Source organism: Macrotis lagotis, chromosome 4, assembly GCF_037893015.1.
Source record: "Macrotis lagotis isolate mMagLag1 chromosome 4, bilby.v1.9.chrom.fasta, whole genome shotgun sequence".
Taxonomy (NCBI): domain Eukaryota; kingdom Metazoa; phylum Chordata; class Mammalia; order Peramelemorphia; family Peramelidae; genus Macrotis; species Macrotis lagotis.
Window position 1 is genome coordinate 172,298,689 of NC_133661.1, and position 121,905 is coordinate 172,420,593.

The 121,905-nt window shown below is 35.5% G+C and overlaps 1 protein-coding gene across 2 annotated transcripts; it reads right to left on the bottom strand.

Moving 5' to 3' along the window:
• Positions 1-5,236: 5,236 nt before the first annotated feature.
• Positions 5,237-100,479, bottom strand: TMOD3 (tropomodulin 3). Of its 2 annotated transcripts, none has more exons than XM_074234672.1 (10): positions 100,372-100,479; positions 66,048-66,243; positions 60,318-60,474; positions 34,818-34,940; positions 21,453-21,542; positions 19,929-20,059; positions 17,497-17,604; positions 13,068-13,211; positions 10,443-10,587; positions 5,237-6,299 (listed from the first exon to the last, which is right to left on the bottom strand). In XM_074234672.1, exons 2-10 carry the CDS (start codon positions 66,171-66,173, stop codon positions 6,265-6,267), a joined length of 1,059 nt encoding a protein of 352 aa, XP_074090773.1. In that variant the 5' UTR covers positions 66,174-66,243; positions 100,372-100,479; the 3' UTR covers positions 5,237-6,264. The 2 variants fall into 2 exon arrangements, with proteins under 2 accessions (XP_074090773.1, XP_074090774.1); XM_074234673.1 differs by lacking the exon at positions 100,372-100,479 and adding an exon at positions 77,732-77,862.
• Between the last annotated feature and the right edge of the window lie 21,426 nt (positions 100,480-121,905).

Here is a 121,905-nt window from a genome sequence, read left to right on the forward strand (position 1 = left end):
GTAGCAAAATCTATGCTTTAGCTTAGGTAAAGACTAAGAACTGATCAATTGAATGATCTACAATTCCAGTGGTCTGTTGCCTCAAAGAGGTGATAGAATGAAACATACATTTTTAGATAATGCAAATGTGAGGATTTGTTTCACTTGACTATACATATTACAGAGTTTTATTTTTTTCAATGGTGAGGGGGGGAAGAAAGATGTTTAAGCTGAAAAAAGTAAAATAAAAGTTAAAAAAAAATTAAGCCTTGTTTCATCCCAAATGACTAATTCTTTTGGTGGTCAAACAGCTGATTAAAGACGAATAGGATGAAGAACTCAAGAGCCACACTAATTCTCAATATGTAAAGAGACTATGAAATTGTTTTCTAAAGAATCTAAAGCCCAAAGAAATATTTTGCAAACTTTATTGAATTACTTTTAAAAAACATAATACATTTGTTTCAAATACTTGCAGTACTTATTTCATGTTTCCTTAAATGTAATTCATCTGAAATTAATTTTTAAGACAAGTTTCAGAGTTGTGAAGCCCATTCACATTCTTCATTCCACAAGTAAAATATTTTCATTTTTGATTTGAAACTGTTTTTTAGAAATGTGCATTTAATGTGCCATAATACCAGAGTTTAAAAAAAATGGTAAAAACAAAAAAAATCCAGATATAATTATGTCCTCCCTAAAAGACTATTGCATACTGAAAAAGCATAAAAATGGGACTTTTTTTTACAAAGTATTATTAGTGATAAGTCGAGGTATACTTTATATCCCAAGTCTTAAGCCTTACATCTCAGAATGAAGTCAATGAATTAAAATTATTTTTCTTTTCATTGGAAGGAGAGGTGAATTTTAAAGCTCATAAAAGCTGCTTGGCATACCTACTGAAAAAGCAGCTATGATGTCAATTGTATAGACTGTCCTAATAGGGGGTTGATAGCTTTCCATGAGAAGGAAATTAGGAAGCACATCATGGAAGACATGAATTAATCAGACTGAGAGGTAGAGAGAATTCAGGATTTTAATCAATGACTTAGTTAAAGCTACAGAGTATAAATACATAAAGATTCACAAAGATTTTGACAGGCAAAAACAGTTAAGATTTATTAAGACTGTTAAAGATAAAGGGTGGCTAAGTGGAGCAGTGAATAGAGCACCAGCCTTGGAGTCAGGAGTACCTGAGTTCAAATCCGGCCTCAGACACTTAATAATTATCTAGCTGTGTGGCCTTGGGCAAGCCACTTAACCCCATATGCCTTGCAAAAACCTAAAAAAAAAAAAATAGATTGATAAAGATAAATGTTATGAGTCATACTTGAGTTAAAAAAAAACCGTTGCTTAAGTGTAAGATGAAGGAATTATGACCAGATGATAATTCCTTCGAAAAAGGCTTTGGAAGCCCATGGTTTCTATAGAAGACAACCATGTGACTTCAGCAGCCCAAAGCTCCAATGCAATTTTAGGCTCTTAACTAAAGGGCAGTGTTAAGCAGTGGGGAGGTGGGCAGTGGTTTCCCTCATTTCATAGTGGTGAGATCCCATGCAGAATACTGGGGATACTGACAAGCTAGATGGAGCAAGGTTATCAGGAAGATGAGGAACCATCAATGAGGAGATGCATGCAGAGCATGAAGAAGAGAAAGTCCAACTGTCTCATTTTACAGATGAGGAAACTGAGATCAAGGGAGGTAATGAAATGACTTGTCCAAGGTCACATGGGAAGTAACAGAGTCATAATTTGAATCTGGGTCCTTTGACTCTAAATCCAGTTCTCTTTCTCCTATACCACAGGGAAGACAAGATTGCCTGTCTTCCTTAAGAATTGTTATACTAGAAGAGAGATTAGATTTCCTTTGATTGTTCCAGAGGGCAGGACTAGGCACAATGAGTATAAGAGGTAGAAAAGAAGATTTGGCATTAGGTAAAATGTCATAACAATTACAGCTTTCCCAAAAGTATGGAATGTTTGCTCAGGAGACAGTTCCCCAATTACTGGAAGTCTTCAAGCAGGAGAACTGCTACTTGCCAAAGGGTTGTAAGAGGAGTTTCTGCCAAGGTGTGTACCAAGGTCTCATCTCTGGGATTTTAAGTTATAAAATTCTATTAGGATTAAAACTGGAAGGTCAGTCCAAAGAAATGATATTTTTTGGGGGTCCTTTTTTAAATATTCAGTAATGAGCCTAATCATGGTTATGATCTAATCTGAGGGGAGTTCGATATTAGGCAATATGTTATAAGAAATTTGTCATTATCCTTAAATATTAGTGTTTTTAATGTTAAATCTTCCCTTTCCAGCTTCTTTAGATCATTTATCTGATCAAAATTTTTCTTCACTGATACTAAACTACATCACCTGATTTTTGACAAATCTCCACAGAGTGAAATTCAAATGAATGAGATTTTACATAAACTTTTATTATAAATCCTCCAATTTTCTAATTTTCTTAGAATTAGTATGGTTTTTATGTCATTTATCTTAACAGATGCAGAAAATCATTCCTAAGATAGTTAAGTTTGGGATTTTAACGTGAATCTCCAGCAAACCAAAATCTGAGGCAATGTGATTATTCACAGTACAAAGAGGGTTAAAATCATAAACCAACCAACTACATAAAAGGATTCTAGAGGATCCTTGAACTTTTTCATTAGGAGTCTCCTAGTGAGAGAGCTCTTATTGTTTTGACAAATCAGAAGGCATAAATGAGTGACTGAGCTTGATAGCTGCTGGAGGAGAGTGAAGGTGAATTTTTAAACTTTAGTTCTCAAAATAAACACCAGAGAAATAAGCAGAATTGCTTCTGACATTTTATTCTTTTCTCCTTTTGTGGCTGGACCTATTTTTAGGAGTTAATCTAGAAAAGAGCAGAAAACACACCTTTCTAAGTTTCAGGACAGTTCCTAGTAGTACTAAATCTACAATGAAGAGATGCCACTTGTAGCTATATTGAAGTGAGCTATTTTAACCTCAAAAGGTAAGGTAGGGGCAGCTAGGTGGTAGAGTGGATAGAGCACCAGCCCTGGAGTCAGGAGGATCTGAATTCAGATGTGATTTCAGACACTTAACAATTAACCTTGTATGTGACCTTGGGCAAATCACTTAACCCCATTGCCCTAAATAAATAAATTAAAAAAAAAAAAAGTAAGGTAGATCTCAAAATAGCCAAAGCCCAAAATGAAAGGTTCTCTGGTGAGTTTTGTGCTGTTTCACCCTGCAATTTTTACAATTAAAGAATAGGAGTAAAATTTATATTTTATATATATATATATATATATATATATATATATATATATGATTATGGCATTATTATCAGAAAATCTTTTTTCTTGCTTAAGTGTCCTTTTTAAAATATGTTGCTCCCCGACCCTTTATTTTGTTGGAACACATGACCAAAATTCAAGTATTAAGCCAATGGGAAAATATAATTTGATTTACAAAAATATACATTTACACACAACTTTTCCATAAATGCACCTATTACATTATACAAAGCATACTTTCAGGTTGAATTAAGAGTATAAGATTTTGCAAATCTTTGATGAAGATAACCTTTCTCGAAAATTCTTATTTGATTTTTTTAGATGACAGGCACATAATAAACATGAAGTTTTACTTAGATAACTTTATACAATAGCTAAGTCAAACTTTGGACACATCTATATAGCACCAAAACCTATTTTAATACTCATTGACCCTTATTGGTGGGTTTCAAAATTCATCTAATTAATTACATGAACACATACTGGAAAAGTTATTAGGTTGATAAAAACATTATGCTATTTTTAAAAGAAGCTTTTAAAAAAAAAGCTCTAAAAAGCTAGAACCCAAAGACAAAAAAAGATGAACATACTGAAGTTTTCTGTTGGTCTATAAAACTTACAATCTTAGAAAACGATTTTTGGTGTAGCAGTGAAGTATCTGGCCAATTAAGCCAATATAAATTTTAGAGAAAGTCACTGAAATATATTTAAAGTCTGCTAATAGGGATGCTAATTTTTAGAAAGTAAAGAAAGCATCAGTTTTTTCCCCTTAAGATGGTCATTTATTCTTTTATGGAAGATAGTCTACATTCAGACACATTTCTCTCTGAAAAGAAATAAGATTTTTTTCCAAATTAAATGCTGAATTACAACAATATGGCACTGGAATGATACTTACAAAATGCTCAACACAGTAACACTAGATCCTAAAGAAATAGGACATGTGAAAAAGGCATTTCTGTAAGTATGATATAAATTCCAGGTAGGATCAGTGTATACCACCTAACTATAAACTTTTAAACCTTAGTGAAAGTAGGAATATAGAGGGAGAACCTACGCATTCAAAAATAACTTTAGTGATTATATATAAACCTGCATAATACATTTGTATTTGTGCGTGTGTGTGTGTGTGTGTGTGTGTGTGACACACACACACACACACACACACACACACACACACACACACACGAACATAAGTGAGGAAGGTTTGCTAAAAGGCATTAGGTATAACCCATCAAGACCTTTCAGTGCAATATTCTTCTATTATTCTTTGCCTTACTTCCAATCTTGTTGGAATTGTGCAGTCTTTTAAATATATAGTGCAATTCAAAAACTGACTAGTAATTTAAAGAATAGCCTGGTTAACCTAAAAAAGTAATAAAAAGATCTTTAATCGTAAATAACTAATAGCCAAAATTGACTATTATCTACTGGTCTAGACTCTGTAAAACCCTGGATAATTATGAGAAAAGCCTTAGTTCCTAAGATAAAAGGATTATTCCTAGCTTATCAGATAGTTCAACAAATACAGGAGGTGATAAAATTCAGCAACAAAATTTAAAAGACAACTCAAATTTTCTCTTTTAGTAATTCCTCCTTAAAATGCAGTAACTCTCAATTATGAAGTAGGGGTTACCTAGACTCTTACTTCCTAAACTTCTTTCAAATATCTTTTTTATTTGGTCACTTTATTATTTCAAAGGGCAGATTCTCTGGAGAGGTCTTGATTCTTCAATCATCTAACCAAGTGACTTTTTCTCTTCCTTGGGGCACTTTTATATGGAAAACTTATTTTTCATTTGTGGAGTTACTTTACACAGTATGAATATAAAAAATAGAAAGCGAAAAATAAATATAAAAACTAGACAATTACCAAAAAGAACAGTGATTTTTTTTCTTATTGACTGGCAAAGTTACAGTGATGAGTAAATAGTGTTTGCAGATAGATATATATATATATATATATACATATATATATATATATATATATATATATATATATATATATGTATATGGCTAGCCTGATATCTTCTACTGAACCATAAGACATCTAAAATAATTCACAAAAATACCTCTTTCAAATTTACTGACCTTAGCCATTAGATTACATAGAAACATTAATAGGTCCTATTATCTGTAATTTGGAGGTACTCAATAATAAGGAGTTACTTTGTTATCCTGAATAACTCAAAATAAGTCAATAAATTGGATATGTTTTTACAAGGGAACTTACAAAATATTTTCCTATCCAGATGTTCCTATCATTCATTCACTTAGGGAAGTGTTTTTACATAAAGTATGCCTACCACATTCTATCTGGAAGAAAAACTACAATTAACACAGAATTGTTTGTTTTGTGAATGTAACATGAAAAAGCTGACAGCTTTGTTTGAAATATATATCTGAACATGTACTATTTCAGACATTTCAGATCAGAGAGCTAGTTATACTCTGGAATGTATCCAAAGCTATTTTTTTTTCCTTAAGAAGATTTTACTCTTAAAAGGATATATTTTTAAGTAATGTCATGCTAAATTCTAGCATTCTCTCTCTTTCAAGAGAGAACCAGCTTATTGCAGGTACACATTCTAAAAATGGAGAACTTCTGAACATTAATTTTATGAAAACTTAAGTGCCAGATATCTAAAAAAAGTAACTGCAACTGTAATAATTGCAAATGACTTTCCTGACTTTCTCCTATGGGTGATATTTCAATTGAATTCCCCTTTACCCAATGATTCCCTACAAGCAAGTACTTTTAAACTAAACTAAAATTGATTTGTGCAGAAAGCAGAAAAACAAATGTTCCAAAATATAAAAAAGATTATCTATGACTGATTTTACAGAATTTCCCCCCTCACAGGGGGAAAAATAATGTATACAGTGTGTATATATATAACACAGAATGAAGTTTCCAGTCTTTTCCCTTCTACCTAGGCATATTATAAATCTGAAATCAACATGAAGATCTGGGTGACCTTTTGAAGTCTTCCAAAGTTGAAAGCTGGTAAATTTACTGGTGGTCCCCTTCAACTCGTCTCTTGCGAACTGTAAGAATAATTTAAGAATGTATTTTAGAAATTAATATAGTTTTCACAATATTAACCTTTTGGAAAATTAACAAGTTACTATCAAATATTAGCATATTATAATTTAGTTTTAAATTTTTTTCAATTCTAAATATTTGCTCTAAAAATTTAAGATTCTGAATTACCTCTAATTTATATATTGAACTGGAAAGAGTATTCAAACAATATTGTTACTCTATATTATAACAATATTTTTACAGACCTTAAAGAAACATCAAAATCTAAAAAAATCAATAATTTTTAGGTTAATATGTGTAATTTTGCATGAGAATTTATTTTTACTGTCAAAGATTTGAATCTGAACATACAGTTTGTTAAGCATGCAATACAGGGGCAGCTAGATGGCACAGTGGATAGAGCACCGGCCCTGGAGTCAGGAGGACCTGAGTTCAAATATGACCTCAGATGCTTAATGATTACCTAGCTGTGTGATCTTGGGCAAGTCACTTAACCCCATTGCCTTAATTAAAAAAAATTAATAAAATTAAAAAAACATGCAATATACTCCTTAAAGGAGTCAAGGCCATCTTAAAAAAAAACCTTGCCAATTAATAGATAAGTAGCTTAATCTTAAAAATAATCAAAAGATGACACTCAAGTAGATGAAATTATAATCAAAAGATCATGTGACCACTCATTAGCATCCAATGAATTTGCTTAAACTAGGACAGAGACACACCCAACATGCATATTTTCTCTTTACAGATACAACCTAATTTTCCTCCTTTGGTGTTTCTTTCATATAAAATGAACTAATTTAAAATTAATTACTAAAATAATTAAAGACCTCTTCTCAATTTATGGATTTGGCTGCCAGAATCTTTGTCTTGCCAACAGGATTCTCCAAATCAGTTCAGGGCTGAAGCCAGAAGTCAGAAGAGTCTGACTAACAAAGAACCCTGGGTAGGGTTATACCACTAAACTAGCTGAATGATCTTGTTGAAAAAAAAAAAAAAATCACAAGCATTTATGAAGTGCACTCAGCTAGACATTAGAGATGGATACAAAGACAGAAATAAAACAATTCAACTTTTCTGGGAATTTCTTCTGTAAATTGAAAGATATGTACAAAATAATCATGGAAGGTCTTATCTAGCTATCATTCTATTCTCTCCAATGCAACAATGCATAAATGATGTGAGAACAGGCTGAGGTCCTTAGGAAACCAGAAACAGTCAATCTATCATTCTGTCTGTCTCTTACAGGGGAGGGCTCACTGGTCCAAATGTCTTCTGATTTAAAACAAGATTATATATATAGCTGTAATAGATAAAGAAGGGTCCTAGCCTCCTGGTAAGCAATACTTATCAAGATTCACTTATCAAATTGTTTCTCATCTTAAGGATTATCTTTTCATTCTTAAATTGGTAAATTCTTGTATCAAACTAGCCTGTTAGTCTCTTTGTTCTTAATTTTTCACTCTTCTATCCAAATGGAAGCACAGGTTATAGATAAAGTTCAAATAAGGAAAGCAAGCAGAGTAAAATGGCCATCTTATGCTTTTTTTTTTTTTTTGCTTCTCTTCAAGGGGGTTTTTCTAAAGATTAAAGAAAGTCAATATATGTAGCTCATCTCATGGTCAGGAGAAAGTTCTGTTTCCTACTTGATGCTACTGCCTTCTTCTCCTCTACTGTTGGACTCAGGGATTAGGTGATTCTTGTATTTCCAAAGGCATTATTAGACTACCAGCTAGGTAGGATGATGTTCATCCCATATTTTGCTCTTAATGAAAATTAATTTGTTTCTGAATCTAATTTCTTAATTTTAATGAACAATGAAAGATAGATATGTAATAATTGGGCTAGTATAGAAAAATAAAAGATTTTTAGAATGCTCAAAATAAAAAGTAACATTAATAAATGAATTTTTAAAAGTACAGAAACATCTTAAAAGGCAAACTTACAGGTTAATTATCTAATTTTAGAGTTGAATCTCTGGACTCTTACAAAGTAACTGAAAAAATGCAAAATTGGTTCATGTATAATCACAGTAGCATTCTAGTCTAATCCTGTATTTTAAAATGGCCAAGATTCATATAAACTGGCAAAGATGAGAGACAGAAATGAAGTGCAGCAAAGCAAAATATGAGAAACTAGTGACAAGACAGCAGATCAAAAAGTGAGAATAAAGACAGAGACATGAAACTCAGAGCTCAGTGACCATTTGGGTGAACTCCATAACCTTTTTGTTGCTGAAGCCCTGAAACTTCTTGGCTGGAGAGATGAAAAAAAATTTGCAGGAATTTCTGAGTACTTCAGACTATGAAACTGGGAGAAAAAAAAAGACATAAAAATATCAGATAAATGAAAAAGACATTCCCTCATTTTTCAGGTTTGAAGCTAAAGTAGAAAAGAAAATTTACAATTAAAAATTAAAGTTTCTAAAAAGGTTTTGTATACCAAATAAACTCTAAGTTGTGTAACTTGTGATTATTTTTTAATTCTTAGGACTTTTAAAATTACAAAAATCCATTCTCACCTTGTGATCTTAAAGCAAAAATGACAGTGAGGATTGGGATTTAGAACTAAGAGCCAGATAGTAAAAACCTATTGATTCTGAGGAAAAGACAAAACCAGGCAGAAGAAGCTAATTGTAATCCTTTCTCTACCTTTCTATGGAGTTGTTTTTTACCTGCTCCAGTCCTTGGCAAATTCCTATCCATTGCCAAATTCTACAAGGTCTTCCTTTATTATATTGCTTGGATCTACTCCTTATTTCTTTTGCTAGTGCCTACCGTAGTCTAGGTTAGAATCATATATTTTAATTCTCTCCTCACTAGCTCCAGCTTCCATTTGAATTATTTTAATAGATAAGCATCATTTTGGTGAGATATGTCTTTTCTCCAATTCAAAATAACTTTCAACTGCATTGGGGAAAAAAGTCCTTATTCAGGAGTATGGCAAAGGGAGTTTTATTTGGAGTCAAATGTTCTTGGTTCAAATTCTGGCTCTTATCATGTAATACCAGAATGACCATAAACAAATCAGTATTTCTTTCCAAGCTATGATTTTCTCATCTTGATGACCTAGAAGACTTCTTCCATCTCTGAACCTAGGATGCTATGGTCTTACTTCAAGGTCTTCCATTGATTGGCTCTTCTAATCTTCTACCATTATTTTTTATCCTTCAGGTCAAATGTTGGGCTATAAAGATGCAGCCAAGAATTTGGGGAAAGTTAAGATGGAGAGAGGGAGAGAGAGAATTGAGAATGTGTATGGTTGGGAGAGATTAGGATGAATATAGGTTACTTTAGCATTAAGTTGCAGGGATTATGTTTATAGCTCAGCTCATATTTTGATACTCTCTGCCCACATTGTAGAACAAGGAATGGAATGTCAATACCCACTTTGTGGTTGAAAGGTCCACTACAGTAAAGTAGTTACTGTCTGAATCATAAATAAGGAAATTCCTGGAGCACAGAGACTGTTTTATTGTTTGCTTTTTTGGCCTGGGGCAGAAGAAAAGGAGGAATTCAAGAGAGAAAAAGGAGTTTAAAATCAGATCTACATTCTTATTTTCCCAAAATGAACTAAATATCAGTTATTGTAAAATGATGGGAATATATGAATACTCTAATTTGATTTGGTCAAAAGAGGGCATGAAATATTTAATGCCATAAATTTATACATGGGATTTCTTAAATATAAGCATAATATAAATATGTAACTAACCACTAATAAGGAGAAGTGATAATTGTTTTGTATTCTACTTAGGATGATCTAGAAAGCAAAGAGCACCAGGAAAAGGCAAGAGAAAAGCAAGTAAAATCACACTAAAACACTTACCAGAATATTTATTTAATAAATTAAAGTGAGAGTTGCTCCATTCTCTTTCTCTTGCAGTTTGCAAGATATAGTCAAGACAGGGTCACATATTTTTGATCCACTTCTGACAGTGTCTGATTTAAAGTAATTTTTATTTTCCTGCTTCAGAACTCAACAAATTGAGAATACAACTTAAAAGAATTTTACTCCTTTGAGAAAGATTGTTCTTCCTTTGAGGAAGATCTTTTCTAAAATATCTACCATCATCAATTCATTAAAAAATTTAAAATACAAGCACCCTTATTGGACATCACAGCCTTTTTTCTAGAATGTCTTACCCAAATCATTGTTTTTCGTTATAGCATTGGCTGCCCTGGTTCGTGGTCCCTGCTGTGTAAACTGATATCCAAATTTAAGAATCTTTGTGTTTTCCTCAAGCATCCTGGCCATTTCCAATTCAACAGCTGTCCCCAACTGCTGCCTCTAGAATGTAATTACAAACAGAATATTATTAACAAACTTGAATAAATCACTTCCCTTAGAAAGCCATACCCAATACAAAGTCAAGGGCATGTGATTGTGTGCAGTTTTAGGTTTTCCTCTTTTTCCCAAAATACGTAAGAAAAAAAGAAGTTTCAAAAGCTTAGTTTTTTCATCTAAAAGATGTGAAATAGCTGAAATTTAAATTCTGAATCTATGCTGTTTTTGAAGTGTATATATATATCTTTTCTGTGAAAAGATTTTTCTAGGTGGTACAAAAGATGATCTCTGAATTTGCAACTTTTGAAGAAATGACAGAGATCAAATCCTCTTGAGTTTGCAAAGGTATTTTGCTGGAATAATAGCAAAATCATATACAGTTAATATCTCATTTATCATTGGAAAAATGTGCTAACCCTACACGGTGAACTTTTAAGATAACTAAGTTCTGTTCAAAGTGCTAAAATTTTTAACTATCTGTTTTGGATGGGGATCATTTTAAAATATACTTTCATGTATTAGAGTGTACTGGAAATCATTTAGCCTTTTCTTGATAACTAAAAGTCTGTACATCAGCTATTACACTGTGCTGTAATAGTGATGGGCAATGGGATTGCTGAGTAATTTTTCCATTTCCATTTCCAGATAGCCATGCTTTACAAGGGTTATTTTATGTTATTTTTGGTCTTCTTCCTCATTTTTAGGAAGTCAGCTATCACCATGATTACCCCAAAGAGGTCCCCTTCCCCCTCCCACCATCTTTATTACTTTTTGTAACATGTAAGCTGTTGCAAACAGGTTAAACAATAAGTATAGGACTGTGGGGTTCCCATACTATTAAAGGGCATACGCTTTAATAAACTAGCAATATGACACTGACTTTGGCATCTCCAGATCTTCTTTGTTTCCTTCTTGATCCTTGGGGATTTTTGAGATATATAAAACTGACAGATAAATAACTCCTAAACAAAACCTTTAACTGCTGGTTGACAGATACTTATTAATAGTGATATTCAAAATAGATTATGGGCTACATAGAACTGAATGTGATTGGCAAATTTAGAAAATTAAGAGGCCCTTGTTCCATGCGCTTTATGTACAATATCTCAGAGTTCTTTGACCTAAGTGGTTCCAAACCTCCTAGACCTTGGATTTCAAATGGTGAGATGCAGTACTCATTTGGGAAGAGAGTGGCTAAAATCCAACAGTAATACAGGAAAACAGAATGGGGTTGGTACTAGGCCTCTTTACTTATTTCTTCTAGTTTTTGCCCTAGCCAAAAATCATCCTAATTACTGAGGAAACTAGATGGAAAGAGACTAGAAAGATAAGATTCTCTCGGTTTTGGTAACTGTTTCAACATTAAACTGCAATTGGTTTTTAACTAGAGAAAGGAGAAAACATTACTGAAGCAATTGTTTATTATTTCAATCTGAGGCTCCAGAGAGGGTCAGTTATACATGTTGATCATCACTAGGGCTATGGCTTGGTACCACTAGTGAAATGTGACAATCTATATATATAAGCTCTTGAGTGATCCTACCTTCAGACTTCAAAATAAATAAAAATCCTCTCCACGTGCAATCTAGCTTTATAGTTGAGTGAAAATGGCTATCAACCCCTTAAGGGTTATTTCTACTGAGGTCATTCAAAAGTCAAAAGGCCATCTTTCTCAAAGGTCTAGTCAAGCTTTGTAATTAGAGTGTTTTGTTGAAGTTGGAAATAACAGTTCATTTTCTTTTTTTGCTAACTTTGATCATAAAACACACTTGTTAAAAGGTGTTTTTGGATGATAGTCCACTCGCAGTTTTTCTAATTAGAAATTCTTTTTTTGTATTATTATCAGTGCTTGAGTATAGGGCTAATCCACAGACTTTTGGTTCCATATGACTTCTATAATTAGTACTTATCTTGGGAGCATTGGGAAGAAAAGAATACATAGAATGCTATCCCTGTATTTGTTCGGAAGAAATGGAAACTATCAAACAAGAAAATTTCATAATGGAAAGCAGATTTCATAATCTCGTTGCTTTACCTCTAATTTGAAGGAACAATGACGGTATTTGAATGTATTAGGGGATAGGATAGGTCCAGCATGAAGGAAAAGCATTAACAGTTTTACTTTGCAGTGAAACACTGCTAAAATGGAAAGCTGAGCTGCTACCTGCATGGCATTCTATGGCGACTGAAAAACCCTTTATTATTGCTCATGAAAAAACAGAAAAGTGCATGAGAAGTAAAAGCAATTTAATTCTTTATATAACTGCATTAGACTAAAATTAATAATGCACATATGTCTTTGACAACTTCACGATTAGGCAAAGGTTTAATGAAAATTTTAATAAGGACACCTCTCCAGCTAATTTAGCCCTTCCCATGAACTCTCAGACCCTGACCTTCCCTTTCTTGACCTCTCAAGCACTGCAGGAGTTATTGTGGGATATAATTAGATTATAATATATTATTATTGTATCTAAATTAACCTGGTTATCAATCTTGATTTCAGCTAGGGTTTCATTTTCTTTTAAGGCATCAATTAGTGCTTGAATACCAACTCCTGTAATAAAATTGGACTCCAAATTTAAGCTCTTCAATGTTTTATTCACTTTCAGCATGTCTGCAAATGCCTAAAAATGAAAACAAAAATTAAAATTAAGATTTCACAGACAATACAAAAATTTATAATAAAAAATTTAATATTTTAAAATACATTTTGATTTAATAGCTTTACTTGATAATTACTATTAAATTACATGACATTATCTTTTTTATCTTAGCTGTATTCTACCTATAGTTTAATCTCCCAATTTCCATTCTGGTATAATTTGAACATCCAAATCTTTTTAATTTCCTAGGACCTCCTAGAACAGAGAAGACAAAATTTACTCTTCTGTCAATATGAATATGATTGTCTCAGAAAATCAAGAGCTATTGTCCATGGAATCTTTTGTTTTTTATTAGGTTTTTGCAAGGCAAATGGGGTTAAGTGGCTTGCCCAAGGCCACACAACTAGGTTATTATTAAGTGTCTGAGGCCGGGTTTGAACTCAGGTACTACTGATTCCAGGGCCGGTGCTCTATCCACTGCACCACCTAGCCACCCCATGTCCATGGAATCTTCACAGATACTTAAAAACTGATAATTCCCCAATTTATAAAAATATTGACATATTTAATGTCCTTCTAGCTAAAGCCAGAGGCATTTATTTTTAGAATAGGGACTGGACCTGTGACTTCACTGGTATAGAGAACTCCCAGGTGAGGGAATCCTTCTCCTGACATATGTTGGCACCTTCTGCAGTATCATCATCATCATCATCATCATCATCACTAACATTTATAGAGAACTTTCAGGTTCCCAAGCACTTTACAAATATTCTCTTAGATGAGCCTCACAATAACCCTAGGAGATTGACATTCACTGACAATCTTTCAGAACCTTAATCATGTCCAAGTCTTTTTTTCTTCATATTCGAGAATTCTCCATTATTAGCTGGCATGATCTTGAATTAAACCTTCACTTTCCTCTGGCTGCTCTCTAGTTTATCAATGTCCTTTCTAAAACATGGTGTCCAGATTTCTCACTCTCTTTCTTAACTCTTTATCTCTCTAAAAGCAGCATAAGATTACAAAAGAGGTTTTTCAGATGCTGACTACTGAATCCTAATATATCTTTCAGATAGTATAAGTTATTTAACTTCCAGATGATTCAGTTACCTAACTACACTCCTCTTCATTTTATACTTGTGAAATTATTTTTTAAAACCCCAAAAGTTTTATCCTATTAAATTTGGCCCAACATTCTAGCTTGCTGAAATCTTGATTTTTGTCAGCTAGTGTATTGTTTACTCTTCTCAGCTTTATATCATCAACAAATTTGATACCTATTTCTAGGACTTTAAGTCATTAATCAAAATGTTAAAGAGCACAGAGTTGAGCATCCCTAGGCATTCCTCTAAAGTTCTTTTGCAAAGCTGCCAACCTTTTTTTTTTTGCAAGGCAATGGGGTTAAGTGGCTTGCCCAAGGCCACACAGCTAAGTAATTATTAAGTGTCTGAGACTGGATTTGTACCCAGGTACTCCTGACTCCAGGGCTGGTGCTCTATCCACTGCACCACCTAGCCGCCCCACTGCCAACCTTTCTTAATGATTATTTTTGGGATTCAGTAATTTGATTAGTTTTGAATCTCCATAAATTATGCCACTGCCCAAGTTACATTGCTCCATCTTCTCAAAAACGAATGTGAAAGATTTTGTGAAATGTTTTTTAAAATCTAGATAAAACTTAATCTATAGCATTCCTCAATTCTTTTTTAAATTTTATTTTTTATTTTTACTTAAGGAAATTAAGGCAATTGGGGTTAAGTGACTTGCACAAGGTTATACAGCTAGGCAATTATTAAGTGTCTGAAGCTGTATTTGAACTCAGGTACTCCTGACTCCAGGGCCAGTGTTCTATACATTGTGCCACCTAGCTTCTCTTATAGCATTCCTAATTTACCAGTCTTAATCTTATTGAAAAAAGAAATGTTAATCTGGCATGACTTTTTATTAATGAAGCTATGTTGACTCTCCCTTGAAAAATGTTCTAAGATCTTGCCAATCTTTTTATTTTTTGCAAATTAAGACAGTGTATGCCCTTCTCTGGCACCTTGACCATTCTCCAGAAATCACATCACTATGTTCTTTCAATAGTTTGGGATTTTGAGTCTGGAGACTGGGACTTATCAAAATAGCTATGTCCTTTCTCAGTCATGCTAATCTCGGAGTTTTACTTCCTATAATTCATTTTTTAGGTTTCATTTTTTTATTTTTTTTTATAATTCACTTTTTAAAAAATTTTTAAACAAGAAGTGTATTTAAACAACAAGATGTTTGACTTGGAAGGGAAAACAATTTCTTTATAGTAATTCATCTCTACTGAGAGATAGAGATTGCTCTACAAATAACTATATATGGAAAAAAGTTGGTTTTACAATGATAAAAAAACACTGAAATTATCCAATCAAACAAGGTATGCAGGTATTTTTTTTTTGTTGTTGTTAAAAAGTGAGAGCAAAATAACTTACTGGAATAAAGATAAAAGTTGAATGAGCATGCACTAATGGAGAAAAGGGATACTTTCACAGAACCAGTTTGTTTTTCCCCTCTCCATCTCCATTTGATGTTGGTCAAAAATTGGCCATTTAGTTTAAAAAAAAAAAAATATATATATATATATATATATATATATATATATATATATATATATATATATATATATTAAAAAAATATGTATTATGTCCATGCAAATACACCAGTTACTTTATGTACAATAAAAGGAATGGGGAAGGGAATCGAAGAGAGAAAACTATACTGCAGTAGTCAGGATGTGGATAAACTAAATCTTGGTTTTCTAATTGTGAATGTATTGTTTTCCTTGGGAGCACAGTTCTGGAGTAGAGTTGCAGGTTCTCTTTTCAGTCAACACCTCTTGTCTGATTGCTAGAATACATCAATTGTATCTTCATCCTCCATTTCCATATGTGCAGGTGTGTCTGTTTCATTGATTGGCTGCCTATTAAATTGGAATCTGATCGGCCTCACTGACAAACCCTGCTGTTCACAGTAGGTTTTCATTAGTTTACTAAGTGGTGTGTGCCTCTTAATCTTAATTTGCACCACCGAACCATCTTGTCCTGCCACCTTCAAATTAATGTGATTGTTGTTTTCAGTCTTGACTCCTTCCTTCAGTTTTTTGTTGGTCATGGCAAGTCCAGGGGTCTCCTCAGCTGCCACTTCACAAAATAAGCACCAGGCTGGTCCATTCCAAAGGAATGGGGGGGGAGCAACAGGGGCGGGAGGAGGAAGATGGTGGTGATGGTGAGGAAGAGGAGGAAAAGAAGGAGGAGGTCGAAGAGGCTATAATTCACTTTTGTTCAAAGGTCACTGCCCTTAATAAGTATTAATAAGGACATTGTCCCTGGAAATTACAGAATGAGGGTCAGAATATCTCATGCTGTGATTAGAGAGCAGGACTAAGACCTCTGTCAGAAGGTCCAGAAAGCGATCAGGATCAAGCTGTTAGGAGGAAGAGATGTGAAGCATAAGACTAAGTATGTTTGGTTGAAGAGAAAGCAATGCGCTACAGAGGAAACAAACTAGACTGGGAATCTATCGAGATCTGGACTCTGATCTTGGCTCTGCCATTACTAGCTATGGGACCTCAGACAATTCATCTAATCTCTTGGTGCTTCAATGCCTTCATCTATAATGTGAAGAAATTGGATGAGATGAGGCCAACAAACTAAGGTTCTATAATTCTAAAATCAAAGCTAACATTTAGATAGCTCCCACTAAGTGCCAGGCACTGGACAAAACACTTTACAAACATCTCACCAGATCCTCACAACACCGCAGGGAGGTAGGTGCTATTAGTTTCTTAATTTCACAGATGAGGAAACAAAAGGCAGACAGTGGTAAAGTGACTTGCCCAGGGTCACACAAATAGAAAATGTTGGAGGCCAAATATGAATTCGGATCTTCATGACACCAATCCCAGTATGCAGAACCAATGCATTGCCTAGCTGCTTAAAATGCATGGTTATGCAAACTGCGGTTTGACAGAATACAGAATTAATCACAAGTGATAAATGAGTATTATCTGAGCACCTATTCTGACTGGTCCTGCACTAAATGCTAAGAGGTACAAAAATGATAGAAGGCAGAGGAAGATTACAGTTCAGTTGCAGAGACAAGGCATATACAACAAAGAAATACTTAATGATTAAGAGAATTAAGAGATTAAGAGAAAATCTATCAAAGAGTTAAACTGTAGAGGAGAGTAAATGTAATTGAAAGGCTGCAGTTTGGAGCTATTTCCCTTTTCTACCCACCCCCACACCCCCAATACGTGGTTTTATGTATCACTTACTATAGCAACAGGGTCATTGCTCCGGGTGGCTGCAAGACTGAAGCATGTCACATGTGTGTTGTCTTCCAAAGCTTTTGCAAATTCCTTGAGGGTTGGAATTGGAATATTCTTGAAAAAAGAAATTTGGGAAAAAAATGGAAATATCTTTATTTTTCAAAAGGAATCATCTATAATGATCTAAATTGGCTAATTGAATTGAATAGTGATAGTACTTGGTAATATAAAAACCAGCTCTGAAAGAATATGAAAATAAACAATCCCCTTCATATCTATGTTGATGTCTATGAGTTCTAAATGCTCTTAAATCCACAAACTATAGCTTCAGGATGTGATTTCACTGTCTTTCATACATTTAGAGAAATGAATATCTATCCAGGAAATCATTTTCAACTCACAAATGAGAGATTCTGATTTCAAATATTCTATTTTTTTTTGGTGAGGGGGAAGGCAATGAGGTTAAGTGACCTGCTCAAGATCACATAGCTAGGTAATTATTAAGTGTCTGAGGCGGGATTTAAACTTAGGTCCTCCTGACTCGCAAGCCGGTGTTCCATCCACTGTGCCACCGAGCTGCCCCTTTGAATATTCTTAATATAAAGTTAGCAGCTAGGTGATACATAGGATAAAAGGTGAAGTCAGGAAGACCTGAGTTCAAATCTAGCCTCAGACACTTACTAATAATTCTGTGATCCTGGGTAAGTCACTTAATTCTGTCTGCTTCAGTTTCCTCATCTGTAAAATGAGCTGGACAAAGGAAATCACAAACTACTCCAATATCTTTGCCAAGAAAATTCCCAAAAAGGGGTCATGAAGAATTGGACCCAACTGCAAAATGACTAAGCAACAATACAAAGTGAAAATACAATTTGGTTTGAAATTTTTCAAATCTGTTAAAATTAGAAATCACTAAATTTCATAGATGGAAAAGACCTCAGAAAATCATCTAGTCTAATTCCCTAATATTACAGGTGAGGATACGGTTTCTGAGCTAGTTCTCTTCAATGTTATTTTTATATTCTGAGGTAATAAAAACAAGTTAATATCAGTCTGAAGTAAATCAAAATATATCCACTATAAAATAAAACCTAACAATTTCAAATTGTCTGATCATTAATGACAAAACTATTCTTCACTAATCAGTAGTTTGGCAAGTTTGAGGCACCTCTGATGTGTACAGTGACTCTTGTTCACTATCTTGAGGACCTATACTAGGAAGAAACAAAGCACAATAAGCATTTTCCCTGAAACAATCAGGAATAGAATGGTAAGTTTATGTCATGTTCTATCTAATCTCTGTAACAGATCTTACTTGGATATCTCTAATTATGAGCAAGAAATGTACAGGAATGAATAAATTCAGGATGTCTTTTAATTGCATTCCCATAAATAACAACTGTGGCCTGAATTTCATGTCGCTACTTACTGGTAAGAATGAAATGCCAACAAAAGAGCTCCAAGCCCAGGAGATTTCTTAAAATTTCTAGATAACCTCATTTCTTATTTTGGAAATAAGGTAAAAAGCCAAAAAGAAAGTGTAAATTTAAACTATTATTGCCTGGTAAAATCAACCTATAATAACCTATTCCTCAAACAGTAGATAAGAAAGTTATTTAATTTTACTTATAAAATTAATTTGTAATTAATAAAAAACAAAAATGGGAAATTAAGACCAACCACAATTCCAAAAGCCCTCTCAAACACCTTTTCCACTGTTTTCTTGGAAGTCATAATGGTTAAATCTTGAGGATAAAACAGTATTACAATGGAAGCAAGTTGAGGAAGACCTCAATTTATAATTCCATGTGTTGCTGTTAACAAATATTAGCTGATTATAGGGAATTGTTGGAGCTTTAAATTACTCTGCATAACCGAAGAAAGGTAGGGACAATGTTAACTAAAATTAACCCAAAACTTAAGACAGATCTGTTTTTTAGAAATTTGAGGTGATAGGTAGAGAGAAAATTCATAAGCTGAATAAGCTGAACTGGTAATTTTCTACATCTTGCAGGGGACAAACTTAGCCAAGACAAAACAAGAAGTCAATTCACCTTGTCTTGCTACAGTACTTCACCCCAATTCACAGAATTATCTATTCAACCCCCCCCCAATTTTTTCCTTTTATGGGACAATATAGGAAATAATTTTATAATACACAATTCTGAGGTAAAATCCTATCTTTAATAAATAGAAATAACTATACTAATTAAAACCCAACCAACTTTTATCTTAGGATATAATGGATAAAGGGAATGCAATAAGATCTCATTAAATTCTTAAAAATCAACCTATATATTCAAATAAAACTGGAGAAGGTTTTCTGTTCTTATGAAGGGTAAATGTATAGATAGTATAGATATGGATGCATTCAAACTTAAATACTTCTCAGATTCAACTGGATAAAAGCAATATAATAAAGTCTCATTAATTCTTACCTTTATATTATTCAAGTTTACTTCAATAAGACAAGAATCGTTTTTCTTAATTCTCCGTAAGCTCTCCTCAACATTTGTAGGATTTGGTGGTTCATCAAACACTGGTAGGATTTTTTCACCCTTTACCACATCTACAACATAAATGAATCAAGAATATTAACCTCACTGACTGCCTCACTAGTTGACAGTATTCATATATTCATTATTCATCATCTATTAGAAGATTTTGTTCCTCATAATTACTCACATTCTCTAAACTTTAACATGGTTGAACATTTTTAAGCATCTGAATAAAGAGATGTTATCTTAGATTTGATATAGTATGTGTACCCAGTCCAGTGAATAGTTAATGTGGTATTTCTAAAGGACAACAATTTCACAAGTCAAAGAGGAACGGAGGAAGGACATTCTAACATCAGGGATGGTATGGTTCAAGGCAAAGACTTGACAGTGCAGTACAGGTTTGGGGAACAAAAAAAAGTAATAATGAAAAAAGACTGGATGGCAGCAAAATGGGGGAAGAGTGTTTCTGGTTGAAAACAAGATTAATTTGAATCATAGCTTGAGCAGGTTAATAAAGAACCTAATACAATCTTGTGCTGCAATGATGGTGATGTGGGGTCAGTACATGGTGGCTAAGAATTTTAATGTGAGGCCACATATTGAGGGAATCTGACAAACTATAAATATGCCCAAAGGTAGATCAAAAAGAAGGGTAAAGGATCTAAAAATTGTGTCATTTGAGGGGCATTTAACATGCAGAAGGCAGACAAAAGGAGGCCAGATTGCCAGCTTCATGACCATCACACAAATGAGGAAACAGATTCTAGTCTATGTTGCCCCTAAAGGAACAATGACAATGAGGAAAGGGAATTACAAAGAAGAAGACATGAGATCCACACAGGCTTTGATGAAGGACAGAGACCTCCAGTACCTTCTACTCAAAAGTTGAAAGCTCACTGAGAGAAGGATTGACCAAGAGTGGAAGGTTCAACTACATGGTCTCTAAGGTTCCTTCCAATTCTACATCCTTTCATTTTATGAATCCAGAATAACCATGTTAATACATAAGCTGGTATCATTATATATTTATATATAACATAATTAGTAGGTTTCTAGAATGTGTTCAGAGGAACTTGCTAGTTCAGAAGCTATGTACAGGTTTCTAACTTCTCCTGAATCAGAGCTTTACAATACATTTCATTTTTCTATTTGAATTGTTGTAAAGTACTATTTGCTGCTAAAAATGTCAGTATAAAAACCTAAATAATTTTGGATTACCGCCATTTTAGTTTATTTAACTCTCTTATCACAGACAATCTAATTTCCAATTGTGATAGAAATGGTGTTATTTTTGTCCTTTGGAATAAACTTTTAACGAAGAAATGAATTATTTAATGTATATTTATGGATCTCCTACAACATCATTAATAGATTTCATGTTCACTATCAATATGAAACAGTATGAATGATAAAATTAATGTACAATGATGCAATAAAACTCATTGAAAAATCGATACTTACTTGAAAAATCATCCTTGCTCACACTGTTGTTACTTCCTACTATATCACAGAGTTGGGTGTTAGTTATCAAATTATGCATTCCAAGGATTGCTATAAAGAAAAAAGAAAATTTCTTTTTTTCTTATTTGTAGGATACAAATATTTTTCAACCTCTCAAAATACCATTTAAAATAAGTTCCTATTAATTTGAAATATAGTTAAATTCTCACTTCTCAACCTTCTTAATATCACTGGATTCATTCTTTCCCCAAGCAGTTCATGCATCAGTTAACCCATTTATAGTATCTCTGTAACATCCCAAACACTACCACCCTCTTCTAGCAAAAAAAGGTAGCTACAAATTTATCTACTTATTTTTTAGGGTTTTTTTTTTTTTGCAAGGCAAACGGGGTTAAGTGGCTTGCCCAAGGCCACACAGCTAGGTAATTATTAAGCGTCTGAGACCGGATTTGAACCCAGGTACTCCTGACTCCAGGGCTGGTGCTTTATCCACTACACCACCTAGCCACCCCTGAATTCATCTACTTTTCACAGTTTGGTTTAGATTGGTCATTTCATTAGTCTACAGAACCTATGAGAAAATCTTCTCTTTCCAAGAATACCAGCCAGTAGCTGTCCTACAAAGTCTGGTTTTAAAAAGTTACTTGGGGGGTGGCTAGGTGGTGTAGTGGATAGAGCACCGGCCCTGGAGTCAGGAGGACCTCGGTTCAAATACAGCCTCTGACGCTTAATAATTACCTAGCTGTGTGGCCTTGGGCAAGCCACTTAACCCCGTTTGCCTTACAAAAAAAAAACAAAAAACCCAAACCCCCAAAAAAAAGTTACTTGGGGGCACTGAGAAGTTAAGTGATTGTTCAGGGTCCCCAAGCTAGCATCTTAATTCAAGTCTTAACTGATTTTGGGGCCGATATAAATTTGAACCTATCTTCCTATGAGATCTACTTTTTACTATACCCCTCTATCAAGACTGCCTATTGTCTTGATTATGAGATTAAAATATTAACATTTTGAAATTCTCTTTTCTAAACCAGTTCTTAGGACAAAAATGCAGTGAAAAGCAAGAAATGACTACAGGTCACAAAATTTCTTGTACTCAATTTATCCCCATTTTTTGTTCCAGATTGCTTAACTTCACCTTCTTGAATAATAAACATCTATCTTCCTATTAAGTACATAAAAATATCACATTATATGGAGACAGAATGTTTTAAGTTCTGATTATACTGTTTAAAAATGCTACTTTGGAGGGGAAATTTATTTCATTATCATTTACAAAATTTAGGCTCCAAGTTTAATTGTGTAAAACGCTTTTTGGCACATTCCATTCTGATGAATACATCACTTAATGATTTTAATGGGGTATTATCCTTATATCTATTTTATAAAATAATCTGGAAGGTGGCATACTTACGTAGCACCATTTGCTATAGCTATGAAATACATATTTAGAGCAGGTAAAAGTCATGACTTTGTCCATATGACTAATAAGGAATCAACCCTATCTATGGTCCTATGTGTTAGTCTTTATAACAGGGTTAGTTTGCATGTTCGTTTTTCTTGAAGACCACCATTCACCTTTTTCCATCCAGGGAGGGAGAATGAGAATTGGGTCCTACAGAAGTTTCTGTTCTGTTCCTAGCCCAGGAGAGTGGCCCATTTGAAAGCAGCAGTGATGGTTCTGGTTCTTCCCCTGACCATTTTTGGAAAATAAGCAGGATAAGAAGTATGACCAAGCAAAAGCAACCACTCTGTTGTTATCCACCAGTCATCTTGCCCAGCTACCTGAATCATGTGCTTCAACAGGGCAAAACTTAGCACTGATTTAAGAAAAAAAAGGTTCCTTCTATTGCTTAAATATTTGGTTGACACCCAATACTTCGCTTACCTGCCAATTGAGAAAATATTTCTGTGTTTGGTTTGCAATTGGAAACTTGGAACAAGCTAAAAGTAAAAGAAATCTTATCAAAATAAAAATTGCACTATAAAATTTAATGGAAAGCTTTTCTCTGAGATTGACAGTGTCAAAGATAAAACTCAAACATATTTTCCAGAACACCAAAAAGATAATTGGAATAATGGTTAATCTTCTACAGAGGTAAGAAGATGTATCTATATATTCATGTATTAGTGGAAACAGAGCAGTATAAAGAAATACCAAAATAAGAGTCAAAGACCTAAAGTCAGAGACTCTACTACTAACTGAAGTGGGTAACTTCAGTGAGCTAATGACTTGACGTCTCTGGACCTCAGTTTCCTTGAGGGGCTTACTGAGTAGTCTCCTTCTAGTTTCAAAAATCAATCAATTCAAAAGCCTTCATTAAGTACTTACTTAGTATGTACCAGCACCATGTTATACACTTAGGATACAAAGCTAAAATTGAAAAAAGTCATTGTCCTCAAGGAGCTTATTAAATCCTATCAGGTATGGGGGATCAAATGTGCAAAGATATGCACACAGTGGGCATAGAGTAGTGGATAAAGCACTGGCCCTGGAGCCAGGAGTACCTGGGTTCAAATCCGATCTCAGACACTTAATAATTACCTAGCTGTGTGGCCTTGAGCAAGCCACTTAACCCCATTGCCTTGCAAAAACCTTAAAAAAAAAAAAAGATATGCACACAGATGTACCCAAATCTTAAAACTGCACTGAGATTTTTTGGGAAATCCTGTATGTAAAATGTATACCAAATACATAAAGTACAGAAAAAGGATTAGCAGATGTGAGAATCAAAAAAAAAAAAAGGTTCATGTAGGAGGTGTTAGGAGTTGAGTTTTGAATTAAACCAGAAATTTAATAAGGAAAAGATGTGAAGGAAAAACATTCCACACAATGGAGATAGCCAGTGCAAAGGAATGGAGACAGGAAATGAGATATCATTAAAGGGGCAAACTGGTGTAGAAATCTAAGAATCTTCTGTAGAGAGATGTTAATTAAAGCTATGGATGCTGATACAAAAAATATAGAATGAAGAATATAGAAATATATAGAAAAAAGAGAAGGTCCTAGACAGAGCCTTGGGGACCTTCATATTTAGGGGTTGTGACATGGATTATGATCCAGGAAAAGGGACTGAGGAGTATTCAGATAGGAAAAAAAGAGAGAAAGCAATAAATATTAAGAAAATTGGAAGGGGGGGTGGAGCCAAGATGACAACAAGAGAGGAACTCTCCTAGGTGCTCTCTCATAAAAACTATAAACTAAGGACTCTAACTAAACTTTCGAGAGACAGAACCCACAAAGGGACCCAGCAAGGCAGTTCTACTCAAGGTAACCTGGAAAAGAGCAGAAAGGCTCTGCTCCCCAGGGTCGGAGGGGCAGCCAGCCAAAGGGGTGGCAGGAAGAACTCCAGCCTCCTGGAGGCAGCCCCAGCTCACAGCAGTGGGGGAGTCACCTGAGCTACATCCTGGGGAGCACCAGGCACAAAGTAGGGGAGCAGCGGGGGACCTCTGCCAGAGGGAGCACGTGGAGCCCAGCCTTCAGGGCACACAGTCAGCAGCCAGCAGCAGCATGGCCAAGGCAGAGCAGATCCAGGGAAAAGAAGCAGGTGGAGCCGCTAAGCAGAAGCCCCCAGGGCATGAGCCCACTGAGCTGAGGGAAGGGAGTGAAGAGAGAGAGACTGCAGAGCTCTGTCCTCTGCCCCTGGAACAGGACTCTGGAGCTCTAACCACATTCAGATCCTGATCCCAGTCTAGGCCCCCCCATAGAACAGCAGGGCCCCCCCCCCACCTCAGCCCCGTGGCAGAGGGGGGCGCTTATGGTCATTCACAGACCAGGAGGGAGGACAGAGACTCTCATACTGAGACCCTTGTGGGAGTGTCCCAAAAGCTCAGGAAGCACCCCAAAAACAGGCTTAGGCTGGGAAAATGAGCAAGCAGAGAAACAAGAGGAAGACCATTGAGAAATATTTGCACATGAGCCCAAGAAGGATCAAAACTCTCAGTCTGAAGATGAGGAAACACAAGCTCCTGCATCTAAAGACTCCAAGAAAAACAGAAATTGGGCTCAGGCTATGACAGAGCTCAAAAAAAGACTTTGAAAATCAAATGAGGGAGTTAGAAGAAAAACTGGGAAAAGAAAGGAGAGAGATGCAGGAAAAACATGAAAATGAAGTCAGCAGCTTAGTCAAGGAAATCCAAAACAAAATGCTGAAGAAAATAGCATGCTAAAAAACAGCTTAGGTCAAATGGATAAAACAGTTCAAAAAAGTTATTGAGGAGAAGAATGCTTTAAAAAGCAAAATTGGCCAGATGGAAAAAGAGATAAGAAAACTCTCTGAGGAGAACAAATCCTTCAGACAAAGAATAGAATTCAGGGAGATTGATGAATTTGCCAGAAATCAGGAATCAATACTTCAAAACCAAAAAAATGAAAAATTAGAAGAAAATGTGAAATATCTCATTGAAAAAACAAATGATATGGAAAACAGACTTAGGAAAGATAATTTGAAAATTATTGGAATACCTGAAAGTCATGATCAGGAAAAGAGCCTTGACATCATTTTCAAAGAATTACTACAGGAAAATTGCCCTGATATTCTAGAAGCAGAGGGCACCGATCCCCTTGAGAAAGAGATCCCAAAAAACCAACCCCTAGGAATATTATAGCCAAGTTCCAGAACTTCCAAGTCAAAGAGAAAATATTACAAGCAGCCAGAAGGACACAGTTCAAATATCGTGGAGCTGCAGTCAGGATCACACAGGACTTAGCAGCAACTACATTGGAGGCTTGTAGGGCTTGGAATACAATATACCAGAAGGCAAAAGAGCTTAGAATGCAGCCAAGAATGAACTACCCAGCAAGGCTGAATGTCCTCTTTGAGGGAGAAAGATGGACTTTCAATGAACCAGCGGAATTTCCAATGTTCCTGTTGGAATGGCCAGAGCTGAACAGAAGGTTTGATCTTCAGATAACAGGACTCAGGTGAAGCATGGAGATTGGAGGAGAGGGGGGAAATATGAGGGACTTAATGAGGATGAACTGCATGTATTCCTGCATAGAAAAATGACACTGATAATACTCATATGAACCTTCTCAGTTAACAGAGCAGGTAGAGGGAGCTTTTATACTTGAAGCACAGGAGAAAGCTGAATTTGAAGATAAAAATATGGTGTAAAAATGGAGTGAACAGAAAGAAAAAGGGGAAGGGGAATGGGCCAAGATATTTCATGTAGTAAGATTTTTCTTTATTACAATGAGCTATTGCAATGATATGGTAGGGGGAAGGCAAGGGGGAATGAGGGAACCTTTGCTCTCATCAGAGGTGCCTAGGAGAGAAAACAGCATATATACTCAATGGGGTATAGGCATCTGGAGTAAGGAGAAGGGAGGGAGGAGAGAGGGAAGGGGGATGTTGTGAGTGATGGAGGAGAGGATGGACCATGGGGGGAGAGTGGTCAGATATAACACATTTTCTTCTTTACTTCTTGCAAGGGGCTGGGATTGGTAGGCCTGTCCAGGACCATAGGGCCAGGTGGATGCTGGGCCTAAGGGGTGGTAGGGGCGCTTGGGGCCTTGGGGCCCTAGGGCCAGGGAATCTTCCTGCTGCGCCACTCAGCTACCCTACAGCAGAGACAGAGTGAAAGGAGAGAGAAAATATAGTACATGGTAGTGGAGAAATACGAAAGGAGGGAGTTGCGAGAAATACAAAAGGAGGGAGTTGTGATCAGCAATGGCAAAGTTGGAAAAATACGGAAGTAACTTTTGTGATGGACTTATCATAAAGAATGTGATCCACCCACGACAGAGTTGTTGGTGTTGGAACAAAGACTGAAGCACATTTTTATTATTATCATTATTATTATTTGGGGGGGGTGCAGAACAAATGGGGCTGGGTGGCCTGCCTGGGGCCACATAGCAGGGTGATCATTGGGTGTGGGAGGCTGGATTTGAACCTGGGTGCTCCTGGCTCAAGGGCCAATGCTCTGTCCACCACCCAGACACCCCTACTATTATTACTATTTTATTATATTTTGGGTCTTTTTTATTATTTTTAGTTTTTGCAGGGCAGTGGGGTTGGGGTGGCTTGCATGTCACACAGCTGGGTGATTGTTGGGCGTACGGGGCTGGATATGGGCTCGGGTGCTCCTGGCTCCAAGGCTGGTGTTCCGTCCATTGCGCCATATGGCCATACCTACAATTCTTACTATTATTTTTTCTTTTTTTAATTTCAATTTTTTTTCTCTCCCCTTTACTTTATCGCTCAAGCAAGTCTATATTTTTTGGGGGGGTATTTAGTTTACTCTTAAACAAGAATATTTTATTAATGTATAAAAAATTATTTGTACAAAATGAGAATAAATATTAAATACCAAAAAAACAAAACAAAATCCACAGAGACAAGCGTGAATAGAGGATTTTTCAGTATCAAATATTAGGAAGTAAAGGATACAGAAAAGTCATTTGTTTTGGAAATTAAAAGATCACTAAATTTTGGAGACAGCTATTTCATTTAAAGGATAAAGTAAGAAGCCATACTTATGAGGGCTAAGAAGTGAGTGAGGGATGAGGAAGAGTAGGGAATAAGTATAGACAGTAATTTCTAAGGTTTTTGCTGTAAAAGGGAACAAAAACATAGGATAGTAGTAGCTTGAGAGGATGATAGGATATATTGAAGATTCTTTTTTCCCCACAATATAAATTTTTTATTTTGCAAAATAAAAAAGTCATCATGTGCACAGCAAAACATAAGAGGATTCATAATATGAAGCAATAAACTTTCAATTTCATGAAACTCCATATAATAATGTTATATACTGTGTTTAAAACTGTGAATCTTTTCTTTGTTTCTTTGTAGGTTTTCTTCTCTTCTCTGCTGTGTATACTGTTTACTTTTCCCCCCTTTCCACCTTCCTCCAAAATGACTATAATTAAGCACAGATATAGACATATGTGTATATATATACATAAATATGTATACACACACACACAAAGACACATATACATACACACAGACACATACACCCATGTTTATATATAGAGAGACAGTTTTTATAAATACATATTCACACCCACACACAGATATATAAATTCATATATGTATGTATACATATATATTTCATTTGTGTGAATAACTCATTTTTATAACATTTCCTGAAAGCATTGCTTCTCAGTGCTGTTACTTCTGCTATTTACTCCCACCCTCCAATTCCCTAATTAACTGTCATTCAAAGAATCCTACCCTTACACACACTTCTATACTCCCTTTTCCTTTGATCTACATCCCCATTAATTTTCACACCTTTCTATATACCATTCTTATCCTATTCCCTTACCCTCTAAGTCATTACCCTCTCTATCCCATCCTCTTCTTTCTGAATTTTGTGAGCTTTTATAACCTTTTATGTTATTTGTATTGTTTCCTTTTAACCCATTTCTGATGAGAGCAGGTTTCCAGAACTACCAGCTCTCCTTCCACATCTCTGTATCAATTCTTCTTCTCCTCATTTACATAAGATGGTGACTTTTTTATTTTTTTTGCATAACTTCTATTTTTATTGTTTTATTTTTTTAATTTATTTTTATTCTCATTTTGTACAAATGTTATTTTTACATTAATAAAATATTCTTGTTTACAAGTAAACAAAATACCCCTCCCCCCCATGAATAGAGATAGACTTGCTTGGGCAAAAAAAGGAAAGGGGAGAGAAAAAGAATTAAAATTAAAAAAAATTATAGTAATAATTGTAGGTATGGCCAGGTGGCGCAATGGACAAAGCACCAGCCCTGGAGCCACGAGCACCCGAGTCCATATCCAGCCTCGTAAACCCAATAATCACCCAGCCATGTGACATGCAAGCCACCCAATCCCCACTGCCCTGAAAAAACCAAAAAAGAAGAAAAAAAAAAGACCCCAAAATAAAATAAAATAGTAACAATAGTAGGGGTGGCTGGGTGGCAGACAGAGCATTGGCCCTTGAGCCAGGAGCACCTGGGTTCGAATCCGGCCCCAGACACCCAAAGATCACCCTGCTATGTGGCCCCAGGCAGGCCACCCAGCCCCACTTGCCCTGCACCCTCCCCCAAATAATAATAACAAAAGATGTGCTTCAGTCTTTGTTCCAACACCATCAACTCTGTTGTGGGTGAATCACATTCTTTATGATAAGTCCATCACAAAAGTTACTTCCATATTTTTCCAAGGTTGCCCCTGCTGATCACAACTCCCTCCTTTCTTATTTCTCCACTACCATGTACTATATTTCCTCTCTCCTTTCACTCTGACTGCTGTAGGGTCGCTGAATGGCACAGAAGACAGATCCCTGGTCCTGGGGCCAAGAAGCCCTGAGCCCCCATACCACCTCTTAGGCCCAGAATCCACCTGGCTCTATGGTCCTGGGCAGACCTTCCAATCCCAGCCCCTTGCAAGAAGTAAAAAAAGAAAATGTATTATATCTGGCCACTCTCCCCCCATGGTCCATCCTCTCCTCCTTTATTCACATCCCCACCCCTTCCCCCTGCCCCCCCCCCTCCTTACTCCAGATGCCTATACCCCATTGAGTATATATGCTGATTCCTCTCCTAGTCACCTCTGATGAGAGCAAAGATTCCCTCATTCCCCCTTGCCTCCCCCCTTCCATATCATTGCAATAGCTCATTGTAATAAAAAGAAATATTATGTGAAATATCTTGGACTATTCCCCCCTCTCCTTTTTCTTTCTCCCATTCCATTTCCCTTTTTTTTCTATTGACTCCATTTTTACACCCTATTTTATCTTCGAATTCAGTTTTCTCCTGTGCTTCAACTATAAAAGCTCTCTCTGCCTGCTCTATTAACTGAGATGGTTCATATGAATATTATCAGTATCATTTTTCTATACATGCAGTTCATCCTCATTAAGTCCCTCATATTTCCCCCCTCTCCTCCAATCTCCATGCTTCACCTGAGTCCTGTATCTGAAGATCAAACCTTCTGTTCAGCTCTGGCCATTCCAAAAGGAACCTTGAAATTCCCCTGGTTCATTGAAAGTCCATCTTTTTCCCTCAAAGAGGACATTCAGCCTTGCTGGGTAGTTCATTCTTGGCTGCATTCTAAGCTCTTTTGCCTTCTGGTATATTGTATTCCAAGCCCTACGAGCCTCCAATGTAGTTGCTGCTAAGTCCTGTGTGATCCTGACTGCAGCTCCACGATATTTGAACTGTGTCCTTCTGGCTGCTTGTAATATTTTCTCTTTGACTTGGGAGTTCTGGAACTTGGCTATAATATTCCTGGGGGTTGGTTTTTTGGGATCTCTTTCTCAAGGGGATAGGTGGATTCTCTCCATTTTTGCCCTCTGCTTCTAGGATATCAGGGCAATTTTCCTGTAGTAATTCTTTGAAAATGATGTCAAGGCTCTTTTCCTGATCATGACTTTCAGGTATTCCAATAATTTTCAGATTATCTTTCCTAAGTCTGTTTTCCATATCAGTTGTTTTTTCAATGAGATATTTCACATTTTCTTCTAATTTTTCATTTTTTTGGTTTTGAAGTATTGATTCCTGATTTCTGGCAAATTCATCAATCTCCCTGAATTCTATTCTTTGTCTGAAGGATTTGTTCTCCTCAGAGAGTTTTCTTATCTCTTTTTCCATCTGGCCAATTTTGCTTTTTAAAGCATTCTTTTCCTCAATAACTTTTTGAACTGTTTTATCCATTTGACCTAAGCTGTTTTTTAGCATGCTACTTTCTTCAGCATTTTTTTGGATTTCCTTGACTAAGCTGCTGACTTCATTTTCATGCTTTTCCTGCATCTCTCTCCTTTCTTTTCCCAGTTTTTCTTCCAACTCCCTCATTTGATTTTCAAAGTCTTTTTTGAGCTCTATCATAGCCTGAGTACAATTTCTGTTTTTCTTGGAGTCTTTAGATGCAGGAGCTTGTGCTTCCTCATCTTCAGACTGAGTATTTTGATCCTTCTTGGGCTCATTTGCAAAATATTTCTCAATGGTCTTCGTCTTGTTTCTTTGCTTGTTCATTTTCCCAGCCTAAGCCTGTTTTTTAGGGTGCTTCCTGAGCTTTTGGGACACTCCCACAGGGGTCTCAGTGTGTGAGGTTCTGTCCTCCCTCCTGGTCTGTGAATGACCATAAGCACCTCCCTCTGCCACGGGGCTGAGGTGGGGGGGGGGGGCCCTGTTGTTCTATTGGGGGGGGGGGGCCTAGACTGGGATCAGGATCTGAATGTGGTCGGAGCCCCAGAGTCCTGTTCCAGGGGCAGAGGACAGAGCTCAGCAGTTTCTCTTCAATCCCCTCCCTCAGCTCAATGGGTTCATGCCCTGGGGGCTCCTGCTTACCAGCTCTGCCTGCTTCTGTTTCCTGGATCTGGACTGCCTGGGCCATGCTGCTCACTGTGTGCCCTGAGGGCTGGACTCCCCGTGCTCGCTCTGGCAGAGGTCCCCCGCTGTTCCCCCACTTTGTGCGGGTGCTCCCTGGGGTGCAGCTCAGGAGACTCCCCCGCTGCTGTGAGCCGCCACTCCCAGTGACCTGGGGCTGCCTCCGGGAGGCTGAGGTTCTTTGGCTCTGGCAGGCCACCCCTCTGGTGTGCTGCCCCTTTGACCCCCAGGAGCAGAGCCTTTCTGCTCTTTTCCAGGTTACCTTGAGTAGGAGAACTGCCTCACTGGGTCCCTTTGTGGGTTCCGTCTCTCGAAAGTTTAGTTAGAGTTCTTAGTTTATGAGTTTTTATCAGAGAGCTCCTAAGACTCGATCCCTTCTTGTTGCCATCTTGGCCCCACCCCCAAGATGGTAACTTTTTTAAAAACCTTTTCCTAGACCTAAGAATCTCAATCATATTCAGTTCTACCACCATCTTTCGTTCTATCTAGCCATTTACTAATAACAATCTTGGACATACAGTTTACATTTCCATGTATAGAGAGTAAATAATTGGTCCTTTTTTGAGTCCCTTGGAATTAGTCTTTGATGTTTATCTTATATTTTTCTTTATTTTTATATTTCAAATTTTCTATTAAGTTCATGGCTTTTTGCAATAAAATCCTGCAAGTCTGGTAATTCGTTCAATATTCATTTTTTTCCCCATTCAGGATTATGTTTAACTTTTCTGGGTATGATATTTTGAGCCACAATCCCAATTCTTTTGCCCACTTCTTAGTCTTCTGAAGTCTGGCTTCTTACTTTATGTTGTGTTCCAAAAAGAGGCTGTGGCTAGGTCTTAGGTAACTCTAATTATGGTTCTACCATATCTGATTTTTTTTTCTTGTTCTTAGTACTGTCTGGGGGGTTTTGGAATTCAGCTATGATATTCCTATCAGTTTTTTTCCTAGTATCCCTTTCAGGTGGAGACAGATGAGTTTTTTCAATTTCTAGATTTCCCCTCTTGTTCTAGCACCTCAGGACAATATTCTTTCAATTTTTTTTTTTGTATTATTCTATCAAGCTCCTTTTTTGATCATAGCTTTCAGGTTATTCAATTACTCTTATGTTTTCTCTTCTTGTCCAGTGCTCCAAATTTATTGTTTTTCTTGGGGGGTGTTTTACCTTCTCTTCTACTTTTTTCATTCTTTATGTTTTGTTTTAGGATTTCTTGGTCTCTTAAAATTTAACTGATTTCCTCTTACCCAAATCTAATTTCAAAGAATCATTTTCTTCCTTAAGATTCTGGATTTCCTTTTCTAGTTGGTTTACTTTCTCTTAATATTTTTTTGTTTTTCTTAGATTGTTATTTTCTTTTTTAGTTTTTGCTCAATCTCTCTTATTTGATTTTTACAGTCTATTTTGAGTTCCTCTATGAACACTTTTTGAGTAGTTGTTACTCTTTGGGGAAGAAAAGGCTTTCTTTTTTTTTTTTTTTGCTTCAGCATCTTCCTTTGAAGACAAACCCTTGTCTTTTTTATTTCCAAAAAAAAAAAACTATGATTAGGTTTTTATCTCCTTTGAGTACTCACTTAAAAAAAAATTTCAGCAGCTTTTTTTCTTATATCCATCTCTAGGTCAATTTGTTGAAAATTCATTTTTTCTCCAATTCAGGATTATGTTTAACTTTTCTGGATATGATATTTTCAAGTGTTTACACTTCACTCAACTGGCAAAACCTTGGTCCCAGGATCTTTGTGTGGACCTTCTCCAGTTGTCCCAGAAGGAACACTGTTCTGCCACACATTTTGTTTGTTTTTGTTGCTCTACTTTCACTATGAGTGCTTTTTGACTTGTTAGAGAAGGAAATCTAAAAAGCTTGGAATTTTTTGATCTACTCCACCAACTTCTCCAAATCTCCTCCTATTGAATGTTTTTTAAAAGATAAAGGAGACTTGGATACAATTGTAGGAAACAGGAAAGGAAAATGGAGATAGGGAGAAACTGAAGCCTAGAGGCAGATTATAATTTTGGGAACAACTGGCTAGAGAATACAGGGTACATATGGATAGAAGTTGGCCTTCCCAAGGAGGGAGGCCATTTCCTAAGCAGAGTCTACAATAAGAAGGAAATACAGAGAATAATATCAAAGGATTTTGACATGGAGAGAAGGAAAAAAGAGGAAGCAATTTTATAACTTTTGATTATGGAAGTACTATTCTTGCTTTGGATTGTGAGATTAAAGTTACAAACTTTCCTATCTATAGCTAAGCTAGAGAACTACATCTCAGGAACCTATTAATAGGTTGTGATTCCAACGACAGTCTCCAAGTATGAGGCAAGAACTAAGGTGGAGATGAAGATTGTGAGTCAGCAGTGAACTCCTTGAGAAAGGAAGGACACCCATAAATCTGGCTTGACAGGCAAAAAAATAATTGTCCCTAGGATCTGAATTGGATAAAATTTGAGCAGTATAAAAACCAAAGGAGAACATGCTAAGTGACTGTGGCAGAGGCAGAGTCTGAGAGCAACAGTGAAGAGAAAGGGGATTCTGACTCCTCTCTAAAAGGACCAACTTAGTATGGGATATGACAGAAAATGCAACATAGATAATGTAAGGAAAGTCAAGGATACAACATCACCTGGGAAATTCCAAGTCTCTGTCAATACATAACATGGAGGAAGGTTTAAGGAAGGGAATTTTATTCATGAGGAGGCACAAGGGAAGGTATTGGCAGTACTGAACCTGGATACTGCAGGGGTAGGGGCACCTGATGATTATGGCAAGAAGTGGCAGATCCCTCCTGTTGCATAATGTTCTATGAATCTACACACACACACACACACACACACACACACACACACACACACACACAGACAGCGCCTAACCCTTACCATATTTTTTTTTTTTTTAGGTTTTTGCAAGGCAAACAGGGTTAAGTGGTTTGCCCAGGGCCACACAGCTAGGTAATTATTAAGTGTCTGAGGCCGGATTTGAACTCAGGTACTCCTGACTCCAGGGCCGGTGCTCTATCCACTGTGCCACCTAGCTGCCCCCATATTTTGTTTTAAAAGAGATACTTACCTGCAAGGTCACATAATTCTGTATCAGAAGCACTTGTCAAAGCCTCTTCTAATTCTGGATCAAGGGATACTTTTTCTTCTGTATAAGACTGTATGGGTTTCTGTTTAGGGATAAATATTTTCCCTGTAAAATAAAATAATTTTATTAATATTAATATACTATTGACTTGCCATCATAGTGTTTATTATACTTACCTATATACATTTCTTCCTGAAGAAAAAAAACATCAAAACAATTTTAAAAACATTTATAAAGGGATAAGCATCCCTAATAATTCAATTTGATCCTTAGATATGCAAAAATGAACCTTTTTTGAAATATTATAGGAGTTATACTGTGAGTGAAAGAAGTAGGAATAATTACTTGAAAAATTTTCTAATCACTAGATAGCAAATTACACCTTCTAGGAGTATGCTATCTAACCTTAAAAGGTTCAGCATTAAAATGTAATTAAAAAAAAGTTTAAACTATCATTCCTAAATAATAAATATGGCTGGTATATCTTTAGAATTGACTGAAGTTGGAGAAGTTCAGGGACACAAAATCTCAATTTCAACATATTCTAAATATCCAGAAGTTTCTGATAAAATTTTTATTATTGTTCCTTAAGTTTCACATACTTGGTTTCAGAGTTGATGTTGGTGGTACCTCTCTTTCAATAAGTTCATCTTTTAAAAAGTTGATTATCAATAATAAGCATAGAGGGATGGGCTAGGTAGCGCAGTGGATAGAGCACCGGCCCTGGAGTCAGGAGTACCTGAGTTCAAATCTGGCCTCAGACACTTAAAAATTACCTAGCTGTGAGGCCTTGGGCAAGGCACTTAACCCCACTGCCTTGCACAAAAAAAAAAAAAAAAAAACCAATAAGCATAGGCCTGAACTTTTATAGGAAAATAAATCGACATACTCTAACCATTTCAAATTTATAACAAGTAATTTGACAAGAATTAATAATAATAAATGAGTAAAGACTCATTTATTATGATTCAATTAAACCATAAGGGGATCCAAAAACAAGAGGCTTATATAGGTCAGGAAAGATCATCACAAGATATTTTCTAGCTTCTCTTTAATTGAATTCATTTCAGAAATCCCAGTTTCAAGAAATGACAAGTAAAACTAATCTTTTTTTCTTCTTCAATCAAGGGTCTAGCAGCCAACATAGCACAAGAGGGAACTTTTATAATATATTATAATATTATATATAATATTATAATATATGAAACATATATAATATTATAATATAATATATTATAAATACAGAGTTAATGGGTGAGAAAGAAATGTACTGGGAGAAAAGGAAAGGTGAGGTAGAATGGGTTAAGTTATTTCACATAAAAGAGGCAAGAAAATGGAATGGAATGGAAAGTGAGAAGGTGAGGGAAAGTGAGTGAGCCTTAACTCTCATTGGAAGAGAAAGAGGAGAAATAATATATGCACTCAAATGGGTATAGAAATCTATTTTACCCCAGAGGAAAATAGGAGGGTAGTCAGATACAATACACTTTTGAGGGACAAAGGAGAGAGAGAATAGAATAAATGGGGATGGGGGTAATTAGTATGGAGGGAAATACAGTTAGCAAAAGCAACTGTGGGAAAAAACATTGAAGCAATTTTCTGATAGACTTAAGATAAAGAATGCAAATCCATTCCAAAGACAAAACTGATGGTAACTGATTATAGACTGAAACAAACTTTTTTTTCCTCTCACTTTATTTTTCTTGAGGTTTCTCTTTATTTGTAGGGTGTGAGGGAATTATGTTTACTTTTACAAGATGACTATTGTAGGGGCGGCTAGGTGGTACAGTGGATACAGCACTGGCCTTGGAGTCAGGAGTACCTGAGTTCAAATCCGGCCTCAGACACTTAAGATACCTAGCTGGGTGTGACGACACTTCTGGCCAAGATGGAGGAGAGAAGACAGGCACAGTTCCAAAGTCTCATGATCTTTCCCCATCTATGATATGAAACAAACCTCTTAACAGAAATCTGACTCACAAAACCCAGAAAGAAAAGACAGGAGACACTAGCAGGAAAAATACCTGTGGTAATAGAGGGGAAGAAGGGAGGAGATAAGAAATACCTGAATCTTCTTCTCATCAGACTTGGCTTAAAGTTAATTCACACACATACTCAGTTAACTTAAAAAAAATCTTAATTTTCAAGTACTAAAAGGGGAAAAGGGGAGGAGGGTATGGAGAAAGGGAAGGGAGGGGGGAAAAAAGAGGAACTAGCAAAAGGAAGGGAAGAGAAAAGGGAAAAAGGGGAAGGGGAAAGAAAGGTCAGGGGGTGGATATAGGAGGGCAAATACACTGAAGGGGGTGGTATTCAGAAACAAAATACTGGGGAATATAGATAAGGGGGAAAAGGGGGAAAATACAGAGGGAAGATAGCATGGAGGGCAATAAAGAATTAGTAATCATAACTTTGAATGTGAATGGCATGAACTCTCCCTTAAAACATAAGCAAATAGCAGAGTGGATTAAAAACCAAAATCCTACAATATGCTACTTACAAGAAATGCATTTGAAACAGAGAGATACATGTAGAGTAAAGGTAAAAGGTTGGAGCAAAATATATTTTGCTTCAGCAGAAGTGAAAAAAAGCAGGGGTAGCAATCCTTATCTCAGATAAGGCAGCTTCAAAAATAGATAATGTTAAAAGAGATAAGGAAGGAAAACTTTATCCTCCTAAAAGGTACTATGGACAATAAAGTTATTTCAATACTGAATATATATGCATCCAAATTCTTAGAGGAGAAGCTGGAAAAACTACAGGAAGACAAAGACAGCAAAACTCTACTAGTGGGAGACCTCAACCTCCCACACTCAGATCTAGATAAATCGAATCATAAAATAAACAAGAAAGAAGTTAACGAGGTAAACAGATTGTTAGAAAAGCTAGATATGGTAGACTTATGGAGGAGACTGAATGGGGATAGAAATAGAAAGGAATATACCTTTTTCTCTGCAGTACATGGCACTTATACAAAAATTGACCATGTACTAGGACATAAAAACCTAATGATCAACTGCAGAAAGGCAGAAATAGTGAATACATCTTTCTTGGATCACAATACAATAAAAGTCATATGCAATATTGGGCCGAATCAACTGGAAACTGAATAACCACATTTTAAAGAATGAGTGGACCAAAAAACAAATTATAGAAAGAATTAATCATTTTATCCTAGATAATGACAATAATGAAACAATATACCAAAACCCATAGGATTCACTCAAAGCGGCTGTCAGGGGATATATTATATCTTTAAATGCTTACATGAATAAATTAGAGAAAGAGGAAATCAATGAAATAAATATGCAACTAAAAAAATTAGAGAAAGAGCAGATTAAAAATCCCCAACTAAACACCAAATTAGAAATTCTAAAAATTAAAGGAAAAATTAATAAAATTGAAAGCAAAAAAACTATTGAATTAATAAATAAAACCAAAAGTTGGTTTTATGAAAAAACCAATAAAATTGATAAAGAAAGAAGAAAACCAAATTGCTATTATCATAAATGAAAAAGGTGAACTCACCACCAATGAGGAGGATATTAAAGTAATAATTTGAAATCATTTTGCCCAACTCTATGCCAATAAATTTGATAATCTAAGTGAAATGAATATTTACAAAAATATAAGTTGCCCAGGTTAAATGAAGAGGAGATTAAATACCTAAACACCCCTATCTCAGTAAAAGAAATTCAACAAGCCATCACTGAACTCCCCAAGAAAAAATCTCCAGGGCCTGATAGATTCACAAGTGAATTCTATCAAACACTTAGGGAACAACTGGTTCCAATTCTATATAAACTCTTTGGAAAAATAGGAAAGATAGAACTCTGCCTAACTCTTTCTATGAAACCAATATGGTGCTGATACCTAAACCAGAAAGAGTTAAAACAGAAAGAAAATTATAAACCTATCTCCCTGATGAATATAGATGCAAAAATCTTAAATAAAATCTTAGCAAAACAATTACAACAAGTTATCACTGGGATAATACATTATGATCAAGCAGGATTTATCCCAGGAATTCAGGGTTGGTTCAATATTAGGAAAACTGTTAGTATACTCAATTATATCAACAACAAACCTATGAGAAATTATATGATCATATATATATATATATATATATATATATATATATATATATGTATATATATATATCAATAGATGCTGAAAAAGCTTTTGACACAATACAGCACCCATTCCTATCAAAAAGACTAGGGAGTGTAGGAATAAATGGACTGGTTCCTTAGAATAATTAGAAGTATCTATCTGAAACTATCAACAAGCATTATATTCAATGGGGAAAGGCTAGAGGCATTTCCAATAAGATCAGGGGTGAAACAAGGATGCCTACTATCACTAATACTATTCAATATTGTATTAGAAATGTGAGCTTCAGCAATTAGAGACAAAAAAGAAATTGAAAGAATTAGAATTGGGAAAGAAGAGACAAAACTCGCATTCTTTGCAGATGACATATACAATGGTCTACCTAGAGAATCCCAAGAAATCATCCAAAAAAACTACTGGAAACCATTAGCAATTTTAGCAAAGTTGCAGTGTATAAAATAACCCCTCATAAATCCTCAACTTTTCTATATATGTCTAGCAAGATACAGCAGGAAGAGCTAGAAAGAGAAATCCCATTCAAAGTAACCTCAGACAATATAAAATACCTGGGAGTCTATTTGCCAAGACAGACTCAGAAACTTTTTGAAAACAATTATAAAACAATTCTCATACAAATTAAGTCAGACTTAAATAACTGGGCAAACACCAACTGCTCATGGACAGGTAGAGCTAATATAATAAAAATGACAATTCAAAACTAAACTACCTGTTTAGTGCCTTACCAATCAAAATTCCAAAAAATAACTTTAATGAGTTAGAAAAAGTTGTAAATAAATTCATATGGAGAAATAAAAAGTCAAGAATTTCCAAGAGTTTAATGAAAAAAAAAAGTGCAAAAGAAGGGGGCTTAGCCCTACCTGATCTAAAATTATATTATAAAGCATCAGTCATCAAAACTATTTGGTATTGGCTAAGAAACAGAATGGTGGATCAGTGGAATAGACTAGGTGCAATAGCAGGAAATGATTATAGTAATCTGCTATTTGATAAACCTAAAGAGTCCAGCTATTGGGATAAAAATTCTCTCTTTGATAAAAACTGCTGGGAAAATTGGAAATAGGGAAGAAATTTAGATTAGACCAACACCTCACATCCTTTACCAAAATAAGATCCAAATGGATACAGGATTTAGACATAAAAAACAATACTATAAGCAAATTAGAAGATCAAGGACTAGTTTACCTGTCAGATCTATGGAAAGGGAAGCACTTTGACTAAGGAAGAGATGGAGAACATCACCAAAAACAAACTAGATGATTTCAATTACATTAAATTAAAAAGCTTTTGCACAGATAAAACCATGGTAACCAAGATCAAAAGAAATGTAGTAAATTGGGAAACAACCTTTACAACTAATGATTTTGACAAAGGACTCATTTCTAAAATATGCAGAGAACTGAGTCATATTTTTAAAATAAGAGCCGTTCCCCATTGACAAAAAGTTAAAGGATATGCAAAGGCAATTTACAGATGAGGAGATCAAAGCAATGGATAGCCATATGAAAAATTGCTCTAAATCATTGCTTATTAGAGAAATGCAAATTAAAGCTTCTCTGAGGTACCATCTCACACCTCTCAGACTAGCCAATATGACCAGAAAAGATAATGATCATTGTTGGAAGGGTTGTGGGAAATCTGGGACACTATTATACTGTTGGTGGAGCTGTGAAGTCATCCAACCTCTCTGGAGAGAAATTTGGAACTATGCCCAAAAGGTAACAAAAATGAGCATACCCTTTGATCCAGCAATACCACTACTGGGTCTATACCCTGAAGAGATGATGAAAAAGGGTAAAATATTCATAGCAGCCCTGTTTGTGGTGTCAACAAATTAGAAATCAAGTACATGTCCTTCAATTGGTGAATGGCTTAGCAAACTGTGATATATGTATGTCATGGAACACTATTGTTCTAATAGAAACCAGGAGGGATGGGAATTCAGGGAAGCCTGGAGGGATTTGCATGAACTGATGCTGGGTGAGATGAGCAGAACCAGAAAAACACTATACACCCTAACAGCAACATGGGAGTGATGATCAACCTTGTTGGACTTGCTCATTCCATCAGTGCAACAATCAGGGTCAATTTGGGGCTGTCTGCAATGGAGAATACCATCTATATCCAGAGAAAGAACTGTGGAGCTTGAACAAAGTTCAAGGACTATTCCCTTTAATTTAGAAAAAAAAATAGATATTTTGTTGTCTGATCTTGTTATCTCTTATACTTTTTGTTTCTTCCTTCTTAAGGATATGATTTCTCTCATCACACTCAATTTGGATCAATGTACAACATGGAAACAATGTAGAGACTGACAAATTGCTTTCCGTGGGGGGGAGGGAAGTAAGATTGGGTGAAAAATTGTAAAACTCAAGTAAAATCTTTAATAAAGAAAAAAAAAAACAAATTACCTAGCTGTGTGGTCTTGGGCAAGCCACTTAACCCATTGTCTTGCAAAAACTTAAGTTTTTTGTGTGGTTTGTAGTAGGAGACCAAATTTTCATCTGTAAGCTGATTTATTGTAGTCATAATTTGATATTGATAACAATTATGTCCAATATACACTCTCTAGGACTCTGAATATTCTTTTTGGAGTTTCATTCCTAGATTTGTTATGCTTTTGGATCACCCTTAAATGAGAGCTTTCAGAGAAAGAACAGCAGTCAGCTCAGAAGCAATATCAGTGATATTTCTCCCTGGGAATAAAGTAGCAAAGTTACCTTGGGAAATGTTGAATATTCCATAGAAGAAATCTGTCCACCTGGTTCAATATGCTAAGCTACTTGTAGTGGTATAGGCTTAGAGGATCAATTTTAATGCTGTTATAACTATGTCCCTGCTTTAACTCTCCTAGCAAAATTTCTATTATCAGGATAGAAAAAGTAGAAGTTTGCCATTGTAATGGTGGATCTATTAGTTATTAGGTTAATAAGAAAGCATCTAAATTGCTGTAACAAGCTGTACATGAGAAATATCTTGCTGTTTTGGGGCAGCTAGGTGGCACAGTGGATAGAGCCTTGGCCCTGGAGTCAGGAGGACCTGAATTCAAATCCAGTCTCAGACACTTAATAATTACCTAGCTGTGTGACCTTGGGCAAGTCACTTAACCCCATTGCCTAGCCAAAAAAAAAGAAAACTAAAACATCTTGCTGTTTTGATCTGAATTTATTGCTACTCAATGTCCTAAGGAAAGAGTTTAATTAATGCTTAAATTTATCAAATGCATAAAATTCAATTCCTGAAGAATCTCTTTATAAGGTTAAAGTTAAGAACCTCTTTTGCTGTTGTTTTTGTTCTCAGAAATAAGATTTCAGTATAGAAATGTTAAGTTAGTGAAGAGTATTAATTCACGAGCTATCTTGTGTCACCCAATTTGGAAAGATGATGTTTGATCATTTAATTGGGAATTAGAACATTTGGACATATACAGGATAAGTTTAAGCATCACCTAATTTCAGAGAACAAAATTCTGTTTGTCTACTCAAGCACAGTTAATATGCAATGTTCCATAAAATAAATATGTCATTTGGAATTGTTGTATATAAACATATACAAGGCTCTGCTGTTTGTTATTAAGCATCTTAAAGCAAAATCACCTGTGCAAAATTGACAAGTTATGATTTTCCTGTGGATCTTTCTGCTACCAATGTGAGATTATAATCACAATATAGAAAATTTGAACCATGTAAGCTGAACTCATCTGAAGCTCTGATTATTGGAAACTGTTATTAAAGACTTTATAGGTATTCTCTTTTTTTTCTTTCTCTATTTGGATATGATTCTTCTTTCATAACACGATTAATATGGATCTGTGTTTAGAATGGTTATACAAGTATAGCTTATATTAAATTGCTTTCTTGGGGGTGGAGGAAGGGAAGAGAGAAAGGGGGGAAAATGTAAAATGCAAAACCTTGCCAAAAAAGTGATTGTTGAAAACTACCAATGCATGCAGTTGGAAAAATAAATTAAACTAAAAAAAAGATCTTATAGAACTGTTAACTGATATTCTGAGTCTGACTCCAGAGAGATCATCAAAAGAATACTGCTGAGCCAATGATCTACGATGCCAGTGGCACCATGGAACTCTACATGCTTAAACTCCAGGCAGAATTCTCATGGAAAAGGCTGGGAGAATGAGGTAGGTTTCTCCTGATTTAATTTCCATGATATTCACAATATCCTTCCTGGCTTACTTTAAACCTGGCTCAATATAACTGGCCATTCATAATCTGGAATTAATATCAAAATATCAAAACAATAATTAATATCAAAATAAGAAAATTTCTATAATAATAGCAGAGATCAGTATAAACATAATATTAAATCCTTGTTTTATAGGCTAAAACTGAAGCACAGCTGAATTACCATAGTAAGATGCAAGTATTTAAATTTGAGCCATTTTGACCCACAATTCTCTAAATTCTTAACAGTTATCTAAATCAAGTATTTGGTTTTGGTTTCTGTTACTAGTTACATATTTCTGTGTTTATTAAGATCCTTTAATTTCTCAATGTTATGGGGATATTTAGGCAAATGATAAAGATTTGTAACACAAAGATAAGATTCTTTATCATAATAGTCTTCATTCTGTTTTAAGGAAAGGAATATCAGCAAAGCTAGTAATATCAGAAGAAGGATGGCCTGTTGTCTATTTTGAAAGTATCTTAAAGAAAGCCATTTTTTAAAAGTTTTTGAAAGACAATGGGGTTAAGTGGTTTGCCCAAGACCAAACAGCTAGGTAATTATTAAATGTCTGGGGCCAGATTTGAACTCAGGTACTACTGACTCCAGGACCGGCGCTCTATCCACTGCACCACCTAGCCGCACTGAGAGCCATTTTTAACTAGGGTTTTTTGTTCATTTTAAACATGACTAAAGGCTTAAAATGTTTTATTGTAAATAACTTAGTTGATATTTACCATCCCTGAACCTTTTGTTATAACTAAAGTTAATTTGGCAATTTTTAGGGAATTCATTATTAAATTAGAGTCCATATTCTTATAAAAGTATACTATTTTTAATTTCTTAGTGGAATCTCAACCTCCAAATGAGGAACTAAATAATGCCAAGTTAAAAAAAAACCGAATCTATCTGAATATTCTTATATAATGTCAGCAAGACAATTGATCAATCACAATTATAAGTTCCCTGATCTAAAAGATTGCAAATTTCATTTTCTGATAATAGAAACATTGTTATTCACAAGGAAAATTTTGCATTAAGGTGTTCTTTTATTTTATTTTATTTTTTTAGTTTTTTTTTTTGCAAGGCAAATGGGGTTAAGTGGCTTGCTCAAGGCCAAACAGCTAGGTAATTATTAAATGTCTGAGGCTGGATTTGAACTTAGGTCCTCCTGACTCCAGGGCTGGTGCTCTACCCACTGTTCCTCTCAGTTGCCCCTAAAATTGTATTCTTTAGGCTGGAATCTATTAAACTCCAAGATAGTCCAGGATGGCTACCCCCCCCCACATAGGAACTTCTCTGAATCCCCTGGATTCCACATATGCTCTTATTTAAATCACTTCCCTCACCAGAAAGGAATCTAGTGAGGCAGGGATATCTTTATGAATCCTGTCAGTCTGAAGCAGTTACTCCTTGAGAGGGGAAAAGATGAGGTCACTAAACTTCAGAGAAGTTACTAGCCCCTTACATGGATTCAGTAAATCTTGCCCCCCACCAAGCACAAGACAAACCCCCATCAATAAGACAATAAATACCTGCCCTATGCGAAAGGATTAGATAGTTGAATTATTGCTCCTAACCTATATGCCCCTAAATTACCTTATCTTTGCTTTCTGAGCTACCACCCCTCATCTGCATGTCCGTGATTAACTTTAAGCTCACCCTCTTCTTAAAGAGACTGCTCTTGGGGAGAGTGATCCCCAAAATAAAAAAGCATCTTTCACTTGGATAAAGTCTAGGTCTGAATTCTTTGAAAGATGACCTTGTAGGGCAGCTAGGTGGCGTAGTGGATAGAGCACCGGCTCTGGAGTCAGGAGTACCTGAGTTCAAATCCGGCCTCAGACACTTAATAATTACCTAGCTGTGTGACCTTGGGCAAGCCACTTAACCCCACTGCCTTGAAAAACTAAAAAAAGCTAAAAAAAAAAGATGACTTTTTGTCCTAAACCTCAACATTTTTCTTGAACCTCAACAATAACTTTACTTGGTGATGTAAGAGAGGCAACTATATATCACTTAGGTGTCTGGTATACACTGAAATGAATCTATGCTATATGTAATGTGATTACTGTTGCATAATGAATCATATACCTGCACACTAAACACAAGTATTTGGGGCATATTTAGGGGTTGCCATTTTATTACTAGGGTTGGAGGAAGGAATGAAATTAGAGTTCTGAAAGGTGCAAAGGCAATGCTCTTGAGATTTCCCAATCATCAATAGAGTAAAACAAGGATGTTTCCTTGCTCCCATACTTTTTAGTATATTTTCAGCCATCATGCCTTTCAAGCCAAATGCCTTCAACTGAGGATGGACATGACCTCAAGGACAGCTACTGCACCGATGGCAAATTCTTCAACTTGAAAAGGCTACAAACAAGCCAAGATCAAAATGGAGGGAATGTTGGTGCATGATCTTCTTTTTTGCAGAATATTGTACACTCAATGTAGTCTCTGAAGCTGAGATGTAACAAAGTATGGATATCAATTCTCTGTGCTTGTGCTCATTTTATTCTAACAATCAACACCAAGAAAACACAGGTGCTCCCATCAGCCATCACACACTATCTATATATGAAATCATCGCTTACAGCAAATTAAGAAGTTTTGAGTCCTGTGAACAAGTTTACTGACCTTGGCAGTGTCCTTTCCAGGAAGGTACACATTGACAATGAGGTTGATATTTGCATTGCCAGAGCTAGCTCAGTTTTGGGGAGGCTCCGAAAGAAAGTGCAGGAAAGAAGAGGTATTAGATTGACTTCCAAACTGAAGGTCTATAGAGCAGTTGTGCTGACCTCACTGCTGTAAGCCTGTGAAACCTGGACAGTCTACCAGTGCCATGTCAGGAAACTAAATCACTTCCATTTAAATTGTCTTAGGAAGAGTCTGAAGATCACCTGGCAGGAGAAGAGCCCAGACACTGATGTCCTTTCCTGAGCTAAACGACCTATTCCAACATTACTACAGAGAGTGCAACTATAATGGACTCTTCATGTTGTTAGAATGCCAGACGTATACTTGCCAAAAAGACTATTTTATGAAGAACTCACACAGGGCAAGCACTCACAAGGAGGCCAGAAGAAGCAATATCAAGATACCCCAAAGACCTCATTGAAGAACTTTAGAACTGACTGTATGGCACAGGAGACACTGGCACTGGACAATACACTTTTATAAGAATATGGACTCTAATATAATAATGAATTCCTTAAAAGTTGTCAGATTAACTTGGTTGAAACAAAAGGTTCAGTGATGGTAAATATCAAGTTATTTACAATAAAACATTTTAAGCCTTTAGTCATGTTTAAAATGAACAAATACCCCTAGTTAAAAATGGCTCTCTTTAAGACATTTTCCAAATAGACAACAGGCCATCCTTCTGCTATAACTAGCTTTGCTGATATTCCCTTCCTTAAAACAGAACCAGGACTATTATATAAAGAATCTTATTCTTGTTACAAATCTTTATCATTTATCTAAATACTCCCCATAATATTGAGAAATTAAAGAATCTTAATAAAGCAGGAATATGTAACTGAGTAACAGAAACCAAAACTAAACTTGATTTAGATAGCTGTTAAGAATTTAGAGAATTGTGGGTCAAAATGGCTCAAATTTTAATACTTGAATCTTACTATAGTAATTCAGATGTGCTTCAGTTTTAGCCTAGTATGGTGTGCCCTCATCAGTTGAGAGAGCTGCACTCTATGACAAGGGCAGAATTGAAGCAGCTCCAAGGAAACATGATATCAGTAAGTTTAGAGAAAACCCCAGGTGTTCACATGGACTATTTGTGCTCAACCTGTCGCAGAGTATTCCGAGCTCGTATTAGTCTGATCAGCCACAGTAGGACACACTGTAATTTGTCTCAAACGTAAGTGAAGTCATTTTGACCTTCTCTGATAATGAAGGACAAGAACAAACCATGTGGGATAGGATCTAGAAGCCAGAGAGGTAGTGGCATCAGCATTGGACAAAATTAGCCAAGAAAGCACCAGAGTTCCTGAGATAAACTAGACTAGGTTCAGGATAACTATGAGGCTACATTGAGAGATGGAGGCAGTCAGCAAAAGTCAGTCAATATGCTAAAAACAGGAGATGTGAGAATTAATCCCACATAGAAGAAGGTGAGCAGAAAGAGTTCAGACCTCAAAGAGAAGGAGGGCAACTGATATAGTGGATCTGACCCAGGACTTACAAAGGAGCACATAAAGTGGGGATATGATTAACTGTTGCAAATATTTTTTTTTGTCTGTAACTGCTCCCTTGCCAATTTGACTTAAAAAGTTATTTTTCTATTCTTTATGTACTTTTTAATAAATCTCCTGTGTATTTAAATGATTTTGTTATTCTAGAGGTTGGATAAGGATGTAAAACATAGAGCCAGATTATTACCTGGTTCCCAGGGTTTCAGAGGCAAAATAAACAATTGAATTATTCCTTAAAAGCCTCTAAGATATATAGGCCATACATCTCACAGCCTGGAAAAATGCAAACACATTCTTAACAACAAAACAAATTGTTGAAGAGAAAGAATCAGAAGGATCTGGTGATGGGATTGGTTATTAAAAAAACAAGGGAAAACAAGAGACAAAAATGATTACAAACCTTGAGCTCAGGATGAGTTTAGTGGTTGGGAAACAATGGAAAAGTATGGAATGAATGATTCATTGCTGATTGAGGAATTCTATTGTTGACAAATTAAACTTTAGCCCTAACAGAACATTCCAAATGAAAATGTTATGTAGGGGTGGCTAGGTGGCACAGTGAATAGAGCACCAGTCTTGGAATCAGGAGTACCTGGGCTCAAATCTGACCTCAGACACTTAATAATTACCTAGCCATGTGGCCTTGGGCAAGCCACTTAAACCCATTGCCTTGAAAAAGAAAATCAAAAAAAAAAAGAAAAAAGAAAGAAAATGTTATGTAAGCAGCTAAAAATACTGTGCTGGAGGAGAGTGGGAGAAAAGGATATAAAAAGTATATGTAGGCCTCAAGAACAGTCAATTTTTAATTTTATATAAATTTTCTACTTTATGTATTATCACAGCAAAATTTTAATCCTTATTTATTTATATTACCCCTAACACTTTACTGAAATACTTCCCTCTATCATCAATTGGTATGTATCCAAAAGAGTCAAACTAACATTAAAATCTTTAAAATCTGCTTAGCAATTTTAGTATACATAAAAATCTTCAATCTTTCCCTAATTACAGTCCCCTTCCCTGATGCCTACAAATATATATCTACATTTCCTTGAAATCCCTAACAACTTTGACAATTTTATGTGTTAGAAACCATCTTGGAAACACGGAACATCTTCCAAAAGTTTGGAAATATAATAATTCTTAATTGATAAAATATTGTTAGAGCATTTATCATGTATTTTCATACAAATTACATTAGTACTGTTTTTCTAAAATTGTGAACAGTAATCTTGTTTAAAGACATAGTATGTTCTACTAGCTTAACGTCTCCTAATGGATTTGCTCAGTTACTGTTTCCTCAGGTAGGAAGTCACATTGTCAAGTTTACAAGACCTCAAAGCTCCAACACTAAGGCCAGTCATTTTTTAAATTGCTGACATTTAACGATTTTCATTGAAAGTCAATATAAGTTTTGGGCTTAATTCTTGCTTTGAGAAAGAAAAATAAATTAGAACCTCTTAGAAGTAAATGGCTTTGAGTATAAATGTACTACCAGACAGTTCACTGCCATGGGGCAGGGCGGGGAAGGGAAGAGAGGGTGGTAGAACAAAGTGGAACTCATAAATTTGCAAGTGGTTGAAAAATTACCATTGCATGTAAATGGCCAAATTTCAATAAAAAAAAGTAAACTGTTTTCAGAACTTCAGTATTAGTCTTGGCAGGATGTATAATTAGTCAGAATTGTTTGTTTTTAAAACATGGGCTTTCATCACTCATTGGTTTTGCACATTTTCCCCCTGCTTCCTCTCCTAGCATCATAGTCTTTTCAATATTCATTTTCTACCTGGACCTTGGATTTTCCCTTTCCATACCGTCTACACTCTTGGAAACCATCATTTTATTCTATTAGGATGATTTGATCACCTAGGGAAGTTTAGTTAATGTCTTGCATAGCATTTTCAGCACCTGCTCTGGAAAAATAATGAGCAAAACAAAATTTTCTTCACTTTTTCTAAGTCCACTATGATTTTCTTTATGTCACCACTTTTGTCATTGTTCATAGACATGTTGCATAAAAGGAAGGGTTTCCAACATACAGCTTTTCTTCATTAACTTTTTTTTTATTTTTCTTGCCATTTCATAAAAAGAACTGGTCAGCTCTTGGGTTTGTATTCCAAAGAGATCATGAAAAATCCTACATGGACAAAAATATTCATTGCAGCTCTTTTTGTAAGTGGCAAAAAATTGGGAGTTTGAAGGGATGTGATGGAACATTATTGTTCTAGAAGAAATTCTGAGAGACTGGATTTCAGAAAAGCCTAAAAAGTTTGCATGAATTGATGTTGAGTGAAACAAGAAGAACCAGATGGATATTATACATACTAACAACAACATGGGGTGATGATCAACCATGATGGGTTTGTTCATTTCAACAGTAAATAGAGAATTTCAAAAGAACTGTGATGGAAAAATACCATCCATATCCTACATGAACTGATGCAAAGCAAAGTGGGAAGAACTGGGAGATAAATTGTACACAGTAAAAGCAATGTTGCAATGATCATCAACTGTTAAAGACTTGTCTACTCTGATCAACACAATGATCCAAGACAATTTCAAAAAACTCAAGATGAAAAAAACACTATCCAATTCCAGAGAGAGAACTGATGAACTATGAATAGAAACTTAAGTGTAATATTCTCACTTTATTTTTCTTTTTTCCTAAAAAATATGGCTAATACAGAAATGTTTTACATATTTTCACATCCATAAATAATATCATATTGTTTGCTTTTCATTCACTGGGGAGGAGTAGAAGGGAGAGAGAGAGAGAATCTGGAACTCAAAATTTTAAAAGAATACTAAAAATAAAAAAGAAAAATATAACAAGAAAATTTTATTCAGCAATTCTCTTAGTATTAGCTCGGAACTAAACAAGAAAATGGACTGGAATGTATCCAGGAAATAGCACAATGCTTCCAGGATCTCCTGGAAACAAAAATAAAACCTCATTTTCTAACACAAATAATTTGGTGCATATGGAATATCACAATCTCCAGAGTCAAAACTGCAAGTCATCTAAGTGACATGTACCTAAAAGAAGAGAGACATGTACTTAAAGAAGAGAGAAATAGTAGGTATGAATAGATCAGGTACTTAATTTGTCTCTAAATGATGTAAAGAAATAGAGAGGAGGACTCCCAGTCCATTAGGAGGATTCCTTGTAGGTAATGTACGGCAGGACAAAGACATGAATTGCATAAGATTAAAAAGCATGAATACATTTTGATCTGCACTGTTGGAGAAAGTGTCTATGTTGATAGATATAGATCTATCAGAGTATTAATGAAGTAACAACTGGGCTAATTGGAAAAGGAGAGATAAGAGGTAAAGTAATCAACATTATTTCTTTAAGTTTCCATTTTAAAAATAAGAATGAGTATTAAAAATACTGTATATGTGTGTATGGGCATATAAATATATATGTGTATATTACACAATTGCAAATATAGTGATCCTGGCTTTATATGTTTTTCTTCACTTAATATTTCTGCTAGAATTATGAAGATAAGTTCATTTAAAATATGAATTAATAGCAGATAAGAAATCCTCTGCAATTTTAGACTACATTAAAAAAAGTCATAGCAACTAGAATGAACATTCTTCCCTGATCAGACGGTATCTGGAATGTTACATTCAATTCTAGGCACAAAATTTTAAGACACCGCACAAATTCCTCCAGAAGAGAAATAGCCAGAATGGTCCATATCAACATATGAGAATGCCAAGGAAAAAAAAATATTTAGCCTGGAATAAACTTTGGGAGGTCAGGTACGAGGAAAAGGAAACACTATCTCATGTAAAAGAAGACTTCTGCTTTTGTCCCCCAAAAAGCTGACTGTAAGTTACAAAGATGCAAGGTTAGGGTTGATAGAATCACAATTTTCCAAAAAGTAGAAAACCAGGTTATCTGGGGAGGTAGTGATTTCTACCACAGTAAAGGTCTTCAAGTAAAAGTGGGATAGGGGTGGCTAGGTGGCGCAGTGGATAAAGCACCGGCCCTGAAGTCAGGAGTACCTGGGTTCAAATCCAGTCTCAGACACTTTAATAATTACCTAGCTGTGTGGCCTTGGGCAAGCCACTTAACCCCATTTGCCTTGCAAAAACCTAAAAATAAAATATAGGTGGGATGATCCCTTGTCAATTATGTTTTAGAAAGAATTCTTATTCAGGTATGAATTGGACTGGTAAGCCCTTCCAACTCTTAAGATTCTATGATTCTTCTTTTAGGACAAAATATAAACCTACTAGAGGAACTATAGTTCCAACCTGCCTTTCAGGCTTTATTTCATACTACTTCCCTTTATATAGTCTAGCCAAACTATTACTAGCTGTTTTTCAAATTCAACATTACTAAGAATTTGCAGTGTTTGTTCCTCATATTGGGATGCACTGCTTCCTCATCTCCGCCTTTCAGAATTCTTTTTCTTCCATCATGACACAGATTAGAAGCTATAACAAACATATAGTCTTGCATAAGCCCCCCATGGAAAGTGTTCCCTCTTCAAATTATCCTACTTTGAATAGAATTTTCCATTAATTCTATCACATTCCCTCTTGTGAATGTTATCCCTCTACCACTTCAAAGCAGAAAATTAAATTCCTCATGGACAAGGACTATTGTTTTTCATCTGTGACTCTACTATCTTGCATGTCACAGAATATTTAAAATTTTTTTCATTCTGAGCCTTTTAACCAAAAGTGAACATTTAAAAAAATTTTTTTTATTTATGGCAATGGGATTAAATGACTTGCCCAAGGTCACATCACTAGGCAATTACATGTCTAAGGCTGGATTTGAACTCAGGTTTTCCTGACTTCAGGGCCGGTGCTCTATCCACTGTACTACCTAGCTGCCCCAAAAGTAAACATTCATCTACAAATATAAAAAAAAAAAACGTTGGATATGAAATCATGAATCTCTATGTCAATTTTCTTTCTTTTTTTTAAAGGCATGTAATAAAATTCAACACATTACTTTAAAAACATTAATGCAGGTTTGTGCTTCCTTCTGGTCTCTTTTTTACATATTAAAAAAAGATTTCAATTACCCTTTTGTTCTTGGCATCCCTGTTCTTAGTTCTTTTCTCACCAAACCCCCCCCCATTCAAAAAGAAAACCTTAAAAACAAATAAGCTTGAGTCAAGCAAAACAAAGTGACTAAGTAACTATGCCTAAAAATGTCTGATTCTTTCTCCATCTTGAGTCCATCACCTGTCAGTCAAAAACTGGGAAATATAGTTTCTAAGTCCACTAGAGATGTAGTTGATCACTGCTTTAATGGAAAGTATTTAAAGCTTTTATCCTTATATAAATTGTTCTTCTGCTCTTTACTCACTTGTCTATGCTTCAGTTTATACAAGTATTCCCAGGATTTTCTGAAATAGTTTTGCCCTCAAGTTGTTGACTATTGTTGACTATTGCCTCTGCAATATTATAATCTCTCTAAAACCTCATCCTATTTTCCAGTTGAGTTTGATTTATCTTTATAATTATTAATTCTATGTATAAATGCGTGGTATGGTGTGGTGTACATGTTCAATCCTCTTCTGTCTTTTCATTTCAGAGCTGATACTCAACACATCTTTTTTTTTCAGAAAGGTTTGAAAGGCCTCTATTCCATTAATTTATTTATTTTTCCTATGTAGAATTAAACTTAGGTTGGCAGGGTAAGTTATTTTTGGATATAAGGCTATATAGCTTTGCCTTTCAGAATATCATAATTCCCAAATTTCTTCTTATTCATAGTAAAAATGGCCAGATCTTGTGGGATCCTGATGGCTTTGTACTTGAATAGATTTCTTTTCTTGGGGTTTGAAGTATTTTTCTCCATCCTAGCAGCTCTGAATTTTGACCAAGACACTCTAGCAACTTCTCCTTTTGGAATTTCTTTCAGGAAGAGCCTTTCTATTTCAATTTTAGTAGAGTCTCTATTTTTACACTGCTCGCTAGTCCTAAAAATCAAGGTAGCTTTAATTTATTATTTTGTAGAATATAGTGTACAGATTTTTTGAAATCATAGGTTTTCAGGGAGTTTGATGATTCTTAATTTAACTCTGCTTTTTCCATTTTCATAGTTAGCTGATTTTGGTAGCATATATCTTATATTACGGTTTATTTTTCAAACATTTGATTTTTTCCTACTGTTTCTCATCTTGTAAAACAACTATCTATAAAGTACTTATTTTGTACCAGAAAAAAATACAGGAAAAAGTGAAACAGTCCCTGCCCTCAAGAAGCTTATATACTAATGGAAAAGATTTAAATCAGAACACATAATTACAGAGGAAAGAAACCTTAGAGAAGATGGTATTAGCTACTGGAGAGATCAGGAAAGGCCTTCTGAGGAGGTGCTTTAGGTGAGTCTTAAAAGAAATGGGGGGAGGGGGTGGATTCAAGATGGCAGGGTGAGGACAGGATTTCCTAGCTGTCTTCCAAAATATTGCATAAACCTTAAAATTATGATTCTATCTAAATTTTCGAGGGACAGAACCCACAGAAAGATCTAGTGAGGCAATTATCCAGCCCAAGGTAACCTGGAAGTTCATGGGAAGACTCTGTTCCACAGGGTTGGAGGGGACAAGAGCACAGCAGGGTCACCAGATGGAAGCAAAGGAGCTCTCGTCTTCTGGGAAGAGCCAATGGGGCGCCTGAGTCCCTGGGAGCAATGGCTCATGGCAGCAGAAGCAGTTTTCTGATCTGCCAGCCCATGGAACACCAAACACAACTTGGAAGATCAATGGGGAAACCTCTGCCACAGTGAGCACAGAGCCCAGGCCAGCACAGCCCTCAGTGCAGCCCAGATTCCAGGAAAAGGAAGCAGGCCCACAGCAAGGAGCCACCCAGCAGCTGCTTTCAGAGTGCTCAGCCCACGGGAGGTAAGAAGTGGGGGAAGATTGTCGAAGTCTCTCATCTGTCCCTGGGGCAGGACTCTAGGGCTTGGTCCATATTGAGACCCTGGTCACAATCTGGGCCACCATACTACCATAGCTGAGCAGGGACCTTCCTCACAGTTCCAGGGCAGAGGGGAGTGCTTGTGGCCGTCCACAGACCAGAGCAAAAGCAGGAGAGCAGAGCCTCTCATAAGACCCTGAAGGAATTGAGGTCTTTCTGGGGTATCCCAATAGCACTCAAAAGCTCATGAAGCACCCCAGAACCAAGGTACAGGCTTGGGAAATGAGTAAACAGAAAAAAGGAACTTGATCATAGATAATTACTTTGGTCCCATGGAGGATCAAAACACATACTCAGAAGATGAGAAAGTCCAAGCTTCTGCTTCTAAAGACTCCAAGAAATAAAGGAGTTGGGCTCAGGCCTTGAAAGAGCTCAAAAAAGATTTTTAAAAAATCAAGTAAGGGAGCTAGAGGAAAAATTGCGAAGAGAAATGAGAGAGAGATGCAGGAAAAACCTGAAAACCAAGTCAGAAGCTCAGTCAAGGAGATCCAAAAAAATGCTGAAGAAAATAACATGTTAAAAACCAGTTTAGGTTGAATGGAAAAAGCAATCCAAAAAGTTAATGAGAATGCCTTAAAAAGCAGAAGGGGCCATATGGAGAAGGAGACAAGGAAGCTCTCTGAAGAAAACAAATCCTTCAAATATAAAACAGAGCTAAAGGAAGCTGATGAGTTTGTGAGAAATCAAGACACAATAATTCAACACCAAAAAGAATGAAAAACTAGAAGAAAATGTAAAATATCTCATTGAAAAACAACTGACTTGGAAAACAGATTCAGGAAAGACAATTTTAAAAATTGTTAGGCTACCTGAAAGTCATGATCAGGAAAAGAGCCTTGACTTCATTTTTAAAGAATTTCTACAGGAAAACTGCCCTGATATCCTAGAAGCAGAGAGTAAAATAGAAATTGAGAGAATCCACTGATCTCCTACTGAAAAATATTCAAAAATATTAAAAAAATAACCCCTAGGAGTAGTATAGCCAAATTCCAAAACTCCTAAGTCAAAGAGAAAATATTACAAGCAGCCAAAATGAAACAATTCAAGTATTGTGGAACTGCAGGCAGGATCACACAGGACTTAGCAGCATGTACATTAAGGGTTTGTAGGCTTGGAATATGATATTCTGGAAGGCAAAAGAGCTTGGAATGAAACCAAGAATCAACTAACCAGCAAAACTGAACATACTCTTCCAGGGGAAAAGATAGACTTTCAATAAAACAGTAATTTCAAATGTTCCTGTTGAAATGACCAGAGCTGAACTGCCTTCCTCCATTAAAGCAGTTATTGACTAAATGTCACAAAATTTCCAGGTAATAAATATGTTTTTTAAATTTTATTTTAATAAATGTTTCTTGAATTTGTTTTATGAACTCAGAACCAAAAAAACTATGAAAAATAACACTATTTTAAAAAGCTTGTTATTATATCTGTAAAATGGAGATATTAACACATTTCCCAGAGCTGCTGAGAGGATCAAATGATATCACTGTAAGACACCTAGCACAGTGCCAGGCACAAAGTAAAAACTATATAAATGTTGTTACTATAATTATATGAGTTTGGATACATGTACAATCAATTCATGCTTCTCAAAATATAACCATAATATGCTGACATCACCTGGTTACTTTATAAGGTGACTCTATTGATATCTTTCAAGAAAGATTATTAGATCATAGATTTAGAGCTGGAAACAAAGTTAAAGGTCATCTAGTCCAAACTTCCTAATTTTTACAGATAAAGACAGTGAAGTCCATGAGAGGAGAAACGACTTATCCAAGGTTACATAGGCAATGAATGGCTGTATAAATATATTGTTTATATATTTAAAAATAAATACAATGAATAATATATGCTATATATGGATGTGTATAACCAATACACACACACACACACACATATATATATACATATATGTGTGTGTGTGTGTGTGTGTGTGTGTGTATATATATATATATATATATATATATATATACACACACACACATAGTCTTTAAAATTTTTAATTACTACATAATTTTTTTTTTTGCAAGGCAGTGGGGTTATGTGGCTTGCCCAAGGTCACACAGCTAGGTAATTATCAAGTGTCTGAGGCCAGATTTGTCAGGTACTCCTGACTCCAGGTGCTCCATCCACTGTACCACCTAGCCACTCCATAATCACTATATAATTTACTATAATCATTTAGTAAGTTTTCTAAATACATATATTTATATAACATATATGACACTTATATATTCATACTATGATATTTACATACAAACATGTAATATATAAATGTAGAATACATTTATATTACTAAATTATTATAGCACACATCAATTTGTAACATACAGATGTCAAAGTGCTGTCACGGAGAATAATGTTCAAAGGCATTTGTAAATTGCTTTTCTCACAATAATACTGTAGCACAATTGGTGCAGTTATTATTAGTTATATTCTACTTATTAAGAAATTGAGGCACATGAAGTTTGTTAAGGTTAAGATTAGCAGTTTTAAGTGAGAAAGTAAGGATTTGAACCCAGGTATTCTGAGGCCAACTTTTTCTACTATACCATAATAGACCTTTGCAACTCTAAGATAATATTTGGCTTACCTTCAGTTGCTTAAGAGAGTAGATTAGAGGAATAAAGGGATTGGGGAGAAAATAAAATAACAGTTAGGAAACATGAGCCATGACCAAGGAAAAAGGAGATGTAAAAAGAGAAAAGAAAAAAAAAATAAAGAGGAATAAAGAAAAAAGGAGGAAAAAACAAATGAAAAACTGGAAGAAATAAGTAAAAGTTTACATTAAAAACCATTCCAACAGGATTTTATTCTATTTCCTTTTGTTTCTTTTTAAAGTTTTATCTCACTTCCTACATGGGGGGTGAGTAAGGTACAAATGTAAGTAGCTAAGTTATTAAGGAACAAAAGTTATTTTGCCTATAGTAATACAGTATTTATAAAACATTTCATATGGTTTTATTTAGTTCTTAACTAAATGTAATTTAGTTGTAATTAGATTGTAAATACAATAAAAATGTAATTATTCTTTATCTTTGTGAATCTGTATTCCACTATTTTGTGTAGTATGCATGTAGAATTCTATGTAGAAAAACAATGTCTGGGTAAATTTGCTCGGGCAAGTCATTTAATTCTTTGTCCCTTAGTTCCCTAACTTGAAAATAATATTCCTTTTGATTCTGAATTCTCCAACAAATATGATACTAAAATCTTAGAATTAATATTATGATGAATTTCTTATCTAAAATGTTAGAAAAATGAAGTGTCAAGTTTAAATAACTAATCTTTTCAGGTAATTGATGAGCTTTTTTAAATCATTTTTTTGGGGGGAGGTTTCTGCAAGGCAGTTAGGTCTGAGGCCAAATTTGAACTTAGGTCTTCCTGATTCCAGGGCCAGTGCTCTATCCACTACACCACCTCTAACTGCCCCCTTTTTTGACAGTTTTTAGCAGATGTTATGGCCTTGTGTTTCTTTAATTTCTTGTACACACTGTCTAAACTTTCCCCCACACTAAAGCCAGTTATTACTAATTTTTCCTGCCCCAAATACAAAGGCATAATTTCAATGTATTAAGATTTTTCTTTACATAACCTGTTTCCTTATATACAAAATAAATTCCCAATTCCTTCTATCTTTCTTTCCTTTGCACTCTTCAACATCTCACCTTTTCTCTCTCTCTCTCTCTCTCTCTCTCTCTCTCTCTCTCTCTCTCTCTCTCTCTAAACTTTACCTCTTTTGAAGTACACCTGGAACCCAAGCCACAGGGACAAGTCAGTCATTACATCTTTTATAAATGAGAGTGATGTTAGATGAGTAATCATTCTTTTTCTACTCTAGATCTAACTATTCAGGATTAGCCACAATGAGCATTTTTCTAGATTGAATACTAAAGATGAGGTCACAATCTTTTCTACACCACATTGTGATATTTTTACTAAGAAATACAAGGTGCAATTTGAGATCTGGAGATTTTAATAATTACTCGAATCCTTGAATGAAAACTGGTTATATAGTACCTGAAAAGTCAGACAATTAAAGCCCAAAGGAAAAATTTAAAGGAAATTAGAAGCAGAAAGTCTTAGCTGACTTCATGTACAAAAATAATTATCATATGGAAAATAAAAAGCAACAGTTCTTTATCTCCAAAACAAAATTAAATGGATTTAAAGTACAATGTGTGGGATTCAACAAAAAATTTCTTGAAATGAATACTGTCAAATGGGAATTAGTTTACCCAGAAAGTTAAGAAATCTTCTTCCAAGGAAGTCTAATAACAACAACAAAAAAATTCCAAACAGTAGTTTAAAATGCCCTTATAGTAGGAAGTGGATCTAAGGGTAAGACTTTTATAATTCTAGAATACTCCAACAATTTGTAAATCTGCTTTGATACAAATAAGAAATTGTTACAAGCAGGAAACCAAAAAATGATAAAAATGTAAATAAGGATATCTGTATTACATATCTCACATAGCTGTGAGGATCAAATGATATATATACATATCTGGATGGATATATATATGTATATATACACATACACACATAAATATAAATCACATAAAGGTCTCTGTAACTATAAAAACACTATAAAAATGTTTGATGGTGATGGAGGTGATGTTATTCAGTCATTTCAGTTGGGCCCAACTCCTTATGATGCCATTTGGGATTTTTTCTTTCTTTTTTTTAAAGATTTTTCAAGGCAATGGGGTTAAGTGGCTTGCCCAAGGCCACACAACTAGGTAATTATTAAGTGTCTGAGGTTGGATTTGAACCCAGGTACTCCTGACTCCAAGGCTGGTGCTCTATTCACTACACCACCTAGCTGCCCCAATTTGGGATTTTCTTGGCAGAGTTACTGGAGTGATATCATTTTCTTTGTCAGTTCCTTTTACAGATTAAGAAACTGAGACAAATAAGGTTAAGTCTCCTACCAAGTGTCACACAGCTAATGTCTGAGACCAGATTTAAATTTAGGTCTTCCTAACTCCAGGCCCAGTCCTCTATCCTCTATGCCACCTAGCTACAAATTTTAGGTGGTATTATTATTAAATACTAACATTAGGTGGTATTATTATTTAAATACAAATATTAGATAGTATTATTATTAAAATTTTTAACACTACTATAAAGAACGTTATAGTTATAGTTTGACTGAAAGCTACTTAGAGACTGTATCTTAACTAATTTCTCTCTCTTAGCACAATGATCTGCAAACAATAAGTCAATGGATGCTAGAAGAGATTTTAAGAATCAGTTAATTTAACTTTCCATTGCATTAATGAGGTCAAGAAAGGGAAACAACTTATTCAAGGCTATTTAAGTTTTAAACTGGCAAAACTATGGATGCAAATTCAGGTTCTTTTAATTCCAAAAACTATTTCCTAAAAACTATTTCCACTAAACTAAACTTATTTTATCATCACAATCCTGTAGGATAAACAGATAGTACAAGTACTACTATTCCCTTTTATGGATAAGAAAACTGAAGCTCAATAAACTTAAACGACCACACAGATGTTTGTTATGTAGAGGAGTTATAATTTGAACATAGATTTTCCAGGTCAACTTACACTGTGCTGACTTACAAAATCTTAAGGCAAACAATTATTATACTACAGTAAAATCTCATTTAACAAACTAATTAGAATAAATTTCTTTATCAAATTGGTGAAAAATGGGTTAAAAAATTCCAATAGTTTTTTTTTGTTTCTACAAGGCAATGGTGGGGGAAGGGATGGTTAAGTGATTTGCCCAAGGTAACACAGCTAGGTAATTATTAAGTGTCTGAGGCAGGATTTAAACTCAGGTCCTCTTGACTCCAAGTCATTGCTCTATCCACCGTGCCTCCATGCTGCCCTTCTCTAATGGATTTTTGAAGCAACTTTAAAAACTTAAAATCTTTAAAATAACCAATTAATTTAATTCTGAAGTCTGAATTAATCTATATCTACAAAAAAAAAGTTCTACCAAGGAAATAATTTTAATACCCCGGATTTACCTTTTTTTTCTCCAGTGAAGGGCACAAAGTCTTCTCTGTCTTTATGTTCCAATGCTTCCTTCTCCAAGTATGAAAGCAGATGTTCTCTGTCAAAAGGTCCTGTGGCACTCTTAGAAGTTTGATTTTTTTGCCGGAAGCCTGCAGGTAGAAGTGCATTCTACCCCAAACAAAAAATTACATGGCAATTTACATTTCAACCACATATAAATCAAACTACTTTATGTGAAAACAGCTTTCATTATAAACAAATACTATGTTAGGTCAATGATTTATAAATTTAAATGAATATATCTCTTAAATTGAAACAAGGTATGAAAGCAATACCACAGTAGCAACATTAAGTGTTGATCTATGAGAATAAATTTTAAAGTTCTTCAACTAAAACTACAAAAAAAGTTCAGCTAGACAGAATTCATTTTATTAGTCATTAATTCATTTTTTCACAAAACATGCTTTAGTGACTTATTTTAATTTCATATCTTTTTGACAATAAACAAAATGAATTTTCCTGATATCTAAAATAACTTTGAAAAATACTTTAAATAATTCAAGGTTCTATTATTTCCCCAATTCAGCTATTTCTACATTTAAATGCATAACAAGTACTTCACACTTCAGTTGAGTCTTCAAGAGCATTAATAGTTGTAAAAGTTGACTACTCTGCAGTTGATGTGATAATGAACCTCTAACAAACTTGGCTAGCCTGGTCCTTGGATAACAGACATATTCCAAATCCAAAACAGATATCTTTACAATTTTGTAGAAGCTTCCAGAATTTGAATTTTCAATGAGAGACTTGACAATTCACCAATCCATGATGAAGTACTGGAGGAAGATTATATACTATTTATATTTTTTAACACACACAAAAGGAATGCCATAGTTTATGCAAAATTCCTGCCAGGAAGAGCTCTGTTTTTATGGCAATAGGATTTTGTTTCGAAAAATATTTAAGTGACATACCAAATCATTTATTTTTGTTTTGAGTAAATGTACAGTTGTACTAGAAAGCAGGGCCCCAAAAGACCACAACAGGTAGGAACTAAAGGGTGCTTTAATGCAGATAAATGTGAACTCTTGCCTTTAGGTTCAAAAAAATCAACCACAAGAAACTGAGAATGGGAAGCTGCTTGCAACTTCAATGTGTGCCAATAGTGTGGTTTTGATTTCCAAAAGCTAAAGCAATTTAAAACTCAATTTGGAGAACTACAGAAACAATAAATAATAACATTACTACTCTCTGTACTGGTCAGACCACTTTTAGCCATCACATTTTAAGAAGCACACTAAAACTGAAAGACTGAAATACAATGAGAGGAGAGAGACTAAGATGGTGAAAAGACCCAAAATTAAGTTATACAAAGGAAATGCTGAAGGCTTTGAAAATGTACGCTTGAAGACAAAACAGATTAGGAAAATATGACAGGTATCTCCATGTGAAGGTCTGTCAGGTAGAAAAGTAATTAGTCACATTAAACAGAGGTCCAGAGGAAAGGGTAGAAGTTATTTAATAAAGTTTAACGTAAGACAACACTTCCTAAATCATTAGGACTGTGTGAAAATGGAACGGACTGTCTCATATCCAAGTGTTCAAATCAAGGTCAGTTACCATACTTGTTGGGAATAGGCATAGTGGAAATATCAATGCAAAAGTTCAATTCTTTTAACTTAATCTCTCAGTGCTTGAATTTCCTCTTCTGTAAAATAGGATATTAATAGTACCTACCTCTGAGTTGTTATGAAGACCAAATGAGACAGTATTTATAAAAGAAAATTATAAAAAATTTTAGTTTTGAGGCACAATGGATAGACTGTTGGGCCTGGAGTCAAGAAGCTTCCAAGGAGTTCATATCTGGCCTCAAAAACTTACTAAATGACCCTAGGAAAATCATGTCATCCTGTTTGCCTCAGTTTCCTCATCAGTTAAAAAAGATGGACAAGGAAATGGCAAATTACTCCAGTATCTTTGTCAAGAAAATCCCAAATATCAATTGGAAAAAAAAAGAAAGAAAATCCCAAATGGAATTCACAAAGATTCTAACATGACTGAAATGACTCAACAATTTATAAAGTACTTTGCAAATTTTACAGAACTATATAAATGTTTATTATTATTATTATTATTATTATTTTATTGTAGAAAGTAGTCATACTTTGGATCAAATAATTACTATGGTTCCTTTTAAATCTAAGATTCTGGGGGCGGCTAGGTGGTGTAGTGGATAAAGCACCGGTCCTGGAGTCAGGAGCACCTGGGTTCAAATCCAGTCTCAGACACTTAATAATTACCTAGCTGTGTGGCCTTGGGCAAGCCACTTAACCCCATTTGCCTTACCAAAAAAAAAAAACAACCTTAAAAAAAATAAATCTAAGATTCTATGACTATATTACTGATTATTGGGGATTTCATAGGTGGACTGACAGTAACTGATTAATTCTTGGCTGCTGTAAATTCATTAGACCTCTCATAAGGAGCTCATACCAGAGGTTATTTTTTAGGATGCTATAAAGAACTGAAGGGAATGGAATTTTGCTGAAGACAAGAGGAAAAAAGGCAGGAGTTTGAGACCTGCCATCTGCTTTCCGCACACTATGCTTTCATCAGTATAGCCCCAAAATAATCATAAATGGTCAGAAATGGTAAGCATTATGAATTTGGCTCTTACAGAAACAGAAATAGTATACATTCCTTTTAGAAAAACAAAGGCCAAATAAGATGTGGTTATCCTCATGTTTCTAGACATTCCCGAGTTGTATTAGAAAGAAATGACAAAAAAAAAAAAAAATGACAAATAGAATTTATTGAAGTAAAGAGTAGGGCTGATGATGCTTTGCGGTATGACAGTGATAATACTGGGAACATCATCATGTATCTTAACAGGAATGGATATTTTTTCATTAAAAAAGTCACTTTTTGAAGAAAATGACTGTCCAAAGAAAACATTTATTGTACTAGATAACTCACTGCAGAGAATTCTGCAGTCCCACTGGGTCATTTCGGGGGATTCATAATTAATTGAATTTATGTTGCTATAGAGCAATTCATTTAAGGGAGAAAAAATTTCAAGTCAATTCCTGATATGCATTGGGCATGCTTTTTCCCCCCCGACTCTAATTTTCCACTAGAATTTTGAAAAACTAAGAGAAGGGGGAGTGGTTCCCTAACACTTAATAATGTAACTGGAGACATACAACATATGCACATGAAAAGGATTTTGGAATGCTTTCAAAGAAAATCGACAAAATGTGCAATCCTTCACATATGAAGACATTATAAAAAGACATGTATTTTAAGTTGCTTTTTATAGCACTACCGATATAGTTGAATGAATTTCATCAGTACTTTGTTATCAGGGTCATTCCCCTTGTGAAATACATTTGTGAGATGGCTGGTTAGGGTCCCAGTTTACCTTTGTGAGTCTGAATCATGAAAGAAATCATAACTCACTTTCATGGGATATGAACCCTGAGCAATATGCTCTAATTAACTAATCTAGTCAGAAATAAAATTAGCAGGTTAAATCTCACTAAGGTGGAATTCCTGGGAATCCAAATATGTTTTCATTCTTTGTTAGTTATGACACATAAGCTGATGTACAAACATTCTGTATTTGTGGTATAACTACTCTGAAATGGCAGTGAAATAGTATGCTGAAAATGATAGGGAAGAGGAAGAGAAACTGCTGTATTACAGAGTTGTCTTGTACAATCTTTCTTACCCCACCCACCTTCCACTTTTTTTCCCTACTTTATGCATCCCTGTTAGGTAGGGGCAAGTAAAGTTGATGGAAACTTTAGTATGTTTTTCTGACTAAGGCACTTGGCTATGTTATTTCTCTACCTAGGAACAATGAATTGCTTCTAAATTTCTCTCCCTATGAACAAAACAAACAAGTCACAAGAATCTGGCATTCCTTTTCTTGTTTAACTTTCACATGACAATGCCAGATAATAACTTTAGAATCCAACTCCCACTGTGGTGAAGGAGGGGGTGGAGACAGAGGAAGGGCCTGCCCTAACTTTCTTCACTAAATGTAATGGAACAAATCATGATCTTCAAAGACTCAACTGGCAACATGGGGGGGGGGGGGGTTAGAGACTGAAAGTCAAGTCCTTCTATCACAGAAGTAGAATGCATATTATTAGCAAATAAGACTCATGAATATCCATTTAGTGTCAAAAAATATTCTATTACAGTTAAATATAAATAAGCTTAAATAAGCTTATAGACTTAGAGCTAGAAGGGACTGCCTCTAATCCCCTAGATTGATTTATAAAGAACTGAGGTCCAGAGAGATTAATAGAATTTGCCAAAGGTCACAAAGGTAGTAAAGAAATAGGGAGTGAACCTGAGTCCTCCAATTCAGCACTCTTTCTACTGTACTAAATAAATACTAGGATGGCAGATTCTTCATATTGGATTATTCCAAGAAGAAAATTTCAGACAGCAAAATGTATACAACATTATCACTACAGGGAAATCCTCCAGACTTGTATATATTTCTGTTATTGTGAATTTTTATTTTTCAAGAATTCATTGTGGAAGGATTTTATCTATAGTATTTGCCTAAACAGATTATCTGAAGGTTGAAAAATAAAGTTTCAGTCTTAGTAAAAATACAAATTAGTTATACCCAAAAGGAATATGCATGTAGAATTGATAGACTTTTATTTTAGCTTAAGAAAGTTTTATTATGCAAAAGTCACAACTTTATCCTAAATAAGCATTTTTTTTTTTAGATTTTTCAAGGCAATGGGGTTAAGTGGCTTGCCCAAGGCCACACGGCTAGGTAATTATCAAGTGTCTGAGGTCAAATTTGAACCCAGGTACTCCTGACTCCAAGGCCGGTGCTCTATCCACTGCGCCACCTAGCTGCCTCCCCTAAATAAGCATTTTTAATTAATGTTTCAGTTTACAGAGTTATCATCAAGTTAATAAAGTAAAGCAACTTAGAATGGAATAGGCTGTATAGCACCCAACTCTAAGGAAGTCTTGAAGAGTAAAAATCTAAAAGTCAAAACAGTGGTTTTTACTTTAACCACAGGTCACTGCTAACCCAAAGAAACCCATGAAGACTCAATTAGCTTCTGGTCAAGCTATAGATTTAGGTCTGCTCTAGAGTAAACTATGGTTATTGTTATGGGCTACTTCACATAGAGCTCTAGGGTTACCTAAAACTGCTCAAAAGATGACTTTAAAATTAATCATTCTGTCCAGCCTTCTTTATCCTCTAGATGTCCTAATGTAGGGCCAAACAGTATTTGTCAAAGATTCTCTAAGGGGGAGGCTAGGTGGCATAGTGGATAGAGCACTGGCCTTGGAGTCAGGAGTACCTGGGTTCAAATCCTGTCTCGACACTTGATAATTACCTAGCCGTGTGGCCTTGGGCAAGCCACTTAACCCCATTTGCCTTGCAAAAAAAAAAAAACCTTAAAAAAAACAGGATAGGAAAATACTTTTTGTGTATTTTCATCTTACATTTAATGTTACACCTTTTTTTGTTTAGTCAACAAACACTTTCAAGAGGTTCTGAAGACAGGAATTCCAGGAGATCATTTTGCATACAAGTACCAGTGTCAATAAAAGTAAGAATATGGCCTGTAGTAGGAAACAGTGAAAGCACAATGATTTCTATGCAGAAAAGGAAAAAGCTTGAAAGGGAAGAATGGTGTAAAAATTTATTTGGATTAAAAAAAAAACACTTTTTATCCTCTCTCAGTAACACTCACCTCTGGGTCAAGGTCATCAAGAACAGTTTCCAGCTGTTTTAGTTCAGTCTCTGAAAGTTTACCAAGGAGTTCATCTTCATCAAGATCCTTGTACTTTTCCAAGTCCTTTCGGAAGGGAAGTGCCATGATTTGTGGACTAGAATGCCACTCAATTTTGGCCACGTTTATAAATCAGATGTGATTTCTTATTGTTAAGCTATGGAAAAAGTAACAGTGTTCTTATTAATAGTTTCTGCTTAAATCAAACAAAATCTACATAACATTTTTTAGATGCTTTAAAGTTGAATATTTCTTATTCATGTCCATATATTTTGTGTGTACATATAGATATGTTCATGCCATATATTATGTGTGTACATATACATATATATATTGTCAGCTTCAGATCAACATACACATAAAATCTATTATGAATTCAAAAGTGTCACTGTCTTTGTGGCAAATAAGTTTTGTTAAAGAACATCAGCTGTTTAGCATCTAATAATCCTGTTTGTCCTACCAAAACTCTTTGTTCACTTCTGCTCTTCTGTCATCCAACTTTGGGATAGTTCTCAATTCCATCAAAAAGTAGATAAAGGAAAGGAAAATAGAACTTGTCAGTTAATTTAAATACATTTTAGATGTTACAATAGCTTTGGAGAACAAAATATTATAAAGTAAATGTTTATGATGGAATTTCACTCTCAGATAAAATTTCACCTTCTGCAAGAAGCTATATTCGATTCATTTTTTTTTTTAGATTTTTCAAGGCAATGGTGTTAAGTGGATTGCCCAAGGCCACATGGCTAGGTAATTAAGTGTCTGAGGCCGGATTTGAACCCATGTACTCCTGACTCCAGGGCCAGTGCCTTATCCACTGCACCACCTAGCTGCCCCTGCAAGAAGCTATTCTCAAGCCTTCTTTAATCTTATTGCTTTCCCTCCAAATTATTTTATGTATAAATTGTCTGCAACTCCTCCATTGGGCTGTGACTTCCTTGAAAGACAGGATTTTTCTCCCTTCTTTGTATCTACAGTACCTGGTACCTAGGAGCTTAATAAATGCTAACTGACTGATTGATGACTGTTCTTCCATCCTCTCCATGGGTTTCTATGGCCAATTTCCTTTCTTTCTAAGAAATTATATAAAAACCTCGCATTTAAGGGAACTCAAAGATTAACCACCACTTTTCATCTTTCTACATTTCATGTTACACCCAAACTATTTGTTTAGTCAACAAACAATTCGTTGAGGATATGGCATTTCAAGAGGCTCTGAAGACAGGAATTTAGGAAGATCATTTGGGATACAAGTACCAAAGTCAATAAAGGCAACAACAAAGCAGGAATCCTTTCTACAACTTCAACAAGCATCTCTTTGAAAAATTCCAGTGATAAATTCAACTCCACCCAAGAGTAACCCACAAATAGCTCCAATTGCTTCATTTTCTGTTATCGGAAGCTAAAATCTTTTTGCTTCTCTGTAATTTCTGCCTCCTTTCTGGGACCTAACTACACCCATCTAACCCCTCTTCCATAAGAGAGTTCTTTCAAATACTTATAGGATCTATAAGATTTAGAGTGGGAAGGAACCTTAAGGATGATCTCATTCAACTACTTTTCTTGACAAAATTCACTGATTTGATGCTTAAACATGTGAATTTACTTGTTCAGTTTACAAAAGTGATTTAAAAACATGTTTTAAAAAAGAACCAGTCTTCTTTTTACTAACCACAGATGCCTTTCCAACTCCTCACAACAATCATATTCAACTAGACCAAGCTTTCTCTTCTCCACATTAAACTGCTCTATTTCTTTGAACTGATTCCAATGTAGCATGTTTTCCATTCCTGTCACCATCATGGTCCACCCTTTTTTGATCACTAATTTGCACATGTCCTGCCTAAACTAAATGCCTGGCACTTAACACACCACTTTGGAAGTAGTGTAAACAGAGCACAGTACCATGGAACTATGATCCTATTCCCCATGGGCAATGTACTTCTACCCAAAGTAGCTTAAGATCATAAGTGGGTCAGCATTTTTAGGTGAATGTTTTCAAGTATGAGTGAAGTTATTTTAATTATACTTCTGAATAATATGTTCATTTTTCTGTCACCCTGAAAGAGTTCTTCATGAATCTTATGTCTACTTCTGATAACAATGATAAAATAAATAAAACAAGCTAGAAGGAAAGTTAAATGTAGACTACAATTCTATTGATTCCTAGTTCAGCAATCTAAGAGTGGTATGTTTTTAGAAAGGTTTTTTTTTTGGGGGGGGGGAAGAAAGGGGAGAGGGAGGAAGAGAAAGAGGAAGAGAAATTTTACATATATATATATATATATAAACACACACAAAAATAAATACAGAGGGGTGGAGAAGTATGTAGTATTGGAAATGGAAGAGAGGGAGAGAACAAAAGAGAGAGACAAAAACTAATAAGCTGTCATGGATAGAATGTACTAAGTATAAATAGTTATAAATGTGCTTGGTTTTGTTTTTAAAAACTAAATTCATAATATTTTTTCATATCCCTTCCCAACTTCCTTCTCTCTGGTACCACCATCATCTCAATGATACCACTCTGAAACTTTCTTGTCATTTCTGATCTATCATTCTCCATTTTCTCCAAAAAGTTTCTACTGTTGTTGAGTTGTTTCAGTAATGTCTGACTCTTTGATTTCCTTTCCCACTCATTTGACAGATGTGAAACTGAGGTGGATAGGGTTAAGTGGCATGCCCGGGGTAATAGAGACATTAAGTACCCTAAGTCAGATTTGAATTTATGAAGTTGAGTCTTCCTGATTTCAAGCACAGCGATCTATCAATTGTGCCACCTACCTGCCCTAATATAGCTTCAACTAGGTCTAAAATTCTATATTTTGCAAAACTATGTCACTAGAATTCTTCTTCATCACCAATGGAACTGATTATTGTGTAGTGGACTGCTTTATGTGAAAACTGATCTTCTCTGATGACAAATAATTACTACAAATAGTAAAATAAAAAGAATACTTTTCAGTCTTAAAGAACAAATGCTTTATGGATGATACCAAAACTCAGGAAAAAAGTAGATTTTAAAAAGAAAAATTAGAAACATTTAATTTATGGACAGTAAAAAAAAGTAACAATTACCGTTTTAAATTTATTCTTCTTACAATATTTCTAATTGTCAATATCAGAAATCAATCTATAATTGATAAATTGGTTCATATGAATATTCAGTAATGATTACTGTATAACAGCAATTTCAGTATGTGTCAAGGATAATGGGAAGGTATTCAATAAATAAATATGCTAATAAAATTTTAAAAGAAATTAATTCCCATTAATTTAAGCACCAGATTCCAGTGGATAAACTCTGAGGTACATTTTAGTTCTAAAATCCTGCAACTTCATCTTGTTAAATCATAAAATTTAAACATGTGGAAGCTATTAGGAACAGATGGAATAGCTGAAATATTTATGTTCAATCTACTGAACTACAGAAACGTCAAATGTCTGTTGAAATAGAAAGGATTCTTTCAATAGAAAGAATTTCTTCCAATGTCTTCATAAGTATCTGCTTCAATTTACTTTGGTAAAGAAGACTACCAAATCATTGTTCCCCAGTTTGATGAATGATCAACAGATATGAACAGACATTTTTCAGAAGAAGAAATTAGAGCTATCTAGTTATATGAAAAATGCTCTAAATCATTACTAATTAGAGAAATACAAATTAAAACAAAACTGAGGTACCAGCTCACATCTATTAAACTGGTTAATATGATAAAAAAAGGAAATGATCAATGTTGGAGAGAATGTGGTAAAATTGAACACTAATGCACTGTTGGCAGAGTTGTGAACTAATCCAACATTCTCAAGAGCAATTTGAAACTATGCCCAAAGGGCATACCACTACTAGATCTGTATCTCAAAGAGATTGTTAAAAAAAAGGGGGAAAGACACACACATGTACAAAAATATAGCAGCTTTTTTTTTTTTTTGCAGTGGCAAAGAATTGGAAATTGAAGGGATGCCCATCAGCTGGGGAATGGCTAAACAAATTATGGTACAAGAATGTAATGAAATTTACTGTTCTGTAAGAAATCATGAGCAAGTAGACTTCAGAAAAGCATGGAAAGACTAGCATGAACAGATGAGTGGAGAACATTATCCACATTAACAGCAACATTGTTTAATGATCAACTATGATGGAACTTAGCTCCTCTTGGCAGTTCAGTGATCAAGGATAATTCTAAAAGACTTCTGATAGAAAATACCATCCACATCCAGGGAAAAATCTATGAAGTCTGAATGCAACCAATGCAAACTATGTTCACTTTTTTCAACAAGCCATTATTGAATTCCCTAAGAAAAAATCTCCAGGGCCAGATGGATTCACAAGTGAATTCTATCAAACATTTAAGGAACAATTGATTCCAATTCTATATAAATTCTTTGGAAAAATAGGTGAAGATGGAACTCTGCCTAACTCTTGCTATGACACCAATATGGTGCTGATACCTAAACCAGGAAGAGTTAAAACAGAGAAAGAAAATTATAGAACTATCTCCCTAATGAATATAGATGCCAAAATCTTAAATAAAATCTTAGCAAATTGATTACAACAAGTTATCATTAGGATAATACACTATGACCAAGTAGGATTTATTCCAGGGATGCAGGGTTGGTTCAATATTAGTAAAACTGTTAGTATAATTAATTATATCAGTAAAAAACCTATCAGAAATCATATGATTATATCAATAAATGCTGAAAAAGATTTTGACAAAATACAGCATCCATTCCTACTAAAAACACTAGAGTGTAGGAATAAATGGTTTGTTCCTTAGAATAATAAACAGCATCTATCTGAAACCATCAACAAGCATTATATGCAATGGGGATAGGCCTGAGGGGTGAAACAAGGGTGCCCATTATCACCACTACTATTCAATATCGTTATCAGAAATGTTAGCCTCACCAATAAGAGAAAAGAAATTGAAGGAATTAGAATTGGGAAGGAAGAGACAAAACTCTCATTCTTTGCAGATGACATGATGGCACATATAGAGAGAATACTAAAAAAGCTACTAGAAACAATAAGCAATTTAGCAAGGTCGTAGGATATAAAATAAACCCTCACAAATCCTCAACTTTTCTATATATGACTAGCAAGATACAGCAGAAAGAGCTAGAAAGAGAAAATCCCATTCAAAGTAACCTCAGAAAATATAAAATACCTGGGAGTCTATCTGCCAAGGCAGAGTCAAAAACTTTTTGAAAACAATTACAACTAAAAAAAAAATTACAATTCTCACACAAATAAAATAAGACTTAAATAACTGGGCAAGCATCAACTGTTCATGGATAGGTTGAGCTAATATAATAAAAATGACAATTCTACCAAAACTTAACTACTTGTTTAGTGCCATAACAATCAAAATTACTTTAAAGAATTAAAAAAAGTTGAAAGCAAATTCATAAGGAGAAATAAAAAGTCAAGGATCTGCAGGGATTCAATGGAAAAAAAAGTCCAAAAGAAGGTGGCTTAGCCTTACCAGATCTAAAATTATATTACAAAGCATCAGTCATCAAACCTGTCTGATATTGGCTAAGAAATAGAGTGGGAGATCAGTGGAATAGATTAGATGCAATAGCAGGAAGTTATTATAGTAATTAGCTATTTGATAAACCCAAAGAGTCCAGCTATTGGGATAAAAACTCTCTCTTCGATAAAAACTGTTGGGAAAACTGGAAGTTAGTATGGAAGAAACTTAAAATTAGACCAACACCTCACACCCTTTACCAAAATAAGATACAAATGGATACAGGATTTAGACATAAAAAACAATATTATATGGGCAGCTAGGTGGCGTAGTGGATAAAGCACTGGCCCTGGAGTCAGGAGTACCTGGGTACAAATCCAATCTCAGACTCTTAATAATTACCTAGCTGTGTGGCCTTGGGCAAGCCACTTAACCCCATTTGCCTTGCAAAAACCTAAAAAAAAAAAACACCAAAATACAATATTATAAGCAAACCAGAAGATCAAGGAGTAGTTTACCTGTCAGATCTATGGAAAGGGAAGCAATTTATGATCAAGGAAGAGATGGAGAACAACATTAATAACAAACTAGCTAATTTTGATTACATTAAATTAAAAAGCTTTTGCACAGATAACTAAGATCAAAAGACATGTAAACTGGGAAACAATTTTTACAACTACTATTTCTCACAAAGGACTCATTTCTAAAGTATACAGCGAACTGAGTTATATTTTTAAAAAAAAGCCATTCCCCAATTGACAAATGGTCAAAGAATATGCAAAGGCAATTTACAGATGAGGAAATCAAAGCTATCCATAGTCATATGAAAAACTGCTCTAAATCATTACTTATTAGAGAAATGCAAATTAAAACTTCTCTGAGGTACCACCTCACACCTCTCAGACTGGCCAATAAGACCAGAAAGGACAATGATCACTGTTGGAAGGATTGTGGGAAATCTGGGACACTATTACATTGTTGGTGGAGCTGTGAACTCATCCAACCTCTCTGGAGAGAAATTTGGAACTACTCCCAAAGGGCAACAAAAATGTGCATATCCTTTGATCCAGCAATACCACTACTCCTGAAGAGATGATGAAAAAGGGTAAAAACATCACTTATGATCAACCTTAATGGACTCGCTCATTCCTTCAGTGCAACAACCAGGGACGATTTTGGGCTGTCTGCAATGGAGAATACCATCTGCATCCAGAGAAAGAACTGTGGAGTTTGAACAAAGACCAAAGACTATTACCTTTAATTTAAAAAACAAAAAAAAACATTATCTTATTATGCAATTTTGCTATATCTTACACTTTATTTTCCTTAAGGATATAATTTTTCTCTCTTTTTTATATTTTTATTTTTTCATTAAAGATTTTATTTATTTTGAGATTTATAATTTTTCTCTCAATCTTACTTCCCTACCCCCAACCCCCCACAAAAGGCAATTTGTCAGTCTTTACATTGTTTCCATGTTATACAATGATCCAAATTGAGTGCAGTGAGAAAGAAATTATATCCTTAAGGAAGAAACATAAAATATAAGAGATAAGATCAGACAATAAGATATAGTTTTTTTTTCTAAATTAAAGGAAATAGTCCTGGGACTTACAGTTCTTTATGTGGATACAGATGGTATTCTCCATTGCAGACAGCCCCAAATCATCCCTGTTGTTGAACTGCTGGAATGAGAGAGTCCATCAAGGTTGATCATCACCCCCATGTTGCTTTTAGGGTGGACAGTGTTTTTCTGGTTCTGCTCGTCTCACTCAGCATCAGTTCATACAAATCCCTCCAGGCTTCCCTGAATACTCATCCCTCCTCACTTCTAATAGAACAATATTGTTCCATGACGTACATATACCACAGTTTGCTAAGCCATTCCCCAATTGGAGGACATTTATTTAATTTCCAATTCTTTGCCACCACAAACAGAGCTATTATATTTTTGTGCAAATGATGTTTTTACCCTTTTTCATCATCACTTCAGGGTATAGACCCAGTAGTGGTATTGCTGGATCAAAGGCTATGCACATTTTTGTTGCCCTTTGGGCGTAGTTCCAAATTTCTCTCTAGAAAGGTTGGATGAGTTCACAGCTCCACCAACAATGTAACAGTGTCCCAGATTTCCCACAACCCTTCCAACAATGATCATTATCCTTGCTGGACATATTGGCCAGTCTGAGAGGTGTGAGGTGGTACCTCAGAGAAGCTTTAATTTGCATTTCTCTAATAAGTAATGATTTAGAGCAATTTTTCATATGACTTTGGATTGCTTTGATTTCCTCTTCTGTAAACTACCTTTGCATATCCTTTGACCATTTGTCAATTGGGGAATGGCTTTTTTTTTAATATAACTCAGTTCTCTGTATATTTTAGAAATGAGTCCTTTGTTAGAAACATTAGTTATAAAGATTGTTTCCCAATTTACTACATTTCTTTTGATCTTGGTTACAGTGGTTTTGTCTGTGCAAAAGCTTTTTATTTTAATGTAATTGAAATCTAGTTTGTTTTTAATGATGTTCTCCATCTCTTCCTTAGTCATAAACTTCTTCCCTTTCCATAGATCTGACAGGTAAACTAGTCCTTAATCATCTTTTTTTTTTTTTTTTTAAGGTTTTTGCTAGGCAATGGGGTTAAGTGGCTTGCCCATGGCCACACAGCTAGGTAATTATTAAGTGTCTGAGACCAGATTTGAACCCAGGTACTCCTGACTCCAGGGCCGGTGCTTTATCCACTCTGCCACCTAGCCGCCCCTAGCCCTTACTCTTCTAATTTGCTTACAGTATTGTTTTTTATGTCTAAATCCTGTATCCATTTGGATCTTATCTTGGTATAGGATGTGAGGTGTTGGTCTAATCTAAGTTTCTTCTAACTTCCAATTTTCCCAGGAGTTTTTATCAAAGAGAGAGGTTTTTATCCCATTATCTGGACTCTTTGAGTTTATCAAACAGCAGATTACTATAATCGTTTCTTGCTATTGCACCTAGTCTATTCCACTGATCCACCACTCTATTTCTTAGCCAATACCAGACAGTTTTGATGACTGATGCTTTATAATATAATTTTAGATCAGGTAGGGCTAAGCCCCCTTCTTTTGCACTTTTTTTATTGAATCCCTGGAAATTCTTGCCTATTTATTTCTCCATATGAATTTACTTACAACTTTTTCTAACTCATTAAAGTAATTTTTTGGAATTTTGACTGTTATGGCACTAAACAGGTAGTTTAGTTTTGGTAGAATTGTCATTTTTATTATATTAGCTCTACCTATCCATGAGAAGTTGATGTTTGCCCAGTTATTTAAATCTGATTTAATTTGTGTGAGAAGTGTTTTACAATTGTTTTCAACAAGTTTCTGAGGGGCAGCTAGGTGGTACAGTGGATAGAGCACCGGCCCTGGAGTCAGGAGTACCTGAGTTCAAATCTGGCCTCAGACTTAATAATTACCTTAAGCTGTGTGGCCTTGGGCAAGCCATTTAACCCCATTTGCCTTGCAAAAAACAAAAACAAAAACAAAAACAATAAATAAATAAATAAATAAATAAAGCTTCTGAATCTGCCTTGGCAAACAGACTCCCAGGTATTTTATATTGTCTGAGGTTACTTTGAATGGGGTTTCTCTTTCTAGCTCTTCCTGCTGTATCTTGCTAGTCATATATAAAAAAGTTGAGGATTTATGAGGGGTTATTTTAAGGATATGATTTCTCTCTCATCATATTCAACTGAGATCAATATATACCATGGAAACAACGTAAAGACTAACAGAATGCCTTCTGTGGGGTGTGGGGGGGGGAAGGAAGCAAGAATGGGGGGGGATTGTAAAACTCAAAATTAATAAAATCTTTCTAAAGGGAAAAAAACCATGTTTTATGCTTTTTCTCTCTTGCTAAATGGTTTTCCCCCCTTTAGTTCTGATTCTTCTTTCACAACATGACTAATATAGATTGTACATATACAACTGAGTTTAATATACTTCCATATCAGATTACTTGCAATCATGGGGAGGGGAGTGAGAAGGGAGAGGGTAGGAAAAGCTTATTTTAAAAAAATGAATGTAGGGGCAGCTAAGTGGTGCAAATGGATAGAGCACCAGCCCTGGAGTCAGGAATACCTAAGTTCAAATCCCGCCTCAGACACTTGATAATTATCTAACTGTGTGGCCTTGGGCAAGCCACTTAACCCCCTTTGCCTTGCAAAAACCTAAAAAAAAAGAATGTAAAAATAATAAATAACACAAAAAAGGATAACCAAATCATCATTCAATTTTCTCATGGCTACAAAACTTATCTAAAATACTATAATAAAATAAAAAACAAAATTTGTGGTTTGGGAAGGTATTTGACTTTTAAGTCCCTTTATTACAAATCTAAGCTTATGATTCTTTAACAAAATAAGAAATATTAATTGCTGACTAATAGAAGATATTATGCTGTCAAAATAATAGCACAAAGTGCCTTTTCAAAATGAAACTTCTATCTATATAATTATTCCAATATGACTATTTTTTTTGTGGAGAAAAATAATGATTAAAGAATTTTCTGACTAATAACCAAAATCAACTAACTTTTATAAGGTTATTTGCTTCTAGAATAAAGATTCCTTAAATATAATAACTTCTCTCAAGCAATGAACAATGAACAAAACAGAGTAGTTAGAATGAGAGGGCTAGTCCAAAGGTAAGGGTAAGGTCTGGATAAGATATTTAACATACTAAGAAGAGATCATAGAAATGTTCACAATGAATGACTTTACTATACCAATTCATCAACTATAGCTTGATGTTGCTACTGCAATTGCCAACATCAACTTAAATAAACCTAGTTATCTGAAAGCAAAGGAAGTAAGGAATAAAAAAGGAAGTGAAACATATACAAAAAAATATTTCTAAATTTTTGAAAAATATTTTGTTTTTCCAACTACATGCAACAGCAGTTTTGAACCAATTTTTTTGCTTCTTTGTTTTTTTAGGTTTTTTTTTTTTTGCAAGGCAAAGGGGGTTAAGTGGCTTGCCCAAAGCCACACAGCTAGGTAATTATTAAGTGTCTGAGACCGGATTTGAACCCAGGTACTCCTGACTCCAGGGTCAGTGCTCTATCCACTATGCCACCTAGCTGCCCCTTGAACCAATCTTTTTGCAAGGTTTTGAGCTTTACATTTTTCCCTCCCTCCCTTCCCCTCCCAACAAAAAAAAAAATCTAATATAGGTTCTATTTATAACCAAGCTAAACATAGATCCATAATGATCACACTGTGAGAAAAGAATCAAATCCAAATGGAAGAAAGAAAACATTAGAGAGAAAAAAATAAGACAACCTTTAAAATTTTAAGATAATAAGCTTTGGTCTTCATTTAAATTCCAGTTTCTTTTCTGGATATAGATGGTATTTTTCCATCACAAGTTTTTTAAAACTGTCTTTAATTACTGTACAGCTGAAATGAACAAATCCATCATAACTGACCATCACCCCATTTGTTAGTATACAGACAAATCTTATTAAAACATCAGATCTGTTTTGCTAGTTTCCACCCAAGAAAGAGTCAGATCTGAACCTCCACTTATCTAAACTTGCTTCTTAAGGACTGGTTGAATTTAGAATTGAGATAGGAAACCTTTCTTCCTTCTTAAATCCCTTGATTAATGGAAGCCCTACTAGAAGTTCTGAAATTTCTTGGACCTTCCAGGATCCTGAACCAATTTGCTATTTGGGTTCAAAATGACTGCTGCACTGAAAGTCTATTTAACATCTCTTTTTTTTCTTGTGTTCAGTCCTACAACTTCTTTTCTCTCTTTTCTATCCCAGTAAATTTTTTTCTCTCTCTCTTCTACACCAGACCACAAGACTTTTTCTAAAGATTATTTATAAGAGGGGAAAAAGTATACACAAATTCACAAATAATATACCAGGAAATTATATCGAAAAGTAAGCATAAAGAAATTCACCATGGGGGCGGCTAGGTGGCACAGTGGATAGAGCACCAGCCCTGGAATCAGGAGTACCTGAGTTCAAATCTGGCCTCAGACACTTAATAACTACCTAGCTGTGTGGCCTTGGACAAGCCACTTAACCCCATTGCCTTGCAAAACAAAAAAACCTTAAAAAAAAAAAGAAAAGAAACTCACCAATCTCAAAGTGAGTAGACAGAATCTAACTTAATCCTTACCTAAAGTTCCCCAGGCCTAATTTGGCCCATGCCTTTATTCAGACCTGGAACCCAAAGCTGAAGCTTCCAGCTTCTTTGTGTTCCTAGATGAGAATGTCCTCTTCTCCTACACTACCCACCAAGATGATGTTGGCACTTTCTCACCTGGATAATTAATCCACTGTTCTCAGTCATAAATCCACTGTTCTCAGTCAATCAGGAAGCACATGGCTGGTTTTAAGTGCTGCACCCAAATAACTATATAATCACCCTTCTACCTAACTTCCCTTTCCTCCCTACTTAAAATATAAATAAGAAATACAACGCATAAGTACCACATGGTTACTATAAACCTCAAAAATCAGAAAAATTCAAATCAATAAACAGAATGAACAAATGCAAAATAACTTCTTTTAAAAAATATACTCTTTCCCCTTTGTCTCAAATATTTTACCCTTACCCATTCCTTGTCTAAAGTCCCAACAAAGAGGGTGTGTGTCTGTATGTGTATGGGGGAAGAGGATTAAGGATGAAGATGGAATACAATCAATAGCAACTCCATTTTCTTTCTTTCTTAGCTACCAGCCAGGCTGTTTCCTGTTTGTCTCCACCCTTCAACCCATAGTGCAGACATGACCTAACCCACTAGTAGATGTATGTGGTAAATGCCACAGTGATCACACCACTGGTATAGTTCTCTCTTTCAATAAGCTGTTTTTCCAGAACTCTGCTAAACTGATTGCATCAACAGCTTAAAGGAACAGATAGAAAAAGATATTTTTAAATGCTTTAAGACAGAACTGACAAATACTTTGGGACTTTTTTTTAAAACTTTGTTAATTACCTTTAAGACAAACTTTCACCACTATGATTGTAAATTAACTCAAATGTGGGAAGGGCAGTTATGTACGAAAAACTTATCAGTGCTCCACTAACAATCGAAATATTGAATCTATTCCAAATGCATACTGGAGACTAATCTGAGACTTTTTTTCCCTCAAACAGGAAGTATCATAATGACTCATTCTTTTTTTGTACAAGATTTTTCTTAATCTACCAAATCAATAAATATTGGGCTATAGAGGCAAAATAAAATAGGCCAGACCTAAAAGAAATCATGCAGTGGGATAAGCAGGCTTTCTCCACTGTAAAGAGAAAAGCAAAGAACACCTTTTCTTTGTTTCATTTTTACTTTTTATGAACAAAAACACTTAAAAATTCCTAAATAACTTGAGCTCTAACTCAAGTTTGAGCTTCATTTTTGAACAACTAGTTGTACTCCAACAACTCATCCCAGAAAAAATCCTGGAAGTCTTTTTCTACACTTTACATTAAAATAATATTTCCAATAGCATAATTTTTGTAAATCACTACTTCTCAAACTGGAATTTAATGGAATGGGTCACAATGAATCAATGGCCTAGTCCATCACATAGCTACTTAATGTTATAGTAACTGGTTGTAGGGGCAGCTAGGTGGCGCAGCGGATAAAGCACAGGCCCTGGAGTCAGGAGTACCTGGGTTCAAATCTGGTCTCAGACACTTAATAATTACCTAGCTGTGCGGCCTTGGGCTAGCCACTTAACCCCATTGCCTTGCAAAAACTTAAAAAAAAAGTAACTGGTTGTAGTAACTGAAAAACTAACTCAGCTCTTAGTTATCCACAAACTCAACTAGGCTTTTCATTCTTTTGTGATTGGTGCTATCATCCTCTGCACCATTCATTCCCTTTAAAGCACCCTTTTCAGCAGAGTATTGCCTTCTATTTTACTAAGAAAAAAGGCCATTCACCTAAAGTCCCTTTTCTCCCTTACTCACTTATCTCAAAATCTGTAGATTACCCCTTCTTATTTTCTCCTTGGGGTCAGACTCAAGAATGCAGCCCTTCCCTTGACCAAGCTCTTCAGGCTTGTGCTCTTCACTTAAATGTGTCCATTTATTCCAGGAGTTTGACCCTTTGTGACCTCTTGTCTCCTTGTTTCATCTCTAACCCACCCAATCCCTTCCCAGCAGCCAAGAAATATGCCTTCAAGATTTTTCCATACCTTCAAGCTATTGTCCTAAATCTTTTCTCCCTTTCATAAGCAAACTCCTGGAAATTTTCATCTTATTTTTTGCTTCTGCTTCCCTCTCCCTTCTCAAATCTTTTTAATTTGGCTTCTGATTCCAAATTCTTCTGAAAGTATTCCCTCTAAGGTTATCTCAACTATTCAATGTTCCTCTCCCAATCCCTAGACTTCCTACAGCATGACAGTGACAAATGCTTCTTTTTGGACACATCTTCCTCCTAGCTCTATCTTGGTTCTCCTTCTGCTTGTATAACAATTCCTTTTCAGTCTCCTTTGCCAGATGATTATTCATACTATTGACCTTCAAATGTGTTCCCCAAGGTTCTCTGCTCTTTATATATATATTTGTCTGTATTCCTATAGATTCAATTACTATCTCTACACATGATTCTACAATCTTTATATCCAGTCCTAATCTCTCTCTCTCTGCCTGCTAAACAATACTCTGACTGTTCCACTGGCATCTCTTCACACATGTTCAAAATACAATTATCGTTTGCCTAAATCTAACCCTCCTCCAAAAGTACCTATTTCTGTCAGATGCACCATCAGGCTTCCAGTCATCCAGATTCACAAATTAGTCATTCTTGATTCTTCCCTTTCCATCATTTTCCTCCTCTCCCAATTATTAGCCAAGTCTTGTCACATGCCTCATATGTCCCTATCTCTCCATTCACAGCTAGTCTGGACTACTGAAATAAGGTAGTAGAATGGAAAGAGCACCGGATCTGTAGTCACAGGAACTGGAAACTGCAAATATCACTGCTACAAATCTTAATCTATCTGGATCTCAGTTTCCTCATCTGAAAAATGAGGAGGGTAAACTAGCTAACCTTCTCTAAGGTCCCTTCAAGCTCTAAATCTATGATTTCTATATCTAATCTCTACTCTTCCTCTAATCCACTCCACACTGAGTTGCCAACATAATATCCTAAGGCACAAGTCAGATCATGTCACTCCCTGGTCAAAAATCTCAAGCATTTAGAATAAAATACAAACTGGCATGTAAAACCTTTAATAATCTATTTCCAACTTACCTTTCTAGACTCTCCATTCAGAAACTTGACATTCCAACCAAACAAGCCTTCTAGTTGCCCTCCAACTTCATGAATTTCACCTCCCAATTCCACATAATACACTAGTTGAGGTCTTGTTTGGATTACACCCCAACCTTCCCTCTAATTTTTAGAATCTCTAACTTTCTTCAAGATTTAGCTCAAATACTATCTCTTTATGATGCCTTCCTGCTGTTGCCTAGCTGTTAGTACTTTTCCTCCTTAAGTTAGTTATCTGAACCTGTTGTATGCCCCTAATAAATATAATATTCTCAAAAATATTCTTAGAGCTTAGTACAACACTTGGCACATAAGCAGACTCCTAATACACATTTATTCAATCCTACTGTTAAATAGAGTCAAGTGAAACCAAGATGGCAGAGTAAAGGCAAGGACTCCAATGAGCTCTCTTCCAAACCACTCCAAATACTTTTGAATAATGACTCTGACCAAATTCTAGAGTGACAGAACTCACAAAATGAATGAAACAATTTTTCAGCCCAAGACAACTTGGAAGATCCAAGGGAAGTGTCTGTGGAGTAAACTGGTTCCTGACATCCACGAACAGACTGCAGGGCACCCAGGTCCTTTGGGGCACCTGGATCTGTGGCAGAGATGATAGTTTCCAGACCTCTAGTCCAGGGACTGCCAAGGACAATTGGGAAGGTCAGTAGGAAAACTCTGCCACATAAGAGTGAATGTGGAGCCCAGTCCAGCGCAGATCTCAGCGCAGATCCAGGCCTAGAGAATCAGAAGTAGGCCTGGGGAGCCACCTTGCTTCCATAGTGCTCAACCCATGGATAGTAAGGGGCGGGGGGGTGTCAAAGGAGATTCCAGGGATCTCTACTATCCCTGAGGCAGGACTTTGTCCTGAGGCTTTGTCCATACTCAGATACAAGTTACAGTCTGGAGCCCCAGTCTAAGGAAAAGGAGCAGAGACACAAAGTTTACTGCCTGCAGTGGTGTAGGGACCCTCCTCACAGTTCCAGGGCAGAAAGGAGAGCTTGTGGTCATCCACAACCAGAGCACAGGCAGGAAAGCAGTCATAACCTCTCATAAAGACCTTGGGGAAATTCTTGCAGATCCCTGAGTGGGGGGTGGGGGTAGGAATGGGGTATCCTTGAAAACAGCTCAAAAACCCTCAAAAGCTTGGGACAGTTCAACTTTCACCCTGGAAGCAGAGTGTCAAAAATCAAGTCATAGGCTAGGGAAATGAGCAAACAACAGAAGAAAAAAAATCTGACCAAGACAATTACTTTGGTCCTATAGAGAATCAAAATACACACTCAAAACATAACAAAGTCAAAGCTCCTACAACCAAAGCCTCCAAGAAAATATAAATTGGTCTCAGGCTATGGAAGAGCTCAAAAAAGATTTTGAAAATCAAGTAAGGGAGGTAGAGGAATAACTGGGAGGAGAAATGTGAGCAATGCAGGGAAAATCATGAAAACCTAGTCAGTACCTTGGAGACGGAGATTAAAAAATATTGAAGAAATTAACTTAAAATCTTAAAAAAAAATAACAAAATATATTATATATAATAATAAAAAACATAATAAAATAAAATAAAAAAATAACTTAAAAGCTTAAAAATCAGTTTGGATCAAATAGGAAAGGCAGTCCAAAAGGTCAATGAGGAGAAGAATGTCTTAAAAAGCAGAATTGACCAGATGGAAAAGGAGATACAAAAGGTCTTTGAAGAAAATAATTTCTTCAAATGTAGAATGGAGCTAAGGGAAGCTGATGACTTTGTGAGAAATCAAGAAACAATAAAACAAAACCAAAAGAATGAAAAACTAGAAGAAAATGTGAAATGACTCCCTGAAAAAAGATCCAGGAGAGATAATTTAAAAATCACTGGATTACCTTAAAATCATGACCAAAAAAGACCCTGGACTTCATTTATCAAGAAATTCTCCAGCAAAACTACCCTAATACCCTGGAAGCAGAGGGTAATATAGAAATTGAAAGAATCCACTTATCACCTCCTGAAAGAAATCCCAAAATGAAAACTGCCAAGAATATTACAGCCAAATTTCAGAACTCCCAAATCAAGGAGAAAATATTATAAGCAGCCAGAAAGAACAATTCAAATATCATGGAGCTACTATCAAGATAACACAAGATTTAGCAGCTTCTACATAAAAGCTCATAGAGCTTGGAATTTCATATTCCAGAAGGGAAAAGAGCTCGGACTACAACCAAGAATCAACAATTTCCTGTTGAAATGACCAGAGCTCGATAGAAAGCTTAATCTTCAAGTACAAGACTCAGGTTGGACAGGAAGGAAAAATTATGAGGGATTTAATGATGTTGAATTGCTTGCAAATCCTGCATGGGAAGATGATACTGAAATGAACTTTGTCATTTATTAGGGCAGTTAGAAGGAGCATATATAAACAAGGCACAGGAGAGAGTTGAATATGAAGGTAGAAGATATTAAAAAGTTGGAGTTAATGGGGGAGAAAGGAAATGTATTAAGAGAAAAGAAAAGGAGAGGAAGAAAGGGGTAAGCTATTTCACATAAAAAAGGCAAGAAAAAACTTTTACAGTGGAGTAGAAGGGGGGGAAGATGAAGGGGAGTTGGTGAGCCCTTCACTCTCATCAGAAGTGGCTCAGAGAGGGAATAACATACACATTTAATGATTATTAAAAAAAAATCTATCTTACCCTAGAGGAAAATAGGAGAGAAAAGGGATGGGAGAAAGGGGACAGGGGGAGAAGAGGAAGGGGTGTAGGTGAAAGAAGAGAGGGAAGACTGTGGGAGAGGGTGGTCAGATACAATACACTTTTGAGGAGGGACAGGATGAAAGGAGAGAATAGAATAAATGGGGATGGGAGGAATAGAATGGAAGGGAATATAACTAGCAATACCAACTGTGGGAAAAAAAAATGTTGAAGCAATTTCTCTGAAGCACTTATGATAAAGACAAAGCTGTTGATGTCTGAATACAGACTGAAGCATACTTTCTTTTTCTCACTTTATTTTTCTTGAAACGACCAGAGCTCAATAGAAAGGTTGATCTTCAAGTACAGGACTCAGGTGAAGGATAGAGAGGGTGGACAGGAAGGAAAAATTATGAGGGATTTAATTTGTGGTAGGGTAAACATACTTTTTCAACATGACCATTGTAGTAATGTTTTTTTAAGGTTACACATTTTTATTTAACACTAAGCAACCTTTTTCTCAATGGGGGGGTGAAGTGGGAGGAAGGGAGAGCATTTGGAATTTTGAAACTTACTTTTATATGTAGCGGGGGGGGTTAAAAATTAAATAAATTTAAAAATTAAAAAATAAGAATAAGAATATATCTATGACTTAATTTGACTTTTTTTTAAACTAATTAAAAGAGGCCAGGCCATTCTCTGCCCCATCTCTTACCTAGCCTTAATCACTGAAAGGGCACTGCCTCAGTCAAACTGATACTTGTTAAAGACTTTAGCTTAAAAAGGTCAAGGTCTTCCACTCCATCCAGGGTTATCTTTAGTTGTCTTTATCCATATTTGACCTGAACCCAGATGGTTTCAAAGAAAAAAGTAAGGCTAATGGCTTTGTACAATCCTCCCTCACTAAAATCCATTCACTTGCATGTCATGGCATCACATTTCTGATGTAATGGACCTCCTTCAAGAAAAGAACAAATACAATGTAAAGACTGGCAAACTGACTTCTTGGGGGGGGGGGGGGAGTAAGATTAGGGGGAAAAATTATAAAACTCAAAATAAATAAAATCTTTAATAAGAAAAGAACAAATAGTAACAATGACTTCTATGAACCTCCACTTCCTTATCTATGAAATAGGGATGACAACTGCTGACCATTTACAAGGATATTGTAAGGAAAGTTTTTCACAAAACTTCCAAAGATTTGGGGCAGCTAGATGGCGCAGTGGATAGAGCATTGGCCCTGGAGTCAGGAGTACCTGAGCTCAAATCTGACCTCAGACAATAATTACCTAGCTGTGTGGCCTTGGGCAAGCCACTTAACCCCATTTGCCTTGCAAAATCCTAAAACACACACACACACACACACACACACACACAAAAACAGTGATTTAAAAATGTGAACTAGCATCATTTTTATTACTTCCCCAATCTTCTACTGATGTATTATAGCTGTCCCACATGTTACATAAGCCTAATCCAGATTTTCATCACCTCTCATATGGATTTTTTTTGCAATATCTTCCAAAAAAGTCTACCTGCCTCAAATCTCTCCCCTTTCAATCTACTCTTCACAAGATTATCAGTGAGTTTCCTAAAATGCAAGTCTCACCATGTTATTCACTGGCTCCTACTACCTCTGGGATCAAACAAACACTTTAAAGCTCTTCCCAGTGCTAATCTAACCAACCTTGCTAGATAGACAACACTTTCTTTCCATACTTCATGTCTCAGTAAAAATAGTCTTCTTGTTCTCTCTCTCTCTCTCTCTCTCTCTCTCTCCTTTCTCTCTCTCCCTCTCTCTTCCCACTTCATCTTCCATTTCTGTGTCATTGCAATGGCTATCTCCTATGCTTTCTCTATAATCCTTCATCTCCTAGAATCCCTTTATTTCAAGATTCAGCTCAAGTATGGCCAGACTTCAGCAAAGCCTGGAAAATCTGTATACATTAACAGCGACATTGTATGATGATCAACTGCTCTTCTCAGTAGTACAATAATCCAAGACAATTCGAAAGGACTTGTGATATAAAATATCATCCTCATCCAGAGAGGAAACTATGGAATTTGAATGCAAACGAAAGCATACTATTTTCAATTTTATTGATTTTTTCTTTTTGTTCTGATTCTTCTTTCACAATGTGATTAATGCTGGAAATATGTTTCATGTAGTTATAAAAACACACATTTAACCTATATTAGATTACTCTCTGTCTAGGCGAGGGGGGAGGGAAGGAGAAAAATGTGGAATTCAAAATCTCATACCAAAAAAATGATTGTTGAAAACTAGCTTTACATGTAGCTGGAAAAATAAATAATAAATTTATTTTTAAAAAAGACTCAGCCGGGTAGCTAGGTGGCGCAGTGGATAAAGCACCGGCCCTGGAGTCAGTAGTACCTGGGTTCAAATCCAGTCTCAGACACTTAATAATTACCTAGCTGTGTGGCCTTGGGCAAGCCACTTAACCCCGTTTGTCTTGCAAAAACCTAAAAAAAAAGTTTCCAAAAAAAGACTCAGCACAAGCACCCCCTTTTATATGAAGCCTCTCCTAAATGCCACAACCAGTGTATTTATTTTGTGTGTGTGTACACACACACACACACACACACACACACACACATGCATGCAGATACATGATATCCCCAAACAGAAAGAAAGCTTCTCAAGGGAAGGGACTTGTTTCATTTTTCTCTTTATATTGCTAATACCTAGAACAGTGTCTAATACATACTAGGCACTTAATTAATTTATTGAATGATTTCTTCTAGTTTCTCTTAGATAAAAACAAAAAAAGGATCTAATTTCACTCTCATTTTAATATTTCAATAAATAGTAACAAGACTCTCAAAGAAACAGGTTTTTGAAATTTAAAATAAATATGAAAGAATTTTAAGAGAAGAATCTTGAAATCAGAAAAGGAGACTCTGGTAACTAAGTTTTTGAATACTTTTAGCTTCTAGAGAGGAATGTTTTGAAAAAAGGCTTTAAAAGGGACTATATTACAAAGCCATTCATATTGTTTCTCCAAACTATTCACCAGTCCTTAATCTTTGCCATTTCTTTCCATCTTTTCATTTTAGAAACAAATCTCCCATTTGTGGCTCTAACATTAATTAGCATGTCTTTTTAATAATGTACATTGTGCTCTGAATCATATAGCCAATACAACAATATTAGTAGAGATCCAATATAATACAATATAACAGTATAAGCATAACAAATAGTGATTTTATATGAAAAGATAATTTGCACAAAAGAATCTTTGAGGATTTCTGAACTCCCCCCCCAAAAAAAACTAACACAAACAGAAAAATTCCTTTTGAGCTATACAGACAATTTCTCCTTCTGAACAGCTTCAACCAGAAACTCTTTAACTGAATTTTGCAAATGAGAAGATGGACCAAATACCTGATACCTGAACTTTGGGAGGAAGGAACTGAAGAAACTACTTCAACTCTGTAGAGGTTGTGCTTCAAAGCACTGTTTCTAGACTCTGCAACTTAAAGGGAAAAGCCCAGGATATTAGACCTCCACCTAGCTAGAGGGATGAGAAGTACAAACAACTGGCTTTGAAGTGACTCTTTGCAGATGATATGATAGTATACTTAGTGAACCCAAGTAAATCATCCAAAAAACTCCTTGAGGGGCAGCTAGGTGGGACAGTGCATAGCCCTGGAGTCAGGAGTACCTGGGTTCAAATCCAGCCTCAGACACTCAATAATCGCCTAGCTGTGTGACCTTGGGCAAGTCCTTAACCCCATTGCCTTAAATTAAAAAAAAAATTAATAAAAAAAGAAATAGGAGTAATGGATCAGTGGATTAGAATAGGTTAAAAAAAAAAACAGCAGTAAATCACTACAGCAATCCACTGTTTGACAAATCCAAAGACATTAGCTTCTGGGACAGTATGGCAAAAACTAGGCATAGACCCACATCTCACACCCTATACTAAAATAAGGTCAAAATGGGTACAGGATTTAAACATAAACGATGACACCAGAGAGATAAATCAATAGACCAAGAATTACTCTATCTGATCTATGGAAAGGGGACAAATTTATGACCAAACAAGAAACAGAATACATTATAAACTGCAAAATGAATGATTTTGACTATATTAAATTTAAAAGGTTTATACTAATAAAATCAATGCTGCCAAAATTAGAAGGAAAGCAGAAAGCTGGGAAACAATATTCACAACTAGGAGTTCTGATAAAGGTCTCATTTCTAAAATATATAGAGAATTGCATCAAATTTATAAGGTTGCAAGTCATTCCCCAATTGATAAATGGTTAAAGGATATGAATAGACAGTTTTCAAATGAAGAAATTGAAGCTTTAAATATATGATCATATGAAAAAATGCTCCAAATCATTATTGATTAGAGAAATGCAAATTAAAACAGCTATGAGGTATCACCTCACACCTATCAGATTGGCTAAGATGACAAAAAGGGAAAATGATCAATGTTGGAGAGGTTGTGGGAGGATTGGGACATTAATTCTTTGCTGGTGGAGTTGTAAAGTAATTCAACTTTTTCTGGAGAGCAATATGGAACTATGCCCAAAGAGCAATAAAACTGTTCATACTCTTTGACCTAGCAATTCCAATTCTAGGCCTATACCCAGAAGAAGTCATAAAAAAGGGAAAATTCCAACACATTCCAAAATATTCAGAGCAGCTCTTTTTGTAGTGGCAAAGAATTGGAAATTGAGGAAATATTCATCAATTGGGTAATGGTTAAACAAGTTATGGTACATGAACATTATGGAATATTATTATTCTATTAAGAAACTATAAATGGTCGAACTCTAGAAAAGCATGGAAGGAATTACGACCTGAGGCTGAGAAAAGGGAGCAGAACCAAGAGCAATATACACATCAACAAAACATTGAACCTTGAAGGACTTGCTCATTCCATCAGTGCAACCATCGGGAAACAATTTTTGGGCTGTCTGCAAAGGAGAATGCCATCTGTATCCAGATAAGGAGCTGTGGAGTTTGAACAAAGTGCAAGGACTATTCCCTTCCCTTTAATTTGGAAAAAAAACAGATATCTTATTGTCTGATCTTGTTACCTCTTAGACTTCTCTTCTTTAAGGATATGATTTCTCTCTCATCACACCCAATTTGGATCAAGGTACAACATGGAAACAAAGTAAAGACTGACAGATTGCTTTCCATGGTGGGGGGGGGAGGGAAGCAAAATGGGGGGGAATTGTAAAACTCAAATAATATCTGTAATAAAAAGAAATTTAAAAAAAAACATTGATCAACCCTGTTGGATGTAGCTGCTCTCAGCAGTTCAGAGAACTAGGACAAACATATCAAAGCGGCTATGGACAATGCTATTCCCATCAAGAGGAAGAAAAAACCAAACCAAAACAAAAAATCCTTCAGAATCTGAGGAACACTAAATTTTTTTTTAAATATTTCTTATGTATTTCTCTCCCTTAATTCTAATTCCTCATACTGAAAATGGCTAACCTGTAAACATGATTAACAAAAATGTGTAAATAAAATATTAACCTGTTTGCCACTAAGGGGAAGGGAGTTAGAAATATACATAGACATATGTATAAATGTTAAAAAAAAACAAAACCTCTCACAACATGTATTTGGAAAAGGAAAACATCAATAAAGGAAGTAAAAAAGTAAATTATTTTATTTTATTTTTTTACAAAACAGGCTCTGCTTAGATTCCTCCTGTGTGGCCCCATAGCAAATTCTAAGTATGCCTCCCACTCTTAAGTTCTCTTTGCTTCCAATTTATACTACAAATATCTGCTAAACAAATCTTTAAAACAGTGTGCTTTTAATAAATGTTGCTAAAATATTTAATAATTTCCTATCACATCAAATTTCAACTCTTTACTGATTCTGGTTTGCAAACCCTTTATAATCTAGAACCATCCTACCCAAGGAAATTTAATTTCCCACTACTCTCCATTCCAGTTTAGCTAAACTTCTCACAAATGCACTAACGTTCATTTCATTCCCATCTTTTCCTTGGTCATGGTCGCTTGCTCTCTCCTTCCTTCCTGGCAATGGAGCTAAGTGACTTGCCCAAGGTTAAATAATTAGGCAATTATTAAGTATCTGAGGCCAAATTTGAACTCAGGCTCTCCTGACTCCAGGGCCTGTGCTCTAGGGATTTACCCTATAAATTGCACATGCACTTGTTAGGGATTCACCCTATAGATTGCACATGCATGACCTAACTGCCTGTTTCCTTATTCAGAGTGCTCTCCCTTTCTAAAAAAATTCTAACTAGCTCAAGTCCCACTTCCATGAAACCTTCCTTAACTACTTCCTGATCTTTTTCTCCCTAACCAAATCATAAACTTTTTTTTTATAAGGCAATGGGGTTAAGTGGCTTGCCCAATCACAAACTTTTCAAGGAGAGAAACTCTTATTTTCTATTTTAGTCTCCTCCCTCAGCACTAAACATAATAGCTAACAGCAAGCACTTAATAATTGTTGACTGAACCCCATAGATACTTCAGATGAAGTTAGTGTTGTCCCAATCTATCCCAGACTCCTGGGTGTTTGTAGCATTAGAATCACAGGATAGTTCAATCTTCTTTAACATCATCTAATCCAGGTGTTTTAACTTCATTTTTTTGATCAAGTCTCTGTTTGGCAATCTGGTGAAGTCTATGGATCCCCTCTCAGAAAAATGTTTTTAAATGTGTAAAATAAAAATATTTATGTTCCAAATTAACAGGGTCCCTGAAATCTATCATGAATCCCAGGATAAGAACATTTGATCTAGCCCAATCCTGAAATTTCATGAATGAAGAAACTGAGACCTGAAGAAGTAAAATGCATAATTAGCTTAGCTAGTTCAGCCAATGAGAAGTAGCATGGTATATGGTGGATAGAGCTAGACTAGGTATCAGGAAGACTCAAGTTCAAATCAGCCTCTGCCACACATGACTGTATGAATATGTAAGCTCTCAATGTCCCAGCCAACAGTTTAAAACCATAAACCAGTTACACAACAGTCATCATCTGCACTGGTACAATATAGACAGAACTGTCTTACTAGTAGTTCCTTATACCAATATCTTATACCAAATTATATTGAAAACAACCTCTTGGCAAATAGGATGGATAAAAACTTGCCATTTATAATAAAAAAGGAACCATTAAAAAGTCACCCTGGTAATAGCAGTTCACAATGATCAAAAGATATGAATAAACCATTTTCAAAACAAGATATGCATCATGTTAACAATCACTTGAAAAATGTTCAACTTCACTACTAATCAAGAGAGATTAAAAATCAAAACAACTTTGAGGTACTCCTTCATATCAAATTGGCAAGTAGAAATAAAAGCAATAAAATTCCATGATAGAAAGGTTGAATCAAAACAGATACACTCATTTTCTTCTAGCAGAACTGCAAATCTTGTAGAATTTTTCTCAATATTCAAAACAAATTAGTATATAATTATATTCTTGGATCTGATAATTTCTTTGTTAGGGATTTACCCTATAGATTGTACATGCTATAGGATACAATCATGTTTTGGTTAATTTTGCTGAATTGCTTCCCCTTCTCCCCCCTTATAAAATCTTAGTTACAAAAGACAAACTTTATTTAAATAAGATCCATTTTAGAAAAGTCAAAACCAGATAAAGTATAACTATAATCATGTGAGGAAAAGTGAGTGAAAATGGACACAGAAATGCACAAAAATGCAAACTTTGAAAATATACAGTATTTTAATACTTTATACAATGAAATAAATTCATTTAAATACAGTTATATAGCAAGTGTAGTTATTTGTATTGATTTCACCGGGCTGCTCACAAAAAGTTTCTGATAACTGGACTATTTGGATGGCATAGTTAAATGAAAAGAAAAAACAAAAACTGGAATATGAAACAAAATCTTTGGAAAAACAGAAGCTGAGAAAAAAACTCAGGAATCAGTAGGATAAAACTTGAAAATTACATTAAAGTCAGAATTCATTTACTGTTCTAGGTTTCAACTTGGCTCCTACACCACTATTTAATATGCTCAGATTTCCATCTTAAAAATAAAACAAATAAAAATTAAACAATAACAACAAAAAAACCCTTTACTTGAACCTGCCATCCCTAAAGTTATCATTCTATCTTTCCTTCCCTTTCATAGCCAGACTCCTAAAAAGTCATCTATACTGGTTCTCTTAATTCCTTACATCTACTCACTTGTCAGTCCCTTGAAAACTGATTTCCAACCATACTATCCAATATAACCTGACCGCTACGAAGTTTTCTTGTAATTTCTAAATGGATGACTTTTGCTTAGCCCTTATCCTTCCTGGCCTATCTGTAGTTTTTAAACACTGCTGACCATCCCAATCTTTCTTCCTGAATACTTTCCCTCCCTGTTCTCTCTCTCTTAGTTCTTCTAGTTTTAATCATTCTTTCTCAGCCTCCTTGGCTGATTGTATCCATTTCTTTTCTTCTATATATGGAGGTACCCTAGAATTCTGTCCTTAGGTACTCTTCTATCTCTCTATGATATCTTTTTTGGTGATACCATTATCTTCATGGGTTCAATGATCATCTTTCTGAAATTAAACCAAGATCCACATTATCTTCATTTCTCTCCTAAGTTCCACTCTTATACCACCAAATATCTGCTGAATATCTCCTTCTAGATATTCTTTAACTTGTTCAAAACAAGACAATTTCTTTAATTGAAACACAAATTCTCTTCTTAAAATCCCTATTTCTATTAAGGGGATCAGCATCCTCCCAGTTATTCACAACCTGGATCATCCTCTTGACTTGCTCCTCTTTCACCCTCCATGACCTGTTGGTCACCTAGCTTCACTTCACAGGTCACTACAGGTCGCTTCATAGCAAGTCTCACTTCTATCCCCACCCTCTTACTCACAAGGCCATAGCCCTAATGCAGGCCCTTGCTACCTCACCTGGCCTCCAAATTAATACCTGTTTCCTAAGTCTCTCCCCCTCTCCAATCTATCATCCACAGCTGCCAAAATGATGTTCTTAAAATAGATCTATGGCCATCTCACTCCCCTACTCAAAATGCTTCAGTGGTTCCTATTACCTTTAGGATAAAAAAAAAAAATTTGTTTTTCACATTTAAAGTCTTTCACAACCTAAAGCCAAATTATCTTTCTTGAATGATATCATAAAACTCCACCTTACCCACTCTATATTCCAGTTAAACTAGCCATTTTGTTCCCCATATACAACATTCTACTCCTTTGTATAGGCTATTCCTTAAGCTTTCAACATCCTCTCTCCTCAGTCCCACTTCTCAGAATCCCTAACTTTCAAGACATGGATCAAGTGTCACTTCCCACATGAGCCTCATGATCAATCTGGCTATTAGAACCTCAACCACTAAATTATTTTCTATTTATGTTGTGTCAGTCTGTACTGTGCATACCTGAAATAAGTTTCAGATTAAGAAGTAGTTACAAGTAAACTGAGGTAATCGAGTAGGAATATGTGAAAGATATTTTAAGTACCTCCTCCTCTTGACTGCGGTGGAATACTGCATGAATTACGACCTGTGATTGATGAGTTAATTGATGTTGCTACACTTTTTTCTTTTTTTAATCTGTTACTTTGGGATGGCTTTCAGGGTAGGGGATGGGGAGGCTACATTCATGTCATGAAAACATAGCAATAAAAATGTTAGCAACAATTAATAAGAATTTATTAAGCACTTAGTTTGTGACAGAATGTGGGGCCTTCAGTGTCAGGAAGATTTAAATTCAAACCTAAGGTTTAAGCTCTGTTTTGTCTGTTTCGTCAATTGCAAATTGGGGATCATAACAACACAAGATTGAGAGTAAATGAGATAATATTTATAAAGCACTTAATAGAGTGCCAGGTATCTAAGTGTTATTTGTTCTCTTCTCCCCTCCCCCCAGGACTTAGGACACAAAGGCAAAAACCTGCCCTCAAGGAGTTTATGGAAGGACATGTAAATAACTACGAACAAACAAATTTAGAACTAAAGTATATGAAGGTGATCTGAAAGGGAAAGTCATTAGCATCTGGGCAGATCAGGAAAGGAGGCCAGGATAAATAAGACAACAGAGCATTTCATTTAAGGGAGACAGTTCAATGCATAGGCTGGAGATGGAATATCCTGTTCCACATACTGCAAGTGGCCTTAAAAAGCCATAAAAGCAACCTTAATGTTGCTCACTTGTTTTCCCTGGAAGAGTTTTCACAAACACTAGTTGAGTGTGTGGAAGGAATTAAAGTGTAAGACTAGAAAGGCAGAGAGAGATTTCAATACCAAAGAGATGGATCTTCCATTTGATACTGGAGGTAACAGAGAACCTCTAAAATTCACTAAGTAGGATAAATTTATAGTTAGTCCTATGCTGTTCAGGGATTCCCAAACAAAGCCATAAAAACGGCCTTTTATCCAGGAGAGTTTTCATAAAAAGGTGATGCTACCTAGAGACTATTTTTCCTTCTTTATTTTTCAGGGACTCCCCATTGATTATTATCCTTCCTCACCTCTAGCCCTAATGATCTTTTTTTTGGGGGGGGGGGAGTTGCAAGGCAGTGGGGTTAAGTGACTTGCCCAAGGTCACACAGCTAGGTGATTAAGTGTCTGAGGTCACATTTGAACTCAGATCCTCCTGACTCCAGGGCCAGTGCTCTATCCACTGCACTACCTAGCTGACCCCCTGATGATCTTTCTTCAAAGATCTTTCAACCTAGAAGTTATCAATACAACAAAAGGGACAAAAATAACACAAAATATTTCCCTCTGCTCAGCAGAAGTAAGAGGACCTTCCAGATGTAAAATACTGTATGTTATTAGATATAGTGACTGGTTATGCTCATGTTTTCTTTTCTGGTTACAAAAAAGGGTCTGATAAGGAAAGGGGAAATTGGGGGAAATGTTTATGATATAAAACAAAAGGAATCAGTAAAATTTTTTTAATTGTTCTCTGAGCCAATGAAATGTAAAACTCAGAGACTGTTCTAAGGAAAATGGGGATGCACTGGAACATAAAAGGCTAATAAAAACATTACATATAGCCAGTATTTTCTCTAATGTTTTTCAACCAAACAGAGATTTTTAGACTGTTGTTGGTAAAACTTGAAGGAACATCTGAGGAATGGAAAGAGTTCCTCCCTTTTGGAGCTCTATTTGTAATACTACTCTAATTTGCAATATTACCACTAACTACCACAACCATCTTTCTCCAAAGATTCACTTGAAATAGGAGTCTGGTGACAGGAAAAAGAGGAGGAAGAAGGCAAACTTACCTTATTATCAGGAAGCAAAAGCAACTACTTAAGGAATAATTCACTCATATTTGTGTAAGAGAATATTTCTATTAAGCTTATTGACAGAAGTTACTCTAATTAGATTTCCTTTATTGATATTTAACTTTATTGAAATCTTTAGGAAATTCCTTTGTATTTTATATATATATATATATATATATATATATACACATACATGTATGTATCTACATATACATAAACACATATACAAAATTTATTTTTTTATTCTGAATTGGACACCAAACGAAATGAGCATTTCCATTTACAAACTAAAAGAGAAAAAGGCTTGTATTTATAAAACTATGTAGATCAGTTGCATACAGCCTGATGATGACACTTATCCTACATTCTTTTTCTCATCAGGAAGATGATGCCATGAGAAGCACATGAATTGGATTTGAATGAGGGAGGTACCGTGCTAAGTCACCAGCCTCATTTTCTCCTCTAGTGCCATCTGGATCCAGAGTCAGATTTAAATCCGGAAATAGCTCTGGAGGAGAGTCAATCAGGATTAAGTAACTTGCCTAAGGTCACACAGCTACTATGTATCTAAGGCTGGATTTGAACTCAGATTCTCCTAACTTCAAGGCCAGTGCATTATCCACTTCATTATCTGAGTGCCTAAGATGCCATCTGGATACCCTTTAAGTATATAAGAGCACGTGACTTTTCAAAGTTCTCTCTTGTCTGTTTCCTTCTATTCTTTTCTATGCATTTAAAAAAAAACGCTTCAACAATCCTTTTTTCTTTCTTTCTTTCTTTCTTTTTTTAAGGTTTTTGCAAGGCAAATGGATTTAAGTGGCTTGCCCAAGGCCACACAACTAGGTAATTATTAAGTGTCAGAGGCCAAATTTGAACTCAGGCACTCCTGACTCCAAGGCTGGGGCTCTATCCAGTATGCCATCTAGCTGCCCCTTTTCTTTTTTGACAACCCTAGAACTATTCCTGGTTCTTCCTCTCTAACTCCCCCCACCAAAAAAGGAAATTGAAAAACTAAAAACAAAATATTTGCAACGAATAAGCATAATCAAGCAAAATAAGTTCGTAGCCAAGTCTGAAAACAGGTCTCAAACCTGCCCATTGAGTCAATTACCTCTTTGTCAGGCCCTGGGCAGTATATAAGTAAATAAGAGTCTTTAAGTCTTTCAAAGTTATTTGTAAAAAAACCCTTTGAAATATAAATAATTACTTACCATTCCTTTTCTAGGAAAAAATTTAAATGGAAAAAAAGTTTTGGTTCAGTCTCAGTCTATTTCCAGATGGAATAGGGGTTCAGAAAGAGTTTACAATTTAGTAAAATGAATAAGAATTGTCTGGATTATAACTGTCATGCAAGGTTCTGATTCCACTCTTTTAATAAGGCTTCATTTTTGTTGTTGTTGTGAATTTCCACAACTTTAAACATGTTTTCAGATAGTCAAATATGAATAATATGGGGATCTATAATTTTTCTATTCCCCCCACATTATTATAAGGAATCAAACTGACTACAGATAACTTGTTTCATAAAATATATTATTTATGAGTATAAGTCTGGCCTTAGAGGCAGGAAGATCTGAGTCTGAAACCTGCTTCACATGCTGGTCCTCCACAGACAAGTCACTTTCCTTCTCTAACTTCAATTTCCTCATCTGTAAAATGGGAATATTAATACCAATAGTATCTAACTCACATAGTTAAGAGACCAAAAATAGAACTTTGCAAATGCTAAAGTACCACATAAAGGTCAGTTATTTTTATCAAAAGAAAATTTTAATTCTTCACATTTTCCTTATACGGTGTTTGTCTTGTTTTTATAGATCACTAGTGGCTCAAAAGAGCTTCCTAGTCTAGTAGTCTCACATTTCTTTCATTCTTGCCTTTTACTTTTGGTGTAAAGAATCCAGATCAAAAAATGGTAATGAATAGGTGAGAAGAAATAGATTAGAGAGATAAATCAAGAAATGACAAGGAAAATTCTGACAAAAACAATTTATTCTTCAACTAACACACTAATTTCAGAACCTAAGAACCCTTTTGTGGTTGTCCATTACTCTTTCTTTCTTCTATTGTTTTTCAGACTTTTCCTCCCTCTGCCTCTATTACATCATAACTGATATTTACCTAACAATTAGGTTTATAAATGATTTATACATATGATATCTTATTTGATTTTTATGTGATAGGTACCATAGCTATTATTTCTCCAGATAGGGTAACAGACTTAGAAAGGGTTGTGCTCATGGCACACAATTAATAAGCAAAGTTGGAATTAAGAGTGTGGGTCTCTCCTGACTTTAAGTGCTGTATTACCTTCATTATATCCAGTGAATCTGTCAACAAACATTTATTAAGTACCCAATACATGCTAGGGAAAGGATAGGCCATGCCCTTAAGGAGCTCACAATCTATGGTGGAGACAAGCATACAAATATATAGAAACAAGCTACATTTAGGTTAAACAGGAAATAATTAAATGGAATTAAGAAGGGCTGGGAAAACCTTCCTGTAGAAGATAAATTTTTGGCTGGGACTTGAAGGGAGCCAGGAGGTGTCTTTTTCTTCTTGTCTATGTCTCTAACAATCGGAAAGAACCTCAAAAGTCATCTCCAACCTATAAATGCTCTTCACAACAGAGGTTCTTATCATGGAGTCTAGAGACAGATTTAAGGGGGGGTCCATGAACTTGGATGGGGGAAAAAATTTACAACTTTATTTTTAGTAAGCTTTAATTGAAATATAACATTTTCTTCATTAAGAATGTAAGCAGGGATGGCTAGGTGGTGCAGTGGATAGAGAACCGGCCTTGGAGTAAGGAGTACCTGAGTTCAAATCAGGCCTCAGACACTTAATAATTACCTAGCTGTGTGGCCTTGGGCAAGCCACTTAACCCCATTGCCTTGCAAAAACTAAAAAAAAAAAAAAAAAAAAAAAAAGCAGCACTATTCTGAGAAGGGTTCCATAGGTTTCATCAGACTATCAAAGGGTCCATGTCACAATTCCTCCTCTATAACAATCCCAACAAGTGAATCAAGATTCTGCCTAATGGGAAACTAATTCATAAGGGGAACCATTCCACTTAATAAATGCTTGTTAACTTGACTTGCCTATCTTACAATACACTATGACCCCTCTTCTTTTTCTCTCCTAACTTGAAGGATAGGGTTAATGTAGAGGATTGTTGAAGGATGTGATGAAAGGTAAAGTGTGTGGGATTTGGAGTCAAGAGATTAGGTTCAAATTCTAAATCTCCTACTTACTACCTATTGGACCTTTAGCAAATCATTACACCTCTGTTTCCCCATTTGCAAAATAAGGGGATTTTTATGAATTTTATGGATCACTCAAGATCTAAATTTATGATCCTAAGATTGCAAGCCAAACTGACCTCGTCCTCGTTTAGAAAAGGAAATGGAACTTATTGTCTCTGTGTGCTGTCAATCTTGACAATGTCAAAAGACACCACACTTTAAATCAGCCCAAATCTCTCAACTCCAGGTCTAAAATACCAATGCTTGCTAGATACCTGCATGGATATCTTATTACTATCTCAATCACAATCTACCAAACTTGCTCTAGAGGAATTTTAGACATAAAATTAGGAATATTCATCAAATTAATTGTTTTTAAATCCTTTTCATACAATGAAGGGATAAATATATAAAACTAAGAGCTGTTAGGTGGTAAAGGGGGATATGCTGCTGAGCTTGGAGTCGGGAAAACTCATTTTCCTGAGCAAGTCAATTAATACTGCTTGTCTCAGTTTCCTCATTTGTGAAATGAGCTGGAGAAGAAAATAGCCAATCACTCCAATATTTCTGCCAAGAAAATCTCTACTGGGGGTCAGAAAGGCTCATACACAACTGAACAATACCACAAAACTAGGAAGGTTTAAAACAACATGGGATGGGGGTGGGTAGCTAGGTGGTGCAGTGGATAGAGCATCAGCCCTCGAGTCAGGAGTACCTGAGTTCAAATCTGGCCCCAGACACTTAATAATTACCTAGCTGTGTGGCCTTGGGCAAGCCACTTAACCCCCATTTCCTTGCAAACAAACAAATAAAAGAAAAAAAACCCCAAAACATGAGATGGGGTGGCTAGGTGGTGCAGTGGATAAGAGCACTGTCTCTGGAGTCAGGAGGAACTGAGTTCAAATCTGGGCTCAGGCACTTAGATGTGTGGCCTTGGGCAAGCCCACTGCCTTGCAAAAGAAAAAAAGAACATGGGATAGATAGTAGAAAAAGCAGCCGATTTGGGGGTCAGAAGACATGAATTTTAGTCTTGGTAAATCTAAGCAATCATTTGAGTTTTAGCTTCCCCATCTGCAGCACTGAGGTTACAGCAAAATGTAGAAAGTACTTTACAAAATGCTAGAGTATTACATATTCCAAAAGTCCTAGTTTTAACCTTATATTGATGTAACCTGTTATGAAAGGAAATTGACAGACTCAAAGGCTTTAAAAATAGGAAGGGACTTCAAGCCAATACTCTCCCCATTTTACAATTCAATTCAACTTACATGGATTAATGCATATCATGTACAAGGTACTGTTTTTGTTTGCTTGTTTTGTCTTTCTTTTTATTTCAGGTGATTAAGAAGTGCCTGAAACAACATATACACATATATGTTTAGTAAATGCCTGCTTATTACAAGAGCTTAAGATGAAAAACATTTCCTGTCCTCAAAGAGCTTCCCTTGTGGAAAGGCCAGATAGCAAGCCAAAAGAGATTAGGAGTATGTATGGTTCAAGGTATTCTTGGACTCTCTTCTATTATTCCTTTTTGCTTCGGCTTTCATCCCACTGGAAAGGAAATTCATCATTCTATAATAAAAGGGTTATTCTCTTAACTTAGTTATAAAGGTAGGAAAATAATAAATGCGCAGATAGTGCCTCTAATTCTACAGTGGAAAAGGTGGAAGAAGGTGCTAGAGGACTCCAAAACTAATTTTTAAGGCTGAATATAAATGGAACGACTAGTCATTGATTAAAACTATGGAAAGATGAGCTGTAGGACTCCTGGATGAGGAAAGCCAAAGCACACACACAACCGGAACACGGTATCCTGTCCAGTTTCTGCATTAATCTCCTGTCCACACGCCTGTTTCCTGCTCAAGTCCTGACCTCCCGGCGACTTTTCGCTATAAGAGAAGCAAATCCGAACAAAACAACAAACCGGGGCAGTTTGGTATTCTACCTGTTGAACAGGATTTTTAGAAAGGAAACCTCAACTTCTGGCAGGCACACGCCCCGTGACGTAAGCGTGCCCTCCGGACTGCTGCACCGCGGGGCACGGGGCAGCGCGGGAGCGTGAGATCCGGTGCCACCGCAGAGCCCGGGCCGTGGCAGCCGGGTGGGCGCGGCGCCCCCGGCCCGGCCTGCCGCAGGCGGGGCGCGCGGGGCTGCCGTCCGGTCCGGGCTTCGGGCCGGGCCCAGGGGCGCGGGCAACGCCCAGCCGGCCCCACTTCCTCCCGCCGCCGCCGCCGGATGCGCCCCCCGAGAGCCCGCCGGGCTGCGGCCGGAGGAGGCGAGGCAGGGCGAGAGCCGCTCCCTCCGCAGCCACCGCGGCCTGACTTCCTGGAAAGCTCCGGGGGGCGCTTACCTGACGCCCGCCAGGGCCGCCGCCGCCGACGCCCACTTTCTAGGTCTCCAGTCCCCCGATGCTCCGCTCGGACCCCACGCCCGGAGCCCCGCGGCAGCTGCACCGAGTCTCAGCCGGCTGCTCCCCAGGGCTCCGGCCCCACTCCTGCCCTCCCCGCCTGCGCGTGCGCAAACGTGCTTCTAACGAGCGCGGCCTTATGGGAATTGTAGTCCTGGGATCCGAAGTTTAGAACCGCAAACCTGGTAGAGAAGATGTTGACAGATGAGGAAACTGAGGCCCAGTGAGGGTAAATGACTCATCCGAGGGCTCACAACTTAACCTGGAATCGGAGTTTGGAAAACTGGAGTTTGGAATTTAGAGAATATGGAATCCAACCCTTCCCTTCAATTTCCAGATGAATAAACTGCGGCATTGTGAGGTTAAATGACTTTCCCAGGGTCACACAGATAGTAAAAGCATGAGGCTGGATTCTTTTTTTTTATTTTAACTAAAAGATTTTATTTATTTTGAGTTTTACAATTCTTCCCCTGATCTTACTTCCCTCCCCCATCCCCCACAGAAGGCAATTTGCCAGTCTTTACATTGTTTCCATGGTATACATTGATCCAAATTAAGTGTGATGAGAGAGAAATCATATCTTTAAGAAAGAAACATAAAGTATAAGAGATAACAAGATCAGACAATAAGATATCAGTTTTTTTCTTCCCTAAATTAAAGGGAATAGTCCTTGACCTTTGTTCAAACTCCACAGCTCTTTCTCTGGATACAAGATGGTATTCACTACCGCAGACAGCCCCAAATTGTCCCTGATTGTTGCACTGATGGAATGAGCGAGTCCATCAAGGTCGATCATCACCCCCATGTTGCTGTTAGGGTGTACAGTGTTTTTCTGGTTCTGTTCATCTCACTCAGCATCAATTCATGCAAATCCTTCCAGGCTTCCCTGAAATCCAGTTCCCCTGGTTTCTAATAGAACAATAGTGTTCTGGGGCAGCTAGGTGGCATAGTGGATAAAGCACCCACCCTGGAAAAAGAACAATAGTGTTCCATAACATCTATACACCACAGTTTGCTAAGCCATTCCCCAATTGAAGGACATTTACTTGATTTCCAGTTCTTTGCCACCACAAACAGGGCTGCTATGAATATTTTTTTGTACAAGTGATGTTTTTAACCCCTTCTCATCATCTCTTCAGGATATAGATCCAGTAGTGGTATTGCTGGATCAAAGGGTATGCACATTTTTGTTGTCCATTGGCATAGTTCCAAATTTCTCTCCAGAAAGGTTGAATGAGTTCACAGCTCCACCAACAATGTATTAGTGTCCCAGATTTCCCACATCCTTTCCAACATTGATCATTGTCCCTTCTGGTCATATTGGCCAGTCTGAGAGGTGTGAGGTGGTACCACAGCAAAGCTTTAATTTGCATTTCTCTAATAAGTAATGATTTAGAGCAATTTTTCATATGAGTATGGATTGCTTTGAACTCCTCATCAGTAAATTGCCCTTGTATATCCTTTGACCATTGTCAATTGGGAAATGAGACTGGATTCTAACCTAGATCTTCTTAACCCTAACTTGATCCAAACCTTACTCCCTATAAGATAGCCTAGAAATTTAATAATGTACTTTCATATAACACTTTAAGATTTACAAAGCACTTTCCCTCACAACTGTCCTTTGGGATAGGTAGCGAAAGATGGGGAAACAGGTTTGGGACTTAAGTGACTTGAGGAGGGTCATACAGAGTCCAGTTTCAATCAAGTTCAATAAACAGTTATTAAGAACTTTACTAGAGCAACCAGTATGGAGTGGATAGGATAGGCCTAGAATGAGAAGGTCCTGAGCTCAGGATGGAGTACAAGTCAGGAAGGGAGGTATAAAAGGAATTTTACCATAAGCAAAGTACTAATTACTAGGGATTGTTGTCTGTTGTTTCAGTCATATCCAACTCTTCCTGATCTTATTTGGGGGTTTTTTTTTGGCAAAGATACTAGAGAGGTTGGCCATTTCTTTCTCCAGTTTATTGTACAGATGAGAAAACTGGGGCAACAGGGTTAAGTGACTTGCCCAGGATCACACAGTGAGAAAGGCATCACTAGGATACAAAGATAAAAAAAAAAGTCCCTGATCCAGAGCTTCATTTGATATTTAGACAGTATTTTACAACTTAAAAAGTAAAGGCTTACATATATTATCCATCAACAAACTTTTGTTAAACGTTTCCACTAACTGTGCTTTTCCAAGAAGGACAAAAAGAAAATCACAGGCTATCTTCAAAGGAGCTCACATTCGATTGCAGATTGCATTAAAAAAAATATGGCCACACATCCAAGTTCAAATTAGAGTGAAGAATACTCATTTGAGCCCATACTCAAGGAGAAAATTCCTTTCCCGGTGGAAACTGCTTTTCTGTCCTAAAACCTCTCTATTGTAAGCAACAATTTAAAATTACTTCTATTTTGCATGGACTTCAACTTTACCCTGATCTTAAAGAGGCTTAAATCTCTAGGGAATGTATGTTTCTTTTCATAGTCAGGGATTATGCTTCCGGTTGCTGCTGCCAAGGAATGATGTCAACTATTTTAAACTTCTAATGGAAATACATGCAAAAAAATTACTCATACAAAAGTTAAGGTCTAAACAAGGCTTAAATCTGGTAGGAAATCACTACTTGGGTGTGGTGTTTCAAATAGTTGCCAAGGGTATGGATTCAGAGAAAATATTTGTTAACTCTTTCTCTTCCAGTCCCTTCTTGACTTCTTCCCATTGTGCTTTATCTTCTCTAACTTATTAAAAAATCAACATAGTAAACTAATAAAAAAACCTACAAGACTTTAAAATTGTTTTTAATTCAACACTTTTTTGCAAATTAAGAAAACACCAACAGATTTTTAACTTTCCTTTAAGTCAATAAGATTACATAAGTCTCAATACCTCACACCCTATACCAAGAGAAGATCAAAATGGATACAGGATTTAGACACAAAACAATATTATAAGCAAACTAGGAGATCAAGGAAAAATTTACCTGGCAAATCTATGGAAAGGGAAGCATTTTATGACCAAGGAAGAGAAAAAGAACATTAAAAACAAATTAGATAATTTCAATTACATTAAATTAAAAAGTTTTTGCACAAACTGTAACCAAGATCAAACTGGGAAATAATTTTTACAACTAGTATTTCTGACAAAAGACTCATTTCTAAAATATACAAGACAACTGAGTCAAATTAAAAAAAAAAAGCCATTCCCCAATTGACAAATGGTCAAAGGATATGCAAAGGCAATTTGCAGATGAGGAAATCAAAGTGATCCATAGTCATATGAAAAATTGCTCTAAATCACTACTCATTAGAGAAATGCAAATTAAAGCATCACTGAGGTACCACCTCACACCTCTCAGACTGGCCAATATGACCAGAAAGGACAATGATCAATGTTGGAAAGGATGTGGGAAATCTGGGACACTAATACATTGTTGGTGGAGCTGTGAACTCATCTAACCTTTCTGGAGAGAAATTTGGAATTATACCCAAAGGGCAGCAAAAATGTGCATACCCTTTGATCTAGCAATACCACTACTGGGTCTATACCCTGAAGAGATGATGAAAAAGGTAAAAACATCACTTGTACAAAAATATTCATAGCAGTCCTGTTTGTGGTGGCAAAGAATTGGAAATCAAGTAAATGTCCTTCAACTGGGGAATGACTTATTAAATTGTGGTAATATGCATGTCATGGAACACTATTGTTCTATTAGAAACCAGGAGGAATGGGAATTCAGGGAAGCTTGGAAGGATTTGCATGAACTGATATTGAGAAAGATGAGCAGAGTCAGAAGAACATTGTACACCCTAGCAGCAACATGGGGGTTGATGATCAACCTTAATGGACTTGCTCATTCCATCAGTGCAACAATCAGGGATAATTATGGGGTATCTTCGATGGAGAGTACCATCTATATCCAGAGAAAGAATTGTGGAGTTTAAACAAAGACCAAAGACTATTACTTTTAATTTAAAAAAAAAAAACCTTTATCATATAATTTTGCTGTCTCTTACATTTTATTTTTTTTCTTAAGGATATGATTTTTCTCTCATCACATTCAACTTAGATCAATGTATACCATAGCAACAATGTAAAGACTATCAGACTGCCTTCTGTGGGGGGGTGGGGGGAGGGAAGCAAGACTAGGGAGAAAATTGCAAAATTTAAAATAAATAAGTTAAAAAAAGGAAAATTCATTTTATTGATGAGTATAATAAAAAGATAGTAAGATAAAAAACATTACATAGTCTCTAAGAACTATTACTTATTGCAAAGAGTCACTATTTTCCATGAGTTGTATTTTCTTTGACTTGTAAATAATCTTTTTCTTCTTTGAACTTTATGAAATATGTACTTACAAAGGGATTTGGTGATAGAATAACATTAGATATTATCATTTAGTAAAATTCCCTGGATTTCTAAATGAAAGCAATGAGCCAGAAATCTGAGAAATCCTTCAAAGTGAATTCAAGTCCTTCATGTCATGTGAAAGCCTCTGACACAAAGGCTATACTCCTTCATTTTTTTGTACACATTCAGCTCCATCTATTGTATCACAATTCTATTATATACTAGGGACTATTATAAATCTTTTTGATGCATGAGTGCCTGTATCAGAAGGAGCTAGTGACTTCTCACCTCCCTTTTTTGAGATATTTGTCTAATTTGAATAAAACTGGCCCACCTAGCCCAGGAGAAAGCAGAAGGTGGAAGAGTAACTAGGTACAGAGTAGGATCTTTTTCCTAAACCCCATGTGAAGTACAAATATGAGGAGGAGATGCATTGTCCAGATGCTGGAGAATAGAGGAAATAAAAAATGTCACTGTGAACGTACATGGTTTGGAGATAGAGAATGGCTTGTAAAATACACTGTTACTCTAGTTCCTGCAAGGTTTCTGGTGAAGCAAAGGGCTAATGGGACTTTGTGTGTGTGTGTGTGTGTGTGTGTAAAAGCAAAAATCTTAATGGAAGTTTAATTCTGAAAGTCAATAATTGTCCAGGAGATGGTTACTATATATGTAATCTTATTTTATTTTCTTTTGTTAACAAAAGAAAGGGATATCTAAAAAATAACTGCGATGTAAAATAAAAGACATCAATAAAATGGTTTTTTTAGAGGAGAATCAAGAAGTTATGTTTTTGAATGGCAAATATAACTAATGTTTTGTTTTATTGTTTGTCCATTTGAGGCCTAATTAGAGAACTAGACCCCTAGAATGGTAGTGACCATCATCTGCTGGAAACAAAGAAAAACAGAACTTCAGAGAGGCCCAAGTTCTTTAACAGCAAAATAAACACTTCCTGGAAGCTAAAGAAAGCATCCAAAACAAGAGTGAAACACTTTGGGAAGGAAAGTTGAGGAGAGCTCCAAGGAGACCCACAAGAAATAGATCTGTAGAAAAAAAGATAGCAGATAGATACTTCTTGATGGTTGATAAGGATAGCTAGCTTCAGGAAAGAGAAGTGAGGAGGGATCAAGAAGGAAGAGTGGCAGGGGAGCAGGTAGTGAGTGACCTGCTGAGAAGGGTAAGTGAGTGCTTTAAGCAGAGGCACTACCTTGTAGACAGAGGGGAACACCAGTTTAGAGGAACAAATCCTGAGTTTCCCCCCTTCCTTAATCGAGGCAATGTTATAAGTTGTGCAATTCTTTAGAGGGAATGTTACTCAATAATGAGCATTATTACTTTTTTTTTTGCAGGTTCAGTTGAATTCTATCAGTTTCCATTAACTTATAAATGAAACTAATTATTCAAGTTCTAACTTGGCTGATTCTAATTCAAACTATCCTTGGAAGAGTGTCAGATACTAAAGTTCCAAGATAATCTGGATGCAGACAATGAGCCAGACAGAGAAATGGGAGTCCCTCTAAGTGCACCTGGGCCTTTATATCAGGAAGGCTCTCCTGATACAAGGATTTCAATTACATTGATCCATTTTTCTGGAGTTTGGGGGAATAAAACTAGTTTTGATAATTAGCGGTTTATAATGTACTTTAAAGTATCTTATCATTAATCTTTCTCCTAAAAAAAAAACAACAAAAATCATCAATCTTTCCTTCCCTCTCCAACCCCCCTCCAAGATATGTCTTAATATTCTTGTCTGTTCATATAATTGACATTGCATCAAATTTATTAAATAATTTTGAATATTACTATAGTTCTTTGTCCTCTCCTTATGTAGGGATTTTGCTCTAATAGCTTACTTTTTATTTCTAGCCTAATAGCTTTATAATTATTTTTATAATGGTCTCATGCTTATCTTCTTAAATTAATACCATTACTATGATGACTAAGTGGTACTAGGATCCCACTGTTATAGAAAGAAGAGTGGTGGAGATCAGCCAAGATGAAAGAGTAGCAAGAAGAGGTACATACACATGAACTCTCCCCTCACAAGTATTCCACAAAGTTCTAGAAGGCCAAACTGTCTTAACTGGGAAATCTAAGGGAAAAAAATCACAGTGAGTCATTGATATTTGTTTTTGATTTTTAGTTCAAATTAGCATGAGACAGAGAGCTCTTCAGACACCCAGGGACAAAGTCTAGCCAGGAATAGGGAATTATCATAGTAAGCAGACCCCACAAGAGACAGTACACTTGAGTAAGAAAGTCTCAGATCTGGCACAGAGAGAATTAACCCTGTGTACAGAGCGGGATAGATGCTCATTTAGTAGCTCTGGCACTCCTTAGCTATAGACTGAGGAGGAAAATTGCACCTCGGGGTGCAAGGAATTTTGAGGTCCAGGACGGCAAACAGGTCTAGGCTCTAGTCTCTGTATTGAGCAAAAAAGCAAATTGAAAGCAAGTAACAACTTGACCCTAATTCTAACATGAAGTCTAAGTCAAGAGTTAAGTCTGAGAGAATGAGTAATTATACAAAAACAGAATCACACCACAATAAACTTCTCTACTGACAAGTACATTCAAGATAAAGAATGAGTTCAAAATCTTTACTAGCAAAGCCTCAAAAAAAAATTCAGTTTGGGCACAAGTTCATCTAGAATTCCTGGAAGAGATGATACTAATTTTTAAAAGCTAAAATGATTTTATAAATGAATGAGAATACTAGAAAAATTAATTGGGAAAGAAATGAGAATTGTGGAAGAAGGAAATGAGATTTAGTAGTTTAGTGCAAAAGGTACAAAATTTACCCAAACAACAGACTCCTTGAAAATTAGAGAACAGCTAGAAAATAAGGATTCTACGAAATACCAAGAAATATTAAAGCAAAGTTAAAAAAATAAAAGTGTGATATATTTGATATCAAAAATAAGTGGCCTGGAAAATGAATCAAGGAAAAACAAAAGTCACTGGACTAATTGAAAGCCCTGACCAAAAAAAGAGCTAAACATATTCTTAAAAACCATAAAAGAAAACCTCCCAGATCTCTTAGAACCAGAGGACCAAGTGAGAAATAGAAGAAAAAACACCAGTTAATCTCCTGAAAGGGACCCCAAAAATAGAAAGTCTTATTTATAGTCAAATTTCAGAGCTTACAAGTCAAAAGAAAAATACAAGCAGTCAAAAAAAAATTTAAGTACCTAGGAGTCACAATCACACAAGATATATCAGCCACCCCTATAAAGAAGCAGAGAACTTTGATTATATTTCAGAGGGGAATGAGGGTGATGGGGAAAGGAATAAGTATTTATTAATATTCTGTACCAGGCACTTCACTAAGTATTTTTTATAAATATCATAAAATTTGATTCTCACAGATTTAGGTGACTTTATTATCTCCATTTTATAGTTGAGGAAACTAAGGTTAAACAATGATTATATGACTTGCCAAGGCTTGATTGGAACTCAACTTTTCCTAACCACAAGCCTACTGCTTCCTAACTACAAGCCTACTGCTTCATCCATGGTGTCACCAAGTTGCCTATAAGTAGAAAAGATATATTTACAACCAAAATTAACTTACCCGGCAAACAGAGCAGAATTCTAAAGAGAAAAAAAGACATAATGAAATACAAGACTTCCAAGCACTCTTGTTGAAAATCCTAGAACTGCATAGAAATTTGGAAATACAAACACTGGAGTTAGTTGAGAGAAACAGAAAAGATAAATAGGAGTAAGCATAAAAAGGAATAAACAGAAAATGAATGCCTCATATGAGGCAATGATACATGTCTTCCTTCAGAACCCTATTATCATCACAAAGGGTCATTGATGGTGACTAATAAGACATAGGACCTGGGAATTAATTTTTTTGTGTTTAATGATCTTCAAAGAAGAAAGGGAAGGGAACAGAAAAAGATCACATTCAGAGAGAAGGGAGAGGGAGGGTGAAGGAAATTATATCATATAATCAGAAGATAAACAAAGAAGAACAGGTTAAAGGAGTGGGTGACACTTTGACCTCTTGTCTGAATTGTTCACAGAGGGAAGAAAACACACACATATACAATTGGGTGCAGAAATATACAGGTATAAAGGTAAGACAGGATAAGAATTTATGATAAGATCTGAGGTGAAGGAAACTGAAGAGGGACAGGAGAGTGGAAGCAGATTATACACAATCTAGAGTGCTGATCTGAATATACTCTACTCTCACCACCCCCCACCCCTCTTCTTTTTATAAAGGGAATGGTGGAAACAGATCAACACAATGACCAACCACAATTCCAGAGGATTCCTGATAGAACATGCTGCTTAACTCCAGACAAAAGAGGTAACAGGCATGCTCAATGGGGAATTTTTTGACTTATGCATATTTATTGCATTGGTTTTATCTATCTTTTTTCAATGGGAGCTTTGGAGAGAGGTAGATTTTGAATCTTCGTCAAGTGAACAAAAACAAAATTTAGAATACATTAATAAAATTGGATTAGTTTAAAATTCAGAATAAAAAATAGAGATTAGGTTGAATACAGCTAAAATTAGAAGGGAAACATAACTAAAAACAATTGCAAGTTTCTCTGATAAAGGCTTCATTTCCAAGATTCCAAGAACTGATTCAAATAATCATCATTAGAATAATTATAGAGTAATAGTCATTCCCCAATTGATAAATGGTTTAAGGCAAGAGAAGGGACAGACACATGAGATATTGTAGAGATAGAATTGACTAGACCTCACCACTGATGAAAGGAGAAGGAGGAAGGAAAGGATGAGCCAAGGATGTCTCCTTTGGTAACAAACCTACATGATTGGAATTATGGTGATTCTCTCAATAGAAATTGAGAATGGTGGTTTAGAGAAAAAGATATTTTTCTCTTATCTACTCTATGAGGTCACTATTTACCCAATGAGGTCAAGTCATCAGGACTAAAGAACTAATAGATTAGATCATTGAGTTTCCATTGATGATCTATGAAAGATCTAAAACAGGAGAGTAACATTTGCTTGGCTCCTGGGTAAGAAGTCAGACATATGTTATTCTAATTTTCAATTAAAAAAAGGAAGAGAGTAGGAACTTTAAGCCAATGAATTTAAATTCTATTCCCAGAAAAATTTGAGTACACATTGTTAAGAGAATTTTTTTGGGATACTTAAAAAAAAAGAAAGCCTTGGTCACTCAAAGACATGATTGCTTTTATTAAGAACAGGTCCTGTTGGACTAACCTAATTTCCTTTTTAGACTGGTAGTTTGGGGAAGTGTGGTGTAGCAGATAGAGAACTGACAAATATTATCTATGTGACTTAGAGAAACCCATTTAACGTGAGCATTATAAGTTGCACAATAGGTATGGATCTAAATTGATAAAGGGAATTTTCCTCTTATGTGAATAATATTGTTGTATTTGGAATTGGTTAAATGACTAGACTCATTCATTAGTTGATCAATGACAATTTGTAAGTGCCCTAGGAATTTATGTCACTCAATACTTTTGTCCATGACTTAGATGAATACCTACTTAGCAAGCATATCACCTTTACAGGCATAACTTGGAGGCTAGCTAGTACATTAGATCTCAAGAAACTAGAATGATGGATTAAAAGTTAAAAGGGATAAATATAAAATTCTACACTTGGATTCCCCAAAATCAGTCAGTCTAAAGAGCCCAGCACATGGGCTCTCATCCAAAAGATAGATTAGATTTGTTTTGCTTTGCACTTACAATGACTGAAGATTGGGAGTGGATCATCTTATTAGTCTTTGGAGGAACCTGTCTTCGGGCCAAGAAACAACAGTTAGGACCAAACATGGAAAAACTGATTGGTTTAAGATTGGAAAAGAAGGAAGAAAAGACAATACTTATCTTATTTATATAACTTACATGAAGAGTACATCATGCAAAATGCAAGGCTGGATCAAAAGCTGGAATTAAGATTGTTGGGAGAAACAGCAATAATCTTAGATATACAGAAGATACTACTTTAATGGCAGAAACTGAAGAAGAATTAAGAAGCCTCTTGAAAGGGTGAAAGAGAAGAGTATAAGATTTTGGCAATTGATCCCTTCATTTCCTGGCAAATAGAGGAAGAAGAAAAAAATGAGAGCAATGTCAGATTTTATATTCTTGGGCTCAGAGATCATTGTAGCATGATGGCATACTAAGAAGCAGTCAATACCTTGCCAACAAAGATCCAGATTAGTCAAAGCTGTGGTGTTTCCAGTAGCAATGTATGACTATGAGAGTATACCACAAAACTCTAGAATTGTGGTGCTGGGAAAGATTTTTTCTGAGACCACTGGATAGCAAAAAAGATCAAATTAATTGATACTTAAAAAAATTAATTCAAGCTATTCACTGGAAGGTAAAATAACCAAGTTGAAGCTTAAATACTTTGACCACATAAAAAAATGGATTCATTGGAAAAGACCCTGATGTTGGAAAAGAATGAAAGCAAAAGGAAATGAGAATGGCAGAGGATGAAATAGATAGTGTCATGAAAAAAATGAACATGACTTTGGAACTGAAATGAACAGACTTTTCATAGTGGAGGACAGAAGGGACTGCTTGTGCTATGGTCTGTGAGGTCATGAAGAGTCTGACATAACTGAACAACAATAGGAAGGACTTAGTCATGCTCTCTGGGGTCTCAAGAAAACCAAAGAGCTATTTGGAATCAAGAGATCTGAATGAGTGGCAAATGATGGAAAAAGCAGTTCAATTAGGCCACTAAGAAGGATCTTCTTGGGTGGAGGGGAAATCTCGACCTTGATCTCTTCCCATCGCCTTGATTGGAGAACTCTACAATCATCAAATGGTATGGGAAAATTTGAACTTCCCACCTTCCTTCAGCATCTCATCATCATCACACTAGAGCAGTGTGTATTGTAGCAATGTAGCTGAGAACAGGACAGATTGAAAGGCAGCTTTTGGGCTCTTAAAGGAATCCAGTTGAAGCCCTTTGACATTTTTAAGGGAAATTTCATGAATTCCCTACAAAGGGGATACTGGGGAGAAAAGGAATCCCAGCAGCCAAGAGCTATGAGTTTAATTGTTCTTTACTATATGCAATCTTTACACCTGAACCCACTTTCTTTTGGATTTAAAAGGTAGTAGTAGTAGTAGTAGTGAGAAAGTTTGTCACTGACTTTTTTTGGGGGGGGGTGATTCTTTATATCAACTGCTTTTACTATACCATCTTAATAATACCTTCTCAAAAGGTGTTTGACTAAATTAACTGATATTGATATTGATAAATCACTGGGATAAATACATGCATGAGAACTCACAACCCATAGCATTAGAAAGACAATCCCAACCACTCAGAATCCTAAAAAGAAATGAAGCCAGCCTTGCTTTGAGGACCTAGATAGTTAGTGTGAATGGAAGTTAACAGTAGGTTCAGAGCCTATATGCACATTTATGAATTTGTTCCAGATAAATATTGGGCCCTTTACATTTGTAGGATTTTTGTTATGACTTGCATGGTAAAAGTAATTGTAAAGATACCATACAAGAGAAATATAACCAGAAAAAAATGACTATGTGGAATAAAATGAAAATTCCACCTAAGTATAAAAGTTCATATCAAAAAATTTGGGAAAAATGGGAGTTGTATTTTATAACTATTATATTGTATTTATACTATTACTAGGGAAAGCACTTCATATTTGGTTTATATATTTATATTTGATTTTTAGGTCCACTTTGTTTTTAGATTGCAATTTTACAGTTTTCCACTGTTAGCTTTATAAGTCACACCAGTTTCTTTTTATATAACTTTTGCATAGTTCATTGTTTAAGTACTGATGCCTACTAATTCTTTGCAGTATTGATATTGAAGTAATATGAATATATTAATTTTTCCTTTTGCACTCTTAAAAACTGATGCATCTCTGATGAATAGATCAGAAATAAGTGAAGTGAGGGGATTTTGATCTTGTCCATATACATACACATCTCCCCAACACAATATAAACTTCTTTAGAGAAAAAAACTGTTTCATTTACAGGTTACAGCATGTCCTAGAAGATACAGCTTCCTAATTGAGATCCATAATCATTCAAATGAGTTCAGTATAACCATTTTCATGTGAAAATCCAAGTGGATGAAGAATACCTATTTTTTATATTATGATAAGCAGTTGGATGGGTGGTTCATTAGACTTGATTCAGAAATGAACAGGAAGAACAGATCTATTTGGATTGCATTTGGGGAACTTACATGCTTTGAATGACTCAAAGATTTTCCCTAAAAACAAAAATAATTTTTTAGTAAAAAACAAATTTTAATAAGTGAAAATAGCATATTCCATTGTTCTTTCTTTATATGTGAATGGCATTTTCCATCACAAATCTTTAGAAATTGTCTTTGATCATTGTATTGAGAAACCCTAAGTCCATCCTAGTTAATCATCATAGAATATTACTATTAATGTGTACAATGTTTTCTTGGTTCTGCTCATTTCACCCAGCTTCAGAAGTTCATGTAAACCTTTCCAGATTTAAGAAAAAATAATTCTAATACCAGTATTTTTTCTAGTTAATATTATTTGTCCATGAAGCATGGGTCATCATTATGATCTCTGAAAAATCAAAATCTTGAGTCATCCAGCTGGTGTTGAAAGGTTGTATATTGATTATAGCATATTACTAATGGCAACTTGCATGTAGATGGAAAGATGTCATTCAAGAGATATATGGTCAGACAAAGAAATCTCAAGAGCAAAGAAAAAAAGGAATATTTTACCTAAACATAAAAGTTCACATCATAAAAAAATAGAGAAAAATGGGAGTTGTATTTTATAACCATCAGGAATAGAAATGATCATAAAAAATAAAATAGGTAATTTTTCTGGCATGAAGTTGAAAAGTTTTTGCATTAAGTTAAGTAGGATAAGAAGGAAAATTTGATTAGGAAAGGTTTGCATCATATTTCTCAAGAAGAATTATCTGAGACAGGGCATTTACATAAATATAAAATACTAAGAATCATTCCCCATCAAAAGATATGAATAAAGTTTTCACAAACTATTAACCATCACACGAAAGGTTGCTTCCAATGAATAATATGAAAAATGAACATTAAACAATAATGAGATTGGCAAAAATTACAGAAGATGGAAATAGTTTTGGAGAGACTGAAGAAAAACAACTCTTTTCTCTCTGACTTGTGTTCTGAATCCTCCATGAGATCATTTCCTTTCTCAGAATATTTATAGCCCTTGTAGAGATCAGTATGATAAGAACAAATTGAATGACTTTGATGGACCTTTATCTGGGATTTAATGGACTTGGAAGAATAGATCCCAAGGTTAGTCCATTTACAGAAAAGGCCTTTCAAGATACAATCTATAGGATGCGCTTCACTACATTATACTACATTATTCGTGTCCTTGAGTAACTATGTTGTAGGAATGTGTGAGCACCAGAAAATAGTAATATCTTTCTTCCTTTCTTCTTTCTTCCAATTTAAAGAAAAACTTCAAGCTACCAAGAGTAATAAGGGCTTTCCCAGTAGGTAGAATGGCAGCTCCCTTCATGGTGGATTTCAAGCAAAGGCTGAAAGATAACTTATGTTGTATGTCATAAAAATAGATGGTATTCTGAGTATGGTTTTCTTTCATTCATTCATTTCACATATATTTGCTGATCCTAAGTATTTAGGGAGATATGATTAGAGTAAGGTAGAACTAAAAATGAATAAAAATGCCTTTCATATATATATGTACATATATATATATATTGTTTACAAAGCACTTTTGCATTAATTGTAGCAAATGACACAAAGTCACAACAGAATTAGAAAGATCCCAGGTGATCTGGACCCCTTAGTCCGTGTTCTTTTCTTAAAATCATTCCTGCTCTTTAAGTAAAATTAATATACCATTTCACATTTTGTTATATACAAGTACAAACACAAGACTTTATTTCCACATGGGCATTTTATTTGGGAAAAAAAAGAATAACATGAAATGATATATACAAAGATAATCTAGACACACTTGGACTTTTGTCTCATTTTTAAAGGACATGTTAGTAACCCCAAATTTTCTTTAAGTTTTTATTTGGAACAAATAAATACAATATTAAACCTTTGATAGCAGTTAGAATTTGACCAATAATTATTTCATATTCTATTTAATATTGGGCCTGGCTAGTGCCTGAGGAGTCATAAAATTGTTTACCTGTTTTAATCAGTTATAATCTTTTCGGGATAATTTACTTTATTAAGCTGTTATTTCACTAGCAAGAGCACTTTCTCCATTCCTCTCCTACAGTTCTAATCTACTGTTTTTTCATAAATCCTTCAGGGATCCACCTTATGAATTATATTTTTTATATTATACATTTGCTAACTGTGTTCAACTTCACTAGCTTCACAACTGATGGAAAAATGGCCTTTTAACTCATTAATGATCGAAAGCAGCTATGTAAGATGGGGCAATAATAAATGAAAAGGAACATGAGATTTTATAGACTTACCAAGAGCGAGCTAGCCCAGTGAAAATACATTCACGCACTGCTGCTTATATAACTTCAAACAATTCACCACAGTACCATTTCCTTTGCTCTGGGCAAAAAAATAATTCAGGTTCACATTGCCAAATATCATAAAGCATCCAAATTGATTATACTATTACAGAGCAGCATGCATACATTGGTAGGATGAGATACTTCATGTTTGTTTCTCTTGATCTGATGAAGCAATTGAAATATAACTGAAGGGTTGATTTAAAATAATTTCAGAAATATTATTACAGATTATAAAGAAACTCATGCTGAAGGAAATAATCATTTGAAATTGGAATATATTATTTTTTAAAATTAAAGATTGTCACTAGCAATATTTGGTTCTAAAACAAAGATTCCTTATGTTTCACACACATCCAATTTTTCACTATACAGTTTATTTAGACTTCTTCCTTATTCCTTGCCCACCATTCCATAACTCTAACTAACCAATGTGTGCTCAGGACCTGTAAAATAATTGATATGCTATGTTTAAGTGTATTTTTCCTCTTACACACTTTTAGATCTTTTCATACTGCCATACTATCTCCAACTTGAAGGAGAAAATGTTATATTTTTTCCCCCATCCACTTGATTTTCTCCTTGGCAGTGTGCATATTAGAAATCCCTTCAAAGACTTAGTAAAAGTCATGGAAGAGGGTTAAAAAAGAATTTTTTTTATTCAATGCCTCTTGACTTTTTTTTAAATTTTATTCTCTTATCAAACTTTCAGAGACTCTACCAAAAGGGAAATTATATTGTATTAGCAGATCAGATTTTCCTGATTGTAAGTAATTGAAAAATGATCAAATAAGAGCTGGAAAGAATTTTAATTCATTTGACAGTTAAGGGAAAGTGAGGTTTAGGCAAAGGGCTAGTAAGTGGCAAGAATAGAATTAGAACTTATGCTACTTAATTGTTAACCCTCTAAATAGTAACAAAACTTTTCTGCTATGAGAGGATTAAGGGGACCAAAGCAAATAAATATGGTAGTGAGAAAGGTAGATTTGTTACAAAAATATAATGCATTTTAACACTAAATACCATACCACCTTGCATTCGTATAGCATTATTTTAAAAGCATTTTCACATTATCTCATTTAGTGATAAAATATTTACTTAAAAGGATAAAGGGATTTGTGTGAACAAATAGGATAATTAGGAAATGAAATAATTGTGTAAGCTAGGTAGTGTAAGCATTATTATCTTCATTTCATAAGCATGGAAAGGTAATATTTGCATTATTTTATATTTCGGGTTATTCATGTCACTGCTTCTCCTTCATTAGAGTCAATAAATAATTGTATATGCTGTTACTAGCCAGCATGAAAACTTAGTCCTTTTATTGACTACACCGATGATTTGAAACCTAACTCAAAAATACCTTTCTTTTCTGACTTGTAAATAACTATTTACTTTCCCACATCTTCATAGAATGGTGATGAAATAGGAGGGTATTTTGTAAGGGCCTTTAGATCATAAAAGTTCCTGGTGGTCTTGGTGGTGGTGGTATTACCACCAATATTTGACTGCTGGTGATGAACCGCTGCAATGAAAGGGGAAAACCTAATCTGACATAAAATGGGTTAAGATTTTCCCCTTTAGCACCAGAGCTAGCACCTGTAATGAGGCTGCTGGCTAAGGAGAACTCTTGGAGCTTGAAAACAAAAGGAGCCACCTTACAAACTGTCTCCTGTTTTCTGATTTTTCCTTTTCCTTATGCCTTTTTTGTTCCATTCCCCAGCCTTTGACCCAGGACCCAAATAACTGTCTCCTGTTTTCTGATTCTTCCTTTTCCTTATGCCTTTTCTGTTCCATTCCCCAGCCTTTGACCCAGGACCCAAATTCCTGTTATCATAGTTTTCTTCATTAGAATAGGGCTCATTCTAGGCAGATTGTTTAATACCATTTGAGAAACAAATCCAGGTTAGGGATAGAAAAAGGTAGAAATAGAAGAAGAAAATATCTCCTTGTCCCATTGACCCCTACAAACTAATCATATTGGGAGGAATAGACAGGGTTGCCAGGAGGATCAGGTACACAGTTCACATGGAGGCCCTATGTATATATTTTCTTCTACAACCCTATTCAAAGTGACACAATTATTTAAAAAATAAATAAAACTTATCACCGTGTATATGTCTTAAAAGACTTCTAGCCCTCAAAAAATAATGGAATTCTACTTATAGATTTAATGTAAAATAAGGAAATTTAACAATTTAAATTTCCCAAACAAAATCTTGACCTCTGGTGAACCTCTCCTCCTCTGTCTATCCTTACCTTATTTACTATCAAAAACTGATAAATTCTGGGATGAGGAAGAGGCCCAGCAAGTTGTAGAATAAGAGATCAGAGCTGAAAGAGTTGGAAGGGAGCTCAGAAATTATCTAATTCACTCCTTATTCACATCATAAATCCCATCTATGTCCCCAAGGGCTGAACATTCTGTTTCCATTTTTGAGATCTACTATGACATGGGAAATTCACTGTAGCAGCCAATTCCATTTTTTTTAAACTTAAATTGTTGGAAAATCTTTCCTTTTATTTGAATTGAAATTAATTTCTTTTATACATTCCCACCCACAGAGTAATTATTCTTCTACATGCCAATTTTTCAGATATCTGAACCTTGCTAGGCCTTCTTCCCTCCAATTTTAAGTCTTCTCTTTTCCAGATTAAATATTCCTAGTTCCTTTAACTAAACCATACCAAGGTTTCCTCTGGTCTCACTATTCTGATCATCTGCCCCTGGATGGAGAATCAACCAGCCTCCATAAACAGTTCAGTTTTTGGGCTTAAAATGGAAATGATGGTGGAAAGTTTCAGATGTTTTCCCTTTTCCCCAGTGCCAATGAGTGAAAGTGGGAAAGAAGAGCCTTTTGCATATCTATAAATGAGAAGTCTCCCTGGAAAGATTTGTGCCTGGGATCAGATTGCAAATCTAAAGTTTTCAGTTCTTAGTCCCCTTTTTTACTGATGGTGCAATAATAGCTATTTGTACAGCAGACAGGAAATAGCTCAGTGGGGAGTGGAGCTGAGCTGCTATTAGCTTTGCCATTAGGCAATTAGCCTTCAGTTCCTCCTCCTTCCCTTCAAATACCACCCCCCCCCCCAATCAGTTTTCCAAATATCCAAACCATAAAATGAATAAATCCATGGTTAAGAAAAGAAAAGGAATGGGGTGAGGGGTGGGGAGAGGGATGTCTATCACCTTCTTTATCCTGCAAATGAATTTAAAACATATCTTTACAGACTAGCCAATTAACTAGCAAGAGACCTAACTCCTGCTAAGAATATGATTCCTATGTTCCCTTATCAAGTTTTGCTAAACTTCCCTTGGAAATACCACACCATTTATTTTTCCACTTCTGGAGTCTTATGAATTTAGGTGTTCTTGTTTTTTTTTTTAGGAGGAAATAATTAAATATTCAAGGCAGGAAAGAGTATAGGAAATTAAAGGATAATAATGATTGCTTTATGGTAGAACAGTTATTTTAACCTTCCCTTTTCCAGGACCTATGTAATTATAGAAGAGAGAAGAAACCATAGGTTTTGCATTAGCAATCAGTCTTCAAAAATTCTACAAAATTTTAATTATTCTCTTCTTTTACAGAGAAGAAACCATAGGTTTTGCATTAGCAATCAGTCTTCAAAAATTCTACAAAATTTTAATTATTCTCTTCTTTTACTGTTACTTCCAATGGATAGCATAATTTTTATTGTGTTTCTTTTCTATGTTCTACTTTTTCACTTACTGATTATTTGCATTTTTAATTATGGTTTTCTATATAAAGAGATCATTTAAATGTATTCTTTGTTGTATCCTGAAGTTGATATTTTTGCTATATGTGTGATAAGGAGAGTCAGGTAAGTCTGAGGATAATCAACTGTACAGAATTCAACTAGTTTAAACACCTCACTTTTATTCTGGTAACAAAGATTTTCTGGGTGCTCGGAGCTTTATGAATTTTATGAATAACTTGTATTTTTAACCTTTTTAATTTTGCAGAGAGAGGAAAAAAGGTCATGTGGTCCTGGGATCCTTAGCATAGGCTAAAGTCCTCCTGAACTAATTGAGGGGTTGTTCTGAACAAGGGACTTTTTGGCTTTCTTCATCTCAACACCTCTCCTCACCCTCTGCTCCTCTCCAACATACAGGAGAGAAGGAAGAGGGAATAGAGCCAAGAACCTCAAATGAAGGTCACGATCTGGGCCAGCTCAATGGGTGGAGACAGGTGTGGCCAGGAAAAATCCTCCAAAAGGGAGAGGGGGAAAGAGTATTCTGAAGTTAAATTATTCTCCTTAGCAACACCTGCTGGGTATTAAGTATATATCTAAATTGCAACTAAAATCAAAAAAAGATATATTAAGCACCCATTGCACTATAGGTAGAATATACAGAATTTAGGTAAGGCACAGCTCCCTGCTCTCAAACTGGTTAGATCTAAAGTGTTTGCAACAAATTTCTATTTCACATTTTTTCCAAAAGATCTACAAAGAAATGCAAAGATTCTTTCTAGACAAAATTGCAAGTTACTTGAGGGGGATACTGTGTATTTACTGCAGTCCTGATAATAGTAAATTCAGGCTGATTTATTTAAATTTTTTATAAGATTATCATGCAAAATGCATCAGTTCACTGATATATGATATATAGGGTATATACTTTATTTCACTTTTGGCTAGGGAATAATTAATTGTGTCTTCCTCAATTCTTCATTGATGAAAAGTTTTTCTGAGGTGAAGATTGTTTTTTCATTTTTTTGTTTGTTTTGTTTTTTGCATGTGGGTTGAACAAGGGTGTCAGCATATATACAGAGAAACAAAAATAACTGACATGGATATAATGCTTTTAAAGTTTGCAAATGCTTTACACACATTTTATCATTTGAGTTTCACACAACCCTGTGTTTGTAATAACACCATTTTACTGATAGGGAAATTGAGACTCAGAGATGTGTCTGAACTTGCTTGTATTCATACAACCAGTAAATCTCTTGAGACCAAATATACTTTAGCCCACTAGGCCAAGTTAAAAATGGTGGTAAGCTTAGACATTTGTTTAGTTAGCCTCTAATGTGATATTTGATGGCTGGTGAAAGTAGAGGCTGCTGGCTACAACTAAGTGATTCTACAAAAGAACTGGTCCAATGATGATTTTTAGAATGGAGATGGTTTTTTCCCCTACTCCCTGACCTCGGGACTTTGTGATGTCCTATAAAGTTGGAAAGGGAAGATTCAGGGTGATTATAAAAGTCCCACTAATATGCTGGAGCTATCAAGTTTTTTTAAAACCTTAAAGAATTTAAATCCAACTTCCTCATTTAACAGATAAAAGTGACTATTAGAATTCAGCATATATGTTGACCATAACCCTCACTATATATATATATATATATATATATGTATATATATATATATGTATATTCTAGAAAAAATAATATTAAGCCATTTTGAATACCTGGATATAGATAAGGATAACACAAGACATAGTGCTTAAGAATACTTCATTTAAAAAAAAAGACTGTATACTAAATGTTGATCCAGTAATCTCCAAATTAAGAGTTGTAATACAACATATCTATATTTTCTTATTAACTTATTTTAATGCTACTGAGAAAAATTGTGTCTACATGGCAGAGATAATTGGCCATAGAATTTAAATTCTGAATTTGGTCTCTGTGTGTGTGTGTGTGCCACCTGGTAATACCCGCAAGGCCCATGCTTAATTAGGGGATAAGGAAAAATCGGGAAGGAAAGGAGGACGAAGAAGAAAAAGGAAGTTAGGAAGAAAATAGAAGAAATGGGAGACAGAAAGAAAAGAAGAAAAAAAGAAATATGCATAGAGAAGAGTTGCAGAATGCCTCAGATGCCACTTGGTGGCACCATTGCCTACAGCTGCCTATCCTTGTAGCATGCTTTTCTTTCATTCAGTACTGAACATCTTGGTAAAAAACATTATGCATATTAAATATCCAGTTAAGTCATTTGTATTCTCATAGGCTATGTTTGCACTATGAGAAACACCAAGGGGACAAGTGAAAAATCCAGTCTGTACTGGTATGTTCCCAAAGAGTGGGAACTTCAGGAGTGGGGAGACAAAAGAGGCATATAGATCTGATCTGATTTTTTCACCTTTTTTTCCTGTTGTTTTGGCACTATGTAGACAAAGCCACAGAGGTTTATAGTTAGTCCAAACAGTGCATCTCAAAAGTGCAGTTCAAAATAAATCTTGATGAGTAGTAGTATGGTGAATTTAAAAGGAATATAGAGCTTTTTACCTTTTGTTAAAATGTTAAAAATGTTGTTAAAACAGCCTTTCAAATTATCATTGGTGGATAGTAAGAAATCATTTATGCTGGAGAAGAAGTGAAGAGAGCTTTAATTAATTTCACTACCTGTTGATCTCTTAACTGGTAAATAATATATTTGTGGGCTGGTAAATATTTTGTAGTTGTTTTCCTAAGACTGTTAAAGGTAAAGTGATGTTCCTCCACATGTGATGATGATACTACTGACCCACCATGGATAGGTAGGACATGTTCTTTCAGTAATTTTCCAGTCCCACGGAATCCATTTATACTCTTACCACCCAATGTAGGGTTGGCAATACTGGCACATTTCTTTTGTT

Bases quoted from the DNA above. Each gene is read 5' to 3' on its own strand.
- TMOD3 (XM_074234672.1), bottom strand. From the start codon at position 66,173: ATGGCACTTCCCTTCCGAAAGGACTTGGAAAAGTACAAGGATCTTGAT. The intron at 21,543-34,817 runs GTAAGTATCTCT...TTTTCTTTATAG, and splicing joins AGAATTATGTGACCTTGCAG to CAATCCTTGGAATGCATAAT. The intron at 13,212-17,496 runs GTAAGTGATACA...TTTCATTTTTAG, and splicing joins GCAATGACCCTGTTGCTATA to GCATTTGCAGACATGCTGAA.